Raw genomic sequence first — 144,179 nt, 5'->3', positions numbered from 1 at the left:
ACAAATAGTTCAACCCTTAATTACATTAAGGTGATCAGCTTCTATACTAACTGACTACCAAGAGGTGCAAGAAAGAGGACTAGTGATTCTGAAAGATAAGTCAGTAAATAATATCCAAAAGGACTGAGGATATAGAAAAGAGAGTAAGAGATATCTAATACACAAAGAAAGAGTCTATATTTGTGACACACAGACTCTTAGGACTGAAAGAAGGACCTGAGAAAGGCCAAAAATGATCCAAAAAAGATGAAAGATATTAAGCCACAGATTCAAGAAACAGTATGAAAACTAAACAAGGTGAGAACAAAGAAAACCAAGGCACATTGTGGTAAAATTAATGAAAAATAATGACAAAGAAAAAAATCTTAGAAACAGTCAGAGGAAAAAGACAACTAAGGGAACAATTGTACAATTCTTATTTCTTAAGCAAAACAATGGAAGCCAGAAGAGTATAACATGAAAACTTTAAATGCTGAAAAAAAAAAATAGTTGCTTTACTGGAACTCTCTTAGTGGAAATAGCCATTTGAAATTGACAAAAGAGGGCACCTGGGTGGCTTAGTGGTTTGAGCCTCCAGCTTTGGCTCAGGTCATGATCTCACAGCTTGTAAGTTTGAGCCCCGCTTCGGGCTCTGTGCTGACAGCTCAGAGCCTGGAGCCTGCTTCGGATTGTGTGTCTCTCTCTCTCGCTCTGTCTCTCCCCCACTCATTCTCTCTCTCTCTCTCTCTCTCTCTCTGTCTGTCTCTGTCTCCCTCTCTCTCTCTCACACACACACACACACACACACACACACACACTAATGAAATTGACAAAAGAGATTTTCCTGCAAACAAAAAGAAAAGATTTGATACCAGCAGGACCTCACTAGGAGGAATGCTACAAGATTTTCTTAAGTACAAGGAATATCATCTCATGGGGTGGCATGGAATTGGAGAGAGGAAAGAAAAACAATGTTAAGTGGTGAAAATGTGAATACATTCGAGTAAATAGTGACCATAAACATCAATGATAATAATGTACTGTGGTATTTATTCTAAGTACATGGCAAGAATAACACAAAAGTGAGAAGGGATAGTTAAAGTGTTTTATATTCTTGCATTGTCTAGAATTGCAAATATATAGAAGACTTAGAAAGTGAAGTGATCCATAGAAGAACAACCAAAAAGACAAATTAATGTTTAAAACTTGATAAATGTTTAACTTAAAAGAGAAGAAAAGTGTAATTAAAAAATACTTGATAAACCCAAAAGAAGACAAGAAAAGAGAGAAAAGGAAAGCTAGGACATGTGGTATAGGTAGAATAAAATATTAAGGTGGCAGATTTAAACCCAAATGTATCGGGGCGCCTGGGTGGCTCAGTCGGTTAAGCGTCCGACTTCAGCTCAGGTCACGATCTCGCGGTCCTTGAGTTCGAGCCCCGTGTCGGGCTCTGGGCTTATGGCTCAGAGCCTGGAGCTTGCTTCCGATTCTGTGTCTCCCTCTCTCTCTGCCCCTCCCCCATTCATGCTGTGTCTCTCTCTGTCTCAAAAATAAATAAACGTTAAAAAAAATTTTTTTAAACCCAAATGTATCAATTATTAATTAAATTAATAATAAGGTTATTAAATTATCTAATAGTCAAAGATTTTCAGAATGGACAATTAATGCCAAGTATATGCTGTTTGTAAGAGATGAAAACTTAAATATAAAGACACAAGAAGTTGGAAAGTAAAGTAAATGAAAAAAGGTGTAGCACTGAAACAGAAAATAAAAAACACTTCATGTAAACTCTACCAATATCAAAAATAAGAGACAGACTTTAAGACAGAAAGCATTCCTGGAGGTAAAGAGAGGCATTTCATAATGATTAAAAAAGTCAGTTTACCAGGAATACATAAAAATGTTTGTTTGCACATAATTACATAGCTTATAAAACAAAACCTGAAAGAATTAATAGATAAATAAATCCACCATTACAGTGAAAAATTTTTAACACAGAATTTCCAGAGAGTTATAGAGAAAGCAGACAAAAACAATAAAAATAGAATACTTGAAATGAAAGATTAATAAACTTTGCCATAGTTGACAATATAGAGTACTGTCCATGTGCACAATATACATAAGGGCACATAAAATAGTTTACAAAACTTTCATATGCTTGACTACATTTACATAAAGCAATTTCAATGTATTTCAAATAGTTAAAATAATATAGTGTGTTTTCTGACTACAATAGATTTAAATTTGAAATCTGTAACTAAAAATAATTAGAAAATTCCTTAAAGCTTGAAAATTAAAAAGCTATAAGTAAAAGAGTTGTCAATAACATACTAGAAAATATTTTGAGTAAAAGTATAATGAAAAGAGAATATATAATATTTGTGGTATGGAGCTAAAGCCATCTTTAGAGAAAATTTTTTAGACTTTAAAGTATATATTTGAAGGCTTGAAAACTAATGATCTATATGGCTCTATCTGAGGAAGTTAGCAAAAAAGCAGCAATTTAAATCTAAATAAAGTAGAATGAGAAAAATAATAGAATTAATGAAATAAAACAATACAGTAGAGAAAAATAGCAAAACCAAAGGTTGTTTAATTCAATTTCAAATGAAAAAATTGGTAAATAGCAAGATTAACCAAAAAATAATTAAAAGGGACAAGTGAACAATGTTAGGAATAAATGGGGGTACATTACAATAAAGCCTACAAAACATTAAAACAGAGTAAATATTCTAAACACTTTTTGCCCCCCAACTTGCAAGTTTAGATAAAATGAAATCAGAATCATATCTCTAAAACTTTTTTTTTTCCAAAAAATACAAAAGAAAAAATAATTTCCAACTAATCTTTGAGGTCAGCATAACCTCGATACAAAACTTGATAAAACCAGAAGTTCCCAGCCAATCTTTGTTAGGAACATGGATTAAGTATCTTAAAAGTATATTAGAATGTTAGAGAGCCTTGGTGGCTTAGTTGGTTGTCTGACTTCGGCTCAGGTCATGGTCTCATGATCCATGGGTTTGAGCCCTGTATCGGGCTCTGTGCTGACAGCTCAGAGCCTGGAGCCTGCTTTGGATTCTGTGTGTGTGTGTCTCTCTCTCTCTGCCCCTCACCTGCTCACATCTGTGTCTCTCTTTCTCTCTCTCAAAAATAAATAAACATAAAATAAAAAAAAATATTAGAATGTTAAATTCAGCAATGTATATAAAATACATATAATTATTAACTTGTTGGACTTTTTACAGAAATACAGTATTTTGTTTAGTATTAAAAAGTCAATGACGTTCTAATTTTATAGTAGAAAAACTCAGAAAACACCATTTTAACCATGAATCAAAATTTATGTCATTGTTACTGGGACAAACTAATACCATGTATCTTCTGTTGCATTGAGAAGGGCATAGTATCACTTTCTGGGTATTCTCACTAAAAGTGCATAGCATGAATCTCATCATGAGAAAATATTAGACAAGCCTCAGTTGTGGAACATTTTATTAAATAACCAATCAGGATTCTCCAAAAATATCTAGGTCAAAAAAATCGAAAGATGTGGGCGCACTACCCAGCGGTGCCTGGGTGGCTCAGTCGGTTAAGTGTCATTCTTGATCTCGGCTCAGGCCATGATCTCATGGTTCATGAGATTGAGCCCCACATAGGGCCTGCTTGGGATTCTCTCCCTCTCTCTGTGCCCCTTCCCTGCTCCCATTCTTTCTCCCTCTCTCAAAATAAATAAATAAACTTAAAAAAAGATTTAAAAATATATACATACAAAAGAGACTTTAAATGCAATGCATTTAGTATTCTTTATTGGATCTTATACTGGGAAAGGGAAATCATTATTTGGACAATTGATGTGTTCAATTTAATGTGCATTTAATGTACATTGTTAATCTTTATTATATATGAGAATGTCTTTGTTCTTAAGAATTACAGACTGAACTTTTAGTGGTAAAGGAGCATGATGTCTCCAAGTTACTCTCAAATGGTTCAGAAAAAAAAAGTATATATTTTAGAATTAGTGAGAGAGTAAAAGTGAGTAAAAGAATAAGAAATGCCTGGGTGGCTTAGTCAGTTGAGCGTCTGACTGAGGCTCAGATCATGATCTAATGGCTTGTCAGGCTCTGTGCTGACAGCCTAGAGCCTGGAGTCTGCTTCGGATTCTGTGTCCCTCTCTGGCTCTGTCCCTCCATCACTCGTGCTCTGTCTGTCTGTCTCTCAAGAATAAATAAAATATTAAAAAGAAAATGAAAAGGGAAAAATGTAAATGAGTGTATGTAGGAATCTTGTTAATGAGTATATGTAGGAATTCCTTGGTTCTTGCAATAGTTTGGTAAGTTTGAAATTTTATAAAATGATAGGTTAAAATATCAGTCATTATACCTCTATCCAGTAACAGAATGAAAGAACAAAATCTCAAGATTATCTCAATATATAGAAAAAGTTATTGATAAAATTCAAATTTCACTCATGATAAAAGCTGTTATAAACTAGGAATAGATGATTTTTTTTTTTAATTTGGTCAAGGCTAATGGTGAAATAGAGAAAAATAAGGAAATGTATTTCTGTATATAAAATATAGGAAAAATTCCCCTGAAATGCCCATTGCCATTCTAACCAAAAGTATAGAAGTTTCTAGTTAATGAAATAACTCAAGAAACAGAAATAAAAGCTAAAGATTGGAAAGAAAAAGAAATTTCGTTGTTCATAATATGACATGATTGTGTTCACTGAAGAATGCAAATACAAACCTATGGATACACTATTTAAATTAATAAGTGAGTTGGCAAATATTAAAAAAATGGAGTCAATATACAAAATCCATTGAATTTCTAGTTAGCAGCAATAAATAATTAGAAAAAAGATGTTTTAAAATCATACCGAGTATGAACATATTTTAAATATCTATAATTAAATCTTAAAATGGTATACAAGATATAGAAATATACAAAGTATTAGTGAAATTAAAGAACAAGTAGGTGGAACAGTATACTATGTTCATAGATTAGATGATTCAATGTTTTGAGGTGTTGATACTCTCTATATGGACCTACAGATTAAAATTTTCCAATTGTGTAAAGTAATATAACTTTAGAAATTATGTGGAAAAATTAAAGGACCAAAAATAGTATCTTATAGATAATAAATATAGAAGATATATATGTCCATATATTAAGATTATTATAAAACCACTCTACACCAGTACATTAATGGTACAAGGATTGAAATATAGTTTAGCAGATAACCATTCAGGAACAAAACCATATATTCCTGGTTACTTGATTTATTATATGACCACACAAAATAGGGTGTTTTCAATAAATGGTGCTGTAGCAATTGCTTGTCCATATGGAAAAAATAAAACTGACTGGTACTGTGCAATTCTAAATAAATTCCTGGTAGATTATACATGTAAATTCAAAATATAATTTTAACTAAAGTTAAAATAAAAAATTCAGTTCCTCAGTTGCACTAGCCACATTTCAAGTGCTCAGCTAGTTACATGTGGCTACCAGTCTGTGTATTGAACAGCAAAGTTATAGAACATGTCTGTCTCTGAACAAAGTTTTATTAGACAGTGTTGATAGAGGATTATGTGAGACTATCTTTATGACCGAGGGCTAGGAAAATAATAAATGGACCATAAAGGAAAAATTGACTTAATGTGTAAAGAACTCTTAAAATGGAGAATAAAAGGAAAAAAAGAGAGACAAAATTATGAACAGTTTACACAAAATGACAAATGACCCTCTAATGTATGGAAAAAGTGCTATATCATATTAACAGAAAAAAATATAAAACACACTGATGTATCAATTTTTACTTACCAAATTGCTGACCCAAAGATTGACCACAGACTGTTCGAGATGGGTAGAGGAAAAGGACACTCCCATACATTGCTAGTGGGAATGCAAAATGGTATAACCACAATGAAGAGGAATTTGGTATTATTTTTGAAATTATATATTCATTTACTTTTTGATCCAGCAATCTCATTTCTAGGAACTCAGTCTGAAGATACAACCCCAAAGAATACAAGTAAACATAGACACAAGATTATTCATTGTGATATTAGCAAAAAATCAGAAACTAAAAGCCATGTGGAAAGTTAAATATGCTCTGTCACATTTACATTGTAGTATTATGTAACTACCCAATAAAATTAATGATAAAGATCTCTTTTTTTTTAAATTTTTTTTTTCAAGGTTTATTTATTTTTGGGACAGAGAGAGACAGAGCATGAACGGGGGAGGGGCAGAGAGAGAGGGAGACACAGAATCGGAAACAGGCTCCAGGCTCTGAGCCATCAGCCCAGAGCCCGACGCGGGGCTCGAACTCACGGACCGCGAGATCGTGACCTGGCTGAAGTCGGACGCTTAACCGACTGCGCCACCCAGGCGCCCCGATAAAGATCTCTTTAAAGTGACATGGAGTGATTTCTGGGGTATATTATTATATGGAAAAAAACAAGGTGCAAATGAATATGTATAATGTGCTACCTTTCCTTTAAGAAATAAGGAGAATTTATAATTATGTATATATAATTTGTGTATACATACATGCTTAAATATAAATAAATATATATAAATATTAGTATTTAATATATCAGATATATAAGTTTCAAGTGAAACTGATTTGGTTAGAAATTAAAAATGCCCAATAAAGGGGCATCTCAGTGGCTGAGTCATTTAAGCATTTGACTCTTGATTTCAGCTCAGGTCATGATCTCATGGTGTGTGAGATTGAGCCCCACATTGGGCTCTGCGCTGACAGGGTGGAGCCTGCTTTGTGTTCTCTCTCTCCTTCTCTCTCTGCCCCTCCCCCACTTGTGCACGCTCTCTCTCTCTCTCTCTCTCTCTCAAAAATAAATAGACATTTTAAAAAATGCCCAATAAAAAGTATGGAATAGTATTTTATAAATACATATGTATTTCTTAGAATTATTCTAAAATTTTGGACTGTGTTGTTAAACTCTGGGCAATTTTTACATCTTACAGGCTTTCAAAAAACACATTTTCATCCTATAAATTGGTAAACTTGACACTGAATATTAGATGCAATGCAAGAGTTAGAATTGAGATGTTCCAGGGCCAAATTTATCTTGTAGATCTTAAGAATCATATAGAGTGGAAACTTGTAATAATAAACCTTCCAATAATACAAATTTGGATATACAGTAGTGTAATCATAGGTTAGCTCCTGTTCTTGGTAGTAGGCTCGCATGCACCATTTCATTACCTTCATGGTAATATGACTGCATTTATGTAATTAATTTTTTTCTCCTTATAACAGAATGGTAAAATTTTATTGTATATATTTATCAAAGTTATTTATTGACTAGGATTAGGCCTATAACCAACTGCATCTTTTATAGCTAAAATACTTCTTGGAAAGATTAAATAAGCTGTGCTTATCTGTACTACGAATTTCACATCTATTATTTTCTGAATAAGGAAACCATTAGTGAAAATATGTGGATGTTTCTCATCGGAATGATAGTTGGTGAAGACATGGATTGAACATGGTATCTGTGTATGTCTGATTACATCTCATACTAACAAAAAATTAAGCGTACTTAAAGAAAAAATGTCTTCATTTGCCCTGAAGCAGAGCCTGAGATGGGAATTCTTATACAAGGGATTACTGAAGGAGTGGATTTCAGGGATTTATTGAAGGGAGTGAAAATAGGGAGGGAAAGAAGCTAAAAAAAAATATGGCTCAAGAGGAGTCTAGACTCAAGTCTGATCATATGGAAATTCTGGAGGGTATATCTCATTAGGGTTTGGTCCATCTGGAGGCAACGGGCTAGGCTTTTAAATCTCTGCTAGTCAATTGGGTGTAGTATATAAGCGATGAACCATGGGGATCTACCCCAGAAACCAAGAGCACACTTTACGTACTGTATGTTAGCCAATTTGACAATAAATTATATTCAAATAAATAAATAAATAAGCAAATAAGTAAATCTCTGCTAGTCATTGGCCATGGGCTGGGGTAAATCCTAGGCATCTCCAAGCAAGGCAGCTGATATTAACTAAGAACAGAAGGTACAAATGTGAGCTTCAGCAGTCAATGCCTGCAGCAGTTAGGGGACAGACTTTTTAGGCCACTAAAGGGAATCTTGGTGAGCACTAACATCATTTGCTGTAGAAAAAAATGGGGAGTTTTTTAATCATCAGTTCTCTTGCCTGTATTATGCTCTATAGTTAGAACTCAGCTTATCTCCCCCATCCTGCCAATTGCATTTCTGAGCTTTGCTCTTGTTCAAGACTTGCTTGGAGTCACCTAGACTTCCTTTTCTACATCATGCTCATTGGGCACAAAATAGAAGCTGGTTCACCCACAAAGAAGGAATATCACAGCAATTATATTTTAAACGTAGGGATCCTTTTTTCGATAATGTAAAGATAACATTGGAAGATAAAAATTAAGAGTTTCGAATTCGCTTGTTTTATTCTTCCACTAATAGAAAACTTGTTATCTCTTTTTACTTTTACTTTGGAATTCTGAGATGTGTGTGACTGACAAATGGCATCTTCACATAAAGGGAAAACTCATCATTTATTAATCTGTAAATAAAATGTTAGAATTGTTTATATACATCCTTAAGTGTTATCCATTTTGGATGGGGACTATAAGTTGAAATTAAGTTACAGTGTGTGGACAATATGGCTGCTCATTTCGTGATATCAATTCTTCCCTTTTTCATTTCTTTCTTTCTTTTTTAATGTTTATTTAGTTTTTGAGAGAGTGCAAGTGGGATAGGGGCAGAGAGAGAGGGATACAGAGGATCCACAGTGGGCTCTGTGCTGACAGCAGCAACCCTGATGCGGGACTTGACCTCATGAACTGTGAAATCATGACCTGAACCAAAGTTCGATACTCAACAAACTGAGCCACCCAGGTGCCCCAATTCTTCCCTTTCTCTATTTTAGGTTGTTGTTGTTGTTGTTGTTGTTGTTGTTGTTTTTGAGAGAGAGAGAGTGGGGAGTGACAGAGGGTGAGGAGGGGAGAGAGAGAATCATAAGCAGTCTCCATGCCCAGCCGGGAGCCCGATGCAGGGCTCAATCTCACGACTGTGAGATCATGATTGAGCTCAAAATCATGAGTCGGAAGCTTAACCGACTGAGTCACCCAGGCACCCCTTCCCTTTTTCTATTTTAATAGAGCGCCTGAATTTTAGCTGGGTGGATGACCACACGGAATGAAGACTATGTTTTCAAGGCTGTCTTGGAGTTATATTTGGCCACATGACTAAATCAAAGGGATTTGGTTGCATAAATTCAGCCTTTGAATCATGACCTTCAAACGAAGATGCATGCCTTTTCCCTCCTTCCTCCTTCTTTGCCCCCTCCTGCCTGTTGAATGTAGATATCATGGTGCCTACTCTTGGATTACATGGATTAAAACAAGATCTTAGGGATGGCAGAGCAACATGATAGAAGCCTGGTCTCTGACACTGTTGAGCTTTCATACCAGCACTGGGATGCTTCAATCTATTTTTTTCCGTGAGAGAGAAGTAAAGTTCTGGCATGTTTAGGTAACTTTTATTTTGGGTTTCTAGTCTAGCAACTGAATATATCTCCAATTCAGTGGTCCAGCAAACCTTTTTCAGTGATATCATCGTGTACTCTGACATACTTAAAGCAATGGCAGCAAAGTAGAGATGGGTCTCTTCTTTATATTGGAAAGAATAATTGAATAATTTCAAGCAACATTTTCCTTTTGTTGGTTTTATTGAAATGATCATTTATCATTATTGATCTGGGGACAAAGCCATGATAAACAAAAATATTATTTTACCAATAGAGACTTAATCAGTTAATTTGAATGAGAACCAACTATTAATATAGTGTGTTAGGAGGCATAGATTAGTTCATGTTATGAAAAGCTCTGAAAGTACCACATACATAAAAGCACAAGGTATATAATGCATTTACTTTGTGACAAAGATTGTAAAATTGAAGATGACTATGGCAAATACACAGAACAAACTCATCTAGAAACAAAGTAAAAGCATATATCTTAAAGGAAATAGAAGTGAATGATAAACTGCTCTTTCTATAAATTACCTTTACCTATCTCAAAGTCACACATTCTTGTTAGGAGCATTATGGCCTAAAACTTATAAAATGGGGTATTTGAATACAGAACAACTTACTAAACATCAATTTGGAACAAGAACAATATCTTTGAAACAGGGATGTTTATGTTTATTGCCCCAAACCTGGGATATTTTGTACCAATCTAGAGAGGGGAAAAAAATAGCTTTCCCAGTAGAAGCTACAAGTTTTCCAAAGTACAATATTTCAAGAGATGCTATCAAGATTAGAGTTTACATTGTTAATAAATTGAATTTAAAATGTTTCTTATTACATAACACAATTTTAACTTCAATATACCTTGTTCCAGTGAAGAAAACAAAATTGTTTGAAGACCTAAATCATCATAATAAAACATAAAGATTAGTAGGAGGCAGAGGTAGTTTGAAAACTGACTTGAATTATTGACTTAAGACTTTTTCTTAACTGGATGTAATATGCAAAAGACTTTTGTTGTGTCAGTAATTCACCTATAGAAAATGATAGAGGAAAGAAAGCAATAGGGGTAGTACTTTTTCTACATTTGAATGTGAGCTAAAACAAAATTATTAAGCTTAAAAGAAAATGAAACTGCAGTAATGCTCATACTATGTGCTTATTTTATGAAAAGTAGTTACTCTAGTATTAGTCTTAAATATTGGCATTGGTTCTAAACATTTAGGAACATTTTGTTTTTCATATTTCTGTGAACTAGGTTTCTGGTTGAAGTTTATAAATATATTGAACTATGACTATGTGACAGGTGCTGAGCAAATTGTAAGAGATAGAAAGATGAATAAGACAAGATGCTTCCCTCAAATCTTTGAAGGTGTAAAAATAAATACACATTCTGAGCGTGTAGATTCGTGCAGGCATTCTAAAGAGCAATCTGTCAGGAGTAGCTAAATTGGAAATATAAATAAATGTGACCCAGCAGTGTCCCTTCTAGATATATGTTTCAGGGAAATTCTCGCATGTGTCCATTAAAAACCAACAAAAAACCAAAAACCACACACTAGAGTATTCACTGCAATATAGTTTGTGGTAACGGGGAGTTGGAGGCAATCTAGGTAACTGCTGCTAATAGTGCTCACTGTAAAATGCTGTTCAGCAGTTGGAGGCAAAGGAACAGATGGAAGTGCACTGACATGATAGACCATAAAAACAGCTTGGGTTGACAGAGTAGAAATCAAGTCAGCCGAGTGTAATAGCATTAATGTCAGTTAAAAACATATGCGTGTAAAATAATATGGCATGTTTTACAAGTACCTCAAGATGAAAGATTACACTTTAAACACTTCAGAATGAATGACCCATTAAGAAAGAAGAAAACTGAAGTGCAGAATGAGAATGAAAGGAGATAAGTAAACAAATAAATAAATGAAAGAAAAATAACTCAAAAGAGGGTCTTTTGTTTTGAAAAATGATGGTATTGGATCATTGCTATGGACTGGATGTTTGTGTCCCCTGCTCCCCCCCGCTAAGTTTATATGGTGAACCCCTAATTCCAACTGTGATGGTATTTGGAGATGAGGCCTTTGGGAGTAATTTGCTTTTCAGGGTGGAACCCTCATGAATGGGATTAGTGCCCTTATAAATAAGAAGAGACATGAGAGAGGTGGTCTCTCTCCTCACTATATGAGGCCATAGCCAGGATGAGGGCCTTTATCAAGAACCCAGCCATATTGGCACCCTGCTCAGACTTCCAGCCCCCAGAATCATGAGAAACAAATATTATTTGTTATTTGAGCCAAACAGCTCAAACAGCTACCAAACAGCTAAAAATACTCGAATGAAAAATCAAATATTCTAGCTGAGTTTGCAAAAGGAAAACAGGCAAATTCTGAGGAGAGAAATGGCCACCAGTGTGATGAGCATAAATTGATACTAAGCCTGCTTTGAGAAACATTTTGAGGTTGAAAAAATGTAAAGGAGGCAAGGTCTTGGACCTGCCTAGATATCATGTAGGAACTCCTGAAATTAGAACCCTTGAAAGCGAAAAACTTTGGTGAAAATGAGGTCTACAAAAATCCATTTACCTGCAAATAGAAAATTTATAGCCATAACCCTCTACTTAATGAAGGTGTGGCATTTGAGTTTACACTGCCTGGGTGATACAGGAAATTTCAAGTAAAAATATAATTTTAAAGTGTTCTTAGGTTTGTCATGCCCAGAGGCCTGGCAGGAAGAAACACATACCGTCTTTGGCGGGTTATACCTCAATTCACACTCGTCTGTGTACTTGCAGATTAAGGTCACTTATACAAACCCAAATTAAAACTACACGGGGAAACGAGGTAAGAGAACGAGCTTAAGAAAAACATATGAAAGAGAACTAAACTTCCAAAGTTTAGATTTTTGAATAATTAAATAATACAAAGTGATTTTATTAAAAATTATTCAAGGGACTAAATATGGACCCAAAAATATGAGTAAAGATTAAAAGGTCATAAAAATGATTAGGCAGTACCTGTGTAAAAGGTATCAAATGGAACTCCCAGAAATGAAAAAGTATATATAATAATTGAAACCAAACATGAAATCAGTGGTTGAGACAGCAATTAGAAATAGCTGAAGAACAGATTAGTTAAATGGCAGATTGACCAGAAAAAAATGTCAAATAAAGTAGAGAAATGAAGGAGGTGGAAAATGTGAGAGAGATGTAAGAGGCATGGAGATGAGAGTAGTCATTCAAAGATATATCTATTTGAATTTCCAAAGAAAAGAATAGAGAGAATGGAGGCAAGAGAGTAATTGAAGACCTGGGAGCTGATTCCAGAACGGATGATCAGATTCAAGAAGCAAAAAGGAAACCCAAGAAGATTAAAGGAAAGTAGATTCACATTTAGATACATTAGAGTGAAACCAATGAAATCTTAGAATTAGCCACAGAGGGAAAAAGAGAAATAATCAAACAAGGAAGAACAATTATACTACAAGCTGACTCTCGTATAGTTATCAAAAGTCATAAGAAAGGGAAATAATATCTGAGAGACAATTACGGTCAGTGTAAAATTCTGCATCTTGCAAAATTATCATTTTACAATGTTGCTGAAATGAAGACATTTTCAGACAAGAATTTGCCAAATACTAATTAAAGGAAATTCTCAAGGCAGTAGTTAAGGAAAAAAAGGAAAATGATCCAGGAAAAATGATGTAGGATATAAGAAAGAACGGTGAATAAATGTAAAAAGTGAGTAGGTCATTCTAAACAAATAATCATTGTGTAAGTAATAATAGTAATCTCTACTTTTTGGGCTAAAAGTGATAATGGCTAACAATGACAGATAAGATGGAATTGGAATGGCTGGAGTGTATGTTTCCGAAATATATGTCATTCAGAAGTGTAGAAATGTTAACTTTTAAGTAAAAGAAATAGTAACTCTAGATTTTAAGTATAATATTCATATTAAATTTTACTATTTGAGAGCAACTTGATATGCAAAAACCTTTACCACTATGTATATCAGTGTGTGTTTCCTAAAAACAAGAACATTGTTTTGTATTACTATGGTACAGGTACAAAATCAAGAAATTAAAATGATACAATATTATTATCTAATCTGTAGCTCTTCAACTATTGCAAATTGTTCTACTGATACTTTTTTTTTACTCTTTAAATTTTTTTAAAGTTTATTATTACTGTTTTTTTTTTTTCTTTTGAGAGAGAGAGAGGAAATGAGAGAATGAGTTGGGTAGGGGCAGAGAGAGAGAGAGGGAGAGAGAATTTCAAGCAGACTCCATGCTGACATAGCATAGAGCCTGACACCGGGCTCAAACTCATGAACTGTGTAGATCATGACCTGAGCTGAAATCAAGAGTTGGATGCCTAATTGACTAAGCCACCCAGGCGCCCGTCTACTGATGCTTTTTATAGCAAAAGAAGAAAAAACATTTTCTGATTCAGAATCCATTTCATGTCTTTGTCATGTTTCTTTAATTTTCCTTAATGTGGAATAGTACCTGGTCTTTCTTTGTCTTTCATAACTTGTATTTTCAAAGAGGACAGGTCCAGTTTTTGGTAGAATGTTGTTTTATTTGGGATTGTCTGATATTTTCTAGTGATTAGATTAATTGATGATTAGGTCATTTAGTCTTGACAACAATTCTGTGAGGGATAAGTTTTTTCTTCAACGTTTTTTTTTTTATTTTTATTTTTGGGACAGAGAGAGACAGAGCATGAACAGGGGAGGGGCAGAGAGAGAGGGAGACACAGAATCGGAAACAGGCTCCAGGCTCTGAGCCATCAGCCCAGAGCCTGACGCGGGGCTCGAACTCCCGGACCGCGAGATCGTGACCTGGCTGAAGTCGGACACTTAACCGACTGCGCCACCCAGGCGCCCCAGGTTTTTTCTTTATAGGTGAAGGAGCAGAATCAGAGAAATTAAGTCACACACTTAGTAGTGTGCAGTATGCAGTAGACCCTCAAATATTTGATGAATCAACAGTTCTTTATCTCTTAAGTGTAGAGCTGCTGGGATACTTAGTGTAGCTGACATGATGATATGTCTTCCAAAGTAATCCTGGAAATACCCGTAGTACATTTTCTTAGTATTTCAATTACAAGCCTGTCCTGGTAGCCTCTCCAGAGCCTCCCTATCTTTATTATCCTTTGTCTGATGATTGTACCCCAGTCCAATTTGGCAGGTGCTCTTGCATCTGGCAGTGAAAAGGTCCTATATGGAGTGGCTTCGAGGTATGCTTTGGAGCAACTTTTTATGTCTCATATGCCCATCTCCCTTGTTGCTTACCTCATAATACTTTGTTAAATACTGTTTATATCTTTGCCCTCTTGTGGTGCTGCAGAAAGGTGCATAATTTTTTCCCCCAACCTTCTCTTGGGCTAGGTCATTTCACATGCAATCTCGTACCTTTTTCCTTACAGAAAAGTTGTTCAAGTTCTCTGTCTAATCTTGTCTCCTTGTCCCAGTACTGAGTGTTCATTAATAGCAGGCCTTTCCCTTCATCTGGTTGTGCAGAGAACAGTTACCTGTTCCCAAGTATGGCACCTGTGTGAAGGACTCGTATCTCTATGCAATTTAATTCATCAAGACTTTCTTACACTTACTGTTCTTTGCAATCCCCATAGAAAAGAATGGTTTTTATTTTGTTTATATTTTCATTGTTACCACAACAGTGAAGATATTTCGTATCCATTACACTCTACCCTGATGCTTAAGTGTCTTTCTGGCCCTAATGGAAATACTGATGAAGCATGATCTGTTTAACAATTATAGCTTGTTAATTTTTGTTTTTTAATATGTTAAAATTAATATTTTGATTATTTCTTATCTCTGTAGTTTTCAAAAGTTTTCTTTAATTTTAAGTTTAATACAATGAAAAGTAGAGAAAAATGTGTCACACCCAAATCAATAAAATATCATCTTACTGACAATAAGATAAGATGTTTAGATTTAAATTTTAAAATATCTTACCCATTTTTGTGGAAGTTTTGTCATCATTTATTGTAATTATTTATATAGATAGACACAGATATAGATATGTTCTCCCAGTTCTGTTGCAAAAATTTGTTAATGAGATTTTCCAATAAGATTGCCAAACCAGTTTAATTTTATTTTCTAATTTTGAAATAAGTCATTGAGAAAAAGAGGAAATGGTAGGTATATGATCTACATTTAGGAAATGAAATTAGTGGATACTATTGACATTATATGGACTGTTATTAAAAGAGAGGTTTCTGGGTCTAACAATTATAGAGTTATAATCTATTAAATATATGAGAATATAGAAATAAAAGTAGATTTTAAAGGAGAAATGTTATTCTTTTTAAAAAATATTTACTTATTTTTGGGAGAGTGCAAGTGGGGAGGGGCACAGCGAGGGGAACAGAGGATCCAAAGTGGGCTCTGCGCTGATAGGCTTGACAGCAGTGAGTCCAGTGTGGGGCTCGAACTCACAAACCATGAGATCATGACCTGGGCTGAAGTCGGACCTTCAACTGACTGAGCCACTCAGGTGCCCCAGAAATAAGTTATTCTTAAGAAGTTAAGGTGATAAAACCAGTAGGCGGTAGGACATGAGACACAATCCAAATTAAACTCCAGACCTCTGTGTCATTCCTTCCACATGCAGATGAAGGAGCCCAACAAGCTATTACAGCAAATTTTGGACAGGAGGTACAGATTTTGTGAGTCATTGGCTTACAGAAGCTAATTGAACTTGGGGTTGTGGATAGACTAATTAAAAATAATTTCAATTTCAAATGAAGTATTAAAGGCGTGGCATAATTGTGTTAACATGATTCTCATGCACAAACTCTAAAATTTTTGATAATTTCCAAATGACATCTCAGCTTCTTTTGATATGATATATTTGGTTCCTGATTCTCAATGATTGGATATGAAAGGCCCTTTTTTTCTCTTTTTCCCTTTCTCCCCCACTTCCTTCTCTCTCTCCTTTCCTACTATTCTAATAAGAACCTGTGAAACAAATTTCCAAACTTAAAACTAGAAAACTGACTAGAACTTACAATTATATATATGGTTCTTCCTTATTCCTTCCCCTTGTCTTCCCCCACCTGAAATAACCACTGTCTTGAAGCCCATGTTTTATTCCTTTCTATCTCTTTTCTTCTTGATGGATACTTGCATGATTTCCAGTTTGGGGCAAGTGTGAATAATTATACTGTGAATATTTGTTGTGCATGTATACCATCCCTTTTGGGTAATGCGATGGTTAATTTTATGTGTCAAGTTGTGTGAGTGATGGGTGCCCAGATTAAACATTGTTTCTGGGTATGTCTGTGAGGTTGTTTTCAGATGTGATTAGTATTTGAATTAGTGGCTCAGTAAAGTATATTGCCCTTCTCAACGTGGGCAAGCATTGCCCATTCCTTTAAGGGCCTGAATAGAATGAAAGGTGAAAGAAGGAAGATTTCATACCTTTTTTGCATGTCTCACTGACTGAGCTGACCATCTTATCCCATTTTCCTCTGCCCTTGGACTGGGATTTACATTATTGGCCCTCCTGGCTCTCAAGCCTTTGGACTCTGGCTGAATTATACCACTGGCTCTTCTTCTAGGTCTCCAGTTTGCACATGGTAGATCATGAGACTTCTCAGCCTCCATGATTGCATGAGCCAATTCCTCATATAAATTTCTCTCTCTCTCTGAATGCTTGTATACTAACACAGGTATTTATACAGGAGTAGAATTTCTAGATAATAGGATAACCTTATGTTTTCTCACAGTAGTTGTACTGATTTACATTCTTACTAGTAGTACCTGAGAATTCCAGTTGCTCCATTACTTCATAAACATGTAGAGCTACATGGCTTTTAAATTTTCATTTGCCTCAATGTTTAATGATATCGTATTGTGGTTTTTAATTGCATTTCCCTGATGATTGATGAAGTTGAACACTTTTTTTCTTTCATTTGTTGGCCTCTTTTGATAGAATTTTTGGTGAAGTACCTGTTGAAGTTTCTTGATCTTTTATACATGATTTTTTTGCCTGTTTCTTACAGATTTATAAGAGTTCTTTATAATTTCTAGATGAGTCCTTCATTTTTCTGTAAGATTTTAATTATGAGGAAGCTATAAGTACCAGTCTTTCCCATTACATTTTATGGTGTGTGTGTGTGTGTGTGTGTCTGTGTGTGTGAGTGTGTGTGTGTGCATGCACTGATGTGTGTGTGTGTATTTTATATGAGACACACTTTTCTTCTTCCAAGATTATAAACATATTTCTCATATTTTGTTACAAACTGTGGCCCAAGGAAATTTCCTTTTCTTTTTTCCAGTCATGATTTTATTAATTAATATATGTTTTTGTCTTATTTTTTTCTGGGTTTAGTTTGGCTGCAGTATGATTGGTGTGAAGAGGGGTGATATCAGAAGGTTCTCACTGAATCACTTTGAATCCAGAAATTGCAATTTTCTTCCCTATCTCCCTATCTCATCTAGTCTCGTAGCGCTCTCTCTCTCTCTGTCTCTCTCTCTTTAACATTTATTCATTTTTGAGAGGCAGAGAGAGGGAGACACATAACCTGAAGCAGGCTCCAGGCTCTGAGCTGTCAGCACAGAGCCCAATGCGGGGCTTGAACTCACAAACCGTGAAGTCGGACGCCCAACCGACTGAGCCACCCAGGAGCCCTCCCCCCCTCTTTTTTTTAAATGTTTATTTATTTTGAGAGAGAGAGAGAGCGAGCATGAGAGCAGGGGAGGGGCAGAGAGAGAAGGAGACCGAGAATCCCAAGCAGTTTCTGAGCTGTCAGCGCAGAGCCCAGTCTCACAAACTATGAGATCATGACCTGAGCTGAAATTAAGAGTTGAATGCTTAACCAACTGAAGCACTGACTGAATCACCCAGGTGTTTCTCACTCTTTTCTTTTTTTTAATGTTTATTTATTCTTGAGAGAGACAGAGCATGAGCGGGGGAGGGGCAGAAAGAGAGAGACACACACACAGAATCCGAAGCAGGCTCCAACCTCTGAGCTGTAAGGGCAGAGCCTGACGTGGGGCTCGAACTCACAAGCCTCAAGATCATGACCTGAGCCAAAGTCGGATGCTTAACCAACTGAGCCACCCAGGTGCCCTGTTCCTCATAGCTCTTAAAACTATTTATATGATGATGATTCCAGAATTCATTACGGATATTCTGCCCAGACTTATCAGGTGAGTTCTAGTCTTATGTATTTAAGTGTTTTATGACATCTCTAATTGACTGAAGTAAGGATGAAGACAGGCTTGTCTGGAACCTACAGTGAGCAGTTTACATAATCATCAGCATAGATGTTATAATTTGGAAACTGACCCCATTACTTCTATTTATTGGAGAATTAGTTCCCACAATAAAATATCTCAAATACAAACTTACCTAATGTTATATAATCTACCCAAACCAAACCTTTCTATTAATATACAAAAGCATCGTTCCTCTGGGTGGGCATCTTACCTTCGTTGGTATGGCTATGGGTGCTCTCTCCCTCCCTGATAGTTTCCTAATCCATTGCATATTGGGGTAGCTGTGAGGTTCTCACCAGACTCAGGTCCAGAGCCTCAGCCTAGAAGCTAGAAGCTTGATCTTCAAGCATTAGAAGAGTGAAGGGACTTCATGTGTTCCTACGGTAAGAGCATATGCCACTAAGCTGTTAAAACTCAAGGTTTCTATATGTAGTGAGCCCAGTTATGTCAATCTTATATTTCATTAGTGAACATGTTAATTCTGCCACTTCCACCCAATGATTTTAAGGTTTATGTATGTGTAAGTTAAACAACCTTAGTATGTTTATCAGAGAAGAGACTAGTGCATCTGTCTCTGCTTCCCCCACTCATCTAGCTTTATGTATTTTCACAATAAGCAGCCTAATATGTTGAACCATATAAGATATTGTGTTCTTCACTGACATAGAAAGCTCTTATGGATTTGCACTGGTAAGATGCTGGAGCCAGAAGTGGAACCTAGAATCAGCTCATACACATAAACACTCTAGAGCTGTCTCTGAATTTCTAAACCTGACACAGCCATTGCAGAGATTTTTATTTTCCTCCTCCAGTCCTGTTCCTCCTCTAGTCTTCCCCATCTCCATAACTGGCACCAATGTTCATCCTGCTTACAAGCCAGAAACCAAGAGATATCCATAAATCCCCTAGAAATTTTATATTCCACCACTGCCTATCCAACCCACTAGTAAATCCTGTTGATTCTTTCTCCTACCTGTATTTCAAATATGCCCCCTCCACTGCTACCCTCTTAGTCTAGGCCTCCTTCGTTTCTCATCTAGATTGTTGCTCTTATCCTTATCTCTTCACATGTGCCAACCATATATTAATTCAGTCTCATATAACAGTCAGAAGAATAGTTTTAAAAGGAAAACTGGATAGGGGCACCTGGGTGTCTCAGGCAGTTAAGCACCAGACTCTTGATTTCAGCCCCATGTTGGGCTCTGCCCTGGCGGTGCAAGCCTGCTTAGGATTATCTCTCTACCCCCCCCCCCCCCAGCACCCGCTCTCTAAACAAACAAACAAACAAACATTAAAAAAAGGAAAACTAGATGAAACTAGTCTCATACATAAAATGCTTCCATAGCTTGCCATCGCATTCCGAGTAAAATCCACATTCCTTAACAAAATCTAGAAAGCCCTGCATAGATTGGTCTTTGCCTTCTTCACCTCTTGCCACTCTCTCCTTAACTCATTGTTTTGGCCACAGTGGTCTTTTTTTTTGGGTGCTTAAATGTACCCAGCTCTTTTTTATTTGATGGCCTAGTGCTTACTGTTTCTCTGTTCTTTACATAGCTGAGCTCTCTCAGCTCTTTACATAGCTGACTCATTTGTATCCTTTAGGTGTAAGGTTAAAAATGTTCTCAGAGAGGCCTGTCCTGACCACTTACTTTCCGTCATAGTACTCTATTTATTTTATTTAGAGTATTTAAAAATTATTAACTTTGTTATAAGAACTCAACCATGGGGCACTTGGGTGGTTTAGTCGGTTAAGTGTCTGACTTCAGCTCAGGTCATGATCTCATGGTTTGTGAGTTCAAGCCCCGCGTCAGGCTCTGCACTGACAGCTCAGAGCCTGGAGCCTGCTTCGGATTCTGTCTCCCTCTCTCTCTTCCCCTCCCCCACTCACGCTCCATCTCTCTCTCTCTCTCAAAAATAATAAATACACGTTAAGAAACTTAAAAAAAGAACTCAAACGTGCCTGAAATATCCATTTTAATTTTAAGATGTCATCTTCGTAGGATGGAGGGGATTTTAAGCTCAGTCAATCTTGGGGCCTTAGGTTGTTGGAAACATTCAAGGTAATCTGGAGGCCCAGCCTCATGGCAAACCATCTGCTCCATTTCTCATTCCAGAGGTATGAAGACCAAATGGTCTCTCCTCTCAGAGGGCTGGCTTCCTTCCCAGGGTGCTGTCAGGGGTAGGTTCCTGTCTCCACTCCTCCTGGTGCCTGTAGTCTTCTCTCCCTCGAACCTCTGGGTATTACTTTTATTTTCAAGCAAAATAACTTTCTAGAACATCTAGCATAATTTCCTCAATTACCTTTGATATTTGGAAACGAAAGCTAGGAAGGAACTACATATTAGCCTAGTTTTAGCTTTTCTCTCTACCACAAACTTCCCTTGGACACCAATGAGGAAGGAAAAGGGAAAATACAAGGTTCAAAAAGACTAATATCTTAAAATATCATCCTACAAAGTATCATCACAATTGGTTTTGAGCTAATTTGTTTATTGCCCATCTTCCTCAATAGGCTGGGAGCATAATGAGGTAGGAAATAATGAAGTAGAGGCCATATCTGTCTTGTTCATCATTTATCTTTAGTACCTGGCATGTGTAATATATAATCAGTAAGCATTTGTTGAATGCATGAATTAATGTGGTGGATAGTTTGCTTTATCCATTCTATCAATAGACTGTTAAAACTGCAGTGCTCTTTTGGATCTGGCTAGGAAGACCTTGCCAAAATTAAGCCACCTGGAATCCTATCAGATTATGATCATTGTTTTGAATCATGAAAGATTCAGTGGTATTTTATTAAAATGAGAATATTTCCAGAAGAATTAAACCTGAATCTGTTACCAACATCTTAGCAGAATCAGTGTATGTCACCCAAGGCAGTACCTTATAGAAAAGTGGCATAGTTTAAAGGAAAAACTTAAAGAGAAGACAAAGGCCCTGTAGAGAGGAGAGGGGCCTGAAGAAAATCAGTTCTTTAAAGGAATGCATTCTCCCTATACTTGTAGCCATGCACAATCATCTGGGAAACGTGTTCCTACATGTGTGGATGTGCGTGCGCGCGCGCGTGCACACACACACACACACACACACACACACACACACACACTCATCAACCAAAGCAGGGGAGCTCATAAAATATACCCCAGTTGTTGGTGGGCCACTTTGTAAAGGACAACAGCATAATCAAAAGTAGGTGTAATGTCAGTGTAAGATTATCAGAAAGTACATGTAATAATAGAATTAAATGGATTCATAGCTGATTTTAAAGCCTTCCCTGAACAGTGTTATTGGTTGACTAATATCTGTTTCATTTTTATTACTGAGAAGTAGTCTATTTTGGTCCTGTCCTGGAATATGTAAGGTGTTGATTTGAGATAAGGTCAAATTTGAGTATCACTTAAAGGGAAAGTATATTTTATTAAGCACTTAATTATGTTTTAGGCCATATGATTGAAATTTTATATATGCTATGTCATTTAATCCTTTTCACAATCCAGGTCAGAATTTTATTTTCTTTACTTTATATTTTATTCTCCTAGCAAGAGCACAAAATGATTGCTAATGTTATGTTGAAGCTGTACTTTGAGGAGATTAACAAAGAGCAAAACCTAAGAAGAAGAAATAGAATTGGGTTAAAATTAAAATTTGACACATTTGTTCAAAATGACCAAATGTACAAGATCAGAGTGGTAGAGACCTGGATTAGAGCATTTCATTCAGAAGTGGCTGAGGAGTTTTGTCAGCTGTAAGTAAACTCAATATAAATCAATAGTGTTAATGGAGCTGCCAAAAAGCTAATGTAAATGTTGCTTCAGTGGAAGAATGGTGTCTCATCAAGGATTGAAATAATCCCACTGGAATCTATGCTGGTCCATCCACATTTGTTATAATGTGTACTGTTGTGGACACTATTACCAGAGGGATTTTTACAAACAAAAATGCATCAAGAAGAGGGCAGTCAGGATGTTGGAGAAAATTTTATATGATTAATGGTTGAAAGAACCAGGAACTCCTTAACTGGGGAAAGAAAGGGTATAGAATAGGAATATTCAAATAATAACAACAAAATGATAATAACATAATAGCTTCATTCCATGTTTCATTGCCTCGTTTCTTTTGATCCTTACTGTAAACCTGTAAGGTTGTGCTATAATGGTTCCATTGAAAGATTTTTAAAAAGAAACAAAACACTGAGTCTTAGGAATATAAATAACTTTCTCAGATCTCAGACTTCAAATATTTGATAATCTTTTTATATGTGGAATTATGTTAACATTATTCTTTGTGCCTATCAGTGCGAATTCTAACTCCCAAGAGAGAGAAGAGCTAGACTGACAGAAAAACGATTTTGGTTTGATATTTGAAACAAATAAACAACCCAAAACTTTCTAGCAATTAGAAGCATTCAAGAATGGAATGGTCTTCCTTATGAGACAGTGAATCCTTCCCTTCTGGAAGTGTGTTGGAAAACTGAACTCTATTTGGGCAGGATAATTGTATAAATGTCCTCTCTGGCCTCCATAAGTCTAGGGAGTCTAGGGGACATGCACAAAGAAGTGTTAATTGCGAACTCATTCCGGAGAAATTTTGTACTGTGGGGATTATCTCCTGTAAAAGATCTCCAGAGTATCTCTCTTCTTGCAGTCTTCTGATCTACATTTTCTTTTTTATAACACAGTCCCTCAGTCATTTATCATTCATCATATTGCTATTTGGGATCCCTGGGAATTCTGACTGGTCCCTGGTCTCAAGTGTCTCACATTTTTGTCTACATAAGTAGATAATTATTCTGTAGTTCCGTGGATTCTGAAGTGGTGACCAAATTCTGAGAGAATGTAGAGTAGAGCTCATTAGTATCTTCCAGTGAATTGAGCCAGAAGGAGGAAAAACATTCAGAGGAGAGTCTGAATTTATAATGGGAGGGAGAGTAAAAACTTACGAAGTGGAAAAAGGAGAGTAGGGAATTTCAGCTACACTTTAGTCCATAGATATGAAAGCTACAGAGATGAAAGGAACTACAAATAATTTAGTATGATTGGAGAACAGAGACCTATGGAAACCTAGATAGGTCACAGATCATAAAGGCCATGCTGGGCTTTTGTATTCTATAGGTTATGGGAAAATTGAAGGGCTTTTTAGGAGGGAAACTATGCAAAATTATAAAAGTATGTATTCTGGAGAATATCACACATAGAAAGCTTTTTTTCGTTTAGATTGTTCCCTTTCTCTTTGTTAGTGCATATAATCAAGAATCAACTTGAGTACATTTCTAGCTGTGCAATAATCAACCCTCTGAGGAACATCCATAATAAGAGATATTTCAAAAAATCTCTTGTGAATTTATTGTGTTTTGATGCCAGTTATAAATGCCTGGTAACAGCTAGGAAAGGAAAGAACCAAAGCATGTTTAGCCAGGTTAAAATTTCAGCTTCTGTAAATGTTAGACACATGATTTCTCCAGTGGAAAAAAATTACAAGCAACCTTTAGAAGTTCTGATATACACCTTTCCCATAATAAGGCTCCTTTTGTCTTTGTTTGTAGCATTCATTTTGCCCACCCTGCAGCTTGCTCAACCAGGTAATCCAACAGAGGTCTGCTTCTTCTGTATTCTTGACCCTGTTCCTAGGAGACTGCTCAACCCAGTGCTCAGAGTGGACCTGTGAGTTTGTTCTGCAGCTTAGCTCCTGAATTTCTCTGTGACTTGCTAGCCTTCCTTGCATTAAGCAGGGGAAACTTCTGAGGCTCCAGCCTTCCATGTAAAAGTCAGAAGTGACATTAACCTTTTCACAGGCCAATGATGACAGGGATAAGAAGAATAATGTAGACCTCCCAAAAGAAATTACTATAAATAAACCTCATAGGTAAAACAAACAAACAAACAAACAAACAAACAAAAAACTCTGTCAGCTAATGCCACTTTCCCCCCTGGTCCCACTATTAGAAATATTAGAGAAATTGCTCCACTTTATTTCCTTATTTCTAGTTTATTTCCACATTTTGTGCCGTCAGCCTGCTTAGACAGGTCTCTTATTTCCAGCACAGAATGCTGCCACCAATACTGCCCATGCTGTCCTGATTAAAATCTTTCCATGGTGCTTGAAAACAACCTGCTCACAATGTAGGTTTATTCTATGTATTATTTTAATGCCAGTATTTCTTATTGTAGTTGTTTAGCTTACAGGTTCTCTGTCTTAAATTTTTGATGCAATTCACATAAATATGATGGTAAAAATTCTATGGGACTGTATGTGCATTCTTTCATTTGAATGCTTACTCGATAAACCTAATTTTACATGCTCAAATTTGCTTTAGGACTTGCCTCCTATTTGCCTTTCCTTCCCTCAAATCTCAGAACTATTATTTAGAGGCTAAACAACTATAATTAAAGAAAAGCTTTCACTTGCCTCCAAATAAATGGTTTTCTGATTTCATCCTTGGAAATGTGTGTGACAAGTTTTCAGAATCAGCAATAGTGAAACCAGTCTTAGAGGTGAACTTGTCAGGCCACCAGCTGGGTGGGAGAGGGAAGATACTTTGGTTGTGTATTTGCACTTAACATAGAGAGCATTCGTGAACACTAACCAACATCATCTCTAATTACTGCTGTGATTAGTATCAAAGAATTGGGTCCCAGGAGGCTTGCTTTCCTAAAGAAAATACAGTGCCATATGTTACATTTTTTTTTTTACAGTTCTCATATGTTATTAAGGATTTCTCTGTCCTGACTATTGTCCTATAAAAATTTCCTTTATTTGAAAAATATTTCTAAAGACGCAAGTTTTCCTAGTTCTCAGAATTGACTTTCTGAAAAATAAACTGCCATTTCATTTTGTAAAAAATAAATCCTATTCTTATTCTAGAGGTGTATGAATAAAATGTAACTCATTTAAGACTAAAACAGAAGAAAAAAGAGGGTTTGATAGAAGCCTCAAGGCCTTTCTCAACATGGAATCTACTTGTCAAACAGTGTTTCAGTAATTAATATAGTTTAGTACTGCTGAACAAAATATTTTCTGCTGAATACAATATTTTCCCATAATTCTTTCCATGTAAATGTGAGAGACCAAGGTTTCTGAAACACAAGACAACATAAATTCATGGAAACATATAGTATTGGAACTAGGTCTCCTGACAACTATTGTATAGATTTTTTTATATCTTTTAATTTTTTTTCAACGTTTATTTATTTTTTTTGGGACAGAGAGAGACAGAGCATGAACAGGGGAGGGGCAGAGAGAGAGGGAGACACAGAATCGGAAACAGGCTCCAGGCTCTGAGCCATCAGCCCAGAGCCTGACGCGGGGCTCGAACTCACGGACCGTGAGATCGTGACCTGGCTGAAGTCGGACGCTTAACCGACTGCGCCACCCAGGCACCCCGAGATTTTTTTATATCTTTTAAATAATACACCATATATAAAGGGTACAATACATTGCCTAGTGCATGTTAATTGTAAGGATTTATCATGTTATTTCCTCTAGAACATTGCTTTTTAAAATATTACACTATGTAGACTTCTGGAATCTGCCTAATGTAAAAAGAGCTTGGAAGTCATCATTCCCATTCTTAAAACAAGAACAAGTTGAACAAACTGAAAATTAAACAACTTTTCTTGATCCACCAGAGATCTGAGGTCACAGGGCAAACTGCCTGAAATCTGATTCAGATGGGTGAAATTACAGTCAGAGATAAGATTTGCTTATTGAGCACAAAAGTCACTGGAGCCATATTTTGATGAATTGCTGGAGGCTAAGTGTGGACAAATATGAGTGTGAGAAACTCTTGGGACCACGATCTTAGGGGACCCCAGAGTTTCATGGGTTTCACCTCCAGAAACCCCACCAAGTTCTCCCTTTGAAGATCTGAAGAATATCTCTTCTTTATGACTGGCAAGGTTAGAGTAACCACCATAAACTGTGCCCATTGTGCTCTCCATAACTTAGGCCTCTTGGCCTCTTCTCCAAGGGAAAATACTACCAGAGCCTCATTCCACTTGAGGGAAGGGCATTTTTCTCTTTCCAGTCTCCTCTAGCTCTCCTTTCTCACTTAAGCGGTGGAAAAAAACCTGAGAAGCATTTGTAATAGTAATGGTTCAGGGATGTAGGTAAACTGAGATTTAATCATAAAATTATAGCATGCCTTGCTTCCCCCATCCCTTACCACCACACTAATGGGGCTCCGGTTTAATTCATAATGGATTACAGATGAAAGAGCTATGAGACACAGATGCTGTCTGTGAAGTGTTTAGAGAAAACCCAGGTCAAGAGAGGAGTCAAAACAGAAACACCTTAGGAATCTAAAGCCTCTGATACAGACAGAGATACAGTCCGTGAACATAAAATCTCACACTAAAGGCCTGTTTACCTCCTTTCCTATCACTCTGTACATCATATCTGGCTTTTAAAAAAATCAGAAGGCTAGGGGAGTTAAGACAGTGGAGTAGCAGGAAGACCCTATGCTTACCTCACCCTTGAACACAGCTAGACAAGTATCAAGTCATTTTCAATACCCAAGAAATCAATCTGAGGACTGAGAGAACAAACTGCACAGGTAGAGGGAGAGAAGAGGCTGCATTGTGGAAGGTAGGAGGTACAGAGACATGATTTGGGGGAGAAAAGGATCATGGGTGCTGCAGAGGGCAGGGGGCCCTGATCATGGAGAGTGGAGAGAGAGAGAGGGAGAGAGAGAGAGTAGCACACAAGGTATTGCACAAGAAAAACATTTCCCCCAAACCATTGACTGGGACAGTGAGAGGGGCTGATTATCATGAGTTTTTACAAGCACTGGAGCTCAAAAACTGGAGTCTGTGCCATGGTCAGTATGGAGCCTAGTGGACACTGCAGTGCTCCTGTGGAGAAGGAGGGCAGCAGATGGTGTGATCTGAGGATCTCCTGAATGCACTGGGAGAGACGTTTCTCTCTTCTTAGAGTGTATCTGGGAGAGGTAGCATTGGCTTTTGGGATGAAAGACCTAGTGGGCACCATTGTGCTGCCGTGTCCCTTAGCGTAGGGACAGAGACATCTGCTGAGGGCAGTTAACCTGGATGCTGCCTTTTTGCTATGCTTTACACTAAACTCCAAGCTCCTGGACAACTACCCTTTGGTGCAACTACCCTTCTGGGACATAATGACACCAGTTCCAGCACGGTGAAACCCTCCCCAAGAGGACAAGTATGGATTGTGCTGTGCTGAGTCCCTAAAGTTTGGAGTTTTGAAACTCAGCCTGTGTACCTGAGATAAAACACAGGTGCACTGTTCTGTGGGGTGGACAAATGGCCTAGACACTGACAGCATGAAGTCAGGGATCTGAGGGACGCTTGGGACACAAAAGGGGAGATTCTTTGCTTTTCTTTGAGGGCTTCCCAGACAGTGGCAGGTTTGAACTTGCCTCTCTAGGGATGAGGGAGAGTGCTATTGCCATTTTTCTCCCCGTCCCATCAGCACAGACCAACTATAGTGAGCAGCACAGTGCCCACAGTGTAGGCCTCCGCTGCTTACATCAAGCCCTGTCCCCCTGCACTCCACTGGTGCTTCTTTACTAGGGAAAGTGTGCCTGAGAACCAGAGCAGCAGGCCCCTCTCCCAGAAGACCAGCATGGACTGTCTCTCCCCGCTGCCCCTGGCTCGGGCTGCATGCACCAAATCTACTGACCATAGAGTGCTACAAAGCTTCAGCACTAGTGGAAATAGGATCTGGCATATTAAGAGCACACCTAGTTAAAACTCACCACACTCTGGACAAGGTCCAAACACTATCCACTGCAGGCAGAGTGAAACTTTGCAGAGGACTGACCTGAGGTCAAAAGCAGCCAAAACACAGCAGCAGAGTGCACACAGCATGCATTGGAAACATTTCCTGAAGCACCAGGCCCTGGACAGTATATGATCTCTTCATCATAAAACCATTACTCTCAGGAAGAGGAAACATAACAGGCGTTGCTAACACAGAGAAGAATACAGAGACCTAGACAAAATGCCAAGGTGGAGGAATTCATCTCAAGAGAAAGAGTGAAGAAAGGTCATGGCCAGGGATCTAATCGGGATATATAAGTAATATGCCTGATCCAGAATTTAAAACAACAATCATAAGGATACTAGCTGGGCTTGAGAAAATCATGGAAGACACCAGGGAGTCCTTTACTGCAGAAATTAAAGACCTAAAACCTAGTCAGGCTGGAATAAAAAATGTTATACCAAGATACAAAACTGATGAATGTAATAACCACAAGGATGGAAGATGTAGAGAAAGGAATAAGTGATGTAAAAGATAAAATTATGGAAAATAATGAAGCTGAAAAGAAGAGGGAAGGAAAAATATTGGATCACGAATATACACTTAGAGAACTCAGCAACTTCATAAACTATAATAATATTCATATGATAGGAATCCCAGAAGAAGAGAGATAAAAGGAGGCGGATAGTTTATTTGTGCAAATTATAGCTGAAAACTTCCCTAATCTGGGGAAGGAAATAGACATCCAAATCCAGAAGGCATAGAGAACTCTCATCAAAATCAACAAAAGCAGATCAATACCAAGACATATCACAGTAAAATCTGCAAAATACAGAGACAAGGAAAAAATCCTAAAAGCAGCAAGGGAAAAGAAATCCCTAACTTATAAGGGAAGACAAATAATGTTAGCAGAAGACCTATCCACAGAAACTTGGCAGGCCAGAAGGGTGTGGCAGGATATATTCAGTGGGCTGAATGGGAAAAGTATGTAGTTAAGAATATTTTATCCAGTAAGACCGTCATTCAGAATAAAAAGAGAGATAAAGAGTTTCCCAGGCAAACAGAAACTAAAGGAATTTGTGACTACTAAACCAGCCCTACAAGAAATATTAAAGAGGACTCTTTCGGAAAGGAAGACAAAAAGTGACAAAGACTGCAAAGGAACAGAGAAAATCTTCAAAAATACTGACTTCATAGAACATACAATGGCACTAAATTCATATATATCAATAATCACTCTGAATGTAAATGGACTAACTGCTGCAATCAAAAGACCTAGGGTGTCAGAATGGATACAAAAGAAAAACAAAAACAAAAACAAAAACAAAACCAAGATCCAGGGCGCCTTGGTGGCTCAGTTGGTTAAGTGTCCAACTTCGGCTCAGGTCATGATCTTACCACTTGTGGGTTTGAGCCCTGCTTGGGGCTCTGTGCTGACAGCTCAGAGCCTGGAGCCTGCTTCGATTCTGTGTCTCCCTCTTTCTCTGCCCCTCTCCTGCTCATACTCTATCTCTTTCTCTCAAAAATAAATAAATGTTAAAAAAAATGAAACAACAACAACAAAATCAAGATCCGTTTATATGCTGCCTATAAGAGACTCATAAACCCAAAGACACCTGCAGATTGAAAGTGAGGGGATGGAAAAACATTTATCATGCTAATGGACATCAAAAGAAAACTGGAGTAATCATACTTCTATCAGAGAAACTAGATTTAAACTAGTTAACTTTAACACTATTTTGAGGGAGAGGGGGATAGAGAGAATCCCTAGCAGGCTCTGCGCTGTCAGTGCAGAGTTCAATGTGGGGCTCAATCTCATGAACAGTAAGATCATAACCTGAGCTGAAATCAGGAGTCAGATGCTTAACTGACTGAGCTACTCAGGCACCCCTCAGACAAACTAGATTTTAAACCAGACTGTAACAAGAGATAAAGAAAGGCACTATGTCATAATAATGGGGTCTATACAAGAAGAAGACCTAACAATTATATATATGCCCCCAATTTGGAAAGCATCCAAATATATAAAACATTTAATAATAAACATAAAGAAACTTATTGACATTCTAATATAGTTTATTTATTTTTGAAAGAGAGAGAGAGTGTGAGCAGGGGAGGGGCAGAGAGAGAGGGAGACACAGAATCAGAAGGAGGCTCCAGGCTCTGAGCTGTCAGCACAGAGCTTGATCCACAAACCATGAGATTATGACCTGAACTGATGTTGGATGCTCAGCCGACTGAGCCACCTAGGCACCTAACCACTAAATGTTTTTAAAAAGATATGGTAAGGGGCGCCTGGGTGGCTCAGTCGGTTGGGCAGCCGACTTCAGCTCAGGTCATGATCTCGCGGTCCGTGAGTTCGAGTCCCGCGTCGGGCTCTGTGCTGACAGCTCAGAGCCTGGAGCCTGTTTCGGATTCTGTGTCTCCCTCTCTCTGACCCTCCCTCGTTCATGCTCTGTTTCTCTCTGTCTCAAAAAAATAAATAAAAAAAAAAAAAAAAAAGAAAAAATATGGTAAGAGAGGATATAATATAGAATCATACAGAATGCTCAATTAAAACCAGTAAAGGAAGGGTGCCTCGGTGGCGCCCCTGTTTGTGCCCTGTCTCTCAAAAATAAATAAACATTAAAAATTTTTTTTAAAAAGGCAAAGAAGATTAGAAAGAAATGATGAACAAATGCAGCCAATAGAAAACAGTTGTAAATATCAGAGATATCCATCTTCCTATATCAATAATCACTTTAAATGTGAATGGCCTAGATACACCAATTTAAGATGCAGATTGTCTGAGTGGGCAAAAAAGAAGCCAGTTATATGTTATCCACAATTATATGTTGTTTATAAGAAATGCATTTTAGGTATACAGACACAGATAGTTAAGCAAGTAAATGGATAGAAACAGATACACTGTACTAACACTGATCAAAAGAAAGCTGAGGTAGCTATATTAATTTGAGATAAAGTAGATTTCAAAACAAAGACAATTATGAGGGATAAAGAGGGGCATTGCATAATGATAAAATAGTCAATTCTCTGAGAAGACAAAATAATCCTAAGTAAATATGCTTCTAATAACAAAATATCGAAATGTGTGAGGGAAAAATTGATAGACTTGAAAGGAGCAATAGATGAATCCACTATTAGAGCTGGTGGCTTCAACACTACTCTTTAAGTAATTGATAGTTTGTACATTCAGAAAATGAGTAAGGGTGGATTTGACCTGAACAGTACTATTGATCAATTTGATCTAATTGACATTTATGGAGTATTCCATCTAACAACAGTAGAATACACATTTTTCTCAAGCTTACAAAAACATGCAGCAAGATGGACCGTAATCTGGATCATAAAGCACACTTTAACAAATTTAGAAGTATAGATGTCATACTATGTATATTCTCAAGCCACACTGGAATTAAACAGAAAAGGACAGTATCAATCAATGATGAGGATGAAGAGTGTCAGGAACTCTCACTCATTGCTGGAAATGGAAAATTGTATAGCCACATTGGAAGACAATTTGGCAGTATTTTTTACAAAGCTAAACAAATTCTAATAATTTGGTAATACAGTTGCACTCCTACGTATATTCACAAATTGCCAGCAACTGGAAGCAACCAAGATATCCTTCAGCAGGTGAATGAATAAACAAACTATGGTACATGTGTATGATAGAATATTATTCAGCAATAGAAAGAAAGGAAATATTAAGTTATGAATACACATAGGTGAATCTTAAATGCATATTGAAAGTGAAAGCAGCCAGCCTGGAATGTCAAGTAGTGTATGACTCCTATTAAATGATATTCTGGAAAAGGCAAAACAAAAGATCAGTATTTGCAAGGGGTTCACTTGGAAAGAAGAGAAGGTGAATTGTTGAAGCACAGGGGATTTTTAGGGCAGTGAAATGATTCTATATTATACTGTAACAATGGATACATGACACTTTGCCTTTGCCATAGGATTTTATAACATAAAGAGTGAATCTTAATGTATGAACTATTAAAAATAATTTAGAAGGTTTGGGGATCCCAGGATGGAATATAGAATGTGGTAAAACAAATTAACTATTAGGAATATACCAAACAGCCCCATTGAAGGTTGGGAGGAACAGGTATTGACCTAAGTAACTTTGGAAATGAGGAAGCTTGTAGGACTGATGGTGAAAGAAAGTAAGCATAAGCACTGTGCTCTAAAGTTGCTGAAGTTATTTCCCACAGGTTAGCAATTCTGGTTCCACTTTACATGCCTGTTGCCAGTAAACAATCAAGTAAATGGATGGTTGATAATGGGAACCAGCTTTTTCAATTTTGGAGTGAGAGTCTGCGGATGAGCAAGGGTAGGAGGCTAGAATGATAAAAATCTCCACAGTTGAAGACATCAGTATGAACTCATGTGTAGCTTAATATAATGTAGATATTTACATACAGAACAATTTATAGATACGTATGTATGTATCTACATGTATTAGTAAACACACATGTAGTTCTTTGCTCTGTTGACGGAACCTAAAATCAATGACACTCCAGTATCAACAAGCACACTTAGTACCATGATCTTGGTTTCTAATATTCTCTAATAAAAGGAACTGTGTGTTTTTTGAGAAATGGCTGGCTCTAGAATGGGATGAAAAATACACCAGATGATTCTGGAGCATCTTACACTACTAGAAAGTCCGAAAATGTTAGTAAGAAACGAACCTACCTATAAATATGGGAGTATGTCAAAGTGACACAGGGGCCTACTGAAAGGGATCCCAGTGGACAAAACTGAAAATTTTTGAGCCAAAAAATAAGTAAAAATAAAGTAGCATTGGTTTATAATCTAGATTATAAAATAAATGTACATGGGCCTATACTGATATGAATTAATGATTGAAAAATTTGAAAAAAGGAGACAAATCTCTCATTAGAATTCAAAATAAGTTATGTAGTACTGCCTTCAAGGAGATGAAGCATAATTCCCCACTCTTTAGGTTCATCATGACTGAGTTCCCTTCCTTTAAGTATGAAAAGTGGGGGGGAAAACATAACTCTAAAGTTGAGAAATCCAATAAGCATTACCTCTGCCAAAGTGATCAAGGTGAACATCAACAGTGAACCATAACACTGTAAGCATGATATTGACATAATGAGAAGGGCACTTTATCTCTGGGTCATCCTCCAAAAAAAACATAATTTAATTTCATTATTAGAAAAATATCAAACAAATCCCAATGATAGCGCATCTATAATATGCCAAAAGGAGTCTGAGAACCTGTGAAAGCCAAGAGGAGCCTAACTAGACAGATGACTGAATGTAATATAGTATCATGGATGGTATCCTGAAATAGAAAATAAGGACATTAGGTAAAAACAAATGATATCTGAATAAAGTATGCATATTAGTTAATTATAATGTATCAGTGTTGGTTCATGAATTGCAGCATATGTACGATACTAATATAAGATGTTAATAATAGGAGAAACTGGGAACTGAGGTATATGAAAATTCTATGTTCTCCGTTTTCCTGCATATCTTAAACTAAATGAAATAGAATTGATAAACTGAATAAAAATAAACTAAAATAAGGTAATAAACCAAAATACTAAATAACTAAAATAAGGTTTTTTAAAAAATATATTACCCTATGGAAAGCTCAATACCTAACCAAGGAATGAATTCTTATTATGCAATTTCAAGCAGCAGTGGGAGATTTCATGTCTGTATGGTGATGGCCATGTCAGAATATATTTGTGGGGATGTTGCAGTCCTCAGCATTTGTCATTCAACCATGTGGGAAGTAATTCATGAAGGACCTTTAAAGAATAAGTTACAAATTATGGAGTCTTTGATTTTCTCCCATTGACATGAGGAGTGCCATAGTTCAGCAAAATGCTTTTGCAATGCCAGAGCATATCAGAGTCTGTCTCTTTGCCATTAACATTCCAGGGGTGCAGTAAAAGGAAGGAAAAGCAAGTGTGTTAAAATTGACACCCATAATAATAGGTTAAATATTGGCACTGTTTTCTCTAGTATATATATGTTTACATATTTATATATATATTAGAAAAATGTTTTTGTTTTTAGTGTTTTTATATGAAAATACTTTTGTATTATATATATTAGAAAAAACCAAAGGGTACAAAAGTGTATATAAAATTTTGGATCCTTTTCCATCTGCTGGGTTAGAAATTGTGGTTTGTGAGTTGCCCATTTTGAGCTGGCTCCATTGTCTGAGAATCACACTGCTGCTAATTGTTGTAAATTGTGTTTGCACAATTAAAGTAAAACATCTTCTTTTAAAGGCAGCAAAATCAATTTATTACCCTGCAAAGGGCAGTAAATGGCTTTTTTGCATTGTGGATAGAGTGTTGAAATTGTTCATGCTACTTTGGCGACTCAAATTAAGCTGTTGGCCTTTGCTATACTGGCAGGTGTTGCCCTGAGGTACTGCCATGTATTCTTTCAAAAATCCACTAAGATAAAGCCAAAAGCTATTTATATTTCCTAAAATTTTTCTTTTGAAAAATAAAAACCTGTGAAATTTAGTGACTTCTAATGTGCTGTAAGTATATGTTTTTTACTTATTCTACTTAGAATTGGATAATAACCATACGGCACTGGGTTGTTCTGTCTCTATCCCTTCACATGGAATCAGTAACCCACAGTTTGGTATAGTTTTAACTATCCACCTTTCCCTCATTCTGTTCCTTCTTTTGCTTCTCTGCCCCATGGAGCAAAAATAGATCGAGTACTGTGTGTGTAAGGAAAATCTAAGTTGATTCTTAGTTGCTCTAATTTTAGAGTTATTTTATAAAGACAGGAAAGTTAAAAACATTTATTTGAATTTGTGTTTTGAGGTCTGTAATATATTGTTGCAAACATTAATTCTCTATCAGCATTTTGTGCATAATCTACAACCATCACCTCACAGTCTGTCTTTCTTGCCCAAGCCACCAGATCCAGTCATCAGTGTAGTCATTTAAACTAAAACTGGCCAAATACAGTCATATCTGTTATTTAGCATTGTTACTGTATTGAAGTTGTTTCACATTTCCCAGTGTTTGTTACTTTTGTTATGTATGGGGGTGGGGTGGGGTGGGGTGGGGCTCTGTGAAACCCAAATATCTCCAAGTTAATAATTTCATGGTTTTATCATTTAGACCAACCACAGGTTCATATTTGTCTTTGGAAGACTTTATGTCCTAGTCACCTTAGATGAATGATTGAGTGTATTTTGATCCTCAAGGCCTAAAACCCAAAAGATACCTCTCAAGTGTCCTATGGGGGAAAATTACATTCCTGAATGCCCTTCACAGGTCTTCTCTTTGTGGGCCACACCTTCCGCTGGGATTTTGAGAGCCAAGTCATAAATTTAGAATCATCATTACTGACTTGAGCCCCAAACCAGAGTGTCAGGGTTTTCAGTTTCATCAGATTTCATGAAAGGAAAGTGCTGTTCTTACTTCTCTGTGTAGTTGAATGAAGTTTAAGCCATCAGACTCAGGACTCATGAGTGAATCATACTGAGTGATTCATGCTAGTTTAAAAAGAGAATGGGTCTTCCCCCCAAGCAATTCTATCTGCCCCGTTAGTCAATCACATGGTCTGTTGCTCTCATACTCTGGGCTTCCGAGCATCCTTGGCCATTGTGTGTAATGGCTCTAAATGGTGGCAGTTCCCATGACCCATGACTTCCAGAAAGCAGATACTTCCATTTGTCTCTCAACTTTTTAAGACTCTGAAATCTCATAAAATGGACAATTCTGTCAGGATATCTCCTGAGACCTCTTATATTGGCTCTGATGCTTCATCACTGTTTAAGAGTAGTTTATTTAGGGGCACCTGGGTGGCTCAGTTGGTTAAACGTCCAGCTCTTGATTGAGACGTGAGATTGAGCCTCCATGTCAGGCTCTGTGCCGACAGAATAGAGCCTGCTTGGGATTCTCTCTCTCCCCCCCCCCCAACTCTCTGCCCCCCATCTACTCGTGCTCTCTTTCTCTCAAAATAAATAAACATTAAAAAAATAAAAGTGGTTTATTTAAACAACTTTTTTCAGTCTTGTAGACATCCTCTAGGGGAGCAAGCATGTAGCTTTCCACCATGTCATATTCCTGCTTGCATCATTTAGCTCTCTTCCTTAAGTTCTTACAAGACAAAGGTTGCATGATTCTGCTCCTGGAGTCAATGATCACATGGGAGTAGACTCATAATGTAGAAGAAGCCTTGGGTAACCAGGAAGACTTAATCTAAGAAGGCTTGTGGAAATGTAGCTGAGATAAAGACCCAAAATCATTGTCTGGAGATGAGCTACAGTTATAACTAGAAAGACAGACCTCAGACTGAAAGCCAGGGAGCTCAACTAAAAATAAAAATGAAGCAAACATCAAGGTTTGTACTTAGGAGTGACAAAGTAGGTTAGAATAAGGGGCAACCTAAAAATTGAAATATTCAACCTGTGAATAGTCAGCATATATATAAACACACCTTATTGGGTGAACTGTGTAGATGGGCACCATGATTTTAGGGAACCAACAGACAGATACAAATGAATGTATTTGATTCAGGCACTCAAGGATAGAAAAAAAATTAAGTAGGATTATACTTTTCATTGAGATGATTTATCTCCCTTTTTAAAAAAGAGCTTTATAATTGACATAAAATACACTGAACTATTTTGTTTGATGTATGTATAAGCCAATGAAACCTCACGAAAATGAAATAATGAACATATTCTTTATCTATGAAAGTTTCCTCATACCCTTTGTAATCCCTCTGTAATGCCACTCTCTTCACCCTTCCTCAGCCAACTACTACTTCACTATCACTAGAGAGTAATTTTCATGTTCTATGGTTTTACATAAATGGCATCATATAAAATGTTTTCTTTTTTAGTCAAGCTCTTTCATTGTTACTGAATAGTATTCAGCCTCATTGTTACTGAATAGTATTCCATTGTAAGGATATACTAGGATTTGTTTGTCCGTTCACCTTTTGAAGGGCGTTTGGGTTGTTTATTTGTGTATAAGTCTTTATTAGGACATGTACTTTCTTTTCTCTTGAGTCACTATCCAAATAGCTGGACCATGTAATAGCTGTATGTTTACCTTTTTAAGAAACTGCCAGATTGTTTTTCAAAGTGGTGTCATTATTTAAAATCCCACCACAAGTATCTGAGACTTTCATTTTTTCCGAGTTCTCTTTGACACTTGCTATGGTCTCTCCTAATTTTAGTCACTTTAAGAGGTGTCTAATGGTGGTATAACATTGTGGTTTACTTTGCATTTCTCTAATGACTAATTCTATAGATTTCTGTCTGCTTATGTGCCATCCATATGTCTTTATATTTTCTTTGGAAAAGTGTCCATTCAAATCTTTTACTTAGTTGTTTATTGTTTTGTTTTCTTATTTGTGAGTTTGAGAATTCTCTGATGTTCTGTCTATAAACCTTTTATCAGACATATGCTTTGCAAATATTTTCTTCCAGTATGATTATCTTTTTTTCTAAGGGACTTTCAAAAACAATTTCAGGTTTACAAAAATTGAGGGGAAGGTAGAGATTTCCCATGTACTCCCTACCCCCACATACATAGCTTTCTCCATTGTCGTCTCCACTCACCAGAATGGTGCATATTGTTTTAAAACTAGGGATGAATCCACATTGACACTACATAATCACTCAAAATTTATAATTGACCTTGGGGTTCACTCTTGGTGTTATATTCTGTTGGTTTGGACAAAAGTATAATGACATATGTCACCATAATGTCATACAAAGTATTTTCACTTCCCTAAAAATCTTTTGTGTTCCATCTTTTCATCTATCCTCCCCACCCCAACCTCTGATCTTTTTGTTGTCTCCATAGTTTGTCCTTTTTTAGAATGTTATGTAGTTGGAATTTATGTAGGCTTTTCACATGGCCGCCTTTTACTTAGTAAGTTTCCTCTATGTCTTTCAATGGCTTGATAGCTCATTTCTTTTTAGCACTGAATAATATTTTTTTGTCTAGATGTACTACAGTTTATCCATTCATCTACTGAAGGATGTGTTGGTTGCTTTTAGTTTGGGCAATTATGAATAAAACTACTATAAACATCAGTGTACAGTTTCTGTATGGACATAAAGTTTCAACTCCTTTGGGTGAGTACCAAGGAACATGATTGTGGATGATATGGTAAGAGTATGTTTTGTTTTGTAAGAAGCAACCAAACTATCTTCCAAAGTGGTTGTACCATTTTGCATTCCCATAAGCAATATATAGGAATTTCTTTTGTTTCATGTCTTTGCCAGTATTTCATATTGTCAGGGTTCGGGGTTTTGGCCATTCTTATAGGTGTTTTGTGGTATCTTTTTCTCACTCTAATTTGAATTTCCCTTTCCACATACATGGACTATTTTTTCATATGCTTATTTGCAATCTTTATATCTTCTTTGGTGAGGTATCTGTTAAGGGTTCTGGCTCATTTTTTAATAGGGCTCTTTTTTTTTTTTTCTTATCATTGATGAGCTTATCTTTTCATCCACTTAGCAGTATCTTTCAGGAAAAGAAGTTTTAAATTTGAATTAAAAATTTATCAATGTATCAGTTTTCAATTTTTGTTTTTATGAAATATTCTTTTGATGTCATAGCTAAGAAATCTTTTAAAAGGTTTACAGCTTTAGGTCTTACGCTTTTGACCCATTTTGAATTAATTTTTGGATGAAGTTTGGATTGGTCTTCATTTTTTTTACATGTGAATCATCAGTTATTATAGCACCATTTGTTGCAAAGACTGTCCTTTCCCCAATGAATTTCCTTTGCATTTTTGTAAAAAATAAGCTGTTTGTTTATGTGGACATAAATAAAGGTGGGTTTATTTCTGGACTCTCAGTTGTGGTTTTTATTCTGTTTGTTTCTTGTGACAGTAACAACCACACTATCTTGATTACTGCAACTTTATAATGTCATGAAATTGGTAGTGTTGGCCCTACAATATTGTTCTTCTTTTTCAAAGTTATTTAAGTTATTACAATTCATTTATGCTTCAATATGAGTTCTAGAATCAGTTTGTCAAATTGTACAAAGAAATCCTCTTGTTACTCAAAGGGATGCTTTGAATCTAGAGATCAATTTGAAGATAATTGATATCTTAACAATACTGAGTCCTCTGACCTGTTCACATTTATTTCTTTAATTGGCAGTTTTGTGGTTTCTACTGTAAAATTCTTGCAATTATTTGTCATATTTATCCCTCAGTATTTTTTATAATGTAAATAATATTTTTATCTTTAATTTATTGCTAATATTTAGAGATGCAGTTGATATTTTATTTTGATTTTGTGCCCACCAAAATTGTCAAATTCACTTATTAGTTCTAGTAGCTTATATATAGATTCTGTTATGTTTTCCAACTATATGATCATATTGTCTATGAACAGAGTTTTCATCCTTCCTTCCAGTGCCTTTATTTCTTTTTCTTGCCTATTCCACTGACTAGAACTTCCAACACAGTGTTGGATAGAAGTCCTAAGAGTGGACAATGTTGTCTTGTTCTTGATTTTAGGGGGAAAGCATTCTATCTTTTACCATTAAATATGAAGTTAACTGTAGGCTTTCACCCTTTATAAGTTAAGGAAGTGTTCTCCTATGCTTAGTTTGCTGAGAGTATTTATCAGCATGGATGCTGGGTTTTGTCAAAAGCTTTTTCTGCATATATTGAATTATCATATCATTTTAAATTTATTAATATGGAAAATTAAATTGATTGTCAAGTGTTACATGAACTTTGCTTTTGTGACATAAACTCCATAATTCCTCTTTATGTATTTTAGGATTTGATTTATAAAAATTTTGTTCGTTAAAAATGTAGTTGTTTTTTCCTAATATCTGTATCTGGGTTTGGTATCAAGATAATGCTGTCCTCATAGAATGAGTTGGGAAGTATTCCCTTCTCTTCATTTTTTTTCCAATCTGAAAATCTCTGCCTTTTAACCTGAGCATTAAGACCATTAAATTTATGTGATTTATATATATGGTTGGTTTAAAGCTATCATTTTGCTATTTGATTTCTATTTATTCCATCTTTACTCATTCATTTTCAGCCTCCTTTTATATTAATTGAATGCTTTCATTTCATTTTATCTCCATTGTTGGCTTATTAACTATAGCCCTTTGTATTATACATTTTAACTTATCACAGTGTACCTTCAAGTGAGATTATGTATAATAATTTTATAATCGTATACTTCCATTTCCCCTATGCTGCTATTGTGGTACATTTTATTCATTCTTATTATAAACTATCAAGGCAATATTATTATTTTTGTTTTTGTTGTCAGTTCTATTTTTTAAAGAGATTGAAATATTAAACCATCTTTTGACAATTATGTGGTTAATTAATCTTTGACATAGGAAGGAACATCTAATGGGAAAAAGACAATCTCTTCAACAAATGGTGTTGGGAAGAAAACTAGAAAGCAACATGCAAAAGAATGAAACTGGACCACTTTCATACACCATACACAAAAATAAATTCAAAATGTGTTAAAGACCTAAATGTGAGACCTGAAACCATAAAAATCCTAGAAGCGAGCACAGGCAGTAATTTCTCTGACATCGCGAATAGCAACATTTTTCTAAACATGTCTTCTTAGACAAGGGAAGTAAAAACAAAATAAAAGCAAAAGGCAAAATAAAAGTTGGGACTTAATCAAAATAAAAAGTTCCTGCACAGTGAAGGAAACCATCAACAAAACTGAAATCAAGCAATTTACTGAATGGGGGAAGATATTTACAAATGACGTATCTGATAAAGGGTTAGTATCCAAAATATATAAAGAACTGATATGACTCAACACCTAAAAATATCCCAATTAAAAAATGAACAGAAGACATGAACAGACATTTCTCCAAAGAAGACATCCAGATGGCCAACAGGCACATGAAAAGGTGCTCAACATCACTCATTATCGGAGAAATGCAAATCAGAACCACAGTGTGATATTACCTCACATCTGTCAGAATCGCTAAAATCAAAAACACAAGAAACAAGTGTTGGCAAGGATGGGGAAAAAAAACACAAGAAACAAGTGTTAGTAAGGATGTGCACTGTTGGTGGGAATGCAGACTGGGATAGCCACTATGGAAAACAGTATAGAGGTTTCTCAAAAAGTTAAAAATAGAACTACCCTATAATCTAGTAATTGCACTACTGCATATTTATCCAAAAAATATAAAAACACTAATTCAGAGGTATACGTGTACCCCTATGTTTATAGCAGCATTATTTACAATAGCCAAATTATGAAAGCAGCCCAAATGTCCATGGATAGATGAATGGATAAAGAAGATATTGTGTGTGTGTGTAATTAAATATTATTCAAATCATAAAAAAGAGTGAAATCTTGCCATTTGCAACAACATGGATGGAGCTAGAGAGTATAGTCTTAAGTGAAATAAGACTGTTAAAGACAAACACCGTATGATTTCACTCATATGTGAAAAAATTTTAAATACTTATTAATTTTGAGAGAGAGGGCACAAGTGGTGGAGGGACAGAGAAAGAAAGAGAGAAAGTGGGACAGAGGATCTGAGGTGGGCTCTGTGGGACTTGAGCTCACAAACTGTGAGATCAGGACTTGAGCCGAAGTTGGATGCTCAACCGACTGAGTCACCCAGCTGCCTCTCATTTGTGAAATTTAAGAACAAAGCAAATGAGCAGAGAGAGAGAGAGGGAGAGAGAGAGAGAGAGAGAGAGAGAGAGAGAGAGAGAGAGGAAAGGAAAGCCAAGAAACAGACTCAACTATGGAGAACAAATTGGTGGTCACCAGAAAGGAGGTGGTTAGGGAATGGGCTAAATAGGTGATAGGGATTAAGGAGTGCATTTGTGATGAATACTGAGTGATGTATGGAATTATTGAATCAATATATTGTACATCTGAAACTAATATAACACTGCATATTAATGAAATAAAGTAAAATAAAATAAAAATAAAAATGAAATTAAAAAAAGAAAAAAGTCTTTTGTATTTACACATGTCATCACTGTTTCTGGTTCTCTTCATTCCTTTATGTAAATAAATATTTTAAATCGATGTTACTGTCTTTCTGCCTAGAGTACTTTCTTTAACATATCTTTTGGTGTGAATCCACTAGTAATGAATTCTTTCAGGTTTTGTATGCCTGAAAAAAGATCTTCATTTCACATTTGGTTCTGAAAGATATTTTTACCAGGTGTAGAGTTCTTGAGTTCACAGGTTTTTTTCCCTTGTGACTACTTTAATGATATTGCTTTAATCTCTTCTCTCTTGCATTGTTTTTGATGAGAAATCAACCATTATTCTTATCTTTGGTCCTCTGTATTTAATGTGTCTTTTCTCTCTAGTTGTTTTAAAGGTATTTTTCTTTATTATCTTTTTTTACTATTTGATTATGAAGTACTTGGATATCATTTTTTTCATATGTTATGCTGGGATGCATTGAGCTTCTTTGGATTTAAGAGTTTATATATGTGTACGTATATATGTGTGTGTATATGTATGTATATATGTAATATATAAATTATATATAATTAACATGTTATGTATAATATATATATATATATATATATATATATGCCTTTAAATCAGTTTGGGATACTTTAAGCCATTTCTTCAAATTCTTTTACTGTGTTCTGGAAATTCCAATAACATTTATAGTTGGCTGCTGGAAGTTGTTACACAGATCACTGATGCTCTTTCATATATTACTCTCTTAGCTTCATTTTGGATAGTTTCTATTGCTTTGTCTTCAGGTTCATTAATATTTTCTTCTGTAACATTTGATCTGCTATTAATTCCATCCAGAGTATTGTTCATTTCGATATTGTAGTTTTCATTTTTAGATGTTCAGTTTGTGTCTTTTTAAATGTCTGTAATATGGTTATAATTACTGTTTTAATGTCACTGTTGGCTAATTCTGATATCTGTTAGTTTTGAATTGGTTTCAATAGATTGATTTTCTTCCTCATCATGAAATATATTTTCCTGCCTCTTTGCATCCCTGGCAATCTTTGATTGGATATAAGATGTGACTTTTACTTTGTTCGGTGCTAGATACTTTTGTATTTAAAAAAATTTTTTTTAACATTTATTTATTTTTGAGAGATAGAGGTAGAGCGTGAGCAGGGGAGGGGGGAGAGAGAGAGAGAGAGAGAGAGAGAGAGAGAGAGATACAGAATCTAAAGCAAGCTCCAGGCTCTGAGCTGTTTGTTAGCACAGAGCCCGATGCGGGGCTCGAACTCACAAACTGCGAGACCATGACCTGAGCTAAAGTCGGATGCTCAACTGACTGAGCCACCCAGGTGCTCTGATACTTGTGTATTTTTATAACTACTCCCCCAGGAGCTTTTTTTCTGAAACAGTTCAGTTCCTAAGAAATAGTTTGATCCATTTTGGTCTTTCTTCTAAGATTTTTTTTACAATATATATATCCCACTAACTGTAAGAACAAAGCAGCATTTAGTCTAGGGCTAATTATTCTCCACTGCTGAGGCAAGAGCCTTCTGAATACTTCACCTAATGTGCCATGAATTGTGAAGTTTTCTGGTCTGGGTGATGGAAAGAGACACTTCCTATTCTGGCATGAACACTGAGCAGAGTTCTCTTTAGTCCTTTGAGATGATTCTACCCAGCCTTGGGGAGTTTCCCCACACATCAGTCGCACTGATCAGTAGCTGAGGAGGATGCTCTATGTCTCTGCGATTTTCTTTCTGTGTATGCTATGTCTTCTCCAGGATTCTGTGTGGAAAACTAGCTACTTTGTTCTCCCCAAATTTCCAGCTCTGTCTACTCTACCTAGAGAAATTATAGGCTTTACTTGAGAGTTCCCTTTGTGAACTGTGGTCTCAGGATGCTTCAGGTAGTAAGCTGGGGAAATCACAGTGTACACCTTGCTATTTTACATCTCTCAGAATTTACTGCCCTTCATTGCCTGATCACACAAAAACTGCTTTATTATATATTTTGTCTGTTTTATTTTCATTATTTCAGGCAGGAGTAGAGTAAATCTGTTCATTTGATAGCAAAACAGTTATCCTTTTTTAAGCATGCAAATTGATAACCTTATACCATTTTATATCAGTGCATCGGCAGTGGCAATTCAAGCCTGGATTTTTATGATTTGTGCACTTTGGATACACTCTGCAGACCTGGAGTCCTTACATGTTTTTCTGTTACTGGTTGAGTGTCTGTATCTCACAAAAGAATGGCTACCCCTTAACTTGCACGAGGCCAGGAACTCTTATTTTAATACATATCAAATGTTCACAATGGGAACTTAAGGAAGGTTAAAGGATATGTTGGATTGCAGTATGTTTTCCAATTTTCTGATGGGGAAATTACTTCCATTAATTTTCTTTAACAAATTCTATCAGGTAAATAAGGCTACAAAATTTAAAGAAAAAAATCAAAATGGGAATGAAAAATTAGGTCATGCCACAGTGGCTATAAATTGTGGTAGAAAAATATCCTGATTGCTCAGCTCAAGTTTGAGCTTTAAATCTTTTACCAGCTTCTTAGCTTGCTTGTGATGTGCTGAGTCCTGGCAGGTGGCTCACCACAGGGACTAATCTGGGAACATTCAATTGCACAGAGAGCTACTAATCCCTGGAGGTTAATGGTGCAGACTGAACTGATTGTCTGGCATTACCCAGAGCCCTAGGGAACAGTGTTTGGGACCCAGGACCAACTAAACAGGATGGAGATAGGGTTGGAGGTATTGTCACCAGCCTCCAGCTCCAGAGGCTATGCAAAAACTAAAGGACCTTGCTATAAAAGTTAGAATGGGCTACTATACTTGTTCTTAAAACTGGGGAAACAACCTTACTTGATTATAATCTTCCTATTCTGCCAATAATAAGGGGAGTAAAAAGTAGGATACATAGTTATGGAAGAAATAAGGAATCTATTAAAGCAATGATACTGTAAAAATTTCTCCCAAAGCACCTCTAAAGAGAGTAAACCTGCCCTAAACCTCTCTCAGTAGCTTCTTTGCTCCTCCTTCCATTTGAGGAAATAGCTTATGCAACCAAACATGAGGAAATTTGTTTGATGCCTCATATTTTTTCATGAAGTTTCAGGAGCATTTTGCGTTCTGCAGTATATTTTTCTGTATGTGCTGTAATGTAAAAACGGTGTTTTCATTTATTTACTATTAAATTACTTAGCCCACCCTACCTTTATTTATTTTTATTTATTTATTTATTTTTTTAATTTTTTTTTCAATGTTTATTTATTTTTGGGACAGAGAGAGACAGAGCATGAACGGGGAGACATAGAATCGGAAACAGGCTCCAGGCTCTGAGCCATCAGCCCAGAGCCTGACGCGGGGCTCGAACTCACGGACCGCGAGATCATGACCTGGCTGAAGTCGGACGCTTAACCGACTGCGCCACCCAGGCGCCCCCACCCTACCTTTAAATCATCAGATAAAATTGTTCCTCCAGAAAGATATGCTGTATTTACCTCATGACATTGTGCACCCAGCACATGACCACATACCCTGAGGTGTGCATATAATCCAATCTGAGAAGATCTCTATGAGAATAAAATGCATCAAGCTTAGGAAATACTCCTCTTTATGCCCTATAAGGGCAATCTTATGTCTAATCGTTAATGAAGATGCACAAGAAATATTTTTCAACTTTCTTGCTTATTAAATTTTGCTTCTTGATTTTAAACTGTAATGTTCTATTCACAGATCTCAATCTTTTGCTTATAAAGAAGCATAGAAGACACCAGCAATATGATCTTTATTTGTATTTAAGTTTGACATATTGCATGTGTATTTATGTGTATGTGCTTTTTTTCAAGGAAATATATGTGTATTATCTTGAAGAAAATATCCACAGATATACTAAGAGCAATTTACTTTATTTTAAAATTTTAAGTGTCTTTCCCATTAAATGATCTCTTAGCTTAGAAACTGTGAACATAGAAGTGACTGGAATATTTGTTGGAAGTCATTAAGATGGTTGGAATTAGGCAGATACTTGTTTCATTCTCTAAATAAAACAGAATCAAGTTAGATACTTGTACCTCTATAACTAGTTTACTTGTTGAAAAGGTTTTTTCTCCTTTATTGGAGAAGTCAGATAACTTTCTTTCTTTCCCTTGAATACACTGTTGTCTCAATGCACCGCTTTATTCTTTTTTTCTTTTTTTCCCCTCCCCTGCACAGGCTGGGAATGATTTTGCTTGTATCATCATTCATATTATCCATCCTGTAGCTATGTACCTATAATGCAATGCTCTAAGTTTTTACTTCTCTGATCGCTACAAACTCTTTGAAAGTAAGCTTTAGCCTCTATCTCATGTGGAACCTTCCATGTTCATCCATGTCAATAAATATTTCCTTTGTCTGAATTTCTCTAAGAATTTTGCTCATAATTTTCATTTGATATTTTTATATTTATCACATTATGCATTGTATTTTAAATAATATTTTTACGTATATATGTTGTCTCTCCAACTAGGCTAAGGAGTCTCAAGGGAAGTTGCCCATGTCTTGTACGGATCTCTTCCCTACAAAGCTTATAATAGATATTGATAAAAATTTTATTAAGTAATGAATTTCATATACTTACAATGCATTTTAGCTTTTATAGAGGCTGTGATGCTTGAGATTCAGCATTTGCTTTTACATGTTTGTACTAAATGGGAACTATTGACTAGACAAGATGCTATCAATATGTAATAATTTTTTAAAAGTCAAAGTAATTTTTATATGATTTAGGCAGCTGTTTTTTATCTTTATTGAACTATAATTGACAAAACTGTAACATATTTAAAGTGTGCAATGTGATGATTTGCTATACATACACATTGTTAAAGGTTTCTCCAGCCCTCAGGCTAATTAACATATCCATCTCTTCCTATATTTGCTTCCTCCCCTGCCCGCCCCCCCTTTTTTTTGGTGAGAATTTTAAGTTATACTCTCTGAACAAATTCAATTATCCAATACAGTGTTATCAACTAGTTGCCATGTTATACATTAGATCCTAAGACTGTATTTATCTTATAATTGAAAGTTTATACCCTTTTATCAACCTCTTCCTATTCTCCCCACCCCCCAAACTGTGGCAGTCACTTTTCTACTCTCTGTTTCTATGAGTTTGAATTTATTTTGGTTCTACATATAAAAGTGCAATTTTGCAGTATTTGTCTGGCTTATTTCATTTAGCATAATGGCATCCAGGTTAATCCATGTTGTAGCAAATGATAGGATTTTCTTCTTTTTTAGGGCTAAATTTTATATATATATATATATATATATATATATATATATGTTATATATATACAATTATATATTATATATATAATATTGTATATATAATATATTATAATAATATAATATAATTATAATGATGAAATTAAATAATGATGAAATTAACATGGGAGTACAGATATCACTTTTCTTTAAGGTAATGGCTTGTTTCCTTTGGTATATGTCCAGAAGTGAGATTGTTGGATCATATGGCAGTTCTATGTTTAATTTCTTGTGGAACCTTTATACTAACTTCCGTAGTGGCTACACCAGTTTAAATTCCAACAGTGTACAAAGGTTCCCTTTTCTTCATATCCTCACCCAGTGTTTATCGCTTGTCTTTTTGATAATAGCTATCCTAATAGGTATAAGATATCTTTTTGTGGTTCTGATTTGCATTTACCTGATGATTAGTGATGTTGGGCATCTTTTCATGTCCTTGCTGGCTATTTGTATGTCTTCTGTGGAAAAATGTCTATTTAGGCCTTTGCCCATTGTGTGTGTGTGTGTGTGTGTGTGTGTGTGTGTGTGTGTGTCTGTGCTCTTGAATTATATGAGTTCCTTGTGTATTTTGGATGTTAACAGCTTGTTGGATATGTGATTTGCAGATATCTCCCATTCCATAGGTTGCCTTTTCATTTTGTTGATTGTTTCCTTTGCCAAAGTTTAGTGTGATGTAGTCCCACTTGCTTATTTTTGCTTTTTATTAGGCAGCTGTTTTAAATCTACACAAGACTATTATTTCTTCTGGCCTTCTAACATTGATTTAATATAAGAAATTTAGTCAGATAAAGGTTCCAATCTGAAGAAAATTTGCAAGAGTCCAGTTCTTCTAAATGTTTAAATTACTTAAATGCTAATTTTTTCCTGATAAATGAACTGGCTGCTCAACTATATCAGCATGTACAGGTTTCTTCAGGAGGCTTTGGGGATGATTTCCTATAGGTCTTTATATTTTCTCAATAAAAAACTCTAAACATGCCATAAATTTAGGTTGCTGCGTCTCAGCACACAGGGAGAATACCAGCATGGGCACTTAGAAACATTAAAAAATATGTCTCTTCCCCTCATTTTCTCTTTGTCATATATACTTTCTGTAGCACTGTCTCTTAGAAATCAAGTCTTTAAAAGGAAACTCTCCAGACAGTGTGAAAAAAAAAGGATGGGAAAAAGTCTAAAGAAAATACAAGGCCAAAGTATGATGAGAAAAAGAAGCAGGTCATCTGAGAGAATTAGAGGAGTGATGGGAAAGGAAGGGACAGAAACAGAAAGAATTTTGTGGGGGTGGGGAGTCAAGGTCTGAATACTGAAATTACTTTGAAGAAAACGGATAGAAGACTGTGCCAAATACATATAGAAATTAATTTTCTCTTGAAGAGGGAAATTTACTGCCATTTTTTGGGAAGAGATCGCTCAGCATTTTTCAGACTTGATGAAATTTCCAAGCTAAAGCAATTATAAAAACCACGAGACAGGAGTGAGAGCCTATGTTGGGATTTGCTTGTTTTGTTTCAGCTGTTTCTATGAGGTGTGGGATGAGAGCAGCTCTTCTGTTTAGAAGCCATGGACACTAGTAATATGTATTATCTTAACTTTTCTGTCAGTAATTACAAAGTTGATGAAGTTAAGGGATTAACAAAAATTGAGGGATACAATGACTATTTGGGAGGACTATTTCAAACTTGGAAAAGTGATAGCATCATCTTTTTTTCTCTTTATGATTCATTTATTTGTGCAGTTCATGAAGAGCAAACTGTTCACAGAGAATTCCATCCCGGTTGGATTGTTCTGACTTTGCAGACAGACAGTAAAAAATTAAAACAAAAACTAGTAATAAAATCTCAAATTTCATTGACCTCCCTTTTTAGGTTTCATCTAGAAAATTTCCTTCATTTTTCAGTTGTTTGCTAAAGGTCTAGAAGTTCACAAGTGTTTTGATTTACACTGATATTTGGAATTTTTAGTACCTTTGTCAATACTGAAATTTTCTCATATTTCTTATGTACAGAGTAAAAGGAATATATGTTATGACTTGAACTTGTCTTTATTTAATTCTCCCACCCATATATTAGTCAAGACTTTTTTGTTGTAAATAACAGAAAGTAGCCTGAGCCATCTTAAGTGAAAAAGGAGAATTTATTGTATAAAAATACAGAGGTGACTCATATAACCGAAGAACAGAAATGCAGGTGGATCTCAACAGATAATGACAACCAGGAACAGGAGAGGTATCAGAAACCCCTGTTTATTGTTTCTTATTTTCTCTGCATATTTTTAAAAATTCTTTTCTCCATTTAAAAATTTGGTTTCTATTTGTATACCATGTTCATAGCAGCATATTTACAATAGACAAAAGGTAGAGAAGCAAACTAAGTGACCATCATCTGGTGAAGGAATAAAGAAAATGTGGTATGTACATACAGGGGTGTATTATTCAGCCTTAAAAGGAAAGAAATTCAGATGTATAATATAACAAGGATGAACTTTGAGAATGTTATGCTAAGTGAAATAAGCCAGTCACAAAAGAGAAATACTTTATGATTTCACTTTTATGAGAATGTTATGCTAAATGAAATAAGCCAGTCACAAAAGAGAAATACTTTATGATTTCACTGGAGTAGTCAAATTCATAGGGACAGAAAGTAAAATGGCTTTGCCAGGGCTGGGAGGAGAAGGAAAATGGTGAGTTGTTATTTAATGGGTATAGAGTTTCAATTCTGCAACATGAAGAGTTCTGAAGATTGGTGTGAAAGTACTTACCACTACTGAAGTGTGCACTTAAAAATGGTTAAGATGATACATTTTAGATTATGTATATTTTACCACAATTTAAAAAAAGTAAATGATTGTAGGTAATTTAGTTTGTCTGGTAATAGTGCATATGGATTTACTATGCAGGAAAGTAATGTTAAGTAGTAGACACATATTGCATACAATTGGATGAGAACCAGCCTCTGGTGGGTAGCAGTAAATGTTAAATTGTTCAACATTGATTTTTAGTGAAGCAGTATTTCTTTTTTTTTTTTTTTCAACGTTTATTTATTTTTGGGACAGATAGAGACAGAGCATGAACGGGGGAGGGGCAGAGAGAGAGGGAGACACAGAATCGGAAACAGGCTCCAGGCTCTGAGCCATCAGCTCAGAGCCCGATGCGGGGCTCGAACTCACAGACTGCGAGATCGTGACCTGGTTGAAGTCGGACGCTTAACCGACTGCGCCACCCAGGCGCCCCAGTGAAGCAGTATTCCTTAATAAAGAATAAAATGCCTTCTTGAGGTTAAAAACAACCCTGCTTTCTCTGATTTGCTGGTTGACATCATGCAGAATATCCTCCCATCCTCAGCATCTGATTTTATATTATATACTTTAGTCTCTAAAAAGACTATAATAGTCTTCTAAATTCCAGAAATCTGACTCTGTTTGTTTTTTTTTAAGTGCTCATCCTGGTCCAATATCATCTAATGCAAATACTGTCCTGTAAATTTTGCTAAAATACATAAGAAATGTACACCCCCATGTTTCTGAAGGAAGAAGTAAGAATATCAGGCCCACTGGAAGCTGGGAGACAGATCTTGGAGACCAATACCCTGTGGCCCAGGTTTGATTATAGGAGCCAGAGGGAATTGAGGAAACTCCTGAGATAGCAGCCTCATACACAGGGTGACTATTCAAAATATGCCAGAGGAGAAACCTCGGTGAGCATCTTGGCCCATTTTAGTTCACCCCCACCCCCAAAGAAAAGTAGTCAATAAATAAAACAGGATAAAAGCAGATAGCTGAGAACTTGATGTAGTTTAAGGCAGAGGCCAGGGACCAGAATCCCAAGATCAGACACACATGGGGAAGTCAAAACTGAAAATTCTATGAATCAGAGGGCAGGAAGTTGAGGAGTTAGAGAGAAAGTGTGTCAACAAAATCTGACCAAAGTGTGCCTTGTTGGAAGCAGCATCATGATTAGCCCTGGCCGCAGTGGAAGAGTCTTGGCTCTGATCACTGCTTCTATTTGTTTGCAGCCACCTTGGTGAAAATAATTTGCCTAAAACCAAACTGGTAAAGATGGTTAAACATGACTCTTTTTGTAATTGGTTATTTGTCTATTATTAATGTTGAAACATTGGAGAAGGTGTTTAGAATTTTAATGTAATAAAACATTTTTCAGAACTTTGGGGATTTTTCTCTGGTCTTTGAACTTTGATTTTTAATTCATGACACATTTTCATCCAATCATGTTTGCTTTTCTTAGCAAATCTTTATAGATTTTGTACGAGATTGCCCAAAACAAGCCAGTCTAAAATCTGTTTTAATGAGTCATTGGTTCTTTTATTGTATACCCCAGGGAATCTGCAGAATTAAAGACGTGATGTAGTTAAGGTTGGTTGAAGAGAATGAAGTCGTTTGATGTCATTGAAGTTTGTATTAATCACTGTATTCACCTAGAAGATTCTGAGTTTTTTTTCTCAATCTTAAAGTCTTTCAGCTATCAAAATAATGTAAGGATTTACTGGGTTAGAAAAGCTGGCATATTATTTCTCTTCTCCCCTTTCTACAGTGAAGATATCAGTGGCTCAGAGTCATTTGCTATCAAGAGTTTTACTCATATATCATTTTATACATTGTTAGGTTGATAAATTTAAACCTAACCTTAAAGCTGTCTGAGAAGCCACTTTGAGACTGTGCATGTTTTTCATTATAGCTTCAATTCTGACAGCAACATTGAGTAGTAAAAATACTTTCCTGTAAAATTTGCTGAAACACATAAGAAGTGTACAACCAAAATGGAACACAAATAGGGTTAAGTAAATGAAGTTAACATCACTGGCTAAAAATGAATTTTAAAAAGCAGAATTACATAGAAAGAAGCAAGATTTTTAATTAAAAATATGGCTGAAGGTTGTAAAAATTACAACAAGTTTCAAAAAATTATAAAATAATGTTAACTGATAGTTGGAAACATTGATTTTAGACCAATTACCCTTCAGGCAAATGAGCAGAACAGACATAATTGACTGTATGTGAATTAGGAATGAAGAAGAAAAGGAACTTTTGTTCCCCCCAAAATTCTGAAAAAACAAAAAAAGACAAAAAGGCTTAATGACTCATGAAAACTCACAGGCTTCTTCAAGTGCATCAAAATTACTAAGATGAAAAATCCATATCAGATAATATTTTTGACCAATTTATCCTTTCAAACAATTTGACTTTGAGAAATTTCTTTTAGGTCAATTTGTTTTTGACAATTCATTTTGAGCTCTTGGTTACTCTCAGCAGCCCATTTCCCTCTGCCAGTCTCTCTTGTTAAAAGCCATTGATGTAATAGGAAGACTCATCCTTTCCTGTTAGTTGTTGCAATAAAACTGGGGAGAATGTTCTTGGAGGAATTCATTAACAGTTAACAGAGATACTTAAGATTATGCAGACCAAACCTTTCCTCACTTTACAACTGACAAAAAAAATAAAAAATAAAAAATAAAAAAAGACTGGGCATTTGTGGTATCGTGCCCAAAGTCACAGTAAAGCAATGGCAAAAATGGAAATGGAGATTAGAATTTAAAAAAAAAAAAATCTTTTTTTTATCTTTGAGAGAGAGAGACACACACACAGAGTGTAAGTGGGGGAGGGTCAGAGAGAGAGGGAGATGCAGAATCTGAAGAAGGCTCCAGGCTCTGAGCTGTCAGCACAGAGCCCAACATGGGGCTCGTGAGTTTGTCAGAAAATTACTCTGTTCAATAATAAATACACAGTTTGGCTCGAATTTAAAAATCTTATTTAAAAAACCCCCATGATTGTGGCATTGTTGCCCCATGCTAAGAAGGTGGCATATGTGTTATTCTGCCTGGTTCCTTTCAGGTAGTAGGATAATAATAAAAGTTAACATTTGTGTAGCATTGGTCATTGGCCAAATACTGTGCTAAACTCATTTAATCCCCACAGTAGTAACACTGTGAGGTAGATACTGCTGTTATCTCCATTGTGATGGATTGAATGCAAAATACCCTCATACTTAAATAGTCCTTCCTTGTAAACACACCCCTTGTAATATGACATTAAGATTCTTCTGTCAAGTGGCAAAGTGTATATTTTTTACCCTCTGAATTTGTGTTGATCTTGTGATTTGCTTTGGTCAGTAAAATGCAGTGGGGGCAATGTTATGGCATTTCTGAGTGCAGGGTTCAAGGGCCTTGCACATTTCTGCTCTGTCTCTCAGAACCCTGCCAGCACTATATGCACAAGCGTGAGCTGGCCTACTTAAGGGTGAGAGATTACAAACAGATCTGTCCCAGCCAAAGCCATCTTAGATTAGCTTTCATCCAAAATACGTGAGAGAACCAAGCCAAGATCAGCAGATTATATAGTTTATGGTTGTGAAGCTATATAGCATAATGGTTTAGGAACATGGGCATTGGAGGCATGAATAGCCTCGTTGAGATCAGAAGAAGCACTGAGTTTGAGACTATAAAAAAAAAAAATCCAACTGAACCATATATAACTGTGGGCAAGAACGAATGCTGTTTGTCTTAGGCCAATGAGTTTTGGGTTTGTTGTATTACATAGCAATGGCTAAGTTATATACTCATTTAATAAATGAGGAACTGAGGTACTGAATGGTATAATAACTAGTCAGTGGTTCCAAAGCTAAAAGTAAGCAGAATTGGGATCTGAACCTAGGTAGTGGGGCTCTGGTCTGCGTGCTCTTAAAATATTATGCCATGTGGCTTTAAGTGCAAACTGCATAGCACAAAGATGGCCAGTCTGCCATCATCCATCCATACCTTTACTCCTGAATCACTTATAGTAACAAACTTCACAATGAATTCCCATCTCTTCCCACTGGCATATTTAAATCTGTGATTTGTCTTTTTATTATTGCCTCACCTCATCTCCATTCTACTTAATGGAATGACTTTCTCAACCATAGTTCACATTCTAGCTAAACTGTAGGAGAAAGGAAAAAAATTCTTTTCTCTACCCATTTTAGGTTCTCTGCTTGGGGCTCTATAAGTTAGATTGACAAAAGATTGACAAGAGAAAGACATACAGAAATTTATTAACATATGCATTGCTCATAAACGTGGGAGCACTTAGCAAGGAATAACTCAAAGAGGTGGTTAGGACTTGGGCTTATATAGTATCTTAACAAAAGTACAATAAATTTTTAGACAAATTACAAAACACAAAGTAAAATGACTTTGAATTTCTATAATGGCAAATTTGGGGATGGCAGATAGAAAAGGGGGAACTAATGGAAGATAAGGGCTAGTTAGTAAAGTTTGGTATGTAGATTTTTTTGGTGCTATCTCTGGGCTGATAAGGATCTAGAGTTGTCTCTGTGATTAACTTTTGTCCTTTCTTGGTAGAGAGGAGAGTGGGGGAAAACTTTAAAAATTATGTGCTGTTTATAGGGGTAATTACGGGGAGGGCAGAGGACTTTGTTTGTATGTACTTTTTTTCAGTTACCGTCAGCTCAAAATAATTCTTTTCCCTAAGTTGAATATTTTGTAGTGGCATATTCTGCTACCCTTCACCATTTATGCTTTTGTTAGCTGTTACAGTAAACATCTTACCCATTCTAACTCCTTCTCAACCAAGGGAGAGATCCCTGTGAACACAATGACAGTCTGCTATTGATCAGTTCAGAACCACATTTTCCGACAACTCTTATCTGCTCAGGAATCTGTTACCATGTCAGGTGCAGTATAGAAGGTTACTTACTCCATGTTGGGCCATAACTTCCTAAGCCACGTTACTCTTTCAGTATGGCACCATTTATCGTTTCTCTAAACCTCTCTGGTTATAAGCCAATTGTCTTAACATTGCATCTTTAGTTCACCACCAAGATCCACCTAAGGTCTTGAGTCAAATTATTTTTATTGCAGGTGACTGAAATCCACTGTCCCAGGGAAAGATCACTGTCCCAGCTGTGTCCAGTACCATTTCTGGCCCAGAAACCTTGGCCAGAGGAGAGGGACACTAGGGGCGGAATGGTTACCAGGGGCAAATTGCTGTCACTCTGCAGATGTGAGAACTCTTCCAGCTGTTTTTAGAGGACATGAGGGTTCTGGTGAGACAACTTGGTAGATATCTACTATCCTGTCTTTCCTGAGAATGATCTTAGCCATTTCCTGACTGTGGAAGGGAAGGCTGAGTAATGTGGAGAAAAACAAAATGAAAGAAGACATTTTTAGGGTTTTGAAGGTCTGTGTTTGAATTTCAACCTGTTTATCTGTATATAACAACTTACAACTTGCTTACATCCTTGGGACTCGGTTTTATCTACAAAATGAGACTTGTGAACCTCTTCGGATGAGGCATACCCAGGCTTATCTTACCCTGTAGAATTCCCTTCTGTATTCATTCCTAAGCCTGTGTACTTCTCTCACATCCTCTCACCTTCAAAGCCCTGGACATTGAGGGGGAGTCAATATTCCATACTCTAATATGTATGGCTTGTGGTTTAATTGTTTTTTCTTTTAATTTTTACAAATTGAAGTTTCTTTTCCCATGTTGGAAATACCCTATTTATAGTTTTGGAGTTGCTTTTATAGCCCTTCCTCCATTAACTATTCTGACATTACTTTGGGCCATCTTACTGTACTTTCTTCGGAGAGTCCATATATATATCCAGTGTGACTCTACCATCTCAAATGTGTCATCTCACCTGCATTTAATCTTTCTATACCCTTGGAGGGAAGGGGCAGTTTTTCTCTGTATCTTTTGTACCCAGCAACACTTGACCTGGGACTAGCACATAGTAGGCATTCATTCAGCATTTGTTGAACCACACATATATTGAACACCAGCTGTCATGTGTGAATGGGATTGTCAGATGGCCCACAAAGAAATCAGTTGTGGCAAGTCACAGAAATAGGACTGTCTTTTCATCGGAGCATAAGGTTGGTTCTTTGATCTGGAGGAGTCTTTTTCCCCTGACAAAGATTTAAGCACACTGTGTGCTTTCTTTCAATTAATGCTAATGGCAGGGTTTCCAACAAATACAGCAAATAAGAAGGATAAGAGACAGAGACAACTTCCAATGCTACTTTTATTAAAAAGTAATCTGCAGCTTATCTTAGCTCTTTCAACATCCAATATCCAAGGATGGCTATTTGAATATTTTCCCTGCCAGTACCTCTAAGGTTTTGAAGCCAGGAGATCACTGGTTCCTCATCTCTGCCCAGCAATATGTGCAGCACGTACTACAGGCCCTCTCCTGCGTTCTCCTCCTCTAGTTTCTCTTCCGTTGCTCTTTGCCACTGCTCCATATTTATGAGAAGGGGAGGGTGAGAAGGGAAGGGGAGAGCTGTCACGCATTAGGACTTGTTTCTACAGGGTATGCCCCCTTTGTTTTCTATAATTCCTCCTTTATTCCTTTCTTTTTCTGCAGCCCAAATCTTATTTTTGTGTTGTTCCACCTTAAATCTGCCAAACTATGGGGTTGACTGTCCTAAATTGGAAAAAAGAAATACAAGCGCATGCTCATATAGCAGGTATAATTGTAAATACCTTTCTGCATCTGAGGCCAGTATCTACGTTTACATTTGCCAAATGTGGCAGTTGCTTATCAACTGTGTGAACTTGGTGAGGTTGCTTAACCTCTCTCTGTCTCAATTTTCTTGTCTATAAAATGGAGATAATAGTACCAACCACATAGGCATAATATAAAAAATAAAATAATTCTATAAATGTGTTATCATAGTTTCTGTCACAGTGTAAGTGCTAAAAAAAGGTTTATTATATTGTCGTTACTGTTGTATTTGGTAATTGTATCATGACTTAGCCCTTAGCATAATTCCATTCAGCGAACATTCTTTGAGTTTAATATGAATGTAAAATCCTGTGCTGAGTCCTGTAGGAGATATTAAGATATGTTAAGGTTCCAAGTTTAGAGGAGATTCCAATCTGATGCGGATGAGATACATATGCACACTAATCACGTTATTAGGAAGAGGATTATAAATGGTAGAAATGAGATACAATCCAAAACGAATGGGAGCAGTCACAATGTTGAATCTGGTAAGGTTTTATTGAGAGGTACTGTTTGAACTAAACTATGAAGAATAAGACAGAGTGAAAGAAACTATGAGGGAGGAAAAAGCATTGCAGTTTGAGGAGGCTTAAAAATTAGCCTATGAAAGAAATGTTGGATAATCATTTTCCATCCATATACTATTTCATTGCAAATTTATTTATTTAGGCAATAATTCACATGCAAAGAGAAAGGAAAGGACTGCTGTGGATTAGCATTTTCCAATTGGCTAATAGAAATTCTGAGATAAATGATTCCGTGGTCATATGCATTTTGATATTGCAAAAACATTTTGCTATCCTTTCAGATTCTGCTACCAGTTTTCTTACTACTTGCAACCTAATGACTAACATATGCCATATATATTAAAAAATTTTTTTTTTACATTTATTTATTTTTAAGACACAGAGAGAGACAGAGCACAAGTAGGGCAGGGGCAGAGAGAGAGAGGGAGACACAGAATCCAAATTAGGCTCCAGGCTCTGAGCTGACAGCACAGAGCCTCACGTGGGGCTCGAACTCACGAACTGTGAGCTCATGACCTGAGCCGAAGTTGGACACTTAACTGACTGAGCCACCCAGGCGCCCCTCACATGCTATATATTTTAAGGTTTTTCTTACAGCGGCACCTAACTTTTTTTTTCTTCTTCCAAAATCCTGTATGACATGAGATCGTCCAACTTACGCTGCAGCAACAAACAACCTCAAAATCTGGCTTAGAGCAACAAAAAATTCATTTCTCAGTCATGTGTACCATGTTCAAAGCAGGCCAGCAGAGAAGGGTGCACTGCTTATTGTCGTCACTCAGAGACAGGCTGATTGAAGTTCCATCTAACGCATGCTTCTGCAGTGTCCACGGGAAAAAGGGCAGTGACTTTGATGGTTCCACCCAGAAGTGTTCTGTGTCACTCCACTGACACTTTTTTGTCCAAAGCAAGTCATATGACCACATCTAATTTCCAAGAGTGTGGAAGTAAAAGTTACCATGCTCCTAGGGAATGAGAGGGAAACTTGGAAATTTATAAACAGGCCTAATGACTATTGTAATTAGATTACACGAAGTTAAATGAGACTGCGGAATTTCTCAGTCTTTAATATACTAATGTAAAATGCAGATCTCCCAGAGGGTGTTATAGTATGCATGCTGTTGCTCTTACTTGAATCTGGGACCTTTTTTCTTCAATGATTTTGTGGCACTATTGTTCCTTGGAATTCAAAGTAGGAAATTTTTATATATACTAAAGGCTATTTTTAATTGACTATGTTTAGAAGTAGGAATTGAGATAGGATTGGTATTTATAGACCTGAAGAGCTGGTAAAGCAGTCTGAATGATTTTTCAGTATATTAGATAAAATAGATAATCCATGTTTTTGCCATTTGTGATCACCTGCTAGAAGCCAAATCTTGTTTTGTCTTTTTATACATATTTTCACATTTAATTCTCATAAGAGCAATACCAGGAAGATAAGGAACATTACTCACATTTTATAGTTGGGGATAAAAGAGATTGAGTAACTTACATAGGGTTTTGCGAGTAATTGGCAGAGCTGGGGTTTGAATCTGGGCTGTGTGGCTGCTGAAATCATGCTCTATTTTTTAGTATAAGACTAGAGTGTAATCAGAACCTCAAGGAGATGACTGGCATGTTAGGGTTCTCCAGAGAAACAACAAATAGGATACATTTATCTATGTATGTTTGTGTCTATGTATTTATAATGGGAGCTGGCAACTCTGAAATTTGTAGTGCAAACTTTCTGGCTGGAAATTGAGGCAGGATTTCTGTTACTGAGGCAGAATTCGGAAAGCTTCAGTTTTTTTGCTCATCAGTCCTTCAACTAATTGGATGAGGCCTACCTACATTATGGGAGCTGATTTGCTTTACTTAAGATCAACTGATTGTAAATGTTAATCCCATCTACAAAGCACCTTCACAGTAATATCTAGACTAGCATTTGACCAAACATCTGGGCATCATAGCCTAGCCATGTTAACATATACAATTAACTATGCCAACTTAAATAAATGAAATGCTTCTGCTAAGAAAAAAAATGGATGAAATAGATAATCTAAATTTTTAGCTTGGTATGGCTAGGATTAAAAGTTCTATTCAGGAGAGATTTTGTTTGATTTATTAATTTTTTCTTCTCTTCCGGCTGTTCATCATCCAAATGAACTCCATCCTTGAGCCCAGAAAAGCTGTTAGGACCCTCATCCACTTCTCAGGAATCATACCCCAAGGACTCAGTGTTAATTATGCCTCTTTTAACTTCATTCTCCTTTCATTTCCCTTTCTCAGTTTCCCCAGTATTAACCCTTTTTATTACATCAGTTAAAATAACAACAACAACAGTTTTTTTTTTTAAAGTAGTAGCCCTTTAAACATAGTCTTGCTCAGAAGTTTAATATGTAAAACAGATGTTCAAATCTGTTCTTCTGAAGTCTGGGTAGAGATCCTGGAACTTCACTTCCACCCCCCAATTTTACAACCCCATCACCTCTCCAAGCTGTTGTTCCATGTAGAGTGAGCACCATGTCACTAAGGTACCGTGTCAACAGTTCTCTGGGCTGATTTGAGGGCCCCAGAACCCCTCTGGGATATCCCCCAGTACAACTTCATGTTGGTCCCAAGCTGTCCCTGTGGATGGGGCTCCTATATAATAATGTTTCTCCTTTTGCCCTGTGAATGTTTCCAGGTAGTAACCAGTGACTGCTTCAGAGCTTGTCATAAACTACCCAATATGATTGTGTTATGGAAGAATTTACAGTAGCTGCCCTGAAAATACTGTGCTTTGGATCAATGACTTTTCAAGTGGCTTAGTGCTGCCACAGCTCCATAACCATGTGTCAAACATAACAAAAACTAGTAGTTATTGTTTGTTTACAATAGTCATAATTTTCTTGTGCTAATAACACATTTACTTCAAAAGTGCCTCACAAAAAGATAATGTCAAAGGGCTTGCAGCCTGTAGCATAAAACCTGACAGTTTGAAAATTTTTGTTTTAGAAAACAAAAGCCCCCTTCTCTCTTGAATGAGTAGAAAATTAGCAGTTCCAAAACAATAAAACTGACTTAATTGCTATATCATTAAAACATATTATTCATGTTTGAGTTCTAAGCTAGACCCCTCCCTCATACAAGGTTCTAATAATATTTTAGAAATCTTCATTTTGCAATGTAAACATATAGTTAGTACTGCATTCTGAGAATAAATCAGTAAAACAGAGGACTTGTGTCAAGTGGACTATGGTGTGGCATGAACGTTCTTTATTCCTTTTCTAAAAGGGAGCCAAGGTCCTTGGAACTAGATGCAAACGGTAAGGGCAAAACTCTTATTCTTCACCTTTTCTTTGTTAATACTTGTTTTATTTAGATTGAAAGATCCCTGGTCAGGTGTCTCACCTATATTATGCACTCTCTTGAATGCCAATTATTGGCGCTGTTCCTAATGCCACAGTTAATGCAAGTAACAATGCTCTTTAAATAAAAAGGCACCTTGAAACCCTGTGGCTTGTTGGAGCTTGATTCTGCCAACTGGTTCTTTGCCCAGTATCCTCTGCATACTCACTAATGACAGGGATGCCATGTAATCCTCCACCAGTTAGGATAGTAGTCATTCTAAACTGATTTGGGCAAGCAGAACCTGAAGAATGGTCATCACCTCGGAAGTCATGTGGTGGCATTGGATCCCAGAGACCTAGTGTTCCAAAAGCACTAAATACAGCAGAAAGCCTATTCTAAAAGAATAGCCAGGTCTCAGTACCCATTGGGGTGAGCATTCAGCGAGGCAGGGGATTAGGGCTGGAAGGGAGAGCTGCCCAGTGGCTTGATGGGGGAACCAGGTCCCACCCTGTGGGACTTCTCTATTCTTTCATTATCTTTCTCTCACACTAACCCCACTAATAAGTTTGATTCATCACAGTTTTTACCATCAGGTCAACAAGTTAGTTTAAATTTTTTTTTTTCAACGTTTATTTATTTTTGGGACAGAGAGAGACAGAGCATGAACGGGGGAGGGGCAGAGAGAGAGGGAGACACAGAATCGGAAACAGGCTCCAGGCTCTGAGCCATCAGCCCGGAGCCCGACGCGGGGCTCGAACTCACGGACCGCGAGATCGTGACCTGGCTGAAGTCGGATGCTTAACCGACTGTGCCACCCAGGCGCCCCAACAAGTTAGTTTATAAAGTTGTTAGTAAATATTGCTTCTCCACCTTATCCTACCTTTGGGTACATTTTTGATGTATCTGTAGAATAAACTTGACGTAGGAAGGTTACAGTGCAAAGGCCATAGGGGAGATGATGATGATGATGATGACAGGAAACATTTTTAGAGGGCTTATGTTACTTGTGTCAGCCCTCATTTTAGGTGCTTCACATTCAGAGCCTAGACATACCGTTGTACAAGGTGTTTCCTGAGCAGGGGTGGCCAGGTAAGGGGGTGAGTGTGCTGAGATCTAGCAGGAGCTATTTTGCTGTGCTGTTCACCCTAGAGAGGGTATGTGTTCACCCTGAAGGAGATCTGTATCTAATTTCCACGATGTGCTGCTGGCTACTAGCAGCTCTGTTTATACGAATTCATCCATTTCATCCCCACAGCAGTGCTTTGGAGTATCGTTTTCAAATATTTTCAAATTTGAGGCAATTGTTGCACAGAGAGTTTAATGAAATCCCCAAGAATGCAAGTGAATGTGCCAGGATTTGAAACACCAGTCAGAATGGAACCCATGCCCCAGTAAGCAACAGCAGCAAGATACGTGGCCATGAGTGCATCCAGATGCTGCCCCTTGGCCCTCCTGTGGTGGCACTTAAGACACTTTCTGTAATATCTGCATCCTTGTTCATGTTCACCCTATATATCTAAGGTAAATTGCACTTTACAAAAGTTCTCTGATATGGTCTAAAATATATTTCAAATGCTTTCTATTCTTAATCTTAAATTACATTTTTTAAGGGATGTTGTATCATATGAAATCGACTACCTCCAGAAAGAAAATGGTCATCAAATGTGGGGAAAGCACAGGTTCTTTTTTTATTCAGCAGCCTCAACCTTACGTATTTATACACTATCCAGTATACGCAGATAGCTGTCTGGATGCACCGAGATGCTTTGTAAATCTTAGTGATAAGTGGTTTTTATTTAAATGTAAAAATGATACCTTTGTCCTCAGATAGTTGACATTAAAAGGTTTCTATGGGGAAATCAGAGCAGGAAGGAGGACGTCAATGTGATTACGCCACCTTGTGGCTGCTGGTTGATTTTCAGCCTCTTTGGATCTCTAGGAGAATTTCAAGGGCTTTCTTGCTGTTGATTATCTCCAACTCTTTCCTGAGGCAAGGAGTCCTTTGTGAATTCAGGCCAGAGAATCACCTTTTTTTGTGCCTAGGGATGTTCTCCATTCACAAGTCTTGGAAGACACATTAGGTACATTATTGTGGTGGCCAGTTTGCCCCATTCTTCAGCTCTGTCCTCTCAACCTCAGTGTCACAAGCACAACGTAAAATATTGAAGCAAGAAGGAGTGCTTTACAGACCTCAGCTCAATGCAACCTAAAACTTATTTTAGGGCACAGTGCAGTTGTCACGTACTCTACTGTTACTTGCTGAGAAAATGTGTTACTACTAGAAAGTGGGTCTTACTTAATCCACAATTAAGCATTTCTATCAAGTATTTTACCTCCTAAGCTGGGCAGCACACTGGACTCAGTGCCTTGCAGGCTCCAGTCATGCCAAAGCCTGGTAGAAACTCTCAAAAAGAATTAGAAAATATGTTAGTAACATCTGCTGTTAAAAAACCGTAACAGTCTCTGAAGGAATGAGATGGGGGAGGAAATGCATATAAAGATAGACATACTTCTGTGCAGGTCTCTGTCAAACACAGTCATCTCAAGAAAAGAAAAGGATTGGAGTTTAAATATACTATAATGAAAAGAACTGAAAAGCAATAAAACTTCAAAATCTGCAGTACACTGTGTTAATGCCACAAATGTTTCTAAGATATTTCAAAGTAACTAGAACAAATACTTTGATAATTTATTGGAGTCAAGGAGATAAGCGCTTTAAACATACTCATGAACAAGAACGGTCTGTGGAACATGTTGATTTTTCTGATCAAGAAGGAGTATATTTAAATGAGGAGAGTACATTTTTTGAAGCCTCACTGATTTACAGTTGTGAAGCTTTTAATATAATGTGGGGATGTACATCTAAATTTCCTGAAAGGAGAATGAGCTCCAAGAAAGGAAAAATATTGAGGAAAAAGACCTGAAAAGAAAGCAGGTTATGTGAGGTGATTGTTATGCATTCTCAAAAGTGAAAAGAGAATAAATCTGACCAACATCTGAAGACACTTGCAAACCACTCCAAGCTATGGGGCAAAAGGACAGAGACCTGGATGTTTGACACTTCAAACCAGGCCCTCTGGATTGAGGCATCTGTGAATAACTAATCTGAGGAGGAAAGAGTTTGCTATGACTTAGTGATAAGCATGTCACAACAAGAAGCTTCCAGAACACAACATTCCCAAGGCATCACTTGCACAATTTGCAGGCCTAGGAGGGGTTTCCACAGGAGGCAAACCACTTCTTAAGGATGAGAGAAAACTAGAGGGGGAAAGAATAGAAGCTATCATATGAGATGAATAGAAATTTGGACTCACAGCCAGACACTGAAAGACCATAGAAAAAAAGCCCCAAGGATGTGAAAACCTATTGCTGTATAATAAAAGGCTTCTGGCCAGCAAGTGTTAGAACAGATAAATATGAAGCAATAATTAGCAGGATTTTAAATATCTCTCTAAAATATAGTACAAAGATTTTCCTCCCCTAGGAGGTCTATAACTAAAGATGGACATAAAACTGGAGGAAAACTCCAAGTTTTTAGTGTCTGAGTGGCAGTCCGCGTAATTTACCAGGTCTCTGGGAAGAAAAAGAGGAACTGTCCAAATTTTCAGTCAATATTTATCTCTTAGGTTAATAAATCTTGTTCCTGACCACAGCAGAAGTCAATACCTCCTGATTATTATGTGCAGGTGCTTCCTCGGCCTTTCTGTTTGCCCAAACTCGTCTTGGAATGAGTCACCAGTTTCCCATGAGCCCCTCTCTTAGGTGATGGGTGTAGACTGAATAATTGCTTACATATCAAAGGTGTGGGCAGGTTGCCAATAATCAGTGTTCTAGCTCAATGTTTATTAGAACCATTAATTCTGATGCGTTGGCTTTTCCATTTTAGGCTTTGGGGGTGGTGTTTAGAAGCAAAATGGGGCTGAGGTATTCTTGTGAAGCATTCAAAGCCTGCAACAGAGGCAGGAGCGTGGAAGGCCGATGTAGAAGAGAAGTCTATAACATTTAGAGAGTGAGAGAGGACCTAATTTTGAGTCCTGTCAATACCACGGAATGCCTATGAATTAATCACTCAGCTTCTTTGCACTTGATCTGTTGCCTCTGTGAAAGAGGGCTGATAACTGACTTTAAAATGTTATTATGAGAATTAAACATCACAACCATGGAAGTGATTTGTCATCTAAAGCAAATAAGGCATTGCCGATTGAAACCTAAGGAGAACATGAGTCTGAATCAGTCTCAGCAATGATGAGCCCATTAAAAAGGAAAAATAAAATGATTTCTTTTTATCTTTAGAAAAAAACACGGGTGCCTGGGTGGCTCAGTCGGTTGAGCGTCTGACTTCGGCTCAGGTCATGATCTCGTGGTCTGTGAGTTCAAGCCCCGCGTCGGGCTCTGTGCTGACAGCTCAGAGCCTGGAGCCTGTTTCCGATTCTGTGTCTCCCTCTCTCTCTGCCCCTCCCCTGCTCGTGTTCTGTCTCTCTCTGTCTCAAAAATAAAACATTAAAAAAAATCTTTAAAAAGAAAAAAAACATATAGGGTTTCATTAAAGGTATATTTATTTGTTAGGGACATGATAGTTTGAGAACATTTTTACAGTGAGATCGGGATGTATGCATTTCCTTCTTATTCATGTCTTTCTCCTAACTTTAATGGCTGCTGCTGTGAGTTAAACATCTTGGCTCAGAAGAGATGATCAAGGTTGACGATTCTTTCCTCTCACCTTCTTCAAAACAAATCTTTAATTTAAAAAATGCAAGTATACTTATATCTTTAAAGTTGAGGTTGACTAGAAGAATCTAATTTTGCTAAGGCAGAGAGAAAATAGAAACATGAGACAACTAAATCACATCATGTGGTTTGCTAGGTGAAAACTGTGGTTTGCAATGGATTAAGCAGAATTCTGGCTCATCAGCCTGTTGTCAAAGTGATAGCTGTTGTACCTTGTGCATGTTGTTGGCTACAACTACAAAAAATTTCCTGCTATATAAAGTGACCAGTGAGGTTTTGTGTTTGTATGTTAGTTTGTTTTATCCCAGAAATGTTTAAGTGTACAAATAGTTCTTTCAGTTGTACCAGTTTGTGTCGGTAGGAACAAGACATCAACTGACTGGCCCAGACATGGAGAGAGGTGTCCTATTCCCGGTTTACTGGATAGCCCTGGGTGATCCTTACCACTTTGCTGTGGTTGCATTTCGCAGGAATAGTACTTGACTGTCTTCCCTAGGAAGCCCACTTCAGAAATAAAGAATGCTTTAAATATCAGTCATTTCATAGACGAGAAACACTCTGCATTCTTCTGATGGAAAGCATCTGACGAGTTTCACATTTAAACGTTTCTGTGAGCAAACATTACAATCAGGTTGGCGAGTGAAGCTCCACTGAGTACAATGGCTTCTTGTTTACATTTCAAAGTTCTTTTATAGTTGACTTCTGATTTTTAAAATTTATTTAAAACTAAATTCATTTAACTAATTCATGTATGGTCATTGCAAAGCTTGGACACAAAAAGAAAGAAAATGTAATTAAAAAAATTTCAAAATCCTAATACCCAGATACAACACCTGATATTTCCTCCCATTTTTATTTAGTTTATTATACTTCTAAAAATTGTAAAAGTAGCACATCATCTTCATATAATGAAAATAGTACTAAGGTATATTAAGAAAAACCTTATAATCTTCTCTTCCACACATTATTAGTAGTTTTCTATGAATCATTTGGTGCTTTCCTCTACATTCAAACAAATACAGACAAAAGGTTTAGATTTTTTTAAAATAAACATTGAATTGTACTATACACGTTATTCTACAGTTGTACTTTTGATACTATGATAGTTAAATTTAAATATGTTAATATACATACCTATGTATGTATCTAAATCATTCTTTTTCCATTAGCAACTAAAATGCTTGTATGACTGTGCACAATTTTTAAAGTGGCTTAAAATACAATTATTAGCTCACAGTTTCTGAGTGTCAGGAATCTGGGAGTAGCTTAGTTGGGTCATTCTGGCTTAGGGTTTTTCATGAGGCTGCATTCAAGGTGTTGGCTGGGTCTGCAGTCATCTGGAGGCTTGGCTGGGTTTGGAGGATCTGTTTCCAAAGCAGCTGTCTATGGGCTGGAGACCTCAATTCCTTGCTGGCTATTGGAAGGAGGTTTCTATTTCTTTACATGTTGACTTCTACATATGGTTTTTTGAGTATCCTCATGACCTGGCATTGGCTTTTTCTTTCTCTTGGGTTAGTAATTCAACAGAGAACAAAGTAGAAGATTCAGTGTCTTTTATCACATAACCGCGGAAGTTTCACCGCATCATTTCTGTGGCATACCTAACGAGTATGTATATTGTTCCTCCTTTTAGTCAACAGAAAAAGAGGCTAAGAAATATATCTCTGTATATGCTAGTACTTTTACTTACTTAGAGTTCCGAAAGTAGGATTCCTCATTTAACAGTTCATTGGAAACTGTTCTATTACTTTTCTGGTTGGTTGTAGTGATACCTTTATTAGCAAATAATGTAGGGGAGACCTTTTTTCACAAACTCTGACATGAACATTAAAATCTTTGCCAATAATGCATATAACCATATATAGCTATCTAGATTGTTTCTATGTGTATATGTATATAATATATATATTACTTTACATATATTATTATTATATATGTTATAGGTATATATAATATACATAGGTAAGACGGGATAGTCCCCCCTCTTTTTTTAAACAAAAAATGAATTATATATATATATATATATATATATATATATATATATATATATTGCTTTGCAACTTGCTTATAAAATTCATTTATCAGTATATTCTAAATGCATATCCCTGATAACATAAATACATTTCCATTATTAATCTTTTTTAATGTTTTATTTATTTTTGAGAGAGAGACACACACACACACACACACACACACAGAACATGAGCAGGGAGGGACAGAGAGAGGGAGACACAGAATCTGAAGCAGGCTTCAGGCTCTGAGCAGTCAGCACAGAGCCCGATGCGGGACTCAAACTTGTGAACCTCGAGATCATGACCTAAGCTGAACCTGGATGCTCAAATGACTGAGCCACCCAGGCGCCCCCACCCCCATAATTAATCTTAATGGCTGAATGGCATATCCATTTATAGATATATTATCATTTATTTAATACATTAGTTTTTGTTATAAAGGTAAGTTTGTTCCTATTTTTCCTATAATTATAAAAAGTTCAGCATTAAATATTTTAAAATGTACAGTTCTGAGTTCTGATATTATTCTTTTCTTGCTTCATTTTATAATAGTACACTTGGGCAGGGGCTAAACTAAAGAGGTCATAAAATTATTGGGTGCTATAAACTATAATTCTCTTGAGAGTGAATAGGTAATAGTTTTTTATCAGAAGACAAGTAAGAGTTGCTTATTGTTGATAAACAATATCCTTCTTAAATCTTGATTATTGTGGTTTCTATTCACTGGGGGAAAAAAAAAGCTATTCTTTCCTCTTTCTATCCACTACCAGGTGCATAACTTTCTAGAAAGGATTTCACTGAATTTGCAATTACCATATATTGTGTCTAAGGGTATCTGTTTAAAAACCAGAGTAAGACTAGTTCCTGTAGGAGAAGATTCCTCCTCTTCCTAATACTAATGAACATTTATTTAGCCTTTATCTTGATGCCAGGTACTCTGCTGAGTACTTGTAAGCATTATCTCATTCAAGTCTCTCAATAATTTATGACAATGCACTATTGATACCTCCAGTTTTCAAATAAGGAAAGTGAATCTTAAAAAGTTGAGCATTCACCCAGAATCTCATAGCTAGTACATAAAGCAACATGGGTATAAACCACAGGGATCTGACCTCAGGGCCTGAGTTTGTGACCTTTGCTCTGTTCTGCTTCTCAGTACTAATACTATCAAACTTGCCAGAAGTTGAGAGTATTTGAAGACGTCTCTGGTAGGCAGTCGTTGTAGGAGGTCTTTACTAGTACAGTAATTTAATACTTCTTTACCTTCTTACACACCACCTTTGTCAATGTGAATGTTTTGCTTCTGATATGCCTCTTTTGCTTTGTTAGTAACAGTAATTTCAAGGGTAGATTTTGTGTTCAGGAAAGATTATTCGAAGGTTGAGTTTAGTTAAAAATATATTTGAATTATTAGTTGTAAAAATTTGAAAACTTAGCTCTTCCATAATCTTGTAATTGTAAGTCTAGCAAATTTAGCAATCACTTTTATGAAGCCTTTGATTAATGTTTAGACCCATGTACAAACTAAGTTAATTAATCTCCTTCAAACATTTTAAACTAAATTTATAAATTAAATATATGTGACTTCTTATTTAGATACTTCATATGTGTGATTAAAAACAAACTTTCCAGAACACTTAAAATACCTCTAATGGCTCTAATAAATTAAACCTAGAAATATTGTGAACCTCAAGTTCTCTTAAATGTTTTAGTACTTACTTTATATACTTACTGTAATTACTGTATAAACTAAATTAAATTTCTACTTAAATTCACAGGCCTAAATCAATTGCTTAATTACACATTTTAAGTTGAATCACAAATTTTACCTGTTCTCTAATAAACTAAAATATCTTAAACATTATAAATACTCAAAAGTTAATCATGCTTCCTTAACACATAAATATTAACACTATGTCTTTGATTCTCTTAAATATCTCTGTAATTAATTCTGAACTTCCAAGTTAAAAAAATGCTTATCTACCAAGGAAACAATTTTATCATCCAAAGCAATTATGGGGGATAATTTCTTAGTCAAAATTGAGTATTAACAGATACGGGCTAACATATTGAATGAATCATTTCTAGTGACCTAATGGGTTATGCAGAGCCCTATTCAAAGTCGTTATGTCATGGGCATCAAAACTTAAAAAAAAGTTTTTTTAAGTATATCCCTGACCTTCATCTACTCAAGGACATCTGTTAACCCACCTAAGTTGCTAAATAGTAGAACAAGTGAGAAAGTTCAGGTGACCCCTGTAAACCTATCACTACAAGAAGACAGAGGGCTTAGATCATGTTATTTTTTTCATCTTTATGTAGAGAATATCTGTGAGGCAAAGGGTAAGATCGTATATTATCATAGTAATCATAAGTAGTAAGGAGTCAAAATGGAATTTCTTAATTTTTGTGGAAAATTCGCATATATATGGAGATACGTAGATAGAATTTGTGTAATAGGGTTCATCAGATTAAAAACATAATTTTTTTTTGTGGGGGTGGTAACCCAGAGCCATGCCCTAGCTACATGCTTGCCTCATGTTGTACTTTCTCATGTTTATGGTAAAAATGCAGACATTTTGGTGTATGAGCCTGGGTGTATTTCTAAGGTATTATCAATATACTATCGTATTTGATGATTCTTCAGTACCATTTGGTGTATTTTCGTTGTAGAACTATTTTCTTCTTACTAGAGACCACAAATTCTAAGACTTATCTGGCTAACCAACATTTTACCACATTTTCAATGGTTTTGGAATCATTTCAGCCTAATTACTGATTTGTCTTGAGCTATGATTCATTGTAAAGCACTTAAAACCAATAGACAGCTAAGATCTGCCATTTAGTACAGAGAGGTGTCCTGGAGTTTCCTAGGAGTTAAGAACTCTTATGTGAATTTATATAGTTAAACTAAATGAGGCTGTTTATGAGAAATTTGTTCTCAAAGTTAGTAAAGGCTTTAGGCAGGAACTTGGCTGCTGATGGGAAATGCACAAGTAGATGTAAATGTAATTCAACCATTAAAATCTAAACCCATAGAAGCGAGGAAATTCACAGTTAAAGGAGAAAATGGGATGTGCAGAGCTTTCTCCAGCCGTGAGGCACAATGGGGTGTATTGAGGAATTGGAGGCATCCTGTAGTGTGAGACATTGAAGGCATCTCTCATGTTTCATCCCTAACTTGCAGATTATGGAGCATTTATGGATTTGACTCTTCCTTGTGAAGTGCCATCTTTTGGGAGATGGTTAGAAAGAAAAGATGCTTTATGAGTGTTTCCTTTGTTAGTACCTGGAGGCTAGGGATGGAGGGATGAGGGTGGATTCATATTGCATGAGAGAATTTTGGGTTAGTAGTCTGTAACATCAATGTCCTGGCCAAATATTCCTCCAGGATTTCATGCACTCACGATCTGTGTGTACAGACCTCAGTTCAGGCAAAGCTACTAGACAAACAGAGACTTAGTGTAACCCAGCACGCCCTGTTCAGCTTGGATGTACAGAGTTTGATTTCTTATCAACATGAGAGCTATTTGGAACAATGGAAAATTGTTTTCCATTTCCACTTCTCTAAACTATGGTAATATAAAATCTCTATTTGGCTTATGTGTGACTGGGTGGTTAGTATGAATAGAAAAACTAAAATATGACCTGGTAACACCCCATTTGCATTATTTTGTGGTTTCAAAAAAACTTAATTTTAAGTGTACTTTTTTAAATGTGTCTTTATCTTGTCATGCTTTTAAAATTACCTGGTAAATATCTCATGTGAGGAGCAGAGTCATCTTAGCAATGGGCAACCTGGAAGGAAGTCTCTGTTGCCTGAAAATAGAAGAATATTAAGTGGGCACACAGAACATGTGCATGTGTCCACAAAATGTGCACATGTACACACACACACACACACACACACACACACACACACAGTGGAAGCAGTAATCAGAGAATCTGGAGAGCTCTACACTCCAGAGGAAAAAAAAAATTAAATATCTTTTCTGCTTTTTTCCCTTTCTAACAAAATTTCATCATACAAGTTTGAAATGTAGAATACATTTCAGTTTGATATTAATCAGGATAAGAGAACCTGAAGTACAGGAAGAAGAATGTTTGACACCATGAACAATGATCTAGGAATGTTATTGATGTCATTTGACTAAATGCATTTTTGGTAAGCCAAGGAGCCTACGTTGGCCACCACGATGGTATAAACAACATGTGGCTATATGCATTTAAGGTCTTAAAAATGACTCCACCCCTATCATCTACAGTAAAAGAAAAATGTTTATAATAATACATATATTGACTTCTGCTTTCTAGTCAATAACAAGATTTATTGTCCCACTCTTCAGTCAATTTTAACCTCTTTGGGTCAACAAATCTTGATATTGATCTCAACAGAAGTCAATACCTGCTTATTACTTACCTCCACATTTAGACGCCTACCAACAATTCTTATGGGCATTTCCTTGACAGACAAAAGTGAATACTTGCTGTCTACTTTCTATACAAGATACATTTTTGTAGGCTTTGTATATATTGTCACTTTTACAAGCCTAAGTTCAGATTTAGTTATAAAACTAAATGAGAAAAGAAGATAAGTTCAAATATCTGTAAGTATAAACTAGAGAACTTTAATATTCCCTTATCATTTCCTAAGTAACAAAAATCATGATCTTTATATTAATTGTTCTCCAGTCATTTCCTACATCAAAGATAATTAGACAACAATGTATTTTTTATTTACCAAAGAAAGAACACAAAAGTATTTTTAAGAGTGAAAACTATTATGATGGTATTATATAAAGGTTAAAATTCTAGCCTACTTTAAATGCTTTCAAAAGCAAGAAAAACAGACTAGTCACGCATTCCAGCAAATGTCTGCCAAGTTCTAACTTCTAAACATGGAGATATTTGAGATGTGTAACTTCCACCCTAGTCAAAGATATTCGAGGTTAGATAACTAAACAGCTTTCAGGAAAAAATTTTTGTTTGTTTGTTCGCCTGGCAACTGAAAAGAAATGAAGATCAAGGAAGCAGCCTCACCTAGACTTTTTAATGAACATGAGACAAGTCCTACCAAAGGCATTTATTAAACCATCCCCCAAAATTGTTTGTTCCGCTTCTGGATGCAGTTCTGGTTCCATAAGACCTCTAGGTGTAAAACAGCATCATCAGCTGTCTTGCTAACCTCACCTGTTGAAATATTAAAAAGGAAAAAAACACCAATATGTACAAACCCAGGGGCAGACAAAGCAAAATACACTCAAGGCTGTAAGGAATTAATTTTTCAAATTCAATAAATAAACCTCCATTGCATATGTATGCTAAAATGCTTAAAATTAAAATTCACAAATACTTATCGTCTGTGCTGCCCTTGAGATACTTTACCTTCTCTGGATTGACTCACAACATCATGAAGTCCACATTTAAAAACTGTGTCTTGCCACAGGCAAAATGCCAATAAATAATAACAAAAAAGGGAAGAAAGAAAATGACAAATGGAGCCAGGTAACACAGATCGCTATAACACCACCTGAAGTTTGCTGTTGCACACTTTTTCTATTTTCCAGAGGAAAATCAAATTGTAAATCAAATGTGAAGAAACTGAAAATGGAACATTAGGACTAAAAAAGAACACTGAAATACTTAAATGTATGTTAATTCAGAATATGTGTAAGCTTTCACAGTAATTTAAAGCAGTTTTCTAAAAGATGTGAAAGCATGTTCTTTCAATAGTCACTACTAGCTTGTTAATCAGTTTTTGAGCTTTGTCTAAAAGAGTTAAGTTTTTAAAACCTGCCACTAATTTTACATTGTGCTTCCTGAATAAATCCATTAGCTTTCCCTATAAGTCTTAGTTTCTATTTGCCAAAATAACTTGTTCAAAGTGAAAGATGCAGTAGAGAAAAAAAAAATAAAGCCCATTGTGTTATGATAACCAAACTTCTTTTGCAAATATAATTTAATCATGTTGTGGGTGTAGACACACTGTAAAGTCATCTTGCAGGTCCATTTTTTAATTCTTTCCCCCCTCACTTCCCAGAGATTAAGGAAACAGAGTTGTGCGCCTTCAACTTTGCAAGGCTGGAAATGTGAAAAGACTGTGTGAATAGGACATCCATGAAATGGCTATATTCTATGATGTTTCTGCTAATTTGTAATGGATTTAGGAAAGATGGAGAAGAGAAAAGATTTCTCAAGCTCAGCACTACTGCCATTTTGGATGGATAATATTTTATTGCGGATGGGGGGGGTGGTTCTCCTGTGTATTATAGGATTTTTAGCGGAACCCCTTGCCCCTGCCCCACCAAGATGCTAGTGGTACCCCCTTCCCAGTTGTGACAACCAAAACTATCTCCAGATATTGCCATTTGTCTCACGGGGGATAGGATTGTCATACCAAAATAGACTATTATAGGTAAAACATCAAGATATATTGTAAAACCATCTGTTACTCTACTCCTGACAGACTGGCTCAAATTGATGGCCATTTTGGATTACTGTAGGCAAAAAGATAATTACTCAACCATTCCTGCCAAAGTTCTTTATTCTGCTCATGAATTGAGTCCTAGTTCCCTAATACCTCTAGGTGTCAGACAGAATCAACAACCTTTTATTAAGTGAAAACACAGAATGGCAGCCCTTAAAAGCCAAGTCTACAAGTCCAGATAGAGAGTAGAATCTTAGAATTTTAGAACTGGAAGGAAACTGGGAGAACATCTATGCAAACATCCTCTTTTTATAGATGGACAGTGAACCTAGCAAGGATATGTGTCATGCCCAACATCACCTAGCCATTTAGTGGCTGAGTTAAGAATCCAAACCATAAACTGCAATTCCAGATTCTTTCCTCTAGACCCACTGTAGGCCTGTTTGTTACGGTAGATTATGAGTTACACATGGAACTCATGGAATGGGGTTTTACCAACCCCATTTGTATATGTAAATTTAAGGGGTGGTGACAATATCATATCGGTACAGTTTGTTTCACGTTTTTTAAGCATGAGACCTTATGGCTTTGATCATCATCTCAGGTGATAATTTTCCTGGACTTGCCTGATCCTGAGTTCAGTACTCAGCATGTTCAATATGTTGCTTTCTTTTGGAAGATGTTATGACTGTAAATAATAAAATGTTATTAGATATTTTCATCTAAATATTTCTTTATCTTCTAAAACTTATCCTTTTCCCAAATCCCCCTCCAGATTTATCTAACTCTATGATATTCCTAGTTTAAAAACTCACATTTCCCTTTACTTATTTCTTTTTATTTCTTGTGTTATTTGCCAATTTCTAAATCCCGTCAATTGCTTTTCTTCCTAATATTTTGAAAAAAGTCTTTTTTTTCATATTCATTGCCATCACACTGTGGAGTATGTAGGCTAATATGCCATGCCAAATTTATTGTGCCATATTTAGTCTTTTTTTCTATCTACTACCAAATCTATCTTGCATACAACCATCTGAGGATTCTGTAGTATTTTATGTCATGAATATACCAATAAATATTAATTGAACAATTCCTGGGTCAAGGCAATATTCTAGGCATAATTGCTAGGTAGAAGTGATGAGGTGGGGCATGGGGAGAAGGGGATTGTAGACAAAAAGTTTTAGATAGGGTCCTTACTTTTAGAGTTTATATTTCTCTTGAAATGTGCATTGCAGTAAACTAAAAAGTTTAGTGCAAGATCGCACAGTACTTGCAAATAGGTGCATATAGAAACAACATTTTGCATTTCAAATTCCTAAGATGATACATTTTCTCAAAATTCCAGTTTAAAGATAAATTCTAATGATAGTTTGAAAAGACCTTAAAATCCATTTGTGATAATCTCAACACCGTTCTTTCCCATGTATGCTTGTTACAGCAACCAGTTCTGCAATGGCAGCAAACCTTGTATGGTAATAGCTGATGTTACCATCTGCTCTTTGCAAATTAGAAGGTCATTTATAGTACATGCTCAGACTGACCAGTGAATATGTGGCTGGGGCCATTTTGAGGGGACCCTTCTAGTTTTTCAGAAACTATTGGCCACATCAATATTTATTCCGAGCTATTTATTCACAAGCTGTTTTTTCACCTCTCCATCAGTGTCCTATCTCCTAGGTTTCCTTTGTTGTCTTCATATTAGAGATGGAACCCAGGCCCTTAAATGTAGTAGCAGGTTTGTGAGACTGGTGTCCTATCAGAATTGTCTCAGTTTGTTCTGTTTTGGGTAGCGATTTAGCATTCCTGTGTAATAGGTGTCCTTTTAGTTAAAGTTATACATTCTTTCTGTGTAAAAGATGGTTGTAATTGTCACTTCTGTGTACAAGACATCTTTTTTCGTGTGTGGCCTATCTCCAATTTTTCTAGGCACACATCTTCTCTTGGCATCCATGTTGTTTATGGGAATGACCATATTATACAATATGACTTTGACCTTGGGTGCCACAGTTGATTGACTCAATAGTTAGAATCTTATCCAAACTGGACCACTGAAACTCTTCCCTGAAATTTTGAATTTATGAGTTACTTATTTATTTAGTGAAGCATAGCTGACACACAGTGTTACCTTAGTTTTAGGTATACAGTATATTCATCAAGTCTGTATGTTATGCTGTACTTACCATAAGTGTAGGTAGCTACCATCTGTCACAATACCATGCTATTACAATACTATTGATTATATTCCTTATGCTGGACCTTTTATCTCTATGACTTATCCATTCCATAACTGGAAAGCTGTACCTCCCACTCCTCTTCACCCATCTTGCCCATCTGACTCCCCTTTCCCCTATGGCCCCTATCAATTTGCACTCTCATAAATATTTAGAAGTCTGTTTCGGCTTTTTGTTTGTTCATTTGTTTTGTTTTTTAGATTTCACATATAAGTGAAATCATATGGTATTTGTCTTTCTCTGACTTATTTTACTTAGTGAAATTTTGAATTTTAGGGTGGGAGTTTTGGCAATCTCTCTTGTAATCAAAGATGTAAAATGTAAATTAACCTGGGAGCTCCTTCAGTGGCCAGTTTTATGACCTGAATTGGAACCAACTGGTTTACACAAGGAGGAAAAGAAATGGAACGATGACTAAAAAGGTACATTGACTAGAAATAGTCTTCTATTCCCTGGTGGTTCTGGTAGTGCCTGAGCCCTGCTACATTATTGAACTTTTCGTGGCTGAGATTTTTCTTGGATTCCCTGGGATATCTCATTATTCTCCCCAGAATCCCTCCAATTTCTGTAAGCATTTCAAGTTGGCTTTTTTGGTCACTTGCAATTAAAATATGTGTCAAGAATACATTCTGCCTTTGCAAATCCATGAGAGGAACATGTAGTTTTGAATGGCCCAGTCTAAGGGCCATGAATGGTTAAACAGTCACACAGCTGTGTGCAAACACACATACACCCCTATACAGATCCTAAAATGTGTGTAGTCTAGACTCTATCTTATAAAATAATAAAGGCCACAGATATAATTGTTAAGAAGAGGCAAATTAGAATTTACACTATTATTATTTGGTTCAAAACTTTTATTCTTATCCATTGTCATTAAAATGTAAACCCTTGAGTCTGGTGTTCTAGATCTGCCATAAATTGCCCATAGGATACCTGTGGAAAGGACCCTTCATCATTTCTATAAAGTTCCTCCCTGCTGCTCCTCACTAAGTTCTTTTGCCATTATTTCCTGCCTACGAGGTCCTGCCCTCTTCCTCTATGCCCAATGAAAGTCCTCCTTATCCTTCATGGCCACATTTAGTTCCCTTCCCTGAGTTCTTGGGCCACAGAGGGCTCTTCATTCTCTGAAATCTTGTAGCTGTTATTATTTTAATCATTTTCTTAACATTTACTATTTGTGCCATAGTTAATTAACTATTTTAGTGGTGCTGGTTTTAATTCTTTCTGGGAGATTATAGGCAAGCTCTTTGAGGGTAGAGATTGTGTCATCCTTTTTTTTTTTTTTTTTTTTTTTTTTAATTGCACCTTCCTCCTGCCCTGCATCTACTAAAAGTGAGCATTTGGTAGTGTGCTTTATTTGAATTTGCATATACAAGAGTAAAATATGGTATATTCCCTAAGGGAACCAATTATAAATTTTACTTAAAGGGGCATTAAAAAATTAAATTACAAAGCTCATATTAGCAGAAGATAAAAAAGTTTAACCAGCAGCTGCTACACATACAGGGGCATTCGAGTATTAATTACAGATATAAATCTGAAAGTAAGAGAGCATGTGAGTAAATTGGGAGGTATGATGGTTAAGGAGAAGGAGAAAATAGCCAAACCTGACTTAATGTATTTCTTTTTCCTAAATCAAGGGAAGTCTGTGAATTCTCTAACCCACTAGACTGTAAGCTCCATGACGCCAATTATCACACCTGCTCTGTTCATCACACTAAAGCCAGTTCCCTGGTTCTCTGTCTTGTGGGATTCAACCACTAGTGGGAAGGAACCACCATTACATAACCAGAATATATTTTGTAGTGAATATTTCTGCAGAGATCACATACACTTTCTAGCATTTCCAGAATTTATACCCAGTTTCTGCAATAGCAACTAGGGACTGATTGACATTAATAAAGTATTAGGAATACCATTGATGAAATGCATATAGTCAGGGAAGTAAAACCTCTGTGCCATGGAATCTAAAGTCACAGGAATTGCAGTTAGGAAGACTGACAGCTGCCATTAACAAGGATCTCTGATAAAAAGAAGTGACCAAACCCAACTGGGAAGAGCATCAGACTAGACCAATGTAGATAAGCAGTGGACAAAGAAGCTGATGTGAAGAGTGGCATAGAAAGGATTCAAACTAGAACCAGAGGGACATTCCCTAGCTTCTCTTAGTTAAGGGTTTCATTAGTATCTTAGTGAGGAATTTTTGGTGATTTTATCAGTCATATTTCTCTAGATTGCACTACAGAAACAGTGACCTTTGACTCTAAGTGGCTTGAGACCACAAAGCTTGATTGCATTTCAGGTGGGCTGCAAGTCCACTGAGGGCTTATTACACCTGCTGCTTATTGTGGAACTCAGACCCATAGAGCACCTGCTACCTGGGATCCTGCAGAATAAGGATTGCCAAATGCAGCAAACAAAAATAGAAAACACCTAGTTAAATTTGAATTTTAGATAAACAAATGATTTTTTTTTTTAGTGTAACTGTGTCTCATGCAATATCTGGTACATATACCAAAAAAGTTATTTGTTTTTCATATAGTTCAAATTGAACTGCACGTCCTTTTTTTTTTTTTTTCTGGCAAAAGAGAAATGATGTGACTTTAAATTTTCTCAGAAGTGGCACTTGAAAGTGCTGCTATAAACATTGGGGTACAAGTGCCCCTATGCATCAGTACTCCTGTGTCCCTTGGGTAAATTCCTAGCAGTGCTATTTTAGGATGAGCACTGAGTGTTGTATGGAAACCAATTTGACAATAAATTACATATTAAAAGAAAAAGTGGCACTTGACACTTCCACTTCTTTTTTTTTATTTCTTCATTTTGAGAGAGAGAGAGACAGAGCACACAAGTGGGGAAGGGGCCAAGACAGAGGGAGAGAGAGAGAATCCCAAGCAGGCTAGGCACTACCAGTGCAGAACCTGATGTGGGGCTCGAACCCATGAACCGTGATATCATGACCTGAACTGAAGTCAGGAGCCGAACACTTAACGACTGAGCCACCCAGGTGCCCCTTGACACTTCCACTTTTACTCATTGGCCAAAAAAGATATGACTAAGTCTGACATTAATGGGTTGAGAGGTGTAATCCTCCCTTAGAGTAGGCCTAGGAAGGAGGGAGCAGCAGTATGATGATGGTACTACAGTATCCTCTATTTCAGTACTAAGTAAAGAATGCAAAGTTCATTTCATAGTATGTGTGGGTTTGTAGTTTTCAGTGATCTTTTTTTCATCTTTGAAAAGGAGCTAAAACAGCTCCTTCAGTTAGTGTGAAGGAGAAGTAGCTGGAACAGGAAGGCCTACCTGACATTTGCTATCTCTCATTCTCTGAGCTTTAGAGGAAAGCAGTTCTTTGTGGCTCTGCTCCTAGTAAAGGGGACCACTCGAGTTTGACAATGAGGGGTCATTTATGTTATGTTGACTGTATTAGGCCCCATTATTTTAGGGCAAGGCTCCCGATGACAGTGAATGAACAGGGAACTGAGAATGGAAATCTGAGAGGGTGAAGGATGTTGCCAGCAAGGGCTAACATACCTCTGAAGTGTTTATGTTTGCCTGGGGCCCATAGCCTCTCCCATACCTCCTTCTTGGGGATGGCCTTCTTTCTTTATACACACAATACAGGCTCTTCTTTGTAACTATTTGTCCTGTTAAATGTACCCCATATTCATATTTCCTTACATTTCAAAGGACATTTTGCTGGGGGAGAGGGCAGTGGTGGATAGAGATATGGGCTGGTGATATACAGGATTTTCTTCATCTCTAAAGCCCTTCTGGTTTAGCCCAAGGTCTTACATATATTCAGAATCTTTACTGAGAATTATTTTCTAACTTTTCTTACTTTTGCCTGTCCCAGAATTCATTGTTAACTTAGTACAACATGTGGAAATTTCTCCCAGTTGATTTCCAAGGTCAATCATAACAGTTAAATCTCTGAAATAGCCTGAATATAATGAATGTGTATCATCTGCATTGACTTGTTTTGCTGGGTTTTTCTTTTCAGTTAAAGGCTGTTTCTAAATATTATTTTCCTACTACATTATAATGTGCTTTATATTCAGAGTTTGCCTAAACAGGACATTTGGCTAATGAAGTGAGATAATAGGGAATTAAATGGTTTTCAGTGTGAAGGGAACAACATTATTTACAGGGTATATTGCCGATTAAGGAAAAGAAAAGACTTTTTTTCTTAAAGAAAAAAAAAGACAAGATAATAATTAAGGTCCTTAAACACACAGTCATACAGTCATTCCCAACCTGTGATATGGTGTGATCACATGGGATTTCCTAATTTAATATCAATCACAAAATTATAGTTCTTTCATATTGAACATGCTGGTATAAAATGGGACTTACACACTGCCTGTCACAATTTCTGACAATTATCATGTACTTTTAGATGAAAAGTATGGTTAGTTTGAAAACACACGAGACCCTAAAATCCCATAAATATGTTTTTTTCAGATGGCATTACTTCATCACAGTGCCATCAGCACTGTGAACTATATGACTTTTTTATTTTAAGCACTGGGGATTGACAAACTAGTTTAAAACAATGGGACAGAATCTACAGATATTAAGACAAATTTTTATGTAAATACACTGTGTGCTCCAGGCTACAGTAAAGCTTACTTAACCCTATTAACAAGTTATTTTACTCTTAAGTATGTAATTTATTGATAATTTTCTGCTTTCTTTAAAAAATAAATTGATAGTTTTCAGTTTTGTACCTGTGTATAGTTTTTTTAAACAACAAAAACAAATTATTCTGTAGTTGAGGATGAAGATTCCAGAAGTGAGAGGAGCATTTTAAGATCATCTAGTTCCAGCATGGCTGAATCTAGTCCGGGTCCTGCTACTCCCCACTACTTTGCTTCTGGCCAATGTTGCCGATCAGTGGAATTGGACCCTTTTTAATCCAGATGTTCAGGTAGTCAACTGGCAAACCGGTCTGACTTGGAGACAAGATGGAACAATTTTGCTGATGCTGAAGAGTCCAACCCCTTTATCTTACAGAGTAAGCGGACATGGGCCCTAGACAGTCTGTGAGAGGGCAGAACTGGGACTGGGTCCATTTTGATTTATAAATACAGTGCTCATCCTCTTTACCAGATGGTTTAGACAATTTAATTTAATGCAGATACTTTAAAATGGCATTTTATTTTTGCATGGCATTATTGGCATAAAATATTACACAGTCATTATCTCAGTAATGTCAGAAGAGAAACAGAAGAGAAAATAGTCCTCTTATTTCCATGCACAATTAGTGAAAAAAAATGGAGTTGCAAAAAAGCATAAAAATAGTATATAGAAATACTATTTTGTGAATAATTCAAATTACTTCCAGCATTGTTCAATGAACTTTATGTCCTCAGTTGTTTAAAATGGTTGGGGGAGTGGGGAGAGAATGAGAGTCCCATAGTCTTTGAAATGGCAGATTCTTTCTTTAGAGGACTCGGACTTAAACTGATGCTAAGACTGGTTTAATCAGTAATCTGTCATCTGATGATAAATTGATCTGCTGTAGAAAATAGGAGGGGACTAAGAACTAGGAGACAGAGGGAGCCCAGCATTCCTGGTAAACACCACAAGATGGGGAATCTACATTTTCACCTTGTGCTCCATGTCTTTGGGCATAATGTCTCATGCTGGGGAAACAGTAATTAATTAGTGCCCGTCTTCAGTTTTGAGTCAGCTAGAGAGTACACACAGAGAACTGTTTATTTTAGCAATACTTGTTTGTTGTTTCATAAATACCTGTTCCATAGTTTCACCTTCAGGTAGGGACAGTTCAAGGCATAACTGATAAGCAAAGAAATCAGTTTTCATTGTCACTAGCTTTGTATTGTTACAGTTTTTTCACTATCTGCTGGAGGCCAGCTCCAGCAACCAGGGGTTCCCGAAGGAAGAACGGCGTCGGTGAAAATAAAACAAAATTAAAATAAAAAACTAAAAAGTAAAAAACTAAAATAAAAAATAAAACTAAAATAAAAATGGACACAGACAACAGCAGTGTGTTGAACTGGCCGATTTATTGTAGCAAACATGACATTATATATGATAGTTGATTTCCTTGTAGCATATGTCATCTATGTTTTTCTAACATTACCTAACTTTGAAAATGTTCCTATGTGTAATCAACCTTTAAGAAGTAACATGGCGATTTTCCCCTAGTTTTCTCGCATACACTTTGATTATTGATTAATTTCTTACATTATTCCATTATGCATCTGCGTTTGTCTATAATCTACAAAGCATTTGCTTTGCTGTTCTCATGAAAGGCCCTCCATTTCTCAACACCTCAAGTGGAACAGTTATAGGGACATGACCTCCTAACCACAATGAGCCCAGAAGAACAATGTGTTTGCCTCGGTCCGAGGTGCCAGAAAGGGGCTGAAAAAGCCTTAGAAACCCATGCCTCATACATTCTCAGAGAGACAATGCGTCTAGGAACCAATGAACCATTCTGTACCTTAACTGACTAGGTTCAGTCATCATCTGGAATGCCTCTGGGGGGCCAGGTGGGCCTAGGGGTTGAAATCATGTGTGCCCAGAGATACACTCCTTAGTTGCCGGAGTGAGGCTATCAAATCCATTGTCTCTCCTTTACAGGCTGTCTTTGCTGGTAAATGTATGAGGCTATCCCTCCTTTAAGTAGAGGAGTCTCCATAGGGGATGGCGAGGGCTAAACGTTAAGGCCGCTCAGTTTCTTGCGGAACCTTATTTTCTTCCCTAATGGTTCTTTTCCCAGGGGGCCTGCCGAGGGCAATTCCCCAACAGACAATACCCCAGGTAGTTTTAAGGCCAAATTACCTAAAACCTGGAGTACAAGAAGCTTCACTGTCGGTGGTCCACCTTGCAGTCACCAATCCGTCCACAGCCCGGGCCTTGCCACTCAGGCTGGGATAGCTCAGTTTCCAGCAACTATCCTCTGCTCCCCCCACCTTCCTTCCCCAGCTTAGTGACACACACTTCATTTCTCTGAGATATTCTCTGCCATGGACTATTAAGACCTGTATATTAACACTTGATTTTAGGTAAAGATCTGATGATATCATTAATACTGAAATGTAATCGATTAATAAAATATTATCTTCCACAGGGGTATTTACATTTTAACAGGCAAACAAATCCTTAAATCAAAGAAATCAGAGTTTTTCTGTTTGGTTTGGTGACAGATATTTTGGTGGGATCTTCTCACCAGACTTCTGACACATGCAGGATCCAATCTTATTAGCTGGGCAAGATGGTGAAGTGTAAGCTTAGAGGTTATTGTTATGAAAGTCAAACAGCTTTGATGAGCTTGAGGAAGAAATGACCACAATGAGGGATTGAGTTATAAATGTAGAAATGAACTTTGTCTCCTGAAAAATAATTTTATTTATGACTGATCTTGATGTAAGGAACCCTATGATTTTGTTTTCTGTTTCAAATGGTTGCTGTTCCCTCATGGACCCCATTCTGAGGGGGCAATGTTGTGTCTCTTTTTTGAGATCTCTTCCTTCTGGTAACATGATGCTCAACCCCTTACAAAGACCTTTATGCTTCATCTTCAGGCTGAAACCCTAATCATTGAGTCATGAGAAGGATCATGCATACATGCTGTTTAATAATTGTTCCTTTTTCCCCTTTTCATCCCCACCCAAATGCACTTTATAAACACAAATTATTAAATAAAAATGAACACACATTATCTCTGTGATCATACCACCATCACAAATTTCTCTAGAACCGGAAGAAACTGCCATTGGGTAATCAGATCATAGTGAAGTGGATTATAAAAAATGAGTGAAATTGTTAGTGTTTGCAGCAACATATTCTTAAACACATAGTTTGGTGATAGCTATCATAAAATGTTTAAAAGTGAAAGAAACTAGGGAATTAGGGCCTAAGAATAAGATGGGGAAAAAATAGCAAAAGGAACATGACAGTTTAAGTTTTGATGATTGTACTACTCAGAATTCAAATGGGATAAACTCCAGTAGTATTTTGAACTGTAGACAGATGGACAAAGAAAGGACAACAGGCAGATTCCTGTACCCTGCATTTAACAGAAAGGTTGATGAAGTTAAAAAGAAAATAGTGGGATACAGTAAGAGCTACAGAAGAAATATTAAGGATGGAATTTTCTAGTTTTCCTCAATGTGAAAGGGAGAGCAACTATGTCTTATGTTTTGAGTGGATGCTACTTACTAAGGGGCTCTTGAAGCTGCACTGAGCAATATTGAGTGACCACTGGGTGTGTCTGAATGGCAGAAGACCCGAGGAATATGGAAAACCTTAGCCTGACCTCTGCTCTTGCTGAGCTTTCTAACCTTTCTCACAAAATGTGTGTCCATTATTAGTAATGTATATAAAAGTGCCTTCTACCAAAGAGGGAAGTAGGTCAAGGGCCTAGGAAATGAAACAGGTTTAATACGTTCTGTTTGTATTCTTATTACCTCTTTAAAAGCAATATTTGAAAGAAAGATACAGGGGACAATATTCAGTAACACAACTTTAAAAATTAACATAATAAGGAAGTGAATCACTAAAGCTGCAAGAAGAGACTTCTGTAAATGCTACAATGATGTACTTTCCCTCTGGACAGAAGTCTGAGGGGAAAAAAAAATAAACTTTTTTCTAAGCCTAAGCCTTCATAGAACCAAACTCTACAGGTATTTGGAGGCATTATGCCTTGAGATATTTTGCCAAGGAAGTGGTGTTTCACTCTCTAGTATAGAAAACTACATTCTCACACACACACACACACACACACACACACACACACACACACACACACGAAAGAAAAAAAATCATACCTCCATTCAGTGCCCAAGTTGTCATCAGAAAGGAAAAGGTTGGAGTTCATTTATCATGTGCATTTCTATGGCTACGGAGATAATTGGGTTGATTCCATCTAGCCTTCACTTCTCTCACATTTTAACTGAAAAGCCTCCAGAGTGTTAGAAGCACAGAGCTGGCCTGAGACTTGAGGGGTCTTCACTTAGGCAGCAGTGGACCAAAATGACAACCAGTGGACAGACCAAGCAGTCTGTGGGACCAGGGGCCTAGTGTGTTACTGCTTGAAACTTATAGGCAAGTGGGTGGGGGTAGTCTGTGCATCCTGTACTTGTGTTTGGTTTGAAAATACTTACAGTCTAGGGGTGCTAGGTGGCTCAGTTGGTTACGTGTCCGACTTCAGCTCAGGTCATGACCTCTCAGTTTGTGAGTTCGAGCCACTCATCGGGCTCTGCGCTGAAAGCCTGGAGCCTGCTTGGGATTCTGTGTCTCCCTCTCTCTCTGCCCCTCCCCGACTCATGCTCTGTCTCTCTCTCTCTGTCTTGAAAATAAATAAACGTTAAAAAAAGGAAATACTTACAGTCTTCATTTCTGGATACATTTTATTTAACATTTTTATCATAGCATTTCTGTCAAGGCGAATACCTGACATCAGGTCCGCCATCAGCCTGCAGAATTTAAACTGAGTGTGGCTGCTTAAAATAAAGGACTCAAGGGCAAATGGCATTGAAAGCAGCAGAGAGTATATATAACCAGCCTGGAACTTTTGGGTAGTGTTAAAACAGGCATACATTTAATATTGTTTTCACTTTTCATCATCAAACCCATCCCTGTTAAAACTTTGAAGGTTCAGTTGGTCAAGTTTTATGATTGAGTGGACTCTGAGCACGCTCAAGGTATGTGTAGGAAATTAATTTCTAAGCTCTTCTAACTCTGAGTCTCTAAGGTTTATTCTCTCTATGTGTTGTTTGCATAATGCACTTTTGTACAGCTAAAGCACTACCTATAAAGGGATTATTTTCATATTCAGCACATTAAAAATCCAGCTCAATTCACAGATCCCATTCTGTGTTTATGCCTGAGATAACAGGTGAAAAGTATCTCATTACAAGTGTCCATGAAGCAAACATAAGAATGCGAATGTTTGGGGAGAGAATGTACCCCTACTGAAATTAATTCCCCAGTGGTTTTATTAAAGTCTGCAAATTGCATTATTTTCCCATCATATTTGAAATATTGCCCTCCCTTAATGCCTGCTCTAACCCATGCCATGCCATCTTCCCTGGAGTGTCTAGACATGGTGTCTTAGATTTATGTGTATGATCTCAGTGTGTTACAACATCACTCCTGACTAATGCATTATTACAATACTTACAGATATTCCCAAGTGCCACTGTATTGATTAGAAAATCACCAATCTGCATATGCACACCATCTGTGCTGCGGAGAAGCAAAAAAATGCAGGATGACATTTGCCTGATTCGAGGGAAGATTCAGAAACCACTAATAGAACGAAGAGGGAATTCTCTTTTCAAAGAAGGAATTCAGCTTTTTAGAATAAAAAAAAAGTACATAAAAATTTTTATAGAACTATAAAGTGTAAACCTAGAGTGTTTAAAACTACTCATTTCTCTCTCCTTTCAGGTAGATGGAAAGGCTGGGTCTCAGCATGCAAACAGCATGCTTAACCATTTAGATCCTGAAAATGATACTATATCAGGACCACTGGTACCATGAAATTGATAAATCTCAGCTCAACTGCCGCAGCCCTTTGGTAGAAAAGCTGCCTGTAGTGAGCAGTCCGTTGTGTCTCAGTGGAAAGGCCAAAAGCGTGCCTGCAAAAGATGAATGAGGCACTCACCTACTGGGCTGAAATGCTTTTAAAGGACAGGAATCTGTTTATCTTTGATTGATTGTTCAGTCTGATACTTTCCTTTATAAAGTTTATTGACTACAAGAACATAAATCAAAGAAAAACAAATCACAGGTTCAATTTTGGGGGCATTGACATCCTGCCATCTCTGCAGCAACTGCTCATACAAGTCAAGGGGCAGGAAGAAGGATGCAAGTAACTAGGGGGAAAAAATCACATGATGGAAATGGCCACTAGCAAAGCTCTACTCTCATGATTCTCCTAACAGCTCTTTAGGTAGTGAATGTCTTGATACATACTACAGTGCCAGGAGTTTAGGCAGCTCCTAGAATGTGAATGGTCAAAAAAAAAAAAAAGGATCTTTTAAACAACTAATTGCAAGCGACACTGTCAGATCTGCCATTTTTTAATGTCCTGTATTATTGATCAATCTGTCTCCAGTCTTACACATTTGAGTGTATGTATTTCACTCTCTCCTATTCTTAAGAAAAAAGATGTAAATACTGAAACAAGAACTACAGTGGCATTTGAGTGAACTGAGAGGATAGCAGCAGGACGCTCTAATCACATGCCTACTCAGTCCTGCCCCATCCCATTGTAGGGAATTCTTGTCTTGCCATCCTTGCCTTTAAGGAGCTCTTGTCTGCCAGGATTATGGGGTAAACTCTAACAATGGTATAACCCGGGTGGATTTGTGCCAGTCACCCTCATGAAGGATCACATTGTGTCTCCTTTTAAACTAAATTTGCTGAGACTAAAATATCTAGAGTCCTCTGTTAGTGCGCCGACATCCAGTTTCCCATTGTGGAGAGTGACGTCATTCTCATTCCCATTGTGGAGAGAACAGCATCCTTCTCAAAATTTGCCCTTTTGAAATATCCCAGACATAAAAAATTAAAAAAAAATTGCATTCTTCATTCCCTAGGCATTTTTCAAAATGGTTGCCTTTCTAGTTTTTGCTTTTTAGGCAACTGTTTATGGGATACTTCAGGATTCAGAGCGGTGTTGTCTTTGGGTTTCAGAAGCCTGTCTCTGTATGAATGAAATACATTTTCTGTATTTCATGCAAAGTCAGTGGGAGCTAGGGGAAAAGGAGGACATATAAACCAGTCCTCTCCAAGTGCGTGTCTGTCAGAATTTCCACTTGCCACCCCAGACAACAGTAGTCATGGTGTTGTAACTGAACCACGAAAAGTAATGCTTGCCACACTGACAGTGGTTGTAGAGAACGAGGGAAGGAGTTTGTTGCTGGAAAGAGTGTAAAACATGTCCTTACTGCTTCTCTGCAGGAACCCAGAGCACCTCACAAAGCCTTCCCAAGAGCAAATATCACTTTGCAGTGGTCACCACTGGCAGAGCCACTAATGAGGCCTAATTGGAGCGACAGGGTCTGCCTGTGCACATTAGCATCTCTAAGTTATCCCAATTAAGGAACAAGATACAGCAGGGTGGGCATTGTTTGGATACCGGTGCCCTGCTTGGGTGTGTTGCAAGGAACAAGGCCAAAGGCTGAGTGCCTCCAGCCACCCGACGTGTGACCTAATTGCTAATTGATGCACAACCTTGGATGGCCTGCTGCTTCTTAATGATGTTTGAGACGGTTTGGGGTCCTAAAACAACAAGCTTGTTTTGGAACAAAGCCAACAATTTATCTTCATTTATTGGTGTTTTCACCCTTTCAGGGGGAAAAAAAAAAGAAATACACATCGCAGGATGGGAATAAGAAACCGTAAGGAAAAAAGGCCCATTGTGGTTAATAGGTAGAAAGTCTAATAGGTAGAGAGTAAGTCAATGTTAAAGAAGATATTTCTGGAGCATTAAGGGGTAAGGGGAAAATAGAAAAATGTGTAGCACATCATAGTCTAAAGATGAGATCACAACAAGAAACGTTTAAAATTTATAGAATTTATTTCAGAATCCACTGCCTATGAGAAATGAATCCATTCTGGATTCATTATCTCATTCCCCACAGTTCACTTTTGGTCTTCACATTTTCAGAGACCTGTGGAATGAGTAGAAAACTTTTAGATGAATTAAAAAGATTGAGAAAGTTGGGCTATTTTTGAAATCATGGAAATGGAGATGGGTTGAAATTTTTTATTCATTATTTATTCATTTAACATGTTTAACCACCTTATATGCTCCAGATACACAGCTAGATGCTAGCTTATAAGGTGTAGAGAACACTATAATCCCTGACTTCATAGATTTATACATTAGCAGAAAAAAGTCATTAAGTGAAAAGAAAAAATAATAGCTGAATTTTATTAAGTTTCTTAGTACCTCCTAGGCCAGGTGAAGGTGTTGATTTAATCTAGAGGTCACAGGGGTTTCCTGAAAATTGGAGTTGACCTTGACATTGAGGAGGCCTTTCCTGTGGTTCTTGGGATACAACTAATTTATAGTTTCCCTTAAAATCATATAGATTAAGGGGCACCTGGGTGGCCGTCGGTTAAGCAGGTGGTTCTTGATCTTAGCTCAGGTCATGATCTCACAGTTTGTGAGTTCGAACCCCACATTAGGCTCTGCGCTGATGGTGTGGAGCCTGCTTGGGATTCAGTCTCTCCTTCTCTCTGCCTCTCCCTTGCTTGTGTTACCTCTCTTAAATATAAGTCAACTTAAAAAAAATCATATAGGTTAATACTTTTACTTTTAAAATCAAGAAGTAACATAAACTTTAATTAAATATGGCATAGTTTAAAAATCCACTTGATTTCTACATAATGACTGATTTAAGTGAGGAAAGGCATAGATTGTGGGAAAAAAGGAAGACAGAAAAGAGCAGAAGAGAGATAGAAAGGGAAGGAAGAAAAACAGTGAGGGAAGAAATATAACCATGGTAATGGGAATACCTATCAACAGACGTGAAAAGAAGAAAGTGCTTGGCAGATACAGATAGGAAAGAAGAAGAAATAGAAGTAAAGGAAGAGATATGGACATGGAAAAAGGCAGTGGGAAGTGCAAAATGTATTGTGGCTTGTGGGGCAATTTCTAGGCTGACATGAACTAATCTGGTCAAATCTTCCTTGTTTTTACATTGTAATTTCTGGAAGTAGTTTCAGCCCCTCATTAACTCATTTCTAAATGCTAAAGGTTAGCCCTTAAACATACTCTTACCATATGATCCAGCAATCATGCTTTTTGATATTTACCTAAAGGAGCTGAAAACTTACATCCACAAAAAACCCTATGCATGAATGTTTATAGTTGGTTTATTGATAATTACCAAAACTTGAGGATGTCCTATTGATAATTACCAAAACCAGGATGCCCTTTAGTAGGTGAATGGATGAAGAAACTGCGGTACATCTAGACAATGGGATATTATTCATCACTAAGTAGAAATGGTCTCTCAAGCCATGAAAAGCCATGGAGGAACCTTAAAATTCATGTTACTAATAAGTGAAAGAAGTCATTTTGAAAAGGCTACATACTGTCTGATTCCAATTAATTCTAGAAAAGGCCAAACTATGGTGACAAGAAGATCAGTGACTGCTGGAGATTAGGGGTAAGGGAAATATGAATGGGTGGGGCACAAATTTGTAGGCAGTGAAAATACTGTGTATTATATCATAATGATGGATACATGGCTTTATAAAATTTTCCAAACCCATAGAATGTACAACCTAAAGAGTGAGCCCTAATGTAAATTATGAACTCTGGATGATAATGAGATGTCAATGTATGTTCATCGGTTGTAACAAATGTACTACTCTTGCTGGCATGTTGATAATGGGGGAGGCTATCCATGTGTGAGGAGGAGATGTATGGAAAATTTCTGTACTTTCTGCAGTTTTTCTGCTCTAAAAAATAAAATCTATTTTTATTTTTTAAAATTTATTTATGGGGAAGGGTTAGAGAGAGGGAGAGAGAATCCCAAGTAGGCTCCCCACTATTAAGCCCTGAGGTGGGGCTTGATGAACTGCAAGATCATGGCCTGAATTGAAATCAAGAATTGGGTGCTTAACTGACTGTGCCTCCCAGGCATCCCGGGATCTATTTTTTAAAAAACTAACGACACACACACACACACACACACATATGCATGCACACACCAGGGGTAGGCACACACCGAAGAGAGACCACGTCCAAGGAGAAGGTGGCCAACTGCAAACCAAGAAGAGAGGCTTCAGAAAAAACTAAAGGTGGTAACACCTTGATTTTGAACTTCTAGCCTCCAGAATGGTGAGAAAATAAATTTCTGCTGTTTAAGTCACTTAATCTGTGGCATGTTGTTGTGACAACCTTACCAAACTAACACAAGGGTTATATCACAACCTAGGGAGTTAACTTTAGAACATGCTGCTTCATACTAGGCATTGTTAACTGCCTACTATCAGGACTTATATCTGCTCTGGCTTTTCTTACCAGACTTCTTTCTTCTTAGTGAATTTTATGCTTGGGGTTCCATTACTAATTTTTAAAAATTTGCTTATAACTTTTACTTTTTATTTATTAAAACTTTAACTTAAATGTAGAGCCTAGTTCATCTTTAAGCATTTTCCCCTCCCACTCCCCACTCCCTAGTTTCCTCAAGTACATGTGTTTGTTTTGTTTTGTTTTGGTAATTATGCAGAAGTGTTACATGCCTGTAGAAAAGTGCAGAGATCACAAATGTATAGTTTGTAAATTTTCACAATATTTCACTGAAATAACAAGCATTCAGATTCAGAAACGGAACATAATCAGGACCTGTTTCCTTGAATTTCCTTGAGACCTGTTTTAGTCACTTGTCTTTTTTCCTGAGAGTAACCATTTTCTCCTTTCTAATGCCACAGGTAGATTTGAACTTTTGTTTAAAGAGGTCTAGTTTTGAACTTTATGTAAGTGGAATTATATAGTATATACTTCCATGTGTAGTTTTTTAGGTCAACATTATGTTGGTGAGATTTGCATAATGCTACATTTGGCTACAGTTCGTTTGTTGTCACTGGAGTATAGAATTCCATTTTATGAATATGTAATAATTCATCCATTCTACTCTTGACAGTTTTTTGGGATTTTTTCAGTTTATGGCTATTATGAATGGTACTTCTATGAAAATTACACAAATTGCTAGGTCATTAAGTACATGCATTCTGTTTTAAATGATACTGCTAAACAGTTTTCCAAAAGATTTTACCACTCCTCAATTTATACCAGCATTGTGTGAGAGTTTTAGTTGATCCAAATTCTGCTAATAACTTGGTTCTGACAGCCTTTTTTATTTTAGCCATTCTGGTGTTGTATACTTGTTAATTGTGGTTTTAATTTTGCATTTTCCTGATAATCCAAGTTGAGCACATTTTGTTTGTCATTTCATTTTGAGACCTATCTGTTCAGTTTTTCCCAATTAAAAAAATTTTTTTTACATTTATTTATTTTTGAGAGACAGAGAGAGACAGAGTGTGAGCAGGGGAGGGGCAGAGAGAGAAGGAGACAGAATCAGAAGCAGGCTTCAGACTCTGAGCTGTCAGCACAGAGCCCAACGCGGGGCTCAAACCCACGAACCATGAGATCATGACCTGAGCCGAAGTCAGACACTTAACCGACTGAGCCACCCAGGTGCCCCAAGTATTTCCCAATTTTAAAAATCGGTTGTCTACCTTTATTTTATTGATTTGTTGGGAGATCTTTATATATTGTGAATAGGAATTCATGACATTGAAATAACTATTACTACCATTTTTGTTTTTTATTGACCTTAATGTTGCCTTTTGACAATTTGAAGTTTTCAATCCTAATGTCCATTTCACCCATTTTTCTTCTTTTTTATCCTTTCTAAGAAAATTATTCTCACCCCAACTCATTAAGATATTCTGTGTTTTCTTCTAAAAGGTATTATACATTTGTTCATTCATTCATTTAAATTTTACTTTTATCTTTCAATCTAGATTCTAATCATTCTGGATTTTGTGTGTGTGTGTGTGTGTGTGTGGTATGAGGAAGGGGGTGAAAGATTTCTTTTTTGTCAAATGGATCTCCAATTGGCCCAGGACCATTTATTAAAAAAATAAATTCCTGACCCCTCTGTAGTGCAGCATCATTGATTTTCACTTTTATTATAGTTAAATGTAGATATTTTTCTGGATTTGTTATTTTATTCTTTATGTCTGTTCTTTTTTTAGTGCCAATACGTCATAGTTTTAACATCTGATAGTGTAAGTTCTCCACCTTTGTTCCTTTTCTTCAAGATACCATGGCAATTTTAGACCTTTGTATATCCATATAAATATTAGAATTATCTTGTCACCTTCCACAAAACAACATGTTGGAATTTTAGTTGGATTTGCAGTGAATCTATTGATCAAGTAAAGGATTGTTGTCTTTAAAACATTTAGCTCTTCAACTCACAAATATGATTTATCTTTCATTTATTTAGGTCTTCTTTACTCTTTTTCAATAGAATTTTATAGTTTTCTCTGTAGAGGTCTGGCACACCAGTTATTAGATTGATTCATAATTTCTGGCTTTTATGCTTTTAGAAATTATACTTAAAAAAATTTTTATCTTCTGATAGTTTGTTGTTAGTGTGTAGTTATATAAATTTTGCATTTTAGCCTGTGTACAGTGACCTGCCAAATTCACTTCTTATGGTTTGTAGATTCTTTTGGATCTTTTTTATACACAGTCATGTCCTCCCAGAACAATGAAATTTTATTTTTTTCTAAATCTAATACCTTTAATTTTATTTTCTTGCCTTATTTCACTGGTTAGGACCCCCCAGTGTGATATTGAAGAAATATGGTGATATTCAGCATCTCATTTTATGACTGTTTTCAGGGGAAAAGTTTTTAATGATTCGTCATTTCAATATTCTGTATTTTTTTTGTGGAAACTACTATTAGATTAAGAGGGGACTATTCTATTCCTAATTTGTAACTTTTTAAACAATAAATAGCTATTCACTTATATCATGCTTTTTCTATATGTATTGAGATGTTCACATATTCTATCTTTTTATCCTCTTAAAAAGGTGAGTTCTGTTTATGGTTTTTTAAATGTTAAATCCACACTCCCATCCCTGGTTGGGATGAATGATCCTTTCTATATATTGCTGGATTCAATTAGTTAATAATTTGCTTAAGAATCTTTTGTAAGTATGTTATTAGAGAGACTGGCATGCATTTTTCTTTCTTGCTAACATTATTGTGAGATTTTATTATCAGTGTAATCTTGTTTCATGAAATGATCTGCTAAGTATTTTGTTTTTCTGTTTCCTGGAAGAGTTTGTATGAGACTATGTTGGCTTTTCTCCATTCCTTTTAAAATTTGACACCTGTTGCCCCTATCCCTGAGCACACACATGCACACATTGTCATTGTGGTGTGATTATGAACTTCAATGTTGATATGGTTGACACGGTACTTCTACTACCTCACTATCACCCAGGTTTGTTTCTCTAGCTTAGTATAAATCAATGAATGCAAATAAGTTTTGGCCATAAGAAAGATTTTGTGCAACATTACACACTAGACATATTCAAGCCATAGTGCTGCTTTCTTTGGATTCATTGGTATTTTAATCAATACCTATAATTCAGCACATTTTCTATCTTGTATTGATCTTGACTTTCTAATGTATGCTGATCTTTTTATGGCTGGATTGAAAGTTTCTTGAGAGCTGAAGCAATAATACATCTTCTGTTTAAAGTATAATATACATACAGTAGAAGTCCCCTATTTGTCTCCTCAGTGATAATTACAATTACAAATTTGGTCTTCATCTTTCACATTCATGTTTTTATGTGTTAATTATATTTGTGTATATAAAAAGGGAATGTAGAATCTTGGTTTTTATAGTTTCAAATGTATTAAAAATGGTATCATGCTATGCATATTATTCTATTAAGGCAATTTGATTTTTCCTTCCGATTGTATTAATAAGTATAACCCCTATCTGACTGCATTGGACCACTTACTCTGCCACCACAATAGTCCAAACTATAATCATATTTCATTTGTAATATTTAAACAGTCTTGTAAATAAGTGGTCATCCTTCTGCTTTTGCTTCCTACCTCTATAGTTTTGGGGGGTTTTGTTATTTATTTTTGAGAGAGAGAGAGAGAGAAAGAGAGAGAGAGAGAGAGAGAGAGAGAGCACAAGTGAGCAGGGGAGGGGCAGAGACAAAGGGAGAGAGAATCCCCAGAAAGCTCCGTATTGTCAGCACATGCTCAATTTCAGGGATGGCTCCATCTCAGGAATGTGAGATCATGACCTGGGCTGAAACCAGGAGCTGGACAATTAACCCACTGCACCCCTCAGGCAGTCCTGTTGTTGTTGTTGTTGTTTTCACTTAGAAGCTTTATGATGCTTTTATAAGTAGAATTAGATAATTTCCTAATCCTCCAAAGACTCCTTCCTCTTTTATTCACAATCTAGGAGCTCTTACTCTATGACCCCCTTGATTACTCTCTTCCTTACTGCCTGAGCCACATGGCCTCCTTGTTTCTTAAACCTCCATATTCGGCCTTCCCACTTCCTGTTCTTTTTGCCTGTAACTTGTTTTCCCCAGATGAACACATGGCTCACTTGCTCAAGTATTCCATGTGTTTCTTTCTCAGTGAAGCTGTCTTTGACCAGTCTATTTATGATTGTAACTCCCCTGGTCCCTCACCTACTCTGTCTAGCTAGCACTCCCTGTCTTGCTTTCCCATCCTTGCCATTATCTGACTGGATAGTTTTAGAATCACATGTATTTGTTGACATTTTGTTTGTTGATTGGGTGTTTCCTCCTCCAAGGGAATATTGAGTCTTGTAAGAGCAGAGGTTTTTGTTTTGTTGACACTATATCCCAAGCACCTAAAATGATGCCTGCAATATAATAACTTTTCAATAAATACTAATTGACAGGATATTCACAGAACGTATTCTGTAGCTTGCTTTATTTCTTCAACTTCACATTTTTGATGTACCTGAAGGTACACGTAAATCCATTCATTTTAACTGATGATGTGTATTATTACATTGTATGAATATACCAGAGTTCATTACTCTGTTTTCATTTTGATAGACATTTCATTTATTTGAAAACTATCCCTCTGTACATTTTTAAGTTAATGCTTTTTTGTTTGTTTTTTAATTCAAGGTAAGAATTACAAAGGATACATGTTTCAGCATATTCTGTGTTGCATTTATGCTTTAAATATATTTTGGTCAAAACCTTGGAGCAGATTTGGCTAATCTGATTTATGGGAAATGTTTATCATTTAACTAAAAGGGCAAACCAGTCTTCATTGTCAAAACAAACACTTATCAGACTTACTTTCTGTCAGAAATATATGACTTTATTTTTCAATTCAAATATGAGTGCTTTATACTCATCTCTATGACAACCAATTCACTTTTGAATTCTAAGATAGATGGAAAGAAAGAAGGATAAAAAGATAAAGACATGGGCCTTGCCTGTTTTTGTCACTTGGATTAAATAAGGCCCTACTCCCTTCAGTATTTTTTAACCATTCTTACTTTTTGCAGTCCTTGGACTTTCCCTTTTGAGCTGTGCATTCTTGAAATATCTCTTCAGCACTGAGAGATTTTTTTAGACCTGGGGCAATCCACCATTGGATTGGATCTCAACTCAAGGATGAGATCTCTCTGTCTCTCAGAGAGATCTACTTGGATCTACCTATGCCTGCATATCATTGTATGAACATCATTGTATACCCCCAGCTGTGTTAATACACCATTAGGAAGAAAACTGCTCCAACTATATATACTTTGAGGTGAATACTTAGATTGAAAGGTAGGGTGCATCCTCAACTCTATTAAATGTTTTTAAGCAGATTTCCAGCATGTTTGATCTAATTTTCACTCTATAATTAGAGCATGAGAATCACCATTGTTCCACCTCCCCTTCTACTATGTCAAATTTTAAAATTTTAAATCACATGGTGTATCTGAAATTTTATCACATTGAAATTTAAATATGTATTTCCATCATGATTATGACATTGAGTTTCTCTGTAATAAGTATATGGCCATTAAGATTACCTATTCTGTGAATTGACAGTTCATATTCTTTGCCAATTTTTCTTTTAGATTACATGCTTTTTACTTATTGATTTATTGAGTGTTTTATATGTCCTCAATGTTGGGGCGCCTGGGTGGCGCAGTCGGTTAAGCGTCCGACTTCAGCCAGGTCACGATCTCGCGGTCCGGGAGTTCGAGCCCCGCGTCAGGCTCTGGGCTGATGGCTCAGAGCCTGGAGCCTGTTTCCGATTCTGTGTCTCCCTCTCTCTCTGCCCCTCCCCCGTTCATGCTCTGTCTCTCTCTGTCCCAAAAATAAATAAACGTTGAAAAAAAAATATTATGTGTCTTCAATGTTAATCTGCATATTTTGCACATATTGCAAAAACTTTCTCCCAAACTATGGCTCTCTTCTTTTTTCAAGAAAACCTTTAAATTAAAACAGTTTTAGATTTACAAAAAAGTTGCAAAGGTAGTACAGAAAATTCCTGTATACCCCGCACCCAGTTTCCCCTATTATTAATTAATACCTGACATTAGTGTGGTACACTTATCATAATTAATGAACCAATATCATATAGTATTATTAAGTAAAATCCATACTTTATTCAAATTTCCTTACCTAATGTCCTCCCCTATCCCCACCCCATTCCAGGATCCCATCCAGGATATCACATTAATTTAGTCATCATATCTCTTAAGGCTTCTCTTGGCTATGACAGTTTCTCAATTTTCCCTTGTTTTTGATGACCTTAATAATTTGAGGAATACTGATCAAGTATTCCTCAGTTGGAATTTGTATGATATTTTTCTCATGGTTATTCTGAGGTTGAAGGGTTTTAGGGAGGAAAATCACAGATGAAAAGTGACATTCTAATGACATCAGATGAAGGGTACATACTATCAACATGACTTATTTACTGTTGATATTAACATCAGTCACCTGAGGTAGTGTTTGTCAGGTTTCTGCATTGTAAAGTAATTCATTTTTTCCCTTTTCCGTATTTTACTCTTTGGAAGAAAGTCACTATAGGCAGTCCACACTTAAGTAGTGGGAAGCTCTATTCCACCCCCTTGGAGATGAAATGTTACATAAATTATTTGGAATTGTTTTGCATAACAGATTTGTCTATTCTATCCCATTTATTCAATCATTTATTTATAGCAGTATGGAGTTATAGATATTTATTTTATATTTTAGATTATAGTCCAATGATACTCTATTTATTTTGTTTCTCAAATTGTTCCAACTTTGACTATGACTATTTTTTTTACTTTATCTGAAGATTTTTTTCTAAACATTTGAAGAAAAATGTTAATATTTTCCTTTATGGCTCATATTACTTTGTGTCATGTTTAAGAAATTCTACTCAGTCTTATCTTCTTTTAAAAATGTAAGGTTTTGCAAAGTCAAATACAAATTAGGAAATCACTAATTTCAGCTTGTGAGGCAGGGATCCAGTTTCTATTTTCTTTTTTTTTTTTTTTGCATAATTGACCAATTTTCCCTATATCAATTGTTTAACAGACTCCTTTTTTTACTTATTTGTAATGTCACCACAGATATATATTAAGTTTTGTATGTACATGGGTCTGTTTCTGGGCTTTTTTTCCTTTTCAGTTTGTCTATTGGTCTATCATTGCATCAATATTATATTCTTAATTATTATGGAAGTGTAATAAATTTGTTTACAATGAACAACTACCCATACTTCATTCTTCTTTAGAATTGTCTTAGCAATTCTTGGTCTTTTTCTTACATATATACATTTTAGCATTAGTTTGTCACATTCCTCAAGATATTTTTTTAAGAAATTGATTTAAAAATTACTCATTTTTTTAAATGAAATCCTTTATTTCTATTAAATATTCTCATTTATCATGACTATATAGGAATGATTTTGAATTTTGTATATGGACCTTATATGCAGGAATGTTGACACTATATATTAGTCTGTTGATTAATTTATCCAGAATTGTCTGTGTATGCAACCATAATATTTATAAATAATGGCAATTTTGTCTCTTCCATTTTAGTGTATGTATAGTATTTGTTTTTCTTATTTTGTTGCATTAGTTAGGATTTCCAGTACAATATTCACCTGTGGTATTTAATTTTCAAACGCTTGGGGATTTTAAAGATAACTTTCCATTATTCATTTCTAAATTAATTCTATCATGACAAGAGAACATAATCTGTGTTTTACTCCTTTAATAATTGAGACTACTTTATAACCCAGCATATATTCTATCTTTGCGAATATTCCATGTGTACTTGAAAAGAATCTGTACTTACCAGCTGCTGGTATAGTGTTCTGTGAATGTTAGGTAAGTTGGTTGATAATGTTTTAAAATCATGTATATGTTTCTATTGATTTTCTGTTTGTCTTACTAATTATGAGTCAGAATGTTGAAATGTTCAATTGCAATTGTGGATATATTTATTTCTTCCTTAGGTCGTGTCAGGCTTTCTTACAGGTATTTGAAGCTTTGTGTCTGAATATATACACAGGATTGTTATGTCTTTCTTATCATTATGAAATGTCTCTATCTCTGATAACATTTCTTATTCTAAAGCCCACATTGATATTAATGTAGCCACGCTAGCTCTCTTATGGTGAGTGTTTGCATGGTAAATCTCTTTGCATCTATATTTATATCTATATCTGCCTATGTCTATACTTAAAGTCAGGTTCTAATATTATTATTGATGAGTGGGTCTTGCTTCTTTGTATGTCTAATAATCTCTTCCTTTTAATTACAATGTTTTTTCCTTTTACATTTAGTGAGAGTATGATTGGTGTGGCTAGGTTTAAATATGCAAACTTATTTTTTTCTATTTGTTCTACTTATATTTTTCTTCTTCTGTTTTCTTTTTATCTTTTTCTGCCTTTTGTTTTTGTTTAACTATTTTTATGAATCTCTTTTATTTTCACTGTTGGGTTATCACCTCTACCTCTATGTTTTATACTTTTAGTAGTTGCTAAGATTTAAAAGTTGCATGTTTAGTTAGTTACAGTCTACCTTCAAATATGATACTTCATTATAAGGAATGTAGAAACCTTATAATAGTTTACTATCATTTCCCTCCCATATCCTTTATGCCTGTTGTTACCATATTTTTTCTACATATGTTAAGTATTCCACAAAACATTATAATTTCTGATTTAATTAGTTAGTTATGCTCTGAATAAAATTTTTTAAAATGTTTTTTAAAGTTTATTTATTTTAAAGGAGACAGAATGAGTGGGGGAGGGACAGAGAGAGAGGGAGAGAGAGAGAATACCAAGCAGGCTCAGTGCTGGCATTGAGGAGCTTGATGTGGGACTCAAACCCACGAACTATGAGGTCATGACCTGAGCTGAAACCAAGAGTCAGATGCTTAACAGACTGAGAGAACTCTCAGGGTACCTTATTAATCTTCATTTTTCAAATATTATATTCACAGTTACTTATTTTTTTCTTTTTTTAATGTTTATTATTTATTTTGAGAGAGAGAGAGAGCTAACACATGAGCTCCACACATGTGGAGAGAGATGAAGAGAATCCCAAGCAGGCTCCATGCTCAGTGTGGAGTGCAGCATGGGGCTCGATCTCATGACTGTGAGATCATGACCTGAACCAATATCAAGAGTCAGACATTTAATCCACTGAGCCACCCAGGCACCCCTGATTATTTTTTCTTTAGCAGTTTAAAGATTACATTCCATTGTCTACTCCTGGATCACTGATATTCTGATAAGAAATCTGTTGCCATTTTTTTCCCTCTCTGTATATAATGTATCTTTTTTATTAGCCTTTTAAAGAGTTTCTCCTTATCAGTAGTTTTGAGGAATTTGATTATGTGTGCCTCAGTGTATTTTTGTTTTTGTTCATTCTTCTTAGACCTTAAATGTTTCTTGGATCTATAAGTTGATCTTGTCATTAAAGTTGAAAAAAAAATTAGTCACCACTCCTTCAAGTATTTTTTCTGTCCTCATATTTTCCTTTTCTTTGGCAACTTCAATTATACATATGTTTGAGTACTTGATATTGTCTCATTGGTTACTGAGGTTCTGTGTTTGTTGTTATTCTTGTTGAGATTTTTTTTTCCAGTTTGAGTTTCATTTGAAGAGTTTCTAATGCTATTTTGTGATTCACTGATTTTTTTTCTCTGCATTATCTATTGTGCTATTAACACTATTTAGTGAGATTTTAATCTCGGTTATTTATTTATACTCCATCTGTAGTAGCTCCAATTTGGGTCTTTGCAAGTCCCCTGTTCTCCATTTTATGTTGATGTTTTTCTTTAATTCTTGGGCATACTCACCAACATCTTTTTGGCTACTTCCATTATTTCTGTCATTTCTGATTATGCTTTTATCAATTGATGTCTTTCCTGATTATAAGTCAGTTTTTCCTGTTACTTCTTATAGTAATGAAACATTGTGAATCTCACATTTGTAAGCACTGGATCTGAGTCTTTTTTTTAAGGATTTTTGGTAGGTAGAGAGTAGGATTTATTCTAGGCCAAATTTAGTCCTGCTAATAAGTTGTCAGCCTTCTGAGTTCTTTAATGAACGTCCCATATAGTCAGTGAAATCTCCCCAACCTGGTTTGTTGAGATTTGAATGATTTCCTGCTTTATGTGACCTCTGAGAATCAGAGAATCATTTGTTTTGTAGCTATGCTATAATTGTTCTTTTTCTAAAAGTTGCTTTTTGCTTGGCTTCATAGAGTTCCTAATAGGTGTGTGTAGATCAGTATCTATTAACATACTCAAGGGGACTCTGTGCAGATTTCTGAAGCACTTTCTATGTATCTCCTTCCTTTTCTATAGTCTTCCTTGAAAATTCTTGTGTCCTTGGCCTTACCAAAAGCTGATTCCTGTCCTCATTTTGGTAAGACTTCTGTTGTTTTCCCTGCACCATAGCCTGGAGAATGCCTCCAAGTAGAAACCTGGGGTCATTATAAAGCATTAAGTTTCTAAAAACTTAAAAAAAAAAAAAAAATATATATATATATATATATATTATATATATATATATATAAAATATATATATATATATATTTTTTTTTTCAGTTTTCTAGTTGTTTATAATGAGAGTAAGTTTGTACCTACCTCCTCTTACATGGTCAGAAGTGGAAGACCACCTTGTATAGTTTTAAATTAATTTTTGTTGTTTTTATTAATATTGCTCTCATTACCATTTAGATACAGTTTTCTCATCGCAGTCATAGTTTGGATTTGATAATTGTTAATAAAAGAGGTTAGTTTTAAGGAAGAAGGCAGAAAGGGAAAGGATCAAACCATCTTAATCCCATTTCATTGAGAGAGTCAACACTCCGAGGACCGTCATCAGCAGACTTCAGCCTAGGTCTCTTTGGATTTGGGTTATATGGCTTTTCACAACTGCAAAAGAGGCAGGTAGAGGGAGGGCAATAGGATTGTTATGAGTGGCATAGATTATGATCCATTCACACTGCCACCACACACCAGATTGGGGTTCCATTAAGCTAACGAAAGGGAAAACAAATATTGGATAGGCAGGAGGCCAAGTTTGTCTTATCAGTGAATTCTTTTTCTTTAACTGCTTTATTGAGGTTTAATTGACACACAGACTATATGCCATATTTAAGGTGTGTGATTTAATAAGCTTTGACATATGCTTAACTAATGAAACCATTACCACAACCAAAACAACAAACATGTCTATCATTTCAAAAGTTTTCTTGTGCAACTTTTCATTCCTTTTTCCTGCCTTTTGACTATCCCCAGGAAACCAATGATGTACATTCTATCAACGTAGATCAGCTTATGTTTTCTTGAATTTACACAGGTGGGTACAATTTACACAGCATGTACTCTTACCTGGTTTCTTTTGCTCAGCATAATTTGGAGGTTCACCCAGGTTTGTGTGTGTATCAATAATTTATTTCTTTTTGCTGATAATTGTTTTGTTATATGGATATACCATACATCTACCATTCACTAATTGATGGACATTTGCATTTTTGGCTATTACAAGTAAAGCTGCTATGAACATTTTTGTGCAAAAACAAAAAAAAAGAAGTAAGTTTTAGCTAAAAATCTGAATGTGTTTTTGTCAGGGTTTTTTTTTTTTTTTTTTTTCCTATTGTGGGATTGTGAGTAAACCTTCCAAGGCTCTTGTCTAGGGATGCTTAATAATGTCTCTTTGGGGTACATATTAGCTATTTTCCAAGCTTCCCTTTTAATTGAATGTCTACTATAGTTTTTACTAATTGAATTGTCATATAGTTTTTACTCTAACTTCCAGAATGAGTAAATTGAGAATTAAGTGAGAGATGATATTTTACATCTGTCCTTTATTATATTCTGCCAAAGATCTAAACACAAATGTAGCTTTAGTTTTGTAGTTGGTATTAGAATTTAGGCACCAAATAGTGCCTCAGTGTCTGCGGAGATGCTCCCTGTCTATCCCTCCAAATGTTTAAGTTTTCTTTTGCCTTGTAGAATGTTGAATAAAAAAAATTCTGGAGTTTCAGTTTTTCCCCAGTAGAAACCGTAGTTTAGTTTAACTATTTCAAATAAACATCCCAAGAGACTAAAAACTATTTTAAATAGATGACAATACCTTGTGGCATCACCTCATGCTAGTACAATATAAATGAATACTATCTTTCGTAGACAAAAATCTGTTTTAAAATTCTATCTGAAAAGAGCTGAGGGAGAATTGTAAACATAAGATCATTCTGTTATTTTCCTAACCATTTAAAAAGTATTCTTTTTTAGATCTACTTTATTTAGGCTCTGAAATAATTTTAAAGAGTGTACATAGTTTTGTTTTCAAAGGTCATGAGCAAGTATAAATATACCTACGTTGAGACAAGAGAAAGCTTTCAATCATGCGTAGTTGTGATATCTCTCATGCCACACCATCTTTCTCTAAGGTGGGAAACTAAAGTGTACCTAAAAAATTTCAAGTAGCTGCACATTTCCTGGAAAAGAAGGAAATAGGAAATATCTAAGTTAGATTGTGTTCACACATGAATAGGTGAAACCTTATTTGTGTTGGAAGATGGGAATGAATGCTTTTGGATGTTTTGTGGACTTGATAGCATAAGTCAGTTTTCATTTTGAGAGCTCGTATTCATTTGACTTCATCTCTCAGATCCCTTTAGTACAAAAGCCATGGTCCAGCATGATCTCAGTAAAAGCATAATAATAATGATAATGATAATAACAATAAGTTGAAACAAAAACTCCACACACAAAAATAGTAATAAAAACAGACAAAACAAACAAAAACTAACAGAAAATACATGGAGAAGCAAGCAGGTCAGACATCTGAAATAATTTTCCGAATTAAATTACAGATTTCTTTTGACCCCCATAATATATTTTTAGTTTTATAATGTGGATTACTAATGAGTTTTTGGCTTGGTCTGTGATTTTGGATGATGGTGACAGTAAGAGGAGTGCTCAGAAGCAGTATAGGTTTATTTATGTGAATATATAAAAGTGTATTGTGATGGAGAATCCTTAATTTAGAGTAGCATAGAGAATTTGAAGATTACTTCAAAGGGCATTCAAAAACCATGTATTTGAAATCCATGATAAGAAAGTATGTACTTTTTGAAGGGGCAAAGTTTTCAGGTAAAGTTTTTACTACTCAGATTTTCACTGAGAGGTATTTAGAAGTTTGATGGCAGAAAATGTGCAAACTAGAGATATGTTCGTTCACTTGGTCCTCTACATTTGGACTAAAGGTAGTATGAGCTGCTTTCATATTTGGTTGAAATGTCTTGAGAAAGCAAACATTTTTGAGAGAACTGCTTATCTGCTGCTTATTTTAACAAGCCTGACCCTCCTGTGATAGTTCGGCTTTTAATTTCTTCTGAAGGGTACTTCATTCCCATACTTTTACCAGTCCTTATGAATCCTCCCAGTCTCAGGACACTAGATGGATCAAAAAACGAACTCTGCGTGAGACTCCTCTCATATAATAAAATGATGGTCACTGTGATTATACTATACTTGTAGGAGGATTAGGAAGACTTAGTTGTTTGTATTATGGTGTACCTTAGAGTTCTAAAATTGGAACACAGAATCAGCCTAAAGCCAAGATCAACTATTTTTAAAGCTATGAATTATTTTACTGAAGAAAGGTAATACATAATCATTGTGATGAGGGAGTGTGGATGGGGCAAGCTGAGAGCAAAATACAGGGTGATATGCCCACGCCCCCCCCCCACCCCCCCGCCAGGTGGAATATGTATAATATATCTCGGACATTCCTGGCTACCCAAAAACAAAGGAAAATGGTTTAAGTCCTCCCCATGGTAATGTGGGAAACTAAGGCAAATGAAAAACTAAATTCCCTTACCACCTGCAGCCCATTGTCAAGTCCTTGATATGAGCACAGTGACCTCCCTCTAGGAGCTCAGCTGCCTAGATGATGACACTTTGCTAGGGGCAAAAGAGAATCTTAGCTTAACATTATCCTGACCCCTCAGGAACCTGTAAGTCTACCTTAATATATAAAAACTCCTTTGGAAACTTTTTTTATCTCACCCCCCCCCCCCAAGATATATGCTGGCAATCATACTCCAAGTTTATGGCCCCCTGATATACATTGGGAGGGTCTTATGACTGAGGTTTTACTGAACAGTAATAAATGTTGTTTTGCTAGCAACAGCTAGCCCCTCAAGATTCTGGAATCTTGCTTCCAAAATTCCTTCGAGACTTATTCTATCCCTGACCCCCTCCTAACCTGAGAGTATATAATGAGTTACCCTTCACGACCCCAGTGCAGCTCTTCCTGCCCATGGGTCCTGTCCCACGTGCTTTAATAAAATCACTTTTTTGCACCAAAGACATCTTCAAGAGTTCTTTCTTGGCCGTTGGCTCCAGACCACCCACCATCACCCCAAAACTTCATCAATTGAAGAAGATGAAGAAAATATGGAAATCCAGTGTTAACTCTTTCTGTCCCATCTAGCCTATCTTTTTCCAAGTAAGACATGATGGTGTGCAGGCTATCCAGTTATCCTTTCTTATTGAGTCTTTTAGATTTTATGGAATCTCTGAAATGACTGTTGGGTATCAGATGTGACAGACTTCAGATCGGGTGAATCTGGAACTTCGTCAGTAGTCTCCAATAAAAACGAGACCTTTCCCTGCAAACAGTTCCTTGAGCCTTAAATGCAACTTGAGAGGGAAACAAACAAACAAACAAACAAACAAAAAGTTATCCAGAGTAGATGAAAATAGACAAACCCTAGGGTATACATTTTTGTAAGATTCCATGATTAAAATTTTCTAAGGTATATTGGACGTTGTTTTGTTATTACCATTTGACATTGGAATATGTAGTCAATTTTGGATAGCAATTTCAATTCATTGGCAAAGAGAAAATATTTGGAGGCCAATTCCATATTTCTAATACCATAATTTTTAATGCGTTTTCAATGATATTATATGGAACTTTAATCTGATGCTTAAGGTATTGCATTTTATGTCCTTTTAAGTTATTATAAACAAGAAAAAGGAAAATTGTCCTAAGCAAAAAAACCAAAAAACAAAAAACAAAAAACTACATGATAAGATATGCAGAGCATGCACTGTGCTTCTGTTCTAGAAGCAATTTGGAATTCCCTTTGTTGAAAAACTATTCATTTAGTTTCTTAGTTTGTTTGTTAAAGGACAGCTAAGTATGAATTATAAAAAGAAACATTCCATACCGCTTGCAAGTTTTACCCACTGTGAGTATGGTTACAAAAACTGAGAGGATGCTAAAGAGAAGAAAAAGTTCCAACACTTTCCAGTTAACGTGTAATTTGACTTCAGTGTGAATTTTTGATATGAAGGAAATTAACATTGATTACCAAATTCCCAACGATTAAGAACAGTGTGAGAAAAAGACATTCCATTCCTAAATATTTGGGATGAAAATGTCCTCAACAGAGTCTTCCTTTAGTAGCTGTCAATTTATACAGACCATTTCTATGGCCCAGTTCACATGTCAGTTCCAGTAAGGGAGGTAGTAATGCTTTATAAAAAGTAACTGGGGTGTTTCGCTGCATTGGGAAGCCACTTTTAAACTGGCATCAGCAAAACCTCACCAAACCTTGTTGCTGGGAGATCTTACCTAAATGACTGCATTTCCCAATTGAGATTGGTTGTGATGATAGATGGTGGTGATGATGTGGTCAAAGATGAGACTAGGAACCCATGGTCTGGTCTTACAAGGGGGTAACAACAGAGTGTGTTCCCTTTGCTTCTGCCCCATGCAGTAAAAATGCAAGTTCATCAGGCAGAGCCCCAGAAGGTAGGCTGGCAGGTCATATTGTTGTGGTTCCTTTCTGTATTTGTATTTGTTACGGACTATAAACCATGATGATGTAATAAAGGTCTGGGGCCATGAGTTCCTATTGGCTGTGCAGTGCTGTTTCATGGAGGGGCAAGTCCAACTGTAATGAATTCAGATGACATAATGATTTCAGTTTCACTGCATTGCTCAGCTCTCTGGGAACCTGCAAATGATAAGTGGTTGGGCACCTATCATAAATCCAGACATACATACAACATGAAAATAGCTGGTGAAGCTTGAAATCAATGCAGAATATTAGACCAATAAAATGTTGATCATACTATTTAGTAAAGATATTAACTAGAAAAAGTTGGTAAAATATTTTTCTAGAAAAGATAAAACTTATCAGATATCTTTGTGCTTATTTGTATATTCATGAATATAAAATGCCATTGGTTCCTCATCTTTAATACATAGGGGATTTATATAGCATACTGCCTCAATAAAATTTCGTTCATCTGTACGTGGATCAGATATGCATATTTAATTACTCTGAAAGTAGCATACTTGTACAGATGGTGGTATTAGAGGGTATTACTTCAATTTAAATTACTTTCATTGGAAAAAAAAAGTGTTCCTTGGCTATGATTTCTAAGTAAAAATTTAGCTTTTATAACATATGGAATATGCCTGCTTATAGTAATTATACATGAATAATCCTACACATGCAAAATAAACATTGTAAAAATATGAAACAACTGATAACAAGATAATTCAGGACTCTTTCAGGGACAAAGTTTAGGGTGTTGTAAACTGTAAACGTGCAATCAAAGTATATAAATGAGGTTTGAAAAAAGCACGGGGATCTAATTTGTAGCCAAAAGCAGTCTCCTCCGCAGACCACTGCAGCCTAACTCCTATGTTCGTTAAAACCCCTCTGGAGCCTTCTCCTTGTGTGAAACTAGAAGGAAATTAGGAGATAATATGTGAGCCATATCCCCGGAAAGACCTTAGAGAATCACAAGAACCAGTGTATCCCCTAGCAGGAACTTCAGTCGTTTTGTACCCCATTCTCTAGGAAAAGAAAGGCTACCTTCCCATGACCTCTTGGTGCCTCCTGAAATGCAACATTCATCCTGTTGAAACAAGCACACAAACAAAAATCATCACTTTCAAAGGCAAGCTAGTCACAAAGCAAGACAGATGGCTTATAGCATAGTATTGATTATCAAACAGTAGCTCGGTATTAAAAATTGGGAAAATATAAATGCTTTTTCAGAAGGTATTGTTTTCTATTATGAGATTATAAAAATGTGCCTATATGTTTGTCCATTCTTCGCTGCAAGTATTTCTTTATTAAAGTATTGTATCTCAGAGGCAGCACAGGTACCATCCACTCCTGTGGTTGCTATGGTAAGTAGTCATGTTTTATTGAAACGTAAATGGCCACCACCCACATGAATGGCTTCCAAGTGACCTTAGCATCCTCTGCCTCCCCCACCTTTATTTTTTGTAAGCCATCCTGATTTTTTTTTATATAAACATGACTTTTCTCCTGATTTAGAGTATGACAAAGCCTTTTGCTGCTTTTTCTCAAATATGCTTTTTAAAATGACTCCATGATAGTCTATGAAGAACAAAAATGAGTCCAGTTTGGTAAACAGAAGTTAGGGGAGACAAACTCAAGTGTACGTCCCATTGCAAACTTAAAAAAAATTATTAAAACTTTATATTTAATGTAATTATAGTTTATAATGTTTGTTCATATGTGTGATTTTAATTAATAATCCTTGCTTTATTAGTCCAGTCATATCAATCTTAAAAATTTTTGTGATTACACATCCACATATACATAAAATAAGTATATAACATAATACTTTGGGGATTATATTGTAAGATTCATTTTAAATACTGAAATGAGAAGACAGACAAAAAAACATCTTGGTGGTGTGTGAATGCTTGGGGATTCCATTATAAAATATCTCTACAGTGTGAAGCCATATCCTTGAAACAAATTTTCAGACATACCATACTGTGTACCTATAACTTTGCTAGACACACAGACACACACAGACACACAGACACACACAGACACAGACACACAGACACACACACACACACACACACACACACACACACACACGGAAGTAAATATTTGTCATATGTTGATAATCTGACTGATTGCCAGCTCAGAGACCTTGAAACAAAGTGGAATTTTAGTGAGGTATCACTTCACTTCAGGTCATGACTGGTGTGGATATTACTACCCCCACCCCACCCCACACACAAAAAAAAGCTTTACCTGAAAGGCTTTATCAAAAATTCTTAGTTTAGGGTTGCCTGGATGGCTCAGTTAGTAGAGCATGTGACTGTTGATCTCAAGATCGTGAGTTTGAGCCCCATTTTGGATGTACAGATTACTTAAGCAAAATGCTTGGTTTATGAAGACAAAAATTTCTTAAGACAGTGAGGGTGGGAAAAATCTTGGAATAAAAAGCCTCTAATTAGTCAAACAGCATCCAGTTTTCTTTAATGAATTTGGCTAACAGTTTTTGACCTGACACATTTTTCTATCTTTCCCTTTATCTGCCTCAAATTTGGCCTGAAAATGACTAGGCAAGATCTCTCACTTCGGCCACATACCTGGAACTTGGTGCACAAGTCATTTGGGGTTAGCTAAATTGTTATTTTCTCACCGAGACTGAAAAACTACTACCATTTCATAAAGAAGAAAAACACAGGGCAAGGTGAAAAGAAGAGATAATGGAGAGTAGTGGGATGAGAAGAGTGTTTCTTAATTATGCTGTAGACTCTCTGATGGGTCCTTTTCCTACCCTGCACTGTGCAGAATTAACTAGCACACAGTGACTGCCACAGATGACTCAGCGGTGGCACGCCAGTGACACAGCTGTGCCTCTGAGACATACAGGAGGGGACTTTCTATTTTTTAAGAAGAAAGGTAAAAGAAGAAGAAAAAAGTTTGACCAACTACAAGATTTTTCCTCATTTCTGTTTATTACATATTCTCAGTTGTAAGGGGAATTCTCCCCCCCCCCCATATAATTCTTTTTATTGATTTTTATATTAAAGCAATTGAAAGCAGTGCTGTATCATTTTCTGGTATAATAGAGCCATAGAAGCATGACAGCAGACACCTCACTGGGGAAAATAACATGTAAACGCTATACAAATTAGCCTCTTCTGATACAGTTAATAAAAGAAAATAAAACACTTGCAGATGGAGTAAGAATTAAATAATACATTAAAGCTCAGTGCAAGGTTTACTGTAGTCTCTTCTTTTTATTATAAATGACCATCACTAAAATGATCCGAAATACCCCATTAAGGACAACTTACTTGCTAATAGGTAAAGACTAATGAGGCAATAGAAAGTATAATTGGAGAACTTGCTACCTCAACCACAGAAAATTATACTAGCATGCACAACCAAATACCAGTGCGTGTTCAAAAATTTTAGTTAACCCTTAGAAGTGAAAAATGTATGTATAATTCATCCATTCAGATTTATCACTTTATATGTGTGAGTGTTAAATGCTGTGGAGATTAAAAAAAAAAGGAATAACCAATGGAGTTATAGGAGTACAGGAAACAGGATTCTCGACTTGTTATATGAAGCAGGCTACTTCACTAAGATGAAGTAAAGTATGAGAAGCCCTGAACCTTAGAAAGAAAACTCAAAATGGTAATGAGAGTCCATCTATGACAATAAATCTGAATAGAACAAGTGAACACTACCATTACTTTCCACATGTGCCTTTTTATTAGCTTCCTCCTACTGCGACCTCATGTTTCCCCATGGACTTTGATCCTTGCACATGCCCTATATAGATTTAATGTGTCTTGTTCCATTAGCCACATCTTCAACTCTGCTTCCATGAAAGGAACATGAATGAGTTTTGCATTTTGATAATAATTCTTCACTATCCAATTCCTGACCCTCCCCTGATTTTCAGCTTCATTACCCTCACATTTTGCTGACAGGTGGTAGTGGTTTGCCCTGAAATGCCATCAAGATAAAATAAATGAAAACAAATGTAATTCAAGATACAACATGATAAGTAGCCTTAGAGATAAACAGAATGCTATGGGGTTTGGGGCTGGAAAATGCCACTCTTAGGGAAATCCAGGAAAACTTAGTTCAAGACATATAGTGACATCAGAACTTAAATCTGTGAATCTCAAAATATGTTATCAAAAAAGCTGCCTCAAGTTATCTAGGGGAGAATTTTTTATAAACCTAACAAAATTCTGACCCACACAACACTTTGACAGCTTAAGAATGGTTAATATACATAACTGTGCCCAAGGATACACATACAGAGAATTCTCACATTTTGTTCAGAGGAATTCACAAATGTGGGAATGGGCTTTACAAATTAAGCCAGTTATATCAGCTTCAGTGCTTTCTGACACGCAAATTGAAATTATTAAATTGAAATTAACCCTAGCGGTACTGGATCTAACATGGTTTGGGGGTATTATTACATTTACATCAATCAGGATAAAGAACAGTTTAAAGAAAGAAAAAATGAGGGTATGTTCTTATGCATTTGAAAATTATCTTCAATTTTGCCAGTTACATGTTTCTTGGAAACAGGAGGGTGAAAAACTTCATTTTTAAACCATTGCAGGTAATTCTGAATCAGGAGATTCATAGATCTCTTGTTGAAAAACAGTACTCTGTAACATCCATCTGTCTGCCTCTGGGACTAGACAGGTCTGGTGGAGGCAACTGATAGGGAGAGGAAGTCTCAGACTTACCTGATTTGTGGAGATATGTCTGAGGAAATATCCCATCAAAAGGAGAGAATTTGTACTAGGAATCCAAAAGAAGAGAGTTAGGGGTTAAGGCCCAGAGTCGTAAATGGCCATGAGAACTGGACGTGTAAAGTCATGTAAGTGGAGGGCCAGACCAGTGACAATAAAGGGAGGGAGAGCAAATGGGAGCAAAGGAGAAGGTATGGTAGGACAGCACTGGAGGAAATCAGTGAACTAACTCTTCCTTGAAAACAACTCCTAACATACAAAATGGAACACCCAGGAATGGAGGCCAATCCCTGCATATGACGTGTAAATAAGAGTAGATGCTAGGGAAGTCCTTTGGTAAGAATTTAGTTAGGTGAACAGAGATCCGAATAAATCATGGGGATGGGTGAAGACTGAATTAACAAGATCATAGTGTATCCCAGGAGAACTTGATTGAATGATTGATTGATGCATTCATTCATTCATGCAGTCATCCAACATGTTTAGCACACGTTCCAGGCACCCTGCTAAACTGTGGGAATTTATCAGAGGAAAGGATTGGCAAATGAACACATTTTTAGCTGAAGTCTGCTTTGTCATGATTTAATTCTAAGTATGAAAATAATAAAGCTGATTGCGTGTAATAGGATGCAGCTCCATTTTGGAAACATATTAACTAGTCAAAATGAAGTATTGTTAAATAGCAAACAAGTAGTATAATTCAAATTTAATTGCCAAGTGAGTTAATTATCCATTAGCTTTTAAAATGGAAGACATGAGTAGCATGGGTTATTGAGACCCGCAAGATATTTCTCAAGTAATCTTTTTCTCTTTCTCAACATAATCTCTCTTGGAGTCAAATAAGTAGTGAAATTACTGCATGGGAGAATTATCATCTATATGATTAGCAAGAAGTAGAAAATGTAAAATTGTTAAGTGGTCAAAACCTAGAAGAGTAAAGTGGTCAAGACAGGAAATGGGAAGATAAAATCCTGGATTATCTTGTGGGGTGGTGCTCCTAGTTTATGCCTAAACAGTTTCTGCTGCTGATAGCAAGACCCTTGTGGGCACGTCTCCTGACCTAAGTTAGACAAAGCAGGAGTCTATTGATTTAAGGGGCTGCAGAGACTGGTAGAAGTTCGGAAAGAGGGAGTGGGGCATCCTTGATTTGCCCAGTTACCATTGTATCAGTTGCTGGAGGGATTCTAACCACAGCAGAGCCTCTGTCATTCCTGTAGTTTCATACCTGCAATCTAATGTGAAGGAGGGGTGTGCATAGAAACTGAGAGATCTGTGTTCACTGGAAACTGTCATTAATTAAGGTGTAAGCCGCACAGCTTGGGTGCCCGTTACAACAAGGTATTGCATGAAAGAAAGGAAGGAAAGACAGAAAAAAGGGAGGTAGGGAGAGATGGAGTGGGGAGGAAGGAAGGAAGCAAGCAAGCATTTTTCTCTGTTTTGCCACAGAATTCATTGGCGCTTCAGCTTCATAAACATTCCAGTACTTGAGCAGCCCCATCAAAAGAGGTGGTGATGGTACTAGAGGATGAAGCTGGAGAGTCTGGCGTAGGCCACCCTGGTGTATACTTGGATAGTAGAACTGGCTGGTACAGCATTCATGCAAGTGGGACTCGGGGAATGGTGGCAGTACCTGTCAGAATCCACACAGTGCTTGACGGATCTTATTTCCAAGCACATGCTAGAAGCCCTTGGGGAGTTCCAGAAGTTCTTAAGTGGCGAGGAAGATATTTACAGTGCTTGAGGACTCTCTAATAGCAGGTGGGAACTGGATCAGACAAGCCAAATAAAGGTTACTAATGTCAAAATGACCCACTTATTATAGTCAGCCCACTGGATCTCAAGACCAACTGAGAAACAAGGGTTGTACCACACATACAATCATCCCTACATCAGTGAAATATGAATACTGTGGCCGTGTTGAGTAGTGTGGAGAAACTATTGTGTAAATGTTTTGAAACTAATTCAGGACAGAGCTGTAAAAGCTTTAAAATATCAAGACCTTTAGCACTGAAAATTTTCAGTGGATGTTATATATCTATTTAATACAAAGAAAGGGTAAGAGAGAACTAAAACCAATATTAGGCAACAGATGCTAGAGTAAGTTTAAAAAAAAGTAATTCTGGAAATAAACAAATATCTAGATAAAATTTCTGTGATAGGTAATGCCAAAGAAAAACATGGCTTACAGAAGTCAAAGATAGACCTAAAGCCAGGGCATTGTCAATGAGCAGAAACTTTGTAAATAAGAAAATTAGAATTTTCTTGGAAACAGACAGAAAGTCAAAAGTTATTTAGGCAGCACTTGACAATATTACATCCTGGCATGTTATTTCTTTTAAATTTTGCCACGATTCTATTATTATCCTTCCTTCTCTTTCTTCCGATATTTCATTTCCTTCCTTATCCCTCCCTCTTTTTTCTGTTCTTCTCTCCCCCCCACCCTTCTCCATTGCTCCCTCTCTTTTTTCCTGCTTTCTCTCTCCCTTTTTCCTCTCTCCTCTCAGAAATGCCTAATCAAAGGCCTGGATCATCTTTCTCAGGAATCCATAATTTACCCAAGGTCCCTTTAAGTGACAGGTTCACACCAAAAGTCGCGATGCTTCTGCATACCTAGTAGGTAGTGTCAGTCATTGACAGGATAGGTTCAGAGTTTAAAGGGAAAGAAGCAATCCTGGGGATGGTCATGGTGGGAAAATTGTCCATGCAAACCTAAGGTTATTTCAGTGATATTTAATCCCAATAGTGTTGTAATATAGTTCCTATATTACTGGACTCAAATATCTATTCTTAAAATGTTTGATGTTTCCTGTCAAAAAGAAAACTAATAAAAAACAATTATTATTAGGACACTTGGTGGCTCAGTCAGTTAAGCGTCCAACTTCAGTTCAGGTCATGATCTCATGGTTCGTGGGCTTGAGCTCCATGTTGGGACAGCTTAGAGCCTGGAGCCTGCTTCGGATTCTGTCTCCCTCTCTCTTTGCCCCTTCCTGGCTTGCGCTCACTCTCTCTCTCCCTCTCTTTCTCAAATCTCAAAAATAAATAAACGTTAAAAAAATAAAAATAAATAATTATTGTCTTTTAATTTATTGACTCCAATATGCTACGTGAATTTACCTGTTTACAAGCATGTGAGATGTTCTCCTTATTTCTTCAAGCTGTTCAAATGGTCTTGGCCACATTGCATTAAAGTTGCATAATCCATTAAAATCCTGTGCTTTCAGATCAAGTTAGTCTCCATCATGCTTTGTATCACAACTTAACAAATGTAGAGATTCTGGAGTGATACAAAGAACAGGAAACAGAATAAACAAAGAATTGTAAAAGAAGATATACGGTTAAGTCTAAGTCATTTGGATTTATTTTCCCATCAAATTCTGACAGCCTTTCATTGTTTTACTTTTCTTCATATATTTATCAGTACTTCTTCATAGTATTTATTACAGGAATATATACATGGTTGTATTTTACATGTTTTTCTTATTGTCTGATTCTCCCTACTAGGAAGTAAGCTCCATGAGGGCAAGGGGGTATGTGTTTGGGAGGGAGCTAACTGCTATTAACACTTTGTATCTCACACGTAGCAGGTGATTAGCAAATATATGTTGAATAAATCAATCTCACTTTTTTGGAATTTATTATTATTCTAATGTGCCAAACATTTGCTAAGCAAATTATTAACATAAATATGATTAAAAGAAGAAAGAATAGCAAAAATTTGCTTTCAAACGCTCCAGAGATAATTTTTCATGGGGACAAAAAAATTACTTAGAGGTCATTAAATTCATTATTATGTGTTATTCAAAAAAAGTATGTTCTGTGTGTGTGGTAGAATACAGACTCATAAATAATACCCTAGCTGCAGTATTACAAGTCTTTTAAGATGTTTTAGAATTCTGATAAATCTTATCATTCCAAATGACTTTTCAATATCTGAGAGGATCATTAAACCCAAAAGCATCTGTAAGTTTAGATTACTAGGCCATATTAGTTCACCAAATGTTTTCTGAGTGTCTACTGAGTAACGGCCCTTAGTTACATGTTAGGTGAATGAAAAATGAAAAAGAAAAGACTTATTCTTCATGGAAAGGAAGAGAGAGCTTGAATTCACCCTGAAACAAAGTAATATGGAAAAGGGAAGAAGCAGTAATGGAATAATAGAATTGTTCCTTAGGATGAATTGGATTTTAACAGAAGGATGCAAAGGGCAAGGACATACCAGACTGAGGAAAAAGGATGAACAAAGGTATGGGTTGGTCAAAGTGCATGGAGTTGCTTGGGAACCAGGAATAGTCTGATATGATTGGATGTAGAGTGTGTATAGGCCTGCAGGTTTATTAAAAATTGTTTTCTTGAATGTGTAGGATATTTGAGCAGACATTGTTAAATACCTGCTTCATAGACCCTAAATAGGAAGAGTCCCTTTCTGTGCTGCCTACTTACTCCACAATTTTACTAGACCCTTTGTCAAATACATACATCGACTAATGCATTCTAGAATCACAAGAGAATACAAGTTGAGATTTGGAATTCCCATACGTAGAAGCAATGTAGTTTTACCAAGGCATTTAACAGTTGGTCAGCTTAGCAATTATCAAAGACCTAAGTGGTTGTAGAAGAATCTGCTGGATGAATTACATGTTAGAACTTGGAACATGAAGGGGAGAGAGAGACTTTCATTCCCAATGGGATCAAAGTCTGAGAACCACTGAGTTCTTTTATTCTCCAAGTCTTCACATTTGTGCTTAAGGTAATGAATATAGTAAGTCATTCTGTTTCTAATCACCATTCTTGAATCAAGAGTATTATTTTTTTTTTAAATTAAGTTGCTCTCTTTATAACGATTCATAGTATGTGAAAGGAGTCTCTGCATTCTCATCTTAGACTTATCATTCTTGTCAAATTCACTAAGAAAAATGGTGTACCTTTCTCTAGCTTCTTCTTAAAAGAACTTTTATTGTTTTTTCTAATACTGATTGTGATAGTAACGCATAATGATTATATAAATTAAAAAATAGGTATAATATGTTAGAAAATACCTGAAATACCATAGCTACTATCATTTTGACATAGTATCTCCCCAGTGTTTTTTTTTTCTCATGCTCTGTGAATAGTCAGTATGAAATAATAGTTAACATGAACAAACGTGGAGACACATGCACATACACACAGGCATCTTAAACTGAAACTGCTATATAAATTACTTTTACTTAGAAATACATACATATAGGGGCGCCTGGGTGGCACAGTCGGTTAAGCCTCCGACTTCAGCCAGGTCACGATCTCGCGGTCCGTGAGTTCGAGCCCCGCATCGGGCTCTGGGCTAATGGCTCTCAGAGCCTGGAGCCTGTTTCCGATTCTGTGTCTCCCTCTCTCTCTGCCCCTCCCCCGTTCATGCTCTGTCTCTCTCTGTCCCAAAAATAAATAAACGTTGAAAAAAAAAATTAAAAAAAAAAGAAATACATACATATATATTCACATCAATTATGTTTTTTAGAACATGAATTTTTAATTGCATAGAATTTTAATATATAAATATACTATATTTAACCAATTTCTAGTCTTTGGTCATAGATTTATCCTTAGTTTTCATATTAAAAATGTAGTGATAATGTTATATACATAAAAAAAATTTTTTTTTTAAAGATTTTTTTTTTTTAAGTTTTTAACGTTTATTTTTATTTTTGGGACAGAGAGAGACAGAGCATGAACGGGGGAGGGGCAGAGAGAGAGGGAGACACAGAATCAGAAACAGGCTCCAGGCTCTGAGCCATCAGCCCAGAGCCCGACGCGGGGCTCGAACTCACGGACCGCGAGATCGTGACCTGGCTGAAGTTGGACGCTTAACCGACTGCGCCACCCAGGCGCCCCTAAAAATTTAACCTATCCAGTATCATTTCCTTATGATAAAATTGCAGGATAAAGGGTTTACTAAATTTTAAGAGTTTGGACACACATTGCCAAATTACATTTCAGCTGAGCATGAGTGATTATTTCCCTGCATACTTTTCAACACTAGATACTATAACTAAAAACAGAAGAAAAAGTCTTTGAAAATGTGGTATATTATCTTAATGTTACTTTGACTACTTTCTTTATTACTATTGAGATTGAACATTTAAAATGTTTATTAACCATTTATATTTCCTTATTTGTAAAGCAGGTGTTTTTTGAGGGGGGGAACTTGAGTTTTATTGATTTTGAGGAGCTCTTTAAATGTCAGATAGCAAGGCTTTATTTATTAGATATGAATTCTTAGAATCACACACAAAAAGTTCTACCCATCATTGATATAGTATCATGTAGACACAATTTGACATTTACATCAAGTAAGTTATTTAAAAAATAATCTATAAAAATAGGAAAACTCCAATTTGAAAATAAGATATATTCCACAATTCTCAAGAGGCTCCTGGGTGGTTAGTCGGTTGAACACCTGACTCTTGGTCTTGGCTCATGTTATGATTTTGCAGTTCATGAGTTCAAGCCCTGCATCAGGCTCTGCCCTTCAGGGCAGAGACTGCTTGGGATTTTCTCTATCCGTCTCTCTCTGTCCCTCCCCTGCTCACATACCACCTCCCCTCCCCCAATAAATAAATAATCTTTAAAAAAAAGATATATTCCACAATTCTCATGAAAAAACAAGTCTTAATTGTTCCACTGGAGATTTTCATACTGGTCTTTTAAGGTATAAATAGCAATAAAAAAGGTAATTAACTTCATAAACCTGTTAGCAATCAGAATGAAAATCAGAGGGTGAGCTATTATTTAATCAGGAAATCAGTGACTAGGTTTTTTAGTTGCCAAACCAAATTTCATACAAAACTGTAGGGAAACACTACTGAAAATATGCACAACAGGGAGGGCCAGGGGGACAAATGTTATTAATTTTATTTTTTCTTTCACACTTTTGATCAAGATTGTATTGTTCTAGAAAGAAAAGTCATAGATTAAAAATAAAGTATTCTGATAACTTTTTTAGAACATATATATTTAGTGATAAACTACAAGATTTTTAAAATAGATTTGGTTGTAGGTCTATGAATTGGTTCTTGCTTTGACTTTCTGCTTGATTGGTTTAATTGTGGTCCTTTGGACACTGGTACTTGTGTAAAATTTGGCTTCTAGGAACAAGATATTCAAACCACTATCAGGACCTAAGCCATCTTCCAGAAATCTCTAGTCTATAGCATTTTAAAATTCAATCAGAAAATTGCATTAATCACGCTTACCTTTTACCTTATCTCCTTTTCAATTACTTCTTTCATGAGCAAAACCCCTTGAGTACCAGAAGTATGCCTTGTAGGTAGACAAGATTCTTCCTTATGCTTCCATTTCTGAGTCCAGTTCAGACCCTTAGTTAAAAACATCCACGCAAAATTGATTAAACAAATTGTGGCACGTTCATACCATAAAATACTATTCAATGATAAAAATGATATACAACTCAAATGCATCATAAGGCCATTATGCTCAGTGAAAAAAGAGCCAATGCAAAAGGTCACAATACAATCCATTATTGATACAGTGTTCTTAAAATGAAAAAATTATAAAGGTGGAGAACAAATTAGCCAGAGATTAGGGATGGTGAAGGGAGAAGTAGATATGACTGTAAGGGGTAGTGATGGTTACCTGAATCTATATATATGATAAAATGGGATAGAGCTGTATACACACATTGTATGAATGTCATTTTCCAAATTCTGACTCTATATGATAGTGATGTAAGTGGTAATTGTTGGAGAAGCTCATTGTAGGAGATCTCTCTGTACTATCTTTATAACTCCTTGTGAATCTATAATTATTTCAAAATAAAAAACATTTTTTAAAATCTGCCCAAATGGGTAAGAGGGTTGGAGAGAGCCTCTCTGAAGGCTTCCAGGGTTAAATAAAAATTTTAACCAGTCTATAAGCCAAATCTGTTTTTAAAATAAAAACAAGAAACTGCATGCAGAAAGTGTCTACTTCCCCTTCAAAAGTACATGTTCATAATCCTCATTTTTGAGGTTTAGAAAAACATGTATGTATATATTTTGCCTCGCAATTTTATAATGCATACTTTTAAATGTAAGTATTTTATATATTATATTTTGTATTTTATCTTACATATTATAGACTTTCTTAGTAAATATATATTATATGCTCTTTATACAATATATAATTTTCCTTAACAAAGTTTTCTTTCTAAACTTAAGAAAGGTTATCATGGTAAGCATAGAAGCCCTGCAAAATTCTAAGAGGTGCTATCTACAGATATATGAGTGGAATTATCAACTTTAAAACTATATAAATCTAAAATTTTGATTTGATAGACCTACCCTATGACCCAGCAATAGCACTGTTAGGAATTTACCCAAGGGATACAGGAGTACTGATGCATAGGGGCACTTGTACCCCAATGTTTATAGCAGCACTCTCAACAATAGCCAAATTATGGAAAGAGCCTAAATGTCCATCAACTGATGAATGGATAAAGAAATTGTGGTTTATATACACAATGGAGTACTACATGGCAATGAGAAAGAATGAAATCTGGCCCTTTGTAGCAACATGGATGGAACTGGAGAGTGTTATGCTAAGTGAAATAAGCCAAACAGAGAAAGACAGATACCATATGTTTTCACTCTTATGTGGATCCTGAGAAACTTAACAGAAACCCATGGGGGAGGGGAAGGAAAAAAAAAAAAAAAGGAGGTTAGAGTGGGAGAGAGCCAAAGCATAGGAGACTCTTAAAAACTGAGAACAAACTGAGGGTTGATGGGGGGTGGGAGGGAGGAGAGGGTGGGTGATGGGTATTGAGGAGGGCACCTTTTGGGATGAGCACTGGGTGTTGTATGGAAACCAATTTGACAGTAAACTTCATATATTGAAAAAATAAATAAATAAATAAATAAAATAGTATAAAATTTTGATTTGAAGATGTAGTTCAGCATGTTACTTTGCTTTCAATAAACTAAATTTAAGTAAGCTTGAAATCCTAATTTAAAGATATAAATTAGGATGTCAGTTGGATTTTGTGTAAACTGAATTTATATAAACTTGAATTCTTGATTTAGAAATGCAGTTAAGGATGTCACTTGGCTTTTGTGTGTGTGTATTGGTGTATAATTTGCATGATGTGACCAGTTATGTAACTGGCGTAATCTATCACTAATAGTTGCATGACCTGGGGTAAGTAACCATAAGCTCTCTACATTTCTGGAATATGCAGATGACAATATTACTTGTTTTACCTTCTTCATAAGGTGCAACACTAGAGACAGGTTATAATTGTTACTCATAAAAATAATTGCAATAGGGCTGTTCTGTCAACCTGTGGAATATTATCTGTTGATAAAGCCTATCTTTCTCACCTCTAAAGAAAAATTGGAATGAGGCACAAACCAAAGATTTACCTGATTGGATCCAAGTAAATATCATCCCTCAAACAAGTGGATAGGGTAGAATAAAGTTATCCTCTAACAATGGCACAGGACATGTATGTTTCTTCTGTTGTGGTAGCTGTAATTTCATGCTCCCATTTGTGAAATTCTTTTCTTCCTTATAGTATCCAAACTTTCAAGTTATACTTACTCATTTGAAAATTTCTTTTTGACTCTAGTTATAGAAAATAATAGTAGCATTATTTATAACAAAAAAGTGTAAATAGACTAAATGTTCCACTAGTAGAAGGATGGATAGACAATATTATGTTTCTTATAGTCATATGTAGAGCATTTTCAGAAGCAATATTGAAAAGAACCAAAATATGCATGCTATTCTCTCAATTGTATAAAAACATGGTTTAAAAATTACAGTGTCAACATCCATTCATGACAAAAATCCTTAACAAAGTGGGCATAGAGGGAATAATATGTAGATCTTATAATGACCATATATGAGAAGCCCACAGCTAACATCATACTTAGTAGAGAAAAACTGGAAGCTTTCTTTCCCAGATCAGGAAGAAAAACAAGAATGCTATTTCTCACCACTTTTAGTCAACATAGTATTGGAAGTCCAAGCCAGAGGAATTATTCAAGAAAAAGAAATAAATGGCATCAGAAATCAGAAAGGAAGTAGTAAAAACTGACTGTAACTGCAAATGAGATAATATGATATATAGGAAACCCCAAAGACTCCACCAGAACACTCTTTGAACTAAAAAATTCAGTAAAGTTTCAGGATACAAAATCAATTTGCAAAAATCAGTTGTGTCTCTATACACCAATAATAAACTATCAGAAAGAGAACATGTTAAAGGTCATATATGAGAAGCCCGTAGATAACATCCTGATTTAAAACTATATTACAAAGCTATAGTAATCAAAACAGTATGGTATTGTCATAAAACCAGACAGATAGATCAAAGAATGCTAAAATTTGTAGGGAACCAAAAAGACCCTGAAGAGCTAGAGCAATCTTGAGAAAGAACATAATTGGAGGCATCACCCTTCCTGATTTCAAACTATATAGTACTCAAAACAGTATGGTATTATCGTAAAAACAGACTTGTAGATCAATGGAACAGACTAGATAGCTCAGAAATAAACCCATATATACAGTCAATTAATTTACAATAAAGGAGGCAAGAATATACAATGGGGAAAGGATAGTCTCATCAGTAACTGGTGCTGGGAAAACCAGAGAGCCACATGCCAAAAAGTAAAACTGGACCACTGTATTACACCATACACACACAAAAAAATCAACTCAAAATGGATTAAAGACTTGAATATAAGACTTGAAACCATAAAAGTCCTAGAAGAAAACATAGGTGATAAGCTCTTTGACACTGGTCTTGGCAGTGATGTTTTTGTATTTGACACCAAAAGCAAAATCAAGAAAAACAAAATTAAACAAGTGGAACTACATCAAACTAAAGCTTCTGCAAAACAAAAGAAGCCATCAAGAAAAAAAAATCAAAGTGCAATCAATGGAATGGGGGGAAATATTTGCAAACCACATATCTAATCAAATGTTAGTATCAAGGAACTCTTACAACTCAATAGCATAAAACAACCCAATTAAAAAATGGTCAAAGGACCTAAATAGACACTTTTCCAAGGAAGACATGTAAATGTCCAACACAAAAGATAAATATGTGAAGCGATGGATGTGTTAATTAACCTGATAGAGTAATGCTTTGCAATGTATACACATATCAAATTATTATATTATACACTTTAAATATTTTACAATTTTTATTTGTCAATTATACCTCAGTAGAGCTGGAAAAAAAAATGTCAGCCTAGGCATACATTTAAGTAATATGTAGGTTATGGCTACAACTTGAAGGTTTTAAAAGGATTTGCTTCTGGATAATAAATAAGTGAAAATATGGGATATGGGGTAATAGTTTCTCAAAATTAGCTACCTGCCATTGGATTTTCTGATCATATTTATGGGCTAATATGATAAAAAATTAACTAAATGTATTTAAGAAAATAAGGTAGTTTTAAAGTTCAATGACACCTAAGTCAGTCAGTTTTTTTTTTAATCAGTCTTAAAAAAGAGTATTTTGGTAAATGAACCTAATCCCAAATACTCTTACCTGCTTATTTAGACACTCACTATGATATTAATGATTCTGCTTTTTGTTTAGTATCTGAACTCTATTCCCTAACTTTGCCCTTCCACAGACTCAGCTTTGGTTTTACTTTGATCCACTGTCCTCATACTGTGAACACCCCTAGTAGGATGAAACTGAGCATTTTCAGCAACTGTCTTGAAGGCTTGTTCTGACGTGGCTCATCTCTCTCAGCCTGCATCATCCTTACATCTCTGAATTATGGCTTATTAGACCATATATCTCATAAAAGAATATGGCATCATGAAGAAATCATGATTTAGACTTTACTGACCATGTCTAATTTCTCATGTTAAAATTTATTTCTGACCTTATCAGCAGAGAAAGGTGCCAAATAGGAAGCATTACCTCAAGTCCATCTCGCTGTTCAAACAGGGAAACAATCACCAGTTGTAATGCCTACAGCTTGCCCTACACTTCCCATTTCCAGGGAACATTTATTAAACCAACAGTGTTGTTTTAACTTATGATGGAGAGGGTCAGTAGCACAATTTTCTTAATTTCTACTCTCAACCAGGCCAAAATAAAGGGCACAGGCTTCTGACTGATGCCGTTATGATTACACGGACTTGAACATGCCCACTTTTAATAGTTAGCGAGGTAAATCTTCCATGTCCATTAAGATTGTAGATGATGCTGGAAAGTTACATTGATGTGTATGACACTCAGCACAAATATTTACAGCAGGCTAAACTATCTGTTACGATATTCATTTCTAAATGAATTACCTTGTTGGTAATAGTAAAGCTGAAAACTAAGAAATAAGGGTCGGATTCCTCCTGTGAGATCTCCCTTGTAAAATTATCCCAAATGTAATAATACCACATTATTGACTTAAGCACACTCCCAGTGACATGCCATAGCTGACCTGTAATTTTTATCCTACATGATGCCAGCCCTAATAAAATGACACTTGTGAATGTAAATTAAGCTCACAAAGGGGACAGATTGCATGATTCTGGTTTCTCTCAGATGCCTGTAGGCTATCACAGGTTCCATATGTGAAGTAATTATGTTCACTGAAGGAAAGAATAAATGCTGTCAAATTGTGTACTGAGAGAGAAAGCAGCTATTATATTTCAGTAGTCGCTAGAGCATTGCCCCCAGACAGTAGCAAGATGTATAAGAAAATAAAAACTGTGCCAGCCATATATTACACATCTGCCTTTACATTTGTGGCTCCCTTTAAATGTATATTATACAAAGCCAATAACTTACCAATGAATGTTTCAGCTGTCTTCTTCGGCATATTTCTATGGAGCCATTTTGGAATATGTGGCATGGTGGTTATAGAAGGATAATGAATATAGATGTTTCTTAGTTGTGTTTTTCCTTATGTTGTGCTGCAAAGCAGCAACCCTGTTAGATCCCTGACATTCGGACTGTGCTTTTTTCCTTAAACAATACCTCAAATTCAACCTCAGAGCTGCTCACAGCTGTTTTCTTCATAACTGATGGAAATGGGTGGAAGACTTCCCTACTCTAAAACTTCTTTATCTGTTGGTTTTATTTATAAATTTAAAATTTTAAAAACTTCTTTATCTATAGGTTTGATTTACTGATTTTGAGGGAGAGAGAGCACAAGCAGGGGAGGGGCACAGGGGTGGGGGGGGCGGGGAGGGGAGAGAATCCTAAGCAGGTTTTGCCGGTTAGCGCAGAGCCCAACATGGGGCTCGAACTCAGGAACCGTGTGATCATGACCTGAGCTGAAATCCAGAGTTAGATGTTTAACCAACTGAACCACCAGGTACCCCTATTGAGTGCATTTTTAAAAAATGAATTAAGGGGCGCCTGCGTGGCTAAGTTGGTTAAGTGTCTGACTTCAGCTCAGGTCATGATGTCGCCGTTTGTGAGTTTGAGCCTGCCATAGGGCTCTGTGCTGACAGCTCAGAGCCTGGAGCCTGCCTTGGATCCTGTGTCTTTCTCTTTGCCCCTCCCCCACTCACGTGCGCGCGCTCGCGCGCTCTCTCTCTCTCAAAAATAAAAATAAAACATACGTTTTTTTAAAATGAATTAAGATAGGGTAATAGCAATCATTCAGTACTCGTATACCACGTAATTTATTAATTACAATTAATTTATTTTTATTACTCTATCTTGCTTAGTATCTCAAATAAAGAAGTGAATGATAAAGATCTTTTTTAAAAAAAAATATGGTTTCCAGCAGAGAGCTGATGACCTCTCTGAACCATCCTTTCTTGCCTAGGGGAAATAACATTGGGACTTGTGTTATACAGCCAGCATGCTGGACAATTATTGGGAGGGGAAAGTTCTTTTTGGATCTTGTCCCTATCCTCTGAGAAAGGTAGGTGACTTTTGAGAACAGTGACCTCCCGCCCCTCTTCGGTGCCCTCTGAGGAGTGTGTTGCCCTTACACTGGTTTCTGATTGACCCAAGAGGCTCTCAGTTTGGCTTCTAAACTTACTCTAAACTGCCACATGCTCCAATTTTTCTCTCCATCTTCTAAAAATGAAACAAAACAAAATATATCATAACTCTTCAGAACAGTTTATTTTATTTGAGTATTGAAATGGATAAAAAACTAATGAATACTATGGTGTTAATGAGTTGGAGGTAGTTACTAGTTTTTACAATTTACAGAGGAATATTAATTAACATAAATGAGTGACATCACTGGGTGATACAATGAATTCTGGAATCTCAGATGGAGTAGATTTTAACGTCCTACCTTATTAAAGAAACACAGTTAATCAGTTCCAGTGTGAACATTTCCAGTGCCTGGGAAAAAAGGAGGTTCTGTTCCATCTATTGACTGCTGAGAGTTCTTTATAACAAGTTGAAACAAAAAAACGGGCATCGATAAGATTTACTCTTTGATACCAGTTTTCCTTTTTACAGCTGTAAAGAAAACTCAACTCCCTCTCCAGTACCCTTCAAAATTGGAAGGCAGTGACCATATTCCCATTCCCCATAGTTCTTCATTAAAAGGTTTTCCGGTTTCTTCAATGCTTCCTCTTATAATATTGTTTGTAAGTCTTTCCATGCCTTGAATACATTCAGGAAATACAAGGTAGAAAATGTTGGGAGGAATTTGTATTTTTTAAGAGCCCACGCCCCGCTATGGCAATACTAGCATTTTGTGCTTCTACCTGTTGTGGTTTGGTATTAAGGAATGCTGAATTCTGTGAGGGTGATATAAGGAAATTTAAACTATTTAAACTATTTATTTCCACATTTTAGCTGTTTGAGTAATATTGCTATGAATATTTGTGTGCAAGTTTTTGTGGATGCATGTTTTCATTTCTCTTCTTCCAGAGTTGCTGGGTCTTATGGTAACTCTATGTTAAACATTTTTTTTAAGTTTATTTATTTATTTTGAGGGGGCGGGTAGAGAGAAAGAATTCTAAGCAGGGTCCGCACTGCCAGTGCAGAGCCTCATGTGGTACTGAGCTCACGAACCATGGGATCATGACCCGAGCAGAAACTAAGAGTCAGGTGCTTAACTGACTGAGCCACCCAGGTGCCCCTATGTTTAACTGCCAAACTTTTTCCAACATGGCTGTGACATTTTCATCCAGTTTCTCTATATTCATGCCAACATTTTCTGTCTTTTTGATTATGGCATCCTAGTGAGTGTGAAGTGGCATCTCATTGTGGCTTGATTTATATTTTCCTAATGACTAATGAGGTTGAGCATCTTTTCATGTGCTTACTGACCATTTAGCTTCTTTATAGAAGTGCCTATTCAGATCAGTGGCCAATTTTTAAATTGGATTATTTACATTTTTATTGTTGATTTGTAAAAGTTCTTTGTATTTTCTAGTTCCTAGTCCCTTATTAAATATGATTTGCAAATATTTTCTCCCATTTTTCAGGTTGTCTTTTTACTTTCTTGATAGTTTCGTTTGAAGCACAAAAGTTTCTAATTATGGTGAAGTCTGTTTTGTCTATTATTTTGTCACTTGTTTTTGGTGTGAAACCTAAAACGGTTTTGGTTAACTCAAGGTTACAAAATTCACTCTTATGTTTTCATCTAAGAGTTTTGTAGCTTTGGCTCTTATTTTAGGTCTGTGATCCATTTTGAGTTAATTTTCACTTATGTGTAAGGAAGATATCTAACTTCTGGTACTATTTGTTGAAAAGACTTATTCTTTCTCCATTGAAAATTCTTGGCATTCTTGTTGAGAACCAGTTGACTATAAATGTCTGTCACAGACTTTTGACCCCAAACTATGAGAGACTAACAAGAATGAGAAAATATTTTGAAGGAGTTAGCCAGAACATTAACATATAGATCTAATGAAGGGCCAGGACTAAGATGAGGCAAGTGAGGCACTAGCTTCAGGCACAAAATTTAGAGAAGTGCCAAAGGAAGTATTTTGAAAAAATAATAAAAAATTTATGGAAAAGTTTATGATGAACAAAATATCAAAATGTTAAATAAAGACAGATTAGTATTGTTGATTTTTCCTTTGGCTTGAGGCTCCAATATAGCTTGGCACAGCATTGTTACTAGTTTTGCCTCTGTTAACCATTTGATACTTTATCATGACTTCTTACATTAGACTTTTAAAAATACTGGGCTGGAATAGGTTTATTCTTGATTATTGGCACCCTGTGCCCTTAAATTTTGCACCGAGGCAAGTGCCTCATTCACTTCACCCTGTGCCAGCCCTGCTGACAAGTGCAGATAATGGCCTCACACCCTCAACTTGGTACACAAGTTTTTTGCAAGCTTCATTAGCTAGCCACAAGCATGCCCATTCATCTAGCTAATCCCTCTTTTTCTAGTTAATCAGAGAAAATCACTTATGTTGCACAACACAGGTATCTATTAGTTAAAGTGGTGTCTGATGTTATGACACTTGATGCAATTTGCCTGCAAAGCATTGTATATTATACAGATCCAAAGTAGAGAGCCAGCCTAATTTCAGGGTTCCATCCCTTGACTAAGTATCTTCTGTAGGACTTCAGTAGTTCCATCCTTTCTTCGCTAATTATCAGTATTGGGTAGTCATCTACCATTCTGCTGACAAGGCTGCAGCAGTGACACAAATGCACATGACAAGAGTATGATGCTTGTAGGTAACTGCAATACTATGAGATTAGGTACATACGGAGGGATTCTGGTACGTTAGGCATATATTATGGAGTACGGCTGGTGTAATGGTTCTGGTGGGTGGAGAAAAAGGCCTGTAAGTATCAAGAAAGGGTAAATTAAATAGGAATAGGAAGAGATTCTTGGCCTAAGAGGGATCATTTTTCTTTTCATAGTGAAATTTAAGTTTTTCTATTAAAAATACTTTGGTTTTGTATTTGAGTCTAATCCATAATTCTTTTGGCTTATTGTTTTGTGGCTGGGCAGCCATTACTGGAATTAAGAAAGCCAAGAGGACTTTTTAATACCTATTAACAAAGATATCTGAGTACTTTTCAACGTTTATTTATTTTTGGGACAGAGAGAGACAGAGCATGAACAGGGGAGGGGCAGAGAGAGAGGGAGACACAGAATCACAAGCAGGCTCCAGGCTCTGAGCCATCAGCCCAGAGCCTGACGTGGGGCTCGAACTCACGGACCGTGAGATCGTGACCTGAGCTGAAGTCAGACGCCCAACCGACTGAGCCACCCAGGCGCCCCATCTGAGTACTTTTCAAACAAGAAAACGATTGGCTTAGAGCTAGGACTGTAGAAATAGGTGAGTTTAGACAGGAAGAGGTTGAAGAGAGAAATCTGAAGGAAAAGACCCACCGCAGAAGAGATGGACTAGAGTAGGAGAATGTGGCACCTAAGGATGATATAACAGCACAGGGCATCTTGTGGGGCCACAATGGAGAAATAGGAGGTGTGAGGCCACTGAAGGTCAAGAGTCTCACTATTCTATCCAGGGATGGGTTTGCCAGTCCTGGGTGAAAATAAAACATTAAGAAACGAGATCATCATCATCCCCACTAGTTTGGTTTCTTTTTTGTTACCAAATCACATTTAGCGGCTCATCCAGTCTCACGCTGAGGTGAAATTAAAAGATAAATAGTTACACATAAATACCCTCCTATGAAGGAGCTATGAATGGCAAGGTCAAGAAAGCCTCTGCCGTCTGAAATAACTTCTTCCTACGGCCAGCATCTGTTGGCACCATTCTCCACCCTAGTCACCCTTTTTGCCAAAGCACATTACTTTTGAGGACGACGGTGATCCTTACTCATGTCATTCCACTTCCCAGTTAGCACAGTCTCCGCACACTGGAACTCCCTGCCACTCTGCTTTCTAAAGTGTGTTCTACTGAACTCTGTTATACAGTTTGATGGCCACATAGTTTTTGAAAAAGGTGAGGTTTTTCTTGTTTTTTGTTTTGTTTTGTTTCATTACTACGGGCTGAGAAACTTTTGCACTGCGAACCTTCAAGGGTAGGGTACCAGTGGTGGTGCTTGTAGAGAAAGAGGTGGTGGTAAGTGGGATCTATATAATGCCTGTCAAAGATATTTGACCATAGGATCTTCCTTCGTGGTCATTTGATAAGGGCAGAGGTAAGGTGGATGAGGTTGTAAAATATCATAGTGTTCCTTATGCATCAGTTTGGGAAATGTCTTCTCTTATTTCGTCAGTTTTAAGCAAGGTTAACCAGTCAATAGTTTGAGGAGGAGCTCCCAAATGACCCCCCCCCCAATCCACTTAAATTCCCGAATAAAAATTCCCAAATCCATTCCCATTCCCAGCCTCATTTATACAAATTGTTTTCCCCACACTTGGTCCACGTGAAAATATTCTCTTGCTCAGCTGTGTCAGTTTTCTTTTGCTGTTTAACAAATTATCACAAAACAACACACATGTGTTATCTTACAGAGTCTGTAGGTCACCTATCCAGGTGTGGTTTAGTTGTGTTCTTTGCTTCAGAGTCTTAAGCCGTCTACACTCCAGATGTCAGCTGGGGCTGTATTGTCACCTGATGCCTGGGGTCTTCTTCTAGGCTCATGTAGCTGCTGGCAGAATTTATTTCTTTGCAGCTGTACACCTCATGGTGGCTTGCTTCTTCAAAGCAGGAGAGAGTCTCTGAAGTCAGGGAGACTCAGTCCCTCTCTTAAGGCCTCTCACCTGATTAAGTCAAGATCACACAGGATAATCTCCTTTTTGATCAACTCCTTTGGGACCTTAACTACATTTGAAAAATCTTTTCACCTTTGCTATATATTATTGGCCAGAAACAAGTCCCAAGTTCTGTCTGCACTTAAAAGGAGGAGGTTAGACAAACATGTGTCCTATTGGGGTCACTCTAGGGTTGATCTGCCTCATCAGCCCGAAGCCAGTTTTTTGTAGTGAAATTCTTATTTCTTTCTTTAAAAAAATGTTTTTACTGTTTAGTTTACCTATGAATAACTATCAATGATCATAGCTTTATAAAACTATACCCACCAGTAAAACAAACCTTTTATCAACTCCTATTAAAGCTTATTTAAGAAAATATACTACAGCTTGAATTGGATTATTCAGACTGCAAACTTGAAATATATTCCTCTACTTGAGTGTCAATTTTGAAAGAATAGTCCTGGAGGAGAATATCACAGTTAAATAAATAAGTATGATGAATTTTGTTATTTTTAAATATTTATGTTGACTTTGATGAACATGAAAAACACATTGTGACCTCTGGCCTTCAGGTTCCTTTTTGTTCTGGTAGCATCTGTGAATTGGGACACTCAGGCTGAGATAACATACCATTAACGCAGATATTTAAACACAGAAAAATTAGGATTTACGAGTTCTTGAGTAAATGACCACTCTACTCAAATTTTTCACTTTACTAATGACTCGATTGTCATGGTGGTTGTTGTTAATCTCATAGAACGGTTTACATCAGTGGAGAGGCCTAAATAAATTCTTAGTAACTGTGTCTTCATGATTGTAATGGTAAAATAGTTATAAAATACTACTTTTCTATTTCCAGTTCAAACACTAGAATTATTGAAATATTTTTTCCCAAAAGAGGCCAATTCTGTAACTCCATAGAGTTGTGGCTAATTCAGGGTAACAACTAGTCCAAGTTATGCATGCTGTGTGTATGTGTTGGTATGCACGGATTGAGGGTCGAGTGGGGGGAAAAAGAGAGTTGCTTTTTACTACAATATAATCTTGTTTTGTAAGCAGGAAGATTTGTTCAGTTTAAGTGGTTGTTAAGTGCCTTCACCCAGGTAGTCTTAAGAAACATGGTCCCAGGACTGGAAGGATATGTCTGAGTTGTCAGATTTTCAGTTGTTGCTGTTGTTGTTGTTGTTGTTGTTGTTGTTGTTGTTATTGTTTAAGAAGACTTAATTCCCTTATTCTAAGAGAATTCTTACCTTGCTGAAAAAAGAATTCAGTTCTGCAATACAATTCTTTGGAATTACAAAAAGGGTTGCCATTGAAATATATGTGATGGTGGGCGTCACTGTACCAAAAACAGAAAGAGAATTAGATAATTGTCACTAGATTGTGAGACACACTAGACAGAATGGTTGAGGCTAAAAAAAGAAATACTAGATCAACATGGTAGGACAGCGTGAGAACAAAGGAGATAAGCAGCCAAGCTGTTGGGCACAGTGTTAGTCAAAATAGTGGGCACCCTTTTATAGAGATTTGAAATTTGAACATTAGTGACTACATCTACCTCACTATATTAACTGACCTTTAAATATGATTGTCCCTTTCATTTGACCAAAGGACATTTACCTCATAAAAGGACCTATTCATTTACTCTAGAAAACCAATATAGGAAAATATGCTAAATTGACATTTAGCATTATCTCAAAACACCTTTATGATAACTTATGTTATTATTTCCATATGATTTGAATTTGAGATTTTAAAATGTGTTTTAAATGCATTTAAAATAATAGCTAGATATCAGGTGGCTATTAGGATTATCTGGTAATGATATTAGGATTTTTCTTAACAGCTAAGTAATTGCTTCTTTTCCATGCTAAAGGCAAGTTGAACTCTATGCCCTCTTCAAGATTTATACCTGTAATGTATGAGGTAATGGGACAGCAGACTGACATTTTATGTACCACAGCATTGTTTTGTAATAAGGAGAAATCAATTTCTACATTGTCTTGATAACTTGGGAAGTAGTGGGAGCAAAGCAACAGGAGTTATCAAGGTTGCAGACACTGGCTGACCCTTGATCCAAAGCTGTGGGTCTGCCAGCTACGGTTTTTCTTTAAGACATCTTTTTTACTGAACAGGAACACATCCTGACTCCCCAGTTGCCCCCATTGCTTCCCAGAATCTTACAAGTCGTATGGAACACATTAAAGAAAACCATTTCAGCAAGCTCAGTGCCTTGGATATCTGCCCTAATTTGACATAAATAAAAAGACTTTGGACACTTTATGACTATAATTACATCGAAGAGAGCACAGACAATTTCACTTCCTAGTCTCATGGAAGTCGAAAAGTGTAGGCCTGTTATAAAGCAGAATTCAATTGGAGGCGTATTCCTGAATCCTTTATCCCTTGCAGGAATATTTTTCTATGTGATTTTAGAACACTTGACACTAGTAACTGAATGTTCCTTGCCTCCCCCTCCCCACCAACAATCTCAGAAATAGGAAGTAAACAAATGGATGCATTTGGGATTAAAAGTATATGAAAAAAGATCAGATATCCAGGCCCTAGACTCTAAATGGATTTAGGTATACCAATCACTGCTCTATTTTAGCGCTAAGTATGAAATTTGAGCTAACAAGTACAGCCAAGGAGGCCTAGTGAGCACTCTCACTGCACTTTGTTAACCTAACAAAGCCTGGGGGAACATTATATATATACCTGTGCTACAGGAAGAACTCCTGTTGCTCCTTATGAAAAGAATGCCTAATTTTAAACACCTAATGAGCTTGGTGGGGTGAACCAAGCTTCTAAAGATTTCCATAAACTTAGAGCTAATGAGAGCCAAGTTGTGAGCTGATTTGTATCAGTGGGAAGCTCTGCTTTTTGCTTGTCTAAAGGATGGAAGAGAAGTGTATAATGGCTTTTGCCTAGAGGCAATTCTCAGGCTCCTTTGCACTTAAGTAAAGGTCTTCTCTTTGCCCCCAGGGCTTCCTACAGAACAACTATATATGGAAGTCTTCTTAAAGGGAAGATTATTTTTAGATACACAACTGCTTGAAAAGAAATACTTCAGTCAAATCTATTTATTTGGAGACAGACACCTAGAAATGAGCACAATTTTATTCCCATCCCCTCATCTCCGCTTGTGTTTTGTTCTTCTTGTTTTCTAACTGAATTTAGTCAAACTAGTTGAATTTCAGTACATAGCTTTCTTTCATAAACATTAAACATATTCAGTTGTTTTTAGCTTTCATCATAACATAGTATCCAATTTATGATACATAGGTTATATCATTCTGCTCTTTGTTATGAGTTATTTTTGTGAGTTATTTAATATCCAGTTGGTACAAATTGGAACCATGGAGTTTCCATGAAAAGTAACCATTGTCTCTCTGTGGGTATTGATATTAAATTTAGTAATATTAACAGCATAATAACAACAGGCACAATCAGAAGAATTACTTTGAGCAGAGCATTATCCAGCAAGACACTGTGGGATTAAGCCATTTTAGTGGCATTAAATACCTGTCATTTTATTTCCATCACCTTGCAGTGGGTGGTTGATTGGGGTTAGTGGGTAGATTAGTCTTTTTATGGAAGTGTTTATATGCATTCAAGAAGCACACCCTAAATGGCTGTGTCGTACACTCATTTGTCTCCAATAGTTATGTTGTCCGTGACAACTTAAGGGGGAACATTCTGAAGGGAGACACCTAGGATTACAATGCACTTCAGATTGCTTTTGGTTTTAAAATGTGGATAGATCATGTGCATTTTTCCTCTCCAACCTGTCTCTCCCTCCTCAAACCCCCCAAAATAAGAAGGAAATTATCAGAGGAGACATAACAAAAAAAAATTTCAGGTTGGGGGGAAGCAGCAAATGGTTGGTAACAGAAGAGAGATGGGCTCAGAGAGGGACCTACTTGCCCTAGAAACCCCAAGGAACTCAAGACTCAGAAATATTAGGTGTGAAGGAAAGTAAACCAGAAAGCAGAAATGTTAATTAACTCTGTCTACCAAGCATTTGACCTCCATCACCAGCATGATGTCCATGCATTGCATGGAATGCTTGGTAGATAGATGTTTTTCTCAGGCAAAAGATTGGAAATTTCTTCTCAAAAGAAATTAAGTGAGCTATCTGATGAGAACTAGTGTGTCTAAGGTAGACGTCAAAACACCAGAAAAAGCCATGCCATTTGAGGGTACCAAAGTAACAGTGGGCCCAGTCATCAAATCCTGCCCATAAATATAGTGCTCATATGGGGCACCTGGGTGGCTCAGTCGGTTAAGCGTCCAGCTCTTAATTTCGGCTCAGGTCATGGTCTCATGGTTGTGGGATTGAGCCCAGGCTCCAAGCTAGGTGTGGAGCCTGCTTGGGATTTTCTCTTTCTCTTGCTCTCTCTTCCAAAAAAAAAAAAAAAAAAAAAAAAAAAAGTTAAAAATATAGTGCTCACAAGCAGTGTTTTTAAATATCCTTATTCAGAATATAATCACAGATCATCATTTTGGGAAAGCTGGTCACATGAAATTGAAAATAAACACCCCCAAAAAATGCCCCATAAAAAAGTTATAAAATCTCCATAAATGAATCCTTTTAATTAGAACTCAGACAAATTTGAAAAATAATTGCAAACCAACCAAAATGAAACAAACAAAACAGGTAAGAGACATTAGGCAAAGAAGCAATCAGAGAATGAGAGATTTCTCAGAGAATAAAAATACTACATTGATATATAAAATTCAACAGAAGTGTTGGGGTTTATTTTTTTAAGTGTTTTTTTTTTCCATTTTTTTTAAACATTTATTTATTTTTGAGAGACAGAGATAGACAGAGCAGGAGCAGGGGAGGGGCAGAGAGAGGGAGACACAGAATGCGAAGCAGGCTCCAGGCTCTGAGGTGTCAGCACAGAGCCTGATGTGGGGCTTGAACTCGTGAACCATGAGATCATGATCTGAGCCAAAGTCGGACGCTCAACCGACTGAGCCACATCAGGCGCCCCAGAAGTGTTGGGGTTTAAATACATGTCACTGCCCCAGGACACAGAATGAGAAAAGGAAGCATAATATATATGAGAAAAAGTCAGAGAGATAGAAGATCAATCTAATACATTTAATGATCTGATTAATAAAAGTTACAGAAAGAAAGAATAATTGGCAGACAGAAAAAAAATCGAAAGAATAATGGAAGAGAATTTTGTTGAGCAGAAACATCTGTCTTCAGAGAATAAAAATATATTGATTATTCAGTACAATTAATGTTAGAAAGACCTAATCCCAAGTGCATCATTTTTTAAAATTTATTTTAATATATGAAATTTATTGTCAAGTTGGTTTCCATACAACACCCAGTGCTCATCCCAAAAGATGCCCTCTTCAATACCCATCACCTACCCTCCCCTCCTTCCCACCCCCCCCCCCCATCAACCCTCAGTTTGTTCTCAGTTTTTAAGAGTCTCTTATTCTTTGGCTCTCTCCCACTCTAACCTCTTTTACATCATTTTGAAACTTTATAAACAGTGAGGAGAAGGAAAAGATCCTAAAAGCTTCCAGAGAGAACCATGAGATCATCTGTAAAGGAATATTATCAAACTGGTAACAGGCTTCTGATAAGCAAAATTCATGACAATGGAGGCAAACACGAGTTCCTTTGCTTTACTTCTCCCTACCCTAGAATTACACATATCTAATCAACCTGTCAGTTAAGTGTGAGAGGAAAATAAAGATATCTTCACACATGCAGGGACACAGAAAATTTGATGCCTCACATTCTCAGGAAGTTACCAAGGATGGATGCTGCAAAAAACCAGAAATCTAGAAGGGGAGAAGAACAAAGGAATTCATTGAAAGTAAGAAACAGTGAACTCAGCCTAATGGACCAATGAAGAAAAGTTCCAGGTGGCAGCAAACAGAAATCAACTAGCTTAGATCTCTGCAGATCACTCCAGAAATAACAAAACAGAACAAAGCCTTGCTTCATCAAATGTTACTTTACTACCCAAGTCTTACCTGACCACCCTACTTAACAGCAAGTCTTGTTATTCTTTTCTCTCTCATCATTTTATTTTTCTTGACAACACACCACCACTTGGCATGAGGATATACTTACTGTGTCCTTGTTTACCGTCTTCTCCATCCCCCCACCCTCACTACAATAGAAGCTCCATGAAAGCAAGGACTTTGTTTTACTTACTGTTGAGATGCTGGCACCTACAATGGATGCTTGCTAAGTATTTATTGAATGCGTAAAGGAAAGACTAAGACATCTGGGAAATGTAAAAAAAAAAAAGGAGAATCTGTTCAAATTTGACACCAGAAAAATTCACCTTGGGTGTCATAGGATTTATGTCACTAAATCTGTGGAGAAGAAAATATAATTGCTGCAAACTCCTTGACTATGAAATGAACACTATTTACATAGCCATAATGTTATAAATGATGATGGATAGTTTTCATTAGGATCCATCCATAGACAAATAACAAAAGGCTTTCTTATGGGTAAAAACAGAATCTAAATGAAAGCCACCTAGACAATGTAAAAGTCAGGATAGACTGAGAGACATGTTCATAAAGCAGGTGAGAAGGAGAGGTGGAGGCGAGTGTGGGAAGGTTAATGTCATTGTGTTAAAAGTGGAGAAGAAAGAGCTACTGCTGGATAATAAAGGAGGGTAAAAAACTGAAATTGCAAAGATGACCAATGGAGAAACTGAGAATAAATGTTGTAAATATTTTGCATGTTTGAGGAGAGAAAAGTGGGAAGTGGTGTAAATGCATTAAATTCTTATCCATCGCAGCCAAAGGTAAGAGACAGTGTTTTAAGTAGTTAAGCAAAAAATGTCAGTTTGAGTCTTCTATGGAGAGGGTGAGGGGAGAGGTATATCAGGAGGACAAAACTGCAAATGATCCCTCAAAAGCAGAACTGGGAGTGAAGAGAGAGTGGGGTGAGGGACATGTTGTTTTCCATTATTTTTCCCCCTGTCTGTGTTTGAAACAGTATGATTGTATTATTAAACATTAAAACAAACTTTATTTTAAAGCAGTTGTCTACAAGGAGAGAATGATGTGATAGAAAACATACAGGTGGTCCATTCAGGATCATAATGTTTGAGTGAATCTGCTGCTAACTTTCTAGGTGGCTGTATTATTTAACGATATGAAGCCAGTTTCCTTTTCTCAGCTGGAAAAGACCCAGAACTTTTGCCACCTCCCTGATTTTCTGTGATTTCTATGAATATTTTTCTCCCTTGACTTTGGAAAGCTACATAGCACATGAGCATGATTTGGAAATACACACGTGCACGCGCACACACACACACACACACACACACACACAAATGCAGCCCTTTGGTAATTGCAAAGAAAGACGTGCTCATTTTTGGATACTACCTTTATAGCTGCAAGAAGTATATGAGGACAGGGGCGCCTGGGTGGCGCAGTCGGTTAAGCGTCCGACTTCAGCCAGGTCACGATCTTGCGGTCCGTGAGTTCGAGCCCCGCGTCGGGCTCTGGGCTGATGGCTCAGAGCCTGGAGCCTGTTTCTGATTCTGTGTCTCCCTCTCTCTCTGCCCCTCCCCCGTTCATGCTCTGTCTCTCTCTGTCCCAAAAAAAAATAAATGAATAAACGTTCAAAAAAAAAAATTAAAAAAAAAAAAAGTATATGAGGACAAAACTTGGCAAAAAAATGTGTTGTTATGTTATTATTGTTGTTTTAATAAAACCACTCAAGATCTTTCATTATTTTTTATCTTTCAGAAGTGCTATTCTTCATTATTTGGAGGTGAAAATACAAACCCAATAGCTGAGGCTAATTTAAGACTAAAACTTTGATAAGTATATTTGCTTATTTTTTTTAAGCGAAAAATGTCTTGGTTTTTGTACTACCATACACATAATATTCTACATTTGGCCCTCAAAGAAAAAGACAAGCCTATTTTATTAGGGATCATAACCCAGAAAGGCAATACTTACCTACGCATACCTGATGACAGTTAAGAATTGAATTAAGGATTATATCATGTAAAAGGATCAAAATTTAATGTATATCTAAGTATTTCCAATTGCTTCCTGGCTTCTGTATTTAAATGCTTGTTTTTCTGTCAGTCCTGTAAGTTGGAGATAAGCATTGTGAAAATTTTTTTTTTCTTTTTGGGGAGGGGGAAGGAGGCTTTCTTCCAAATGGCTTTGTACTCGAGACCCTTTCCACATCCAACACCACCGCAGTGTAGAGGCTTTCCCTGTGTGTTGTATATCTAAACTTACACACAAATGCTTTCTTACCTTTCACACTCCACATCAACTCTGAAAATGAATGCAGTGTATTGAAGTGTTAGATCCAAGCAACCAGTTATAGCAAAGCAGTATGATGGAACAATGTGTCCTGAAAAGAAGGAAACTATTTGAATTAATCAAGCTAAACATGTAATTTAATTAGTGCCAGAAATTACTGTGGGCTCGGTGGTGCTCAGTTGTCAGCAGATTCCCTTTCTTTCTGACCCTGCAATCCATAAGGTAATTACAGAACAAATATACTGTTTATTGTAAAAAATACGTGTTGTTATGTCTACCATCTGAATGGCTTGAATGGACTCCATAATCCTGAGATCATGAGCTACTTTCAGAGACATATCACAAGTAAAATACTTAAGGGGAACAAGATTTTGGTAATTACTTTTGAGATCTAAATGTAGAACTTGTCAGAAGAAAAGCAGACGAATCTCTCCTATAGGTTTTCAGAACTCCTAGTATGTTCATTATCAGTTCTAGGCAGTGTTCATATTTGAGACATTTGATCAGCAAATGAGACATTTTGAATTTATAAGGATATTGCAGAACTTTCCACATTCCAAATGGTTGTATTTGAGATATTTATTATTTGACTGCTCATTTAATAGCACTTTATAGACAGTGTAATACATCATATGGGTAGAAGTACATTGAACATTTAAATGCTTTATAAATGAAAAGTCACTATTATTATACTATTACAGTGTTAAGAATTATGTTCACATGAACAAATAAAATACTCATAAATATGACCCAGTGATGGGTGTCATTTAAAAAAGTAATGATAGGCCTGGTGGCAAACTTGCCATTCCCCAAATTAAAACCAGAGGTGGTGATTTAAGAATGCCTTTAGTTTATTTGAACTGATTTACTGATTGAAAAGGCCATGTAGGTTTTTCACACAGAGACATGCTAAGATGGCCCTTTCATTAATTTTGCAGCTACTTTGGAAAGAGCTTGTCACTCTTGGAGTATTGTCTGTTATACCACCAATATTAGACAATGGCTGTGGTGGGAAGAGTTATGTGAGAAACCCTACAAACCTCATATCCAAAGAAGGTAGTAGCTCTTTTAAGTTGTTGCAAGTTGGTAAATATTGCCTGGCACCATTTTTGAGTGCCCAAATTGGATGGATACCTGCTTTATGGCTTTGTCACATATTCCATTCCTTTTTTTAAAAAAAAAAATAATTAGTTTTTATTATTTATTGTTTTTTAGAGAGAGAGAGAGAGCACACAAGTGAAGGAGAGGGAAAGAGAGAAAATCTTAAGCAGGCTGCGTGCTCAGTGCAGAGCCCAACTTAGGGCTTGATCCCACAGCCTGGGATCATGACCTGAGTTGGACAGTCAACCGACTGAGCCACCTAGGTGCTCCAACTCATATACCATTCTTTTTGCTTATCTCTTTTTAGCAAAATAGTATTATTAAGGGTGACATAATAATGGAAAATCACATCCCTTAAAACTATTTTTTTAGGGGGACATACACAATGACATTATAATCATATGATGGTCTCATCTTCCTCCCCATTCTACTGGGAATACTCAGTTCAGGTGGGCTGGGTGGCAGCAGTGTCAAAGCTCATGGGGGTTGGACACCCATGAGTGTGGCCTGAAGTGCTGAGTCTGGAAAATGACAGAATCTGCTGTGGAAAGAAGCAAAAGCAGTCACTGTTCCCTGAGAAAGTGGACAGCAGGGGGGTGGGGGTTAGCGTTTGGTCACTTGATTGTCACCCACGTAAGTTTTCTATCCAGTAAAGATAAGGATTTTCCCACAGGGCTTAAAATGTGAAAATATTGTTTACTTACATTTTATTATTTCTAGAATATAATGTCTCTTTGTATTCATAATTAGATTAGAACCCTTTGTCATCTTGGATATTTTGGGGGGCAGGAGAGGTGACATGGAGTCAGGAGAAGCTCGAGTTTTCCTTGTGGCAGATCACAAATATGATAGTCTATTTGTCCCTGTTTATTTATAAAATCCACTGTTAAGGCTGGGTGGAAATCTAAGACTCTCCCTGTCGCCAAGGCCTTTATAGACTCTCAGGAAAGAGGGGGGAATGTTGAGAATACCTTTAGGACTAACATATGAAAGTAATTTGAATTGCATTTAGTCACTGTAGAAATTTAGTGCTTGAGGTTGTTTCCTTAGTCAGAACTAATACTGCTGAAAACTATACATAGCTGAATAACATATACTTTCCTGAAAAATCCAAAGATGGAATATTCATTAAGATTAAATGTCTGTCAGTTTTTTAATGAAGAGACAATACGCATCATCATTTATTTTTTAACATTTAAAAGTGAAATAGGCAGAACAATGTGAATGTACTCAGCCCTACTGAACTGTATGTATCCTTAACAATGGCTAGGATGATAAACACTGTTTTCTGTATTTTACCACAGCCTTAAAAAAAAAAACAACAACAAAAAACCAAATACTTCTCTATTAACAAAAAAACATCCTGGGTCTCTCTTGGGGCAACATTTCGAAGGGTTCTAGTTGAAGACTAAACTCAAAGACACAAACTCCTGCTTTAGAGTCATAGAAAGCAACAGCTGAAATGCAGTTTTGGAAGTCAGGGAGTCAACCTTCTCTTTTCATAGACTAGAAGAATGTAGCTCAGACAGGTAGAATGACTGGTCCAAGATCATACAGATCAAAGAAGAGAAGGTAAGTAGATACCCGGTCAGCACACTCCCAGTCCTGGCTCTTTGCTGCACTGTTCTGTCTTGGTCAGTAAATCAGCATTGGCCCCTCTTCTTTATCACCATATACTTTGTGTGTGGGTTCACTCAATACTGTCAATTTGATCATCTGTATTTTTTTTCTACTTTTTTTCTATTTTCTACTCCATCTCTTCCCACTCTTCCCAATAACTTCCTTTATGTTACAGTTTTGCAAATACTTTCTATTTCCTTTCCTTTTCACCAAATTTAGGAAGCTAGGCTTTATACAATGGCACGCTAATTTTTTTCTGGGATAGGCAAAACAAAAGCAAAACAATTTTTTTCTTGTTATCATTGGCATAAAATACATTAGAGATATAGGCTATAGTTTTATAACAAACTTTCACATATGTCTTTTTAAGTTTATTTAGAGAGAAAGAGCATGAGCAGGGGAGGGGCAGAGAGAGAGTGGGAGAGAGGGACAATCCCAAGCAGGCCGCACACTGTCAGTGCAGAGCCCAGCGCAGAACTCCATCTCTTGAACTGTAGATCGTGACCTGAGCCAAAACCAGGAGTATTATACTTAACTGATTGAGCCACACAGGTGCCCCTGTTTTCTATTTGATCCTTTAAGGGTAGATAACTTTAGAATGTAAGTCCCCTGAGGGAGGAACCTCGGCTGATTTTGTTTTCATTGCTGTGCCCTGGTACCTAAAATAGTGCCTGACACATAGTCATTATTCAGTAACCATTTGGTGAATCAATAAATTAGTATCCCTCTCATTTTGGAAATGAGTATTTGCTCAATTAACATAAATGTTAGTAGTAGAGGCTGGACTCAAGTCCAGTGCTCCAGGTTCCAAACCCAGTGCACCTTGCAAATCAAGACAGTTAGATTTACAAACCACAAAGAGATGAGGTGAAAGCAAAATAAGCATAGGAAACCACTAGGAGTATTGGAGAAAAGACCTAAGAACATTGCATCTGAGGTCACAACTTCATAGGGACCCAAGAAGAGGGTTCATATGGATAGACACAAGGAAATTGACAGTGCACTGGGGACGTGGGATATGGAGAACTCAGGTTACAGGAAATCAAGATTCAGTTTGTATATATGTGCCACTGAACTGGATTCAGTACGTTGGAGGAGAGGATTTTGATTCCTTTCTTCTCTTTACCCCTCCCTGTATGCTTCCCTTCACAGAAAGAGTGAAGACACCCAGTCCTAATTTCAGCCATAAATGATGCCTAAACAAACACATAAAACAAGAAACAAACAAAAGCCCTCTATATGGCTACAAAATATTTATTTATGAGGCTGCTACATCAATAACACTAATTATACTGTAATTGCCAAGAACTGAAATTAATGTGATTTTGTGGAAATCCACAATCAATCTCAGGCCTAATTTCTGTGAATGAATGCACTCTGAACAAAATTTCAGTTTAGAGAGCATATTTCATTCTTAGAGTACTTGGCAAAATGACATTGGGGAGGAGAATTGTAAGATGTAATAGTATACTTCAGTCCTAAACTATAAAGGCAATAAAGTCAGTCCGTTCAGTACTGCCTGATTATAAGGCAGCTCCTTAATGGTTGCACAGTGAAACTGGTTCTGTGAATTATCAGACCTTACCTCTAGCCATGAGAAAATTCTCAAGATAGCAGACTGAAAAGTTCAGTGATCGCAGCATCATAATAATATTTCCCCAGCCATACATAGAGGTATAGTAAAATTGAATTATTTTCTGTTTAGATAGCAGGTGTAAATGAGAGAGACAAAAGGCCTTTCTCCAGAGCTGCTTCAGCATATGGAAACGAAAATGTATTTTGCACAGTTCCCAATGTGAACATTATGTTCTCTACTTTGTGGTTAATTGTGAGCAACACTGTGGTCCTGCTTAAGGTTTTAAAAATCCATCTCACTTTCATTTTGTGATTGTGTCTTACCTGGAGTGTTGTTCTGATACTATGGACTGGAATGGAGCTAGACCTCTTGTTTGTATTTCAGAGACTAAACAAGAGCTGCTGAAAATAAGGGACCATATTCTAAACATTCAATTTTAGCATGGAAAACACTGTTTACACGGTCCACAGTAATGGCAGCTGTTTCAGCTATTTAAATAGTATAATTACACATTTCATTCCAGAGTATAACAGTAACAGTTAGTTTACTAGTAAATCTCAAATTGAACGTACCCGTTCCTATATAAACATGTACAGGTAACCTATCAATAGTTACTGCCAATTATATCTGAACTATAATTTGGTCTTTATTGGAGCTGCAGTGCCTGAAAAGAATACTTTCCTTGGGAATGTTGAACCTTCCTCTATCCCCACAAATGATAAAAAAAAAAAAAAAAAAAAAAAAAAAAAAATACAGTTGTCAGCATAATGTCTTGACATTCATGATGCCAGCCTGTCTTTA

At 36.5% G+C, this 144,179-nt stretch overlaps 1 long non-coding RNA gene across 7 annotated transcripts; it reads right to left on the bottom strand.

Moving 5' to 3' along the window:
• Positions 1 to 65,663: 65,663 nt before the first annotated feature.
• LOC123598288 lies at positions 65,664 to 107,491 on the bottom strand. 7 transcript variants are annotated; one of them, XR_006712514.1, is made up of 6 exons: positions 107,241 to 107,491; positions 103,970 to 104,088; positions 86,683 to 86,747; positions 72,906 to 73,055; positions 71,615 to 71,684; positions 65,664 to 65,930 (listed from the first exon to the last, which is right to left on the bottom strand). It is a non-coding gene; the product is annotated as an uncharacterized LOC123598288 (long non-coding RNA). The 7 variants fall into 7 exon arrangements; XR_006712516.1 differs by having other exon boundaries at positions 86,683 to 86,742; XR_006712512.1 differs by lacking the exon at positions 72,906 to 73,055 and having other exon boundaries at positions 107,241 to 107,487.
• Positions 107,492 to 144,179: the final 36,688 nt, after the last annotated feature.

This window comes from Leopardus geoffroyi, chromosome C1 (genome assembly GCF_018350155.1).
Source record: "Leopardus geoffroyi isolate Oge1 chromosome C1, O.geoffroyi_Oge1_pat1.0, whole genome shotgun sequence".
NCBI classification, from domain to species: domain Eukaryota; kingdom Metazoa; phylum Chordata; class Mammalia; order Carnivora; family Felidae; genus Leopardus; species Leopardus geoffroyi.
Note: the sequence above shows the minus strand (reverse complement) of the source record. Positions and strands in the feature narration are given on the sequence as shown.